At 43.3% G+C, this 144,179-nt stretch overlaps 1 protein-coding gene across 3 annotated transcripts; it reads left to right on the forward strand.

Annotated features, from left to right (window-relative positions):
• The first annotated feature begins 32,134 nt into the window (after nt 1–32,134).
• Nucleotides 32,135–110,661, forward strand: ARHGEF3 (Rho guanine nucleotide exchange factor 3). Of its 3 annotated transcripts, none has more exons than XM_003257214.3 (10): nt 32,135–32,393; nt 62,219–62,326; nt 81,142–81,312; nt 82,723–82,785; nt 84,903–84,999; nt 85,167–85,243; nt 92,005–92,262; nt 100,726–100,896; nt 105,630–105,816; nt 108,449–110,661. In XM_003257214.3, the coding sequence occupies exons 1-10, from the start codon at nt 32,298–32,300 to the stop codon at nt 108,799–108,801; spliced, it is 1,581 nt and encodes a 526-aa protein (XP_003257262.2). In that variant the 5' UTR covers nt 32,135–32,297; the 3' UTR covers nt 108,802–110,661. The 3 variants fall into 3 exon arrangements, with proteins under 3 accessions (XP_003257262.2, XP_003257263.2, XP_012354655.2); XM_003257215.4 differs by lacking the exon at nt 32,135–32,393 and adding an exon at nt 60,245–61,038; XM_012499201.2 differs by lacking the exon at nt 32,135–32,393 and adding an exon at nt 60,326–60,933.
• Nucleotides 110,662–144,179: the final 33,518 nt, after the last annotated feature.

Raw genomic sequence — 144,179 nt, forward strand, 5'->3', positions numbered from 1 at the left:
CGAGGCGGGCAGATCACAAGGTCAGGAGTTCGGAACCAGCCTGGCCAATATGGTGAAACCCTGTCTCTACTAAAAAATACAAAAATTAGGCTGGGCGCGGTGGCTCACGCTTGTAATCCCAGCACTTTGGGAGGCCGAGGCGGGCGCATCACGAGGTCAGGAGATCGAGACCACGGTGAAACCCTGTCTCTACTAAAAATACAAAAAATTAGCCGGGCATGGTGGCGGGCGCCTGTAGTTCCAGCTACTCGGAGAGGCTGAGGCAGGAGAATGGCATGAACCCGGGAGGCGGAGCTCGCAGTGAGCCGAGATTGCGCCACTGCACTCCAGCCTGGGCGACAGAGCGAGACTCTGTCTCTAAAACAAAACAAAACAAAACAAAACACAAAAATTAGCCGGGTGTGGTGGCACGCACCTGTAGTCTCAGCTACTCAGGAGACTGAGGCAGGAGAATCACTTAAACCTGGGAGGTGGAGGCTGCAGTGAGCCGAGATCACACCATTGCACTCCAACCTGGGTGACAAGAGCAAAACTTGGGGGGTAAAAAAAAGAATATTGAAAATCCAGAAAAATTGAACAGTTATCCAGCTTGGTGAATGTGTGAGTGTGATATGCACTGGGGGCTGAGTCTCCTGAAGTGTGATCCAAATTTGCATTTGCTTTTCCGAACATATGTTAAAAAAGAAAGTGAACATGTGGTGAGATTGTAAATGTGCATATTCTGTGATTCTGCCTTATAAATCCAAGTTTGAGCCTTAGAGAACCAATCTCAGGAATGCAGAAGGAGGCGTGTATAGGGAAGTGTGACACATTTTGTAACAGTAAATAAAGGAAAAGCTGTAAATATCCATAAATAAGAGAACAGATAAATAAAATGTGGTGTAGGGAAGGCTGGATGCAGTTTAGCTTTGAATTAGACCTACATACGACAACATGGAGGGAACTCAAAAACAATGCTAAGTGGAGAAAATATTTAGATTTACACTTAGAAAACAATACTGCACACTATTTGTAGATGCCTGGAATAAATATAGAGGTAAAAAGTGATAGTCTCCAAAGAATATATACAAATGGCCAATAAAAACATGAAAAGATGCTCAGTTGCAGTTGGCTTTAGGGAAATACAAATCAAAACCACAATTATCCCTCATACCCACTAGGATGGCTATTTTTAAAAAGAGGAGGGAAATAGAAAAGAAGAAGTGTTGGTGAGGATGTGGAGAAATTGAAACCCTTATACATTGCTGGTGGGAATTTAAATGGCGCAGCTGCTGTGGAGAAGAGTTTGGCAGTACCTCAAAAAGTTAAATATAGTGTTACCATATGACACAACAATTCCACGCATAGGTATATACCCAAAAGAACTGAAAACAGGTACTCAAACAGGTATTTGCACATGGATATTCATAGCAGCACTATTCCATCAATTGAGGAATGGATAAACCAAATAGTATATCCAAACAAGGGAATATTATTCAACCATAAAAAGGAATGAATACTGATGCATGCTACAACATGGATGAACCTTAGACACGCTATACCAAGCAAAATAAGTGAGAAACAAAAGGTCATATGTTATTTGATTCCATTTATATGAAATGTCCAGGCATTTCATATGCAAATGGCAAAGGCAAGTGCATAGAGACAGAAAGTAGATTCATGGTTGTCAGGGACTGAGGGGAGGGGAGATTTGGGAGATACAGGGTTTCTTTTTGGATAGCTGAGATGTTCTGGAACTAGATAGTAGAGATGGCTATACAGCATTGTGAATGTAATAATCACCAGTGAATTGTGTGCTTTAAAATAGTTGAAATGGTAAATTTTATGTTATATAAATTTTATCTCAATAGAAAATTTTCTCTAATGATAATTTTCTGTGGTGAAATGGACTGGTAGGATATATTTCTATTCCATGATAATAGCTGTCATTGGGGGTGGCCAAAGGTGGAATGTGGGACTGAGGTGGTGGGAAGAGGAGATGTTAGCTATGCTGGTAATGTTTTATTTCTTTTATCTATTAAAAAAGCACTGGGAGAGTGTATATTCAGGGCAACTTTAATCTGTGTTTCCTGGTTACAATCCTCACACTTGGCGTAAGTAAACCCTCTACTTACATATATTTTTTAAAGCCCTGGAAGCAAATTTAACAAAATGTTGAGTTGTTAAATCTGAATGGTGAGAATATCAGTATTTATTATATTACCCATTGCGTTTGCTATGATTTTTCACCTTTTTTGAAAAATAAATCACAGCAAATACAAAAGACCTGGGTACAACTGAAATGGACCCAAGGGGCATGGGCTCAGGTTGAAAAGAGCTGCCTTCTTGTCCAGCTCAGACCCCTGCTTTGCCTGCTGAGATCCCACTGGATCCTGGACCCTCTAGTTTGTGCAGTCTTTCTGTATAGCCTCCACTGGCCCGTCTTGACCAAAGTCATCATTATACTCCTGATTTAGGAAGAACGTCAAAGTTCTCAAGTCCACAGTAACTCATGATCATACCTTTGTCCTTCTGACTCCTCCTTGAGTCTAGACACAAATCCTCTTGCCTGTTGTTAGAGAACCTTCTGCCACCAAATTCATCCAAAGATTGCTCAAATTAGGTCCAGAAAAAAATGGAAGAGAGCCATTTCTGTTTCTGTCAACATGGTAACTGGTTAATGTGGAACTGGACAGAAGACCTTGACCTTTCTTAAAATGTTGATTATGTTTTCTGAACATACACACCAGTGTGCCGGGAAGAGATCATCTCTGATTACCAGGCCTCATAATAACTGAATGACAGATGGAAACCAAAGATTGCTTCTCCAGTGGTCTAGAGTAGATGCCAGCAAACTATAGCCAAGAATGGCCCACTGTCTGCTTTTGTAAATAAGGTTTTATTGTAACACAACCACACTGTTATTTATTTATTGTCAGTGGCTGCTTTTATATTGCATTGGCAGAGGTGAATAGTTGCAACAGAGACTGAATAGTCCACAAAACCTAAAACAATTAGAATTTTTCCCTTTACAGGAAAAGTTTGCCAACCCTGGTAGTGGTTAAGAACAAGGGCTCTTAACTCCAAATACCCTTGGAAGGTAAATAAGCATGGAAGATCTTCTTATTTTAGAGTAAAAATGACACTGAGAAGCAGAGAAATGAAATGGAAAGTCAAGATGACAAAGCCAGTTACAGAATGGGGGTTAAGGGTGTAGACTCTGGAGTTAAATGTCATTTACTCGCCATACAGCCTTGGGTCTGTTATTAAAACATAGCTGTTGCCTCAATTCTAAAAGTGTTCTTGAGAAGAGTAAATGAGATAACCCAGTTACTTCATCAGTAAATATTTATTGGACTCCATTCTGGGCTGGACACTGTTTGAGGTGTTGGTGATGAAACAGCAAACATGAGGGACAAGATCTCTGTCTTCACAGAGCTTGTAGCCTAGGTGGGGAGATGGTAAATAACAGCAAATCCACCAAGGACACAGTCCAGTCTTGAGGTGGCTGTGGCTGGGGCTGGGAATAGGAGGTGGTGGCAGGGGAGGTGAGACCAGGAGAAAGATGGAAGTTGAGAATCTCCTATAGTTGGGAGGTCAGGAAAGGCTCTGAGGAGGGGTTATTTGAGCTGATGCCTCCATGACAAAAAGGAGCCAATCCTGCAGAGATTTGGTGGCAGAGGAAACAGCCAGCACAAATGTCCTTGCCTGGCAACAAGGTGCCATGGTCGGGAGGGAAAGGACACTGTGCTGGAGCATCATGGGTGATGAGGAGAGAAGCAGGAAGGGGGGACTGAGAGGCGAACAGCACCGGATCCCGCAGGGCCTCATCCAGTTGTGGTGAGGAATTAGGATTTGTGCAGTGGAAGCCAGTGGAGGTTTCAGGCAAGAGAGTCAGTGCTAGATCTAGGTTAACCATTCAGAATATCCTTCTGGCTGCTGTAATGCAGTGAGATTGTATTTTGTAGGCACTGGTTGCAGCAGGGAGACCAGTTAGCAGGTTTATTGCACTACTCCAGGTGAGAGATGATGATAGCTTAGGCTGGGAAAGTGGCAGACAGGCAAGGTGAAGAGAAGTAGGTGGATAAGGTAACACTGTTGGAAGATTGGATGAAATGTGGTAATATGTGGGAAATACTTAGCACACGGGCCAGGGTTATAGTATCATCAGCCTCCCTATCATCATCACCACTAGCACCAACCATCCCCACCAACACCACCTCCACCATCACTCCAGCCATCATTGTCACTGTTATCACCACCATCACCACTGTCATTACCACCATCCCATCATTATCATCTTGGGAGAGACAGTGTAGCATTATGGATAAGAGTATATACTCAAGCTATACTACTTGTATTGAAACCCCAGCTCTGCTACTTATAAGTTCTATGACCCTGAGCAAATTACACCTCCTCTCTGTATCTCAGTTACCTCTGCTGTAAGATGGGGTGATCGTAGTATTTTCCTTATAGGACATTGTGAAGTGCCATAACATGATCATCGGATAGTAAACCCTAAACTGTCTGTTGCTATTATTTGGGGACTGGTATAAGGTACCATGCTTGGTAGAGAGTTGGTGAACTTTGCTAAAGTCCTGACATTCTGTGGATATCCTCCTTAGAGACTGGAAACAAATCCCTGCTTATGTAACCCATTGACTGATGAGGCTGATGGTGAGGGCTCTCTCCCTGAGCCCTGAAATACCACTGTTTCAGAGAGACAAGACAGCCTGCTGTTTGTCAGAAAATTTTAGCTTCAGGCTTTTAAATCAGCATTCCAAAGATTTAAAGGCAAAGAAAGTATATATTGGAATTTCCACAGAAAAGAGTGTTGAGATTCTGTGCTTGCTTCAAGTAGCTCTGTCTGTGGGGGTTGGAAGATGTTCTTCAGGAGGCATTACCTCTTAAAGGGAGGCTTGGCAAGGGCATTTTATTTCTCCACTGTAGGCAGATTCTCGTTTCAGCTGCAGGGCTGCAGGGGTAGCTAGAGCTTCCTGAGTATTCCAACTATGGGCTTTGAACAACCTGGGCCAAATGTGGGGGCATCGCTGTCTCTGTCATGCCTTCTACGGGCAGGCTGCTGGAGCCAAGGGACTAGCTTCCAGGAGGTGAGAAAAGCCCTCCAGTTGTACACTCACCCAGAGCTCAGATAGCTTGCATGAGAGCCCACGTTCACTGCCAAAGACATGTCTTCCACAGGCCCTGGATGGAGGACAGTTGTACTATATAAAAGTCTGTCCCAGGCTGGGTGTGGTGGCTCATGCCTGTAATCCCAGCACTTTGTGAGGCCGAGGTGGGAAGATCACTTGAAGTCAAGAGTTTGAGACCAGCCTGGCCAACATGACGGAACCCCGTCTTTACTAAAAATACAAAACTCAGCCAGGCATAATGGCATGCACCTGTAATCCCAGCTACTCAGGAGGCTAAGCAGGAGAATCGCTTGAACCCGGGAGACAGAGGTCGCAGTGAGCCAAGATTGCGCCACTGCCCTCCAGCCTGGGCTACAGAGTAAGACTCCGTCTCAAAAAAAAATAATAATAAAAATGAATACATTAATAAATAAATGTCCCAAAGAAACAGCGGTGTGTGTACCACTCCACCCACAACCATACAAGGGATCTCTTTAACTTTTCTACGTAACGAAAAGGAAGACCAGTAGCAACACATGGTAAAGATGTGCCATAACCCAGGATGGATCTTCTCCTTCCGCTGAGAAACAGGTTCCCACAGATGGCAGGTTTTACTGCTGGACCAGAGTCAGTTCTTATGCCTGAGGGCTGGAACTTTTAGAACTATGGCAACTCTGGGTATCTTTTCTTACTGCTTAGCTGGACAAATTGTTTCTTAGCTTTTAAATTAGGGAGAGACAGGTTGATGCAGTATGATGAACACCCAACTTGGTTTTTTTGGTTTTGTTTTGTTTTGTTTTGTTTTTTTGAGATGGAGTCTCACTCTGTCACCCAGGCTAGAGTCCAGCGGCGCGATCTTGGCTCACTGCAAACTCTGCCTCCCAGGTTCAAACGATTCACCTGTCTCAGCCTCCTGAGTAGCTGGGATTAGAGGCTCCTGCCACTGCACCTGGCTAATTTTTGTATTTTTAGTAGAGATGGGGTTTCACCATGTTGGCCAGGCTGGTCTCGAATTCCTGACCTCATGATCCACCCACCTTGGCCTCCCAAAGTGCTGGGATTACAGGCATGAGCTACCGTGCCCGGCCATGAACACCCAACTTTTAAAGCCAGTCATAGATGGAGTAAAATCTAAATTTTACCATTTAGTAGCTGCCACGATAAGCAAGTCACTTAACCTTTCTGAGTCTCGGTTTCCTCATCTGTAAAACAGGAATAGCAATACTTATATTCATGGTTGTAAATATAACAATGTATGTAAAATGAAAAATCTTATCGTTATAGCAATGTTGATTTTTTTTTTTCGTGGTGTACTTCACGTACATCTTGGCTTGTGAGTAGTACCTGCAAGACCTTGAGGTTAGGGTATGCCTTTTTTTTTTTTTTTTTTTTTGAGACAGAGTCTCATGCTGTCACCCAGGCTGGAGTGCAGTGGCATGATCATGGCTCAGTGCAGCCTTGACCTCCCCAGGCTCAGGTGATATTCCTATCTCAGCCTCAGCCTGCAAAGTTGCTGGGACTACAGGAGTGTGCCACCATGCCTGGCTTTTTTTTCTTTTCTTTTCTTTTTTCTTTTTGTAGAGACAGGGTTTTGCCACATTGCCCAGGCTGGTCTCTGAACTCTTGGGCTCAAGTAATTTGCCCACCTTGGCCTCCCAAAATGCTAGGATTATGGGTGTGAGTCACCATACCTGGCCAGGGTACGCTCTTAATTTTCAAATATCTGCTTTACTAGCAACAACAGACATTTACTGAGCACTTGCTAAGTGAGGCTGTCACTGAGTGCATTCGTGTGCATTTAATCCTCACAACAGCCATGCAAGGTGAAGATTATAATCCCCCATTACACTTGAGGTTTAAGCAGGTGAGGCAGCTTGCCCAGGTCACAAGCAAGAAAGTGGCAGAGCTGAGATTTAAACCTGGACCACTCAGTTCATGCCCTTAACTCATAAACACCCTGCTATCTCTTAAAATGTTCATGCCCAATAATTGACGTTGCTCCTTGTGATGTTGTAACATGAATCAGTCATACAGAGACGGTGGTTGTCCTTTGCTTCTTGATTTCTAGAAGTCTTAATATATTACAGAGATTGGTGCTGAAATGGATACAAGTTGTAAATATATTTTCCGAGTTTGTCATTTGTCTTTGCTTATATTTTCATTGTTGTTCTTGTTTGCCATGTAAAAGTGTTTAAACTGATTTTATCTTTTTATAGTTTAGGATACAAATTTTATCAATCTTTCCTGGCTTCTGGACTTTGAGTCATAGTTAGCAAGGTCTTTCCTACACTAGGGAAGGCTCATCTTCTCTTTTATGTTTTCATATTTACATTTACATCTTTGATGTATTTGATGCTTATCCAATGTGAAAAAAATAAAAAAATAAAAAAACACTTTTTAAAGCACTCAAATAAAATTATCCTATCCAAATGTGGTCAGAGTTGGCATATGAAGAATATTTGGGGTAGTGAATTTTCATTTAAGCAAAAAAGCAGATTTATTGGTACCATTGGGTGACAAGCAGTGAGTTCTTCACAGTTCTAGTTAGAAGACCTTTAGTCTGAAACTTTGGTAGGGGTTTTCCATCGGCTGAGCTGGTAAAGTGTAAAATGGGAGGTTCAGGAGTGGGCAACTAAACAAATGAAGCTTTTGGAGGTAGCTTTGGATACTTATGAGATCCCTGACTCCCCATGCCATCAGCCTTCAAAACTTAACCTGTGAAACATCCTTGACATTTTCCCACTTTCTTCTCTTTGACATCGTTATGAAATAATTCCTTAGCCCTCGTGGGTTTGTTTTTGGCCAAAGTGTATGACTGTATCAATAGGTTATTATGCTTGTCTCCTAGTCTCAAAGAGCTTATGATCTTGTTGAGGGAAGCAAGACTTAGATATATAATATAAATCCTGAATAGTGCAAAAAAGTAAGAAGGCAGCTACTCATTTATGTGGTAGAGTCTCTTTTGTATATATTTGAATCAAAATGCTTCCAGTTGTAAGTGACAGAAACATAGCTCAAATTTCTTTAAGCAAATAGAGAATTTATGTTTAGGTAACAGAAAAGACCAGGTGTCATGCTTATGTAGCAGTCCAACCTTCAGGCATGGCTGGATCCAGGTGCTTATTTTTGCTTAGGAATCTCTTTCTCTCCTCATTTCTCAGCTTTCATTTTTCCTTGTTGCTTTCATTCTCAGATACACTCTCCCCTTCTGGTAGAAAGATGACCACAAACAATGAGTGCCAAGCTTGCCCCCTTCTAACTTAGGGGTACTTTCTTGTCTAGTTCCTCTTGCAAAAATCCCAAGCCTGGTTCTCATGCCTCTTCCTGAATCAGTTACTAGAAGGAACTGAACCAGTTACTAGAAGGAAGGGTTGCTGATTGGTCAGTCCTGAGTCACATGTACTCCCAAAGAAACTGATAGCAGGCTCAGTCTCATTTTAACCATAAGCTCCGAGAATTGGGGAGAGGCAGTTTCCCTAAAGAAAGCTGTAGAGCCATAATCAGAAAAGGGAGGAACCAAAGCTGAGTGAGCCAAAGCCCCAGAATGCACCACAGTATGAGCTGCTTGTTCTCGAAGCTCTTAAATAATTGGCTCCAGGTGGCCAGCATCGCAAATAATGAAAGTCTTGAGTAGAGTAGATGGACTCTGTTAAGCCTGTAAAAATGAAGCCTCACCGAGTTGCTGTCATGTGATAAGAGCAGTAACTTTGGTCGATTCTCAACTGCATTACAAAATAAAACTAAACAAACAGAAAATGTTGCTGCCTATTACTGATGATGGGTTTCTGAGATCCTAAATGGAATTTGTCAGAAAAGCTCTCATCATGTAATGGGCATTTGTCAAATACCAAATCCCAGCAGAAAAGAACATAGAGAGGGATTGTTTCCCTCTTTCCAACCGCTGACTGTGGTTTGGAAAAAAAATGAGGTTTCAAATTGGGCTGGATTCTTAAATTGGTGCTTTTGTCAATGTCATTTTAGAACTCATTCCACACCTGAATATTCTATAGCTTGTGAAGAATGTGGCGTGGAGTGCAGGGGTCTCTGTAAATGGAGTGGCATGGCTACTTTGTTGGCTGTGCCAGGAATATTAGCTGACATTTACCATGCCTGGCACTGTGCCCTGTGCCTTCACTGCATCATCTCATGCAGTTTTCACAATAGCCCCATGAGGGAGGCACTCTTTTCATCCCCATTTTATAGGCAAGGAAACTGAGGCTCAGAAAGATTACTCACTCACCCAGGGTCTCAGAGCAAATTCCTGGTAGAATCAGAATCCAGACTGGGGCTGCTAGACTCCAGTATATGGGTTCCTAACAGTGCTCCATAATTAACTGGCTTGTGTCACCCTGACCTTGTCACCGCACAGAGTTGGTTCACTCTTTTTTACAGGTGTACATTGTTTAACAACATCTTTAAACAGCGATGCCACTGAAGTGTTTTACTCTGAGAATCCTGTTGTGTCGTTAGCTCTTAATGACAGGCTATGAATGAACTCCCTAGATTTTTCTAATCCATTCCTTCCCACAGTTTCCAGAAAACACCCTAAACAATTGCTAAAGTGAACTGGATAGTAGTTCATTCCTTTCATTTTATCTTTAGGAAAGAAGGCAAGCAGGTGGAAAGCTGACCAAGCTGGTCATCAGCTCTGAACTTAATAATTGCCAATAATCTTCAAAAACAGTATTGAGCTGTGAGACCTGGTAATTATATACTAGTGTGTAAATGGTTCAAAGGCTAGGCTTTTAAGCATATTTGGGTTTGAATCATAATCCTGTCACTCTGAACTCAAAGAAGTAGTAGAGCCCAACTGAATCTCAGTTTCCTCATCTATAATGGGAGTCGTTAGAAGGACTGAGCTCTAAAGGTTGTCCTGGGGATTAAAGGAGATGATACTTACAAAGTGCTCAGGACAATGCTGCCCCTAATTGTGATCAAAAAAGCCTGGCTGCTAGTAAAGCAACCATTTATGATTACTATTACTATTATTATGTCCCGTTCTTACTCCTTCCCCCTCCAAAATAAATACCACCACAACAAAATCTCCATTTTTATCACTGACATTTTGTAAACATCTTTTTCTTTGCAGTGGTTTGCAAAGCACCTTGCAATTTCCTCTCTTCTTAATTCCTGGAATTCTGTTTGAACTTGAATTGCTTAAAGCTCTCTGTTAAGCAAACTGTCTCTTGCGTTTTTTCCTCTGATGTCCACAGGCTTTGAAACAGTAGCTTTTCCATAATCTTTGACGAAAGTTTGCACTAACTCCCGGAAGGATTGGTGGTTTTAGTACAGCCTTCTCGTCCATCTGGCTCTCTGGCTCGTTCTGGTTTTTGTTTTTTTTTTTTTTTCCCTTTCCTCAAAATCTTCTCTTTTTGTTTAGTTTTTTAAAGGGGAATCGCTTGAAAGTCTCCTCTAAAATATTCTTACTCCCCTTTTCAAGATTAAGCTGTTTGTTATCTTGGTGACAGGTACTGACAAATACCACATAGACTCACAAATGGTCATGTGGTTTGGCTCACAGATTAGTGCCTTTTTCAGGTGATAATTATCCCCTGGGCAGTTACAAAAGCTTTGTCATAAAAAGTTGATTATTTATTGCAACCCTGGTTCTGGCAGTTAAAATAACCTGGGGTCTAGTTATTTGGGGTTTTCTTTCTCTCCCCAAGGAACATCTCTGGAATTCATTTATGGCAAAAGAAACACACAAGGGCACATATCAGCTTTTTAATCAAGATAACCTCCCATCTGTAGAGCATTTCATAGATTCCAAAGCACTTCCAAGTCCACAATCTCCCAGTGAACTTGATTCTGGGAGCCAGTCAGATGTGTCTTTCCAAGCAAGGTGAAGGGCAGGAGGAGAAAAGTGAGAGCAGGAGGCTGGGCTGTGGGGTTGGATTTTGAGGTGATTAGCAGTCTGGTAGATGCAATTAGGATATGCCTGGCTGGACCATGACAAGATGGAGAATTGGGACTCCTGCTTTCTGGTGCCTTTTTCAGTCATGCTAATAACAAATGACCTGTGAGAGGATTTCACAAGACTCAGAGAGAACCTCAATCATTAAACAAGCCTTTATAGATTCATTTGAGCTGTTGTCTTTTTTTCCCTCTTATGTTTAAGACATCCATTTATATTGTAACATTTTACTCTGCATCTGCTGCAAGAGGAAACTATAGGATAATAATGATTGCTTCCTGATCAAAAGTAGGTGAATTCCTTGCAGAGGTCATTGGAAAGATATATGGGGAGGAAAAGTGGAATATTTCTTCTTTTAGTTTTGGTAGTGTTCCAAAGAAGAAGAAACAAATTTGAAGAAACTGATGGTTCACAATATTTACGGAAACACCACTACCAAAATGCCTTGGTTCTATCAGCAGCTGTGTCACCTCAGTTCCGTTACCTCTCCCCTTTTTAATAAAAATAACATAACCACGTGGCCCATCATTGGGAGACCTTCCTTCTGATACACCGTGATTTTTTTTTTTTTTTTTGAGACAGAGTCTTGCTCTGTCGCCCTGGCTGGAGTGCAGTGGCATGATCTCGGCTCACTGCAACCTCCACCTTCCAGGTTCAAGCGATTCTCGTTGACTCAGCCTCCCGAGTAGCTGGGATTACAGGTGCCTGCCACCACACCCAGCTAATTTTTGTACGTTTAGTACAGATGGGGTTTCACCATGTTGCCCAGGCTGGTCTTGAGCTCAGGCAATCCACCCGCCTTGGCCTCCCAAAGTGCTAGGATTACAGGTGTGAACCACTGCACCCAGCCACAACCGTGATTTTTATTTTGTGTATTTTCCCTGCCAAGCTTTTCCACATATATATTTCACATATATATACATATATCATAGGTGCCCTCATAAACAGTTTTCATCCTGCTTTTCATTAACTTAGCATGTTCCCATATTGCTTGGCTTCATGAATATACTTGTTTATGCAGTGTTCATGCAGTGGATGTCCTATAATCTAATTAAACATCCCCTATTGCCTGACATTTGGATTTCAGGGCAATTAGTGCAGGACTGGAAAGTGTGGGCCCTGGAGCCAGCCTGACCCAGATTTCCTGCTGCGCCACTTCCTAGCTGTGCAATCTTGAGGGCTTGCTTTCTTCATCTGTGCCATGGGAATGATAATACTTTCCTGAAAGGGTTGTTTAGAGGAGAATAATGTATATAAAGCATTTAACATCGTTTCTGGTACATAGTGTATTCTTCATACTTAGTAGCTAGTCTATTATTATTTCTTTTTTTTTTTTTTTTTTTTTTTGAGACGGAGTCTCGCTCTGTCACCCAGGCTGGAGTGTAGTGGCACGATCTCGGCTCACTGCAAGCTCCGCCTCCCGGGTTCACGCCATTCTCCTGCCTCAGCCTCTCCGAGTAGCTGGGACTACAGGCGCCCCCCACCACGCCCGGCTAATTTTTTTGTATTTTTAGTAGAGACGGGGTTTCACCGTGGTCTCGATCTCCTGACCTCGTGATCCGCCCGCCTCGGCCTCCCAAAGTGCTGAGATTACAAGCGTGAGCCACCGTGCCCGGCCTATTATTTCTAATTATCACTATTTAGATGACAGTACACTGAAAATCTTTTCTTCTTTTTGATTCGATTCGATTCTTTTCTTTTCATTTCTTTTCTTTTCTTCTAAGACAGAGTCTTGCTCTGTCGTCCAGGCTGGAGTGCAGTGGCACGACTTGGCTCACTGCAACCTCCACCTCCCCGGTTCCAGCGATTCTCCTGCCTCAGCCTCCCGAGTACCTAGTACTACAGGCTTGCCCTACCATGCCCGGCTAATTTTTGTATTTTCAGTACAGACAAGGTTTCACAATGTTGGCCAGGCTGGTCTCAAACTTCTGACCTCAGGTGATCCACCCACCTCGGCCTCCCAAAGTGCTGGGATTACAGGCGTGAGCCCAGCCATTGGATTATTTTCTTTTGGTAAAGTCACACATGTAGGGATATTGGGCTAAGATATTTGCATATTTGTATTGCTCTTGGTAGGTATTGACATCTCTAGATATCACAGTAGTTTTAACTGTCATCAGTGGTTCTACACATGCCATTTTCACTTCTAACCTCACTGGCATTGACCAGAAATGATCGTGTTTAAGTTGGATAATTTAGTGCTAAATATGATATCTGGAGAAACTGTACCCTCACCAGCATATAAACAAGAAATTATAACTTTCTAAGTTGAATAACTTAGTTTGTTAATCATGATACCTTTGTGATCTGCTTATATTGGAAAAGTAGAGAGGATAGTATAATTAGCACCTGGTCACCATCATCCAGCTTCAACAATTACTAACTTCTTCCCAGTCTCACTACACTGTGTTTTTAGGAGTATTTTAAGCAAACCTTGGCCATATATCACTTTACTCGTCAGTACTCTGCTATACCTCTCTACCTGATAAGGACCCTTTTTTTTTTTTTTTTTTTTTTTTGAGACAGGGTCTCTCACTCTGTTGTCCAGGCTGGAGTGCAGTGGCCGGATCACTGCTCACTGCATTCACTGCAGCCTCTGTCTCCCAGGCTCAGGTGCCTCCCAGGTAGCTGGGATTACAGGCATGCACCTACTAAACCTGGTGAATGTTTTTTATTTTTTTTTGTAGAGGTGGAGTTTCACCATGCTGCCCAGGCTAGTCTCAAACTCCTGGGGCTCAAGTGATTCACTCGCCTTGGCCTCCCAAAGTGCTGGGATTACAGGCATGAACCAGGGGATAATTAATTCGTAATTAATTTTTTCGTAAGTCACCATCCCTTATCCCATCTGACAAGATTAACAATAATTCCTCAATGTTATCTAATATTCGGTCCAAAGTTGCATGTCCTCATATTCAAATTTTACTTCGGAGTGCACATTAGGTGATACTGGAGAATTCTTGTTAATTTGTCTCAAAGACGTCCTTGTACAGTTAATTTGTTTGAATCAGTATCCCAGCATGGCCCACTCATTCCTTTCTTTCCTTCTTTTTTAAGAGACAAGGTCTTTACTGTGTTGCCCAGGCTGGTCTCAAACTCCTATGCTCAAGTGATCTCTTGCCTCAGCTTTCCAAGTAGCTGGGACTACAGGCATACACCACTGTGCCTGACTGGTCCACCCATTTCTTATCATTGTTATTGTGAAAAACCTCGCTGTCCCCCCCTTTTTTTTACCCTCTTGCTGAGGAAACCAGGTCATTTTTCTGGCAGAATATTTTCTAGCCAGGATTCAGGTATGCTTTCTCATTATGTGTTTTAACGTTTTCCTCTATCCCCGTTTTCTGTAAACTGGTGAGTAGATCTGGAGGTTTGGTAAGCATCTTCCTTAATTTTAGCATGAAGTTACTTTGAGGGCACAACACATCCTCCCGGTACCTCCCTGGGTAGAGTCTTATACAGCTGACCAGATACCAGTTGTTACTGGCCTCCCCTGGTAGTGGTATAACAGCACAAAAATTCAATTGACCATTAAACTGGTTGGTCAATAAAAGTTGAATGTAGGAGTAAGTGATGATATTAGCTTAGGCTGAGTACAGTGGCTCACCCCTGTAATCTCAACATTTTGGGAGCTCAAGGGGAGAGGATCGCTTGAACCCAGGAGTTTGAGACCAACCTGAGCAACATAGTGAAACCCCATCTCTACAAAAACTAAAAAAATTAGCCGGGTATAGTGGTGCACGCCTGTAGTCCCAGCTACTTGGGAAGCTGAGGTGGAAGGAACACTTAAGCCCAGGAGGTCAAGGCTGTAGTGAGCCACAGTTGTGTCACTGACCTCCAGCCTGGATGACAAAATGAGATCCTGACCAAAAAAAAAAAAAAAAGTTGCACCAGCTGCAGTGGCTCATGCCTATAATCCCAGCACTTTGGGAGGCTAAGGCAGGAGGATTGTTTGAGCCCAGGAGTTCAAGACCAGCCATTTTCCCAGGCAACGTAGTAAGACCCCCATTTCTACAAAAAAATAAAAATTAGCCAGGCATGGTGGTGCACCTCTAGTCCCAGCTACTCAGGAGGCTGAGATGGGAGGATCACTTGAGCCCAAGAGGTCAAGGCTGCAGTGAGCCACGATTGCACCACTGCACTCCAGCCTGGGAGACAGAGTAGACTCTGTCTTAAAAAAAAAAAAAAAAAAAAACTGCCACCTGGTAGAACATGGTTAATTAAGTGGTAGTAATAAGAATTGTTAGAACTCAAAAGAATAAACTAGCTCCACAGGGCTGGGTTGACCTAGGAAAGCTTCTCCGAAGAAAAACTTGGTCTGAGATTTGAATAATGAATGGTATTTTAAAACATGGAAAAGGATGAGGGAGGGACTATTCTGGACCTGAGTTCAAAGATACACAAAGCTTTTTCAATGTCAACTAATTGGTCCTCTTATGTTGACAGCCCTTGATACATACCTTCTGTGCCTTTTCCTTTCTTTTGTTCTTTAATTCATTCAACAAATATTTATTGAGTGCCTATTATGAGCCAACCTTTTTGTGGCCTGGGGAATATGTTTATGAGGCAGCCTAGTTTTATGGTAAAAACATCAGCTGGGAATCAGAAGACTTTAGTTTTCTCTTAAGTCCTGTTTTTAGAATACAAGTACAAAAAAAATTCTTTAAGGTTATTGTTGCTATCAGTATCTCTAGATGGAGACTTTGGCAGCTCAGACAGAGGATGTAGCATACTGTCACCTTTCCTGGGAAGAAAGGACTTCTGCTGTTTGAATGAAACAGTTTTTTTCTTTACCTTCTTTCCTCTGTCTTTATTCTTTCTTGTGGGAGCACTTTATCCTTTGAGCTCCAAAAACAAAGCTGGAAACCCATGAAACAATATTTGCCACGACCCTGGGCAAAGATACAAATGAAAACAAGCAGAATTCTTTAGCATCCAGACAGTTCACCTTTGTTCCTATTCCAAGCGCGTAGGATGGCAGCAGGGGGTGCAGGGAGAGGTTTACCTGTGGTTATCCTGCTGAAAGAGGTGTGCTCATTCTCACGAAAAAGAATTGATCTTGAGACTGAAAATGGCTTATGGCAGGGTGGGTGGCTGAGAACAAAAGAAATTGTTAGCATTTTTGACATATGCATACATCTTGAGCAGCAGCTCAACTTCTATCAGTTTGATCCAGGTCTTTTTTCCTTTGAATTCAATTCTATCAGCATCTATTGAGTGCTTGCTGTATGCATTACTAGTCATTTCAAGAGGAGGAATTTAGCTTCCTTTCCCATTATCTCCACCAGCACCCTCACTCCAGAAGCACCTCAAATAAGCTTACCAGCTAAGTATGTACACTGTAGTTGCTGTGCAAACAGCTTTAAGATGGGCCATCCTGCCACCTCCCACATGACTCCCTGAAGTCCCTCTCTTCTTCTTTGTCCTCTCCTGTCACATAAAATTCAGAATTTTCAGGAGAATTTCAGAATTTTCAGTAGAGTTTCAGAATTTTCAAGATAGAAGGGAACTGAGGGTCACCCAGTTCTGTTTGGTAACAAATGTGTTCCACTTCTTCCCCTAGCCAGAGTCCCAGGACAGAGGGTTAGCTCATAATGTCTTTGGCTCCTCTTTTATCCCTAACCTCTTGGGTACAAAATGTAAGTGATTAATGTTCCACAAGACTTGGATTGAAAAACTTTAATCCAGTACATTCTGTTTGATCAAAACAGGGTCCAGGAAAGTTAAATGACTTGTCCATAGCTGCCACAGTCTGTGGGTAAACAGGGACCAAAACCCAAGGCCACTTGATCCCCCATGCGTGGCCTTCCTATAAAGCCACTTGCCCATGCTGTGGACATGATTGCCCTGTGGGTACGGGGCACGCTGGGGCCAATGACACGCTATCTTTGGGGAAGGGTGTAGCTTTGTGGTTAAGATCATCAACATTCTGGCAGACTAAGTAAGTTCTGGCGTGGCTATTTAGTAGCTGTGTGACCTTGAGCAAGTTACTTATCTTCTCTGAGCCTCCATGCCCACATTTATAAAACAGGGCAGTACCCTCTTCAGCAGGTTGTGAGGATTCAGTAAGGTAATATATGTCACATGCTTGTCACAGGTCTGGCATAAGGCAAATGGCACCTAACATTATTTTCTAGCTTTTCAGCATTCAGGTGTGAACTTCCCAAGTCATAATGGTTCTTTCTGTTCCATCTGAAGTTAACTCAAACCTGTCTTTCTTACTCCATTTGTTGAAAGAGAACCTGATATGGAACTTTTTGCTTGGAGGATGTGCCACACATGTAGTCTACTGTTAGAAATTGTTTAAAAATCTGAGTTTCAGAGCTGTTTTTCCGACTGGTCGGTTGGTTCCTGGGTTTTGAAGAGATTCGTTCCTCCTCCAGACTTATCTCCTCGCTCTGTTTGGGACCATACTAAACCTAGCTACTCTTTATGAAATTATTACTATGTGGTAACCTCTTAACCAGGCTTCTCTCTAATCTTCACCTCCACTCTTTGAAGTAGGTGCCATTCGGTCCTAATTGCAGATGAGGAAACTGAAGTTCTGAGAGACTGTGTGACTTGCTTGATGGTTGAAGATATTTTGGTGGTTGTCCCTCATGGAAGGTGGAGGAGCACACTGTGTTCTGTAGTTGTCTGGATGTGAGATTATGTCTAGGGTGACTCTAGCACTTGGGGTTGACGCCTGACAAGGACTTGAGTGAACATCCAACCCCCTGATTGATCAGCAGGGGAAGCTGGTGAGCAAAGATGTCACAGGACTGGACCCAAGTCAGCGCTGCTTCTCATTCAGTGTTCTTTCAGTCATATCATATAGGCTCAAATCCTTGACCTTTGCATCATAGGCTCTGGCCTCAGGACTCCCTGGTTTGTGACTGGCCTGTGAATTAACATTCCACTTCAGAATTGGAACTTCAGGTTCTAGAAGCAAAGTGCTTGCATTTGAACTCCAGCTCTCCTACTTACTAGCTATGACTTTGGGCAAGTTGCTTGAAATCTCTGTGCCTCAGTTTCTCCTACTGTGGAAGTATTCATTTCATAGGATTGTTGTAAGGATTACTTGAGATGCATCATTAAAGTCAAAGAACAGTGCCCGGCAGAGAGCAAACACCTCATCAGCTCTCAGCATCATTCATTGAGCTCTCATCACTTGCTAGGCATCTTCTGGCAATGGGGATGTAGCCTTGTACAAGAGATTCATGATTCTTGTGGAGCGTACAATCTAGTAGGGGAAACAGGTGCTAGAGAATAATGAAGATTATGATTTATTAAGTAATTCTAGTGTTATTTGTGGGGCACTATTTAGAAGTTGCTACAAGGTATCTTTGTTTTTGTTCTAATTCTTATAAATGGACAACATTAATGTAAGTATTTTGGGTAAGAAGTTTGGCCAGGGTTGCACAGAACCCTCAGCTTTGAGAAGCCTGTGGTTTAGCATCTTATGCCAGCAACCATCTATGTGTGTATTTTTGTTTTGTTTTTTTAGAGACAGAGTCTTGCTCTGTCACTCAGGCTAGAGTGTAGTGGTACAATCATAGCTCACTGTGACCTCCAACTCCTGGGCTCAAGCCATCCTCTTGCCTCAGCTTCTAAAGTAGTTAGGACTGTAGGAATGCACCATCATGCCCTCCTAAATTTTTACATTTTGTGTACAGACAGGATCTCACTATGTTGGTCAGCCTGGTCTTGAGCTTCTGGCCTCAAGTGATCCTCTTGCCTCAGCTTCCCAAAGTACTGGGATTATAGACATCAGCCACCATGCCCAGTCAGTCATCTGTGTTATATCCAGAACAGAATTAGCTATGGCCCTACTACTTAGATGCAAGCAGCCCACCCTTGAAGGGCAGAAGGGAAGCTGTGACTGGGCAGAATCCACAAGGCAGCAAGACTCGGTCCACTGAAGGAACAGATAGCTCTCATAGTCATAGCAGGCCTGTAGGAAGAAGACAGTGTAGGAACCAAATGCTGTTGTAAAGATAACACAGGCACTATGTAACCGAGTACCTATTTTTAAGTAACAGTGGTATATTTTAGGCCAGTTCTATACCATTTGTAGTCCATCTCCATTTTCCCTCAGTAATTCTTTTCTCATAGTTGATCTTTCCTCTGTTTCAACCTCTTGTTTGCTTTGCCATTTGATATTAAAAGAATGTATATGCATATACATTTCTTGACAAATGAGTACATTGAGCTTAATTTTCTCATGAGCCCTTTTAAAATATTACCATGCTGAACCAACCCAAAATGTGGGCTGCCTATACCAAACATGCTAATTTTAGACAGGGTGCTTTCATCAGTACATAAGATATGAATTTTTATTTGAAAGCCTTCCTGAAATTAAATAGCATAAAATCAAGATAATACTCCATATACACTTCAGTCTTTGATGTTTAATAGAATCACAGAAGCATACACAGTTATGTTTAAATCACCTTGTTATATGGTTCAAAAATCTATGTCTCAGAGAGATCAATTGACTTGCCCAAGACCACAGACTTAATGGTAGGGCCAGATTGTATACCATGTCTTCTTCTTTTTTTTTTTTTTTTTTTAATTTTTTTAGAGGTGGGGTCTCACTCTGTTGCCCAGGCTGGAATGCAGTGGCACGATCATAGCTCACTGCAGCCTCAAACTCTTAGGCTCAAGCAATTACCCTACCTCAGCCTCCTGAGTAGCTGGCACCATAGGCATATGCCACTGTGCCTGGCTAATTGTTATAATAATAATTATTATTATTATTGTAGAGATGGGGTCTTACTTTGTGGCCCAGGCTAGTCTCAAACTCCTGGGCTCTAGTGATCTTCCCACCTTGGCCTCCCAAAGTGTTGGGATTACAGGTGTAAGCCACTGCACCTGGCCCATGTCTTCTAATTTAGGTCAGTTCACTCTTCACTGTGCTGCTTCTTTTATATATGTGCAACAGTCAAATCCATTTTTGAAATTATAGGATTAAATCAAAGAATTAATCTCTTTGGAAGCAAGGAGTGTTGGAAAATTTCTCCAAATTCCATCTTTTTTCCTTAATTCATTTCAAAATAAAAGGAGAAGGATGATTTATTTACCAGAAGGGTTAATAATAGCATGGATTATGTGCTAACTGTATGCCTAGAAATCTGACATACATATTATCTTATTGGATTATTCATGTGTTTTTAACTCATTAAAGCATTGAAACTCTCATATCCCCATTTTATAGATGCTTAAACTGATGTTTGTCATCATTAAGTAAATTGTCCAAAGTCATATAGTTGGCAAGTGAAAACTTGGTATTTGAACCCAGGCTTCTCATTCTAAAGCAGGGGTGTCCAATCTTTTGGCTTCCGTGGGCCACAGCGGAAGAATTGTCTTGGGCCACACATAAAATACACTAACACTAACAATAGCTGATGAGCTTTAAAAAAAATTGCAAAAAAAAAATCTCATAACAAAGTTATGAGAAAGTTTACAAATTTATGTTGGGCCAGATTCAAAGCCATCCTGGGATGCATGCAGCCTGTGGGCCATGGGTTGGAAAAGCTTGTTCTAGAGCTTGTATTCTATGTTATTCCAGGAAGAAGGACAGAGTGTTGAGTATTCCACAAAGAAAATTTTGCTGTAAAGCCAGAGTGGGAGGGAAATATCTTACTCTTTTTCAGTTTACTAGCTCTTCACTTTATAATTTAACCTTCCATATTAAAAGCTTCTCTAGGAAGTGAGAATTAATTTGGGGGAAGGAAGCCTCAATTATTCCTGCTTCCAGCTGGTACAGATGCTTGGCCTCTTCAGGACAGGTAGGAGGGAGAATGTTGGCATCTCTCTACTGAGCTCATAAACTGGAGAAGCATCTAAATTCAGGAATGATGCCAGGTGGGGTGGGGGTGTGGGAGGGAGGAAAAGGATGTGGTGTTTGGGGCCCATAACTCAGGAAATGTGATGGCACCTAATTTCAGAGTGGCATGAGGCAAGCATTTAGGAAAAGAATAGTGAACTATTGTTACGGGTTTTTTTTAAATGGGTGGGTTGTTTTTATAAAGTTTTATGAACAGGAAACTGAAGCAAAATGCTGATCCTTTTAGTTTTTGAGCTCTGCCAGCATCATTTTTATATTTATTTTTGAATTTTGATGACAGGCACTTCCTTTAACACTTCTGGGGGTAAAGTGTAACAAGATACCCCAAATTGCATTTCATAACAGCAGAATCCAAATGAAGAGTTGTAGTTTCAGATCTTTTCGATAACACGGTGAGACAGAATTGGATCTCTCCCCAGCCAGGGGAGAAAGAGAACTCTTTCAGTAACTGAGGCAGTCTGCAGAATTTTTTCCCTTTCCAAACATTCTAGAAAATTTGCCTAACATGTGGAAAACCTCTAACATGCATTAAAATGGGATGGGCTGTGGCAAAGAAAATACAGATCAAATTCTCCTCCTCCCATGAATCATAAAAACCCAGCCTTCCCAGCTATTGTTTCTCCTGGAAGATGACTTCATCTTAAAGAAAGTGGTTCTATCTGTTGGGTGTTTTGGATGCACTAAGCCAACGTTTCAGGCATCTGGCTGCCAACTTTGGAGATGTTAAAAGCCTGTTTTGTTCCTGCAGGGCACTCTTTCATTGCCTACCTTGTAAAAGTTATGTCTTATTGCATTTTCCTGGCACCAGAGCAATCCTTGTACCTACCCATTGCATTTGGTTTTTCTGAGCCTGCAGGCAGCACTGGGTTATTAAAGTTCAAGGAGGAATCCACGTGATGTTGGCTTTACAATTTTAATTCTCTCTTACCTTCTTTCCTCCCTTCCTCCCACTCAATGACAGATGAGCTTTGTTCACCATGCATTGTCTCTAAACCAGAATGATCTCTCAAAATATCTCTTGTAAGACTCTAGGAGGGGAGAACATGACCCCCCTTTGGTGGAGCAGGTAGCAGAGAAGTTTCCTTCTTCCTTTGGCTTCTTTGAATAAAAAGTTCTTGAGTCTATAATTTATCATCAGTCTTGAACTTCAGATAAGCACCGTGTTTAATCTTGCAGAAACATCAGGCAAAATCTGCCCCCTCCCTTAAAAGTCAGCCCCTTGGGGCCCGCCTCAAGAAAACAGAGTTTTGATACAAATGGCACTAGGTGTGAGCATGGCAAATTAAGAAGGAAAAAACATTTTTGTAGAGTTTAACCTGGAATCAAAAACGTAGAGAAGGGAATGAAAGGAATAACCTTTAAAGGGAAGGAAAAGGGCAGATGAGCATGTTGTACATTGTCTTTGAAAATAAGCTATTTGATGTCCCTTTGTCACTAGTTTCAGCCTTCCTGGCAAGTCCACCTTGTTCAGGAATTAGTGTGTAAACAGCTGGAAGGAACTGAAAGCTCTATCATATCCGAGAGGCCCCCACAGTCTAACACTGTAGGAGCCATTTCTCAAAGTGGTTTGGACTCTTCAAGAAGCTAAACATTAAAATGAGGGGCCTATTTGAATTACCTTTCAAAATTTCAAACAGCCCACTATAGTATTCTGCATATTATTTTTTGGTCCCGTCTCAGAAGTTTTAAATATGGTGTGTTCCTCCTTGCAAAAATCTTCTCTGGATTTGCTTCCTCCATGACGTCTTCTTTGATTAGCCCCATTTCAATTTAATTTTCATTTCAACAAATATGAGCTGAGAGTCTGCTATGTGCCAGCATAATAGGAGGAGCTGGGGCTACTGTGATGAGCAAGATAGATATGGTCCCTGTCCCCTTGTAGCTTGCAGCCGGGCAGTGGAGACAGACATAAAATCAGTCAATAAGAGCAGGCTGACTACTGGGGAAGAAGAGGTACCTGGCACCTTGAGGGCACAAAACAAGGATTACCCTAGCCTGGGGGTCACAGACAACCTTGAATAAGAGGAATTAGCTAGGCACAGCTATCAGTTGGTTGTACTTATTAATGCTAGAGTTGAAGAACCAAATGATAGTGCAATGATAAAATCTGGGGAACTAGTGACTAACTGCTTCTGTTCAGTCCTCTATTGCCAAGGCTTTTGGTTTAATCAGAATAGTGGGCGCATGCGAACTATGTTTGCTGAGCTTGGTTTTGGCTGTGAGATGGAAAAAAATTCAAGTAAAGCAGAAACTGTCTTAATTCAGCTCCCACTTAACCAAAGCATTTAGTTAACCCACACCCACTAGCCCCTCTTGTGAAGCGTGTCTGATAGCCACAGCACACAACACTTTCAGCTAATATGCTGCTTCTAGCATACGCCAGCCAGTTTCCACTCCCACCAGATGAGACACATATTTGCCAGGAGTCCCCGAACCTGTTCCTACTAGTTGAACTTGTTCTGTAATTAAAGTCTTCTGCCCACGCCCCCACCCCCACCATCTGCCCCAGCCCCAGCCCTAGTTCTTTTTTCAAGTAAACATCTCAAGCCAAGTGCCCTCCTCCCATTCTCTGCTCTACAGCTAATTTTTTAAAAACGTAAATGCTGTCATGCCCTCTGGCTATGAAGATAAGCATGTTTTAAATTGGAACCTTGGATACCAGATTGTAAATCAAGTCCCAAGAGCCAGAACACATCTCCTAGTGGGTGGCTTACTTGCTGGTTTACTCGGAGTATAGATTTGTCAATTTTTCATCGTATCCTTGAGGCACCCATCTGTATATAGCATGGTGTGGCACACAATAGTTCTTCAGTGCACGTTTGTTTGGATGAACAAATTAAGAGGGTCCTTATGCCCATTCTGGGTTTTGATGCTACAGCCATTGGGCTAATTACCCCCTGTGCACCTCAGGACTGAAGATTTGTGGTCAGAGCATTCCTAGCCTGTGGCTGGGGGATCATTATTGGGCTTGCTGATCATTCTGATTCATAACACTGTGTATATTACTCAAACAGTGCTTTTTGAGGGTGTTTTACAGATTTCTGGGTCTGCTGCCAAAGATTCCAATTCACTGGACCCAAAGTGGGGCTTAGGGATATATATGGATTTGATAAGCTTCTTAGTCAATTTCACAGCAGGTGGTCTCTGGGAGTGTCCCTGACTCCTCAGAAGTCATTTTTCTATAAATGTATGGGTTTTCTAATTCAGGCCAGATGATATGAATACTGCCATATTTTGCCATTTTACACATTTTCCTCCACATGTTAACTTCTCTGGAATTACCAAGGGTCTTACAATTGATCATATAATTTAATTGACAATATTTTTATTTCCTTTTTTTTGTTTTTGAGACTGAGTCTCTCTCTGTTACCCAGGCCGGAGTGCAGTGGTACAGTCTCAAGCTCACTGCCACCTCTGCTTCCTGGGTTTAAGCGTCCCGAGTAGCTGGGACTACAGATGTGTGCCACCATGCCAGCTACTTTGTCTATTTTTTGTAGCGACAGGGTTTCAGCATGTTGCCCAGGCTGGTCTCCAACTCCTGGGCTCAACTGATCTGCCCGCCTCAGCTTCCCAAAGTGCTGAGATTACAGGGGTAAGCCACCACACCCAGCCTATTTTAGAGAGTGCATAAAATAATAGCACATATTACAGTCTTAGGTTTGACAAAATACGGTACTTTGATTACTGAGTTTGTAGTTGATGGAGGAGAAAACATCTCTAATATCCAAAGCTGGAATTTATACATTTTAGGTTCTAATTTCTCTGAATAATGGTTACTATACGAAACCCACATAAAGGAATACCTTAGTTGTAGTCTGAGGGGAATAAATAACTAAATACATATATGGCCAGGCACGGTGGCTGATATCTGTAATCCCTTTGGGAGGTCGAGGCATGTGGATGACATGAGGCCACAGCGTTTCTCAATAGTGGCACTATTGGCATTTTGGACCTGCTAATTCTTTGTTATGGGAAGCTGTTCTGTGTATTATAAGTGTTAACAGCATCCCTGGACTTTACCTATTAGATGCCAATGGCACCCTGGCCTTGTCCACTGACAATCAATCAAAAATACATCCAGACAGTGCCAAATATCTGCTGGGAGGTAAAATCACCATTGGTTGAGAAGCATTGCTCTTATGAACCAGAGGGTAGCAAATGTTTATGATGTTTCAGGGCAAAACACTTCAATATTATTTTTTTTTTTGAAAAAACAAAAAATTTTGCTAATTTCATAGCTAATTTTTTATTTTTATTTTAATGAATTAATTATTTTGAGACAGGTTCTTACTCTGTTGCCTAGGCTGGAGTGCACTGGCATGATTATGGCTCACTGCAACCTCGACCTCCTGAGCTCAAGGGATCCTCCCACCTCAGCCTCCTAAGTAGCTGGGACCATAGGCACATGCTACTATGCCCAGCTACTTTTGGATATGTTTTTTTTGTAGAGATGGGGATCTCATTATGTTGTTCAGGCTGGTCTCGAACTCCTGTGCTCAAGCAATCCTCCTGCCTCGACATCCCAAAATGCTGGGATTAAAGGCGTGAGCCACTGTGACTGGCTAATTTATTATTACTTTTTTTTTTGCTTTATAGCTGATAATCCACAGGATTAGCTCAGTTGAGAGAAAGAGAGAGATTCTCTCCTTTAACCAGTTTTTCAGAAAATGAGACCTTAAGGAAAATGCAAGAATTAAGTCTTCCAGCTTTAGAATATCTGGGGATACTTTTTTTTGTTTTTTTTGAGACAGAGTCTAACTTTGTCACCCAGGCTAGAGTGCAGTGGCATGATCTCAGCTCACTGCAACCTCTGCCTCCCAGGTTCAAGTGATTCTCCTGCCTCAGCCTCCCGAGTACCTAGGACTATAGGCACCCGCCACCATGCCTGGCTAATTTTCGTATTTTTAGTAGAGACGGGGTTTCACCATGTTGGTCAGGCTGGTCTTGAACTCCTGACCTCAGGTGATCCGCCCGCCTTGGCCTCCCAAAGTGCTGGGATTACAGGCATGAGCCACTGTGCCCGGCCCAGAGACACATTTTTGTAAATCTAGACTGGAGTCAGTGGACAGCTCCTCAGGCAAAAGGAGAATAGTAATACTGGTATGAGTTTAGAGATGATCATTGCTTCATTTGTGCCATTTTTACCTGTCTAGCAGTAAATCACAGTCCTGATCTGTCAGAATTCACTGCCAGAACTTCTTTAGGTTCCCTCCCCATCAAAACTGAAATTAGAGAGAGGAGAGGGGGTCTTGGTCATTAACTGGGAATGTCACCCAAATGGAAGGGGAGGGGAAAGGTGTTGCAACACTCATGTGCCCAACATATACCTACACATCCATGCCACTTTAGCAGGTAGAAGAGATGACTTCAGATGCCAGGGAAAGCAGATAGAGGTACACATATTGGAAGCCCAGGCTTGGGGGATTAGCTACTGTTCCTTGAGCTCCTTATTCAAATGTAAACACATAGGTTACAATTGAAAGGCCACATTTTAAAATTGGCCTTATTCTTTGAGCAAGTATGTATTAAACATCTGCCTGGCATAGAAGTTCAGGAATGGGTGGAGAAGAGGAAGGCAGAAATGTATCTAATTGAACACCTGACTGTAATAAACATTCATTAATAAATGAATGAATGGATGGATGAACAAGTCTTTAAAGAAAAAGGAACTCAGGCCTGGTGCGGTGGCTCACACCTGTAATCCCAGCACTTTGCGAGGCCAAGGCGGGCAGATCACTTGAGGTCAGGAGTTCGAGACCAGCCTGGCCAACATGGTGAAACCCCGTCTCTACTAAAAATACAAAAATTAGCCGGGCGTGGTGGTGTGTACCTGTAATCCCAGCTACTCAGGAGGCTGAGGCGGAAGAATTGCTTGAGCCCGGGAGGCGGAAGTTGCAGTGAGCAAGATCACACCACTGTACTCCATCCTGGGCAACAGAGCAAGACTGTGTCTCAAAAAAAAAAAAAAAAAAAAAAAGGAACTCGCTATTCCTCGTCTTAAAATATAATGCTAATAGAACAAAGCATTGTCCTGTTGGCTGAGAAGGTTGTCACAGCCACGTTAGCTTCTGGTTTTATCCTCAGGCTAGGCCTGCTCTGCTCCCAATCATGGGACTAGGATTTAAGGAGTTGACAGATGGTCTCCAAGCCATGCCTGGTTGTCTGCAAGTCTAAGAGGAGCTAATAACCAGTGGTGGGCTTCTGTATTCAGGCCTACCATTCCACCAGCAGCCCAAATGACCCCCGCTCAACACAGGCAAGACCACAGGCCCTGTGCTTGGCACAGTTCCTGCAGATGCAGAAGAGCCCTCTTTATTTCAGTCTCCAGGCTTCTGGCTGGCAAGGAACACTGCCCGGCTGTGAAGCATTTTATAGGATTATAACGGGCTGTGCCGAAGGCGAGTTCTGAAAGACACTTTGTGCCGTTTCTTTGAGTGAAGCTGCCTGTTAGAGCAGTGTTGTTCCTAAGCCCATAAACACACACACAGGCAGAATGGGGAGCTCCGGGCTCCTGGGGCCACTTAGCTTGGCGGTATTGCAGGGCTGGACCAGCTTCCCTCAACTGTGACACTAACCTTAGGGATATGCTTGGAAGCCCTCCTGCAGGGCTGCCTGTTTTCTGACAGTCTTTGATCACAGACACCCCCAGATAACAGATTGCATAAAACCCAAATCTGTCAGTGGTGGAGCAGTGCATTACATATGGGGAAGGTGCTGAAGTCAGGGACCAAGGTGGAAATTGCATGAGGTCAAAAATACTCCTGAAATAGCTAATCCTGACCTTACCCTATATACTGATGGAAGTTAAAAAAAAAATACTCCTGAAAATTCATTAAATGCCTCAAGGACCATATACATGGTTTGTATGCACCCCAAATTGCTGGCTTGAGTTTATAGGCTTTGTTGTACCAAAAATATATGTATTTAAACACCAGAATCCTATTCTGGATGGTGAGACATTCATGCTCTAAGAAGCTTGGAAGAATCAGACCACCCAAGGGAATTCCAGATTCCCATCTTTCCTTTTGTAGCTTGTGCTTTTTTACAGCACTATTTAAACTGTTACAGGCCATTAGCAATCTCTCTGCCTCTGTCTGTCTCTCTTTGCCTAGCATGTATAGTGGAAAAGAGGTATGTTTGCCATATATATGTTGTATAGCCCTGTGTATTTATTGATTTTTATGGCTCCAGTATCTTTTAAGGAAAGCAAAGAAATGTTTTAAGAGAAGATGGATATAGCAGCCTTCTCATCAATCAATATGACTGTTCATTGCTATGCAGTAGTTGTGCTTCAACCTAAGTTGCACTTTAACATTTCTTCAGAGGCCAGGCACAGTGGCTCATGCCTGTAATCCTAGCACTTTGGGAGGCCGAGGTGGGCGGATCACTTGAGCTCAGGAATTCAAGACCAGCCTGAGCAACATGGTGAAACCCCATCTCTACAAAATATAAAAATTAGCTGGGCGTGGTGGCGTGTGCCTGTAGTCCCAGCTACTTGAAGGGCTGAGGTGGGAGGATTGCTTGAGACCAGGAGGTTTATGCTGCAGTGAGCCAAGATTGTGCCATTGCACTCCAGCCTGGGCAACAAAGTGAGACCCTGTCTCAAAAAAATAAAATAAACATATTTCTTAGGGTTTGTTTACTGTTACACTGGACTTATGGTAGGTCAGACTCCCTGCTCGGCCCTAAGGATACTGCAATGAGCAACCCAGTCCCAGGGCTATCAGACTTCGCCAGGGTGACTATTTTCTTCACCAAGTGCTATAAGTACATTTTCCAACTGGAGAACAAGGCCCAGCAAGCTCTTCTGGGAGTCAAAGCCAGTGGCTTTGATGGCCAGTGTCTTCTAGTTGAGATAGTGGACTGTGAGGACCAGAAGAACAGGCAGAGAAAGAGGAGTAAGAAGTGGCTCGGGTACTTGGGCACAGGTTCTTGGTGGCCAGACAAGCCCTGAGTGAGGCATGTCACTGCCTCTGGCCCTGCCTTTGGCCGCATAGTTAATCAGGGGCTACTTGGAGATGAGGTTACCCTCACACCACCACCAAGCTCGGCTAAGCTTTTGGAGCACTTGTGTGAGCTCCCCATCAGCACAGCTCAGGCTAAAAGGATAAAGTTGTGTTCAGGAATACAAATAGGAAAAATCACTGGTTCTGAGGTGCTCTTTCCTGCCGCATACCTCTTCTGAGACAGTTTTCTTCCCATTGCTTCAGGTTGTCTATCGAGGGAAAAAAACTCAGGTGCTGTCTTCAATTTCAATTGGAACCCATTCAGGAGCCTCATTTACATGTGTGGTAATAACAGGCTGGCTACACAGGGCCCCATTCTTTCTGCCTCCAAAGGCAGTTTGTCTGCACCAGCTGGGTAGGAAAGTAAGTGGATTTAGTGTGAGGGTGTGGATTTGATACCTGGGATGAAGAGCTATGTATTATGAGGTGTCCTGCCTGAGAAGTAGGAACTGCTGGGTTCTGACCTCAGCTAGAAGCAAAGAACACACGAACAGGGACTGGATATCACCATTCCCACTATCCCCTGCATCCCCAGGAAGTTAAAAACAAAAGACAGTGTCTCCGTAGATCACCCCCTGATGTAGTCATGACTTTCCACATGAGGAGGAAAAAGATTCAACAGTACAGTCTACAAAATAACTTTTGAGAGATGATCATTTTAGGGCTGGGCATGGTGGCTCACACGTGTAATCCCAGCACTTTGGGTGGTCGAGGCAGGTGGATTGCTTGAGCTTAGGGGTTGGAGACCAGCCTGGGCAACATGGCGAAATGCTGTCTCTACAAAAATACAAAAATTAGCTGGGCACACTGGTCCGGGCCTGTAGTCCCAGCTACTTGGGAGGCTGAGGTGGAAAGATCACTCGAGCCCAGGAGGAGGAGGTTGCAGTGAGCCAAGATCATGCCACTACACTCCAGCCTGGGCGACAAAGCAAGACCCTATCTCAAAAAAAAAAAAAAAAAAAAAAAAGAGAGAGAAAATATGATAATTATAATATTTTTAAAAACTATAATTTCCCAAGTAGTGCCATGAATGAAGGCATTTTTCTTTTTTTCTCTTGAGACAGGGTCTCGCTCTGTCACCAGGCTAGAGTGCAGTGGTGCAGTCATAGCTCACTGCAGCCTTGAACTCTTGGGCTCAGGAATCCTCCCACCTCAACCTCGGGATTAGCTGAGACTATAGGCATGCACTACCATAGCTGGCTAATTTTTAAATTTTTTGTAGAGGCAGGGTCTTGCTATGTTGCCTAGGCTGGTCTTGAACTGTTGGCCTCAAGTCACACTGCTGCCTTGGCCTTCCAAAGTGTTGGGATTACAGGTGTGAGCCACTCTACCTAGCCATCTTTTCTTTTTTCTTTTCTTTCTTTTCTTCTTCCTTCCTTCCTTCCTTTCTCTATTTCTTTCTTTCTTTTCTTTTTTATTTTTTTTCAGGGTCTCTGTCAGCCAGGCTGGAGTGCAGTGGTATGATCTTGGCTCACTGCAACTTCTGCCTCCCAGGCTCAAGTGATCCTCCCACCTCAGCCTCTGGAGTAGTTGGGATTACAGGTGTGCACCACCATCCCTGGCTAGTTTTTTGTATTTTTTTGTGGACACAGGGTTTCACTGCTGCCCAGGCTGTATTTTTCTTATAAAAAATTTTAAAACATGGCTATAAGCTTAAGTCCCTTTTGTTCACTATCTTTAATTCTTTAAACCTATCAAAGCCACTGGCTTTGACTCTCAGAAGGGCTTGCTGGGCCTTGTTCTCCAGTTGGAAAATGTACTTATAGCACTTGGTGAAGAAAATAGTCACCCTGGCGAAGTCTGATAGCGCTGGGACTGGGTTGCTCATTGCAGTATCCTTAGGGCCGAAAAGAAAAAAGAAAAGATGGCTAGGTAGAGTGGCTCACACCTGTAATCCCAACACTTTGGAAGGCCAAGGCAGCAGTGTGACTTGAGGCCAACAGTTCAAGACCAGCCTAGGCAACATAGCAAGACCCTGCCTCTACAAAAAATTTAAAAATTAGCCAGCTATGGTGGTGCTTCCCTTCAGCCACAGGGGAACTGGTAAAAGCTTGCTGTGGATTCTTCTAGACAGTGTTCAATGCTATTTACCCACAAATATGTCTCTATAGAAAATATATGATATTCTTTGGTAAACTTGTAATTTTTTTTTAACACAAATGGTATTGTATTGTGCTTAGTCTGCAATTATTTTTAAACTGAGTCTAATACATTGGAGATCTTTCCATGCCACACCCATAGACCCATCTCCTTTTTCACTGCTGCTAAGTGGTATTACACAGTGAGGAAAGTTTATTTAAGCACTCCCTATTGATGGATATATTACCATTGTTTCCAGTTATTTTTTATTTTTTACTGCCCCAGACAGGGCTGCTGCAAACAACCTTATGATCAGTCGCCTTCTTGGGCATTTACAATGTCATTGTTTCTCAAAAAAGGATCCAGAAAGGTGTGGTGGTGCCGGGTCATCCATGCACAGCTTTATACTTGAAGGACACCCTGTCAGATTGCCCTCGAGTGTCAAGCAGCCTCTGAATATGCTAGTCAAATTTAAAAGTGGGTGCAAAGGGAAAGGTCTCGAGGGAATTTTCCGGAGGTGGTGGAAATGTTTTGTATACCGACTGTGGAGGTGGTTATACGGGTGTTTACATTTGTCAGAACTCAACAAACGGTACTCTTAAAAATGGGTGCATTTTGCCATTTGTAGATTATACTCCAGTGACATTCATTTAAAAAAAAAAAAAAAAAAAGCGTGCAGTGGCCTGGGAAGAGGGCAAGAGAGAACACCTCCCCTTTCTAATGTGGGCTTTTAAAACGCTCGCTTTTCCCCCAGGCTCCTTCCTGCCTCCGGGGTCACTACAGCCTCCTTTCTCCCCGTCGCCCTGGGAAGAGGGCAAGAGAGAACACCACCCCTTTCTAATGTGGGCTTTTAAAACGCTCGCTTTTCCCCCAGGCTCCTTCCTGCCTCCGGGTGTCACTACAGCCTCCTTTCTCCCCGTCGCCCGGTTTCGCCCCAGCCAAAGAGCCCGAAAGGAGCTATCACGGGGTCTGCCTGCCCCGCAATCGCGGCCCACGCTCCGCGGGGGGCGCCCGGAGTCGAATGCCAGCTGGGAGAGAGCGGTCCCTCTCCACCTGCGGGACCGCCCCACGCCCCTCGCAGCCCCAGGAAGTGTCCGCGCGGCGGCACGTGGGCCCTCCCGGCAGCGTGGGGCGGTGCCGAGCCGGCGGCCCGCCCCCTCCCCACCCATCAAGGTGTGGCTGGCACGGTCCCGCCCACTCGTCTCCGGAGCCCAGTCGAGTCCCGCCCGGCTAGAAGCCGGCTGTTGGTCTCCGTGTCGCCGCCGCCGCCCGGCATCGTGGAGCTGGGGCCCCCTTTCGCCTGGGAGTTTTGTAGTCGCCTAGGGTCAGCGGTGACATCCCAAAGGGCAGGCCCGGCAGCCGCCATGGTGGCCAAGGATTACCCCTTCTACCTCACGGTCAAGAGGGCGAACTGCAGCCTGGAGCTACCCCCGGCCAGTGGTCCGGCCAAGGACGCTGAGGTAGGGCCGCGCCCTGCACCTGGACCTCTAGGGGTCATCTGCCTGTCTCGTCTCCCTCCATCTCCCACTCTCGGCGCCCGTCCGGTGTCACTGTCTCTGTTTCCATCTCTCACTCTCCGTGTGTGCCACTTTCTCTCTACATCTCTCACACGGTCTTCTTTGTGTCTCCCCGTCGCCATCTCTCACCCTGTCTCGTTTTCTCTCGCTCTTTCTCTGCGGACCAAGCACTAGCTGCCTCCTCTCTCCCTGTCCCTCTACCTGCCGGTCTGGGAGCAGCCGCCTCCTTGCCTTTGCAGGGCTCTCAGACTGTGCATCTTCTGTCTGGACCCTCAGAGGGACTTTCTCCTACTGTCAGCAAGCCCCAGTGTCAGGGAAGAGCTACCCTTTAAGCGAGTTTCTTTTTGCCTGGGTTGGGAGAGCAGAGGGAAGTTCCAGCCCTCTCACCTGTCAGACTTGGCCTTGCAGCCTTTTGGCAGCGAAGACAGGACACAGCACCTCTGCCTATCACCTGTGGCCAGTGAGGGTCATTCAGCCGGGGGGCTGGGGCTGAATGAGTAAATTGGAGTGTCTCCCACATGGATCTTGAAAATGAATTAAAGTCCTTAGGGCAATGGAAAGCTGCCTTGGAACGTTGGAAACATTTCTCTTTGTGGGAACTTTCCTGTGCCTTGCGGGCGATGTGAAGGAGTGCTCCCAGGTTATGTTTCGTCTGCCTTTTCCTCCTGCATGTTATTTCTCTGGCACATAGCTCACTGGCCTTAAAGGTTGGGTTCAGCTGGAGGAGAAAGCATCCCTCTCTCTGAGGGTCTTAGGGAATACAGTCGCTTTCACTAGATTACAGCTTTGCTGTGGTCAAGCTGCGGTGGAACCCACAGGACCCAGCTGGTCATTGCCGCTCATGCGTGTATCTGGGAGCTTTCCACTCTCCCACACCTCACTCTGCAAACATCAAACATCACCACCACCACTGGGGAAAGGCTGAAGGCAGGTGTGCATCCGGCCTTGTCACAGCATTCTTGAGGTTCCACCCACTCGCCTTCCTTGGGTCTGCTCAGCTGTATGCACTTGGCTCACTGAATCATGTATATTCGGGAGCACACCATCGAAGATTCATTTCCTCTAGCAAGAGCTGCTCCAAGCTGACAGGACTCCAAACAGTCTCTGGTTGTATTCAGCTTTCTATACGCTGAGCACAAACTTCTTCTCCCTCACTCAAACCCAACCCTACACGCCAGCTCAATCGAATATTATCACAGAGTTTTTGTTGCCAGCAGCTGTGAAAGTGTGATGGCCCTAGTGGCATTTGGAGTCTTACTTAAGGTTTGATAGCGCAGCACCTGCATAGAATTCAGGTTGGTCAGGCCTGGAATGGATATAATATTTTTTCAGTGGGAACTTCCTAATTTAATGAACGTAGGAGCAGCGCAAGTGGTGCCCACTCAAACTCCTTTTGTAAGGAAGAAAGGCATAACCAATGTAATTAATAAATTGAAGTGGGCCAAAGAAAAGAATAGTGAGGATAGCTGAGGACTCTAACCAGTCCCTTTCTACTATCACTTAGTCCTGTTTTTGAGTAGTTTAGCTCTAAAGGCTTAGGTAAAACTTGCCTGCTTAATTTTATTTTATTCTTATACATAGAATATAGATACGTCTATATATCACAAATATGAAACTTATGTCAAATATTAATTTTCTTCATTGGTAGCTGGATCTAGACTATAAAATATGACTTAGTTTCCTTGTATGGGGATTTCCTGGTGTGAGAAATAAGGAAGGGGTTGGAATAGTTTTGGAAATAGTTGGTAAATATTTTTCAGATATCACCATTGGGGTTTTGTTTGTTTTTTAGTGTTTGATTTAAACACTAAATCAAGTATGCTTTATACACTTTGAGGCAGAGATATCTCTTAGCTTCATTGATGAGCATATCACTTCCTGATAATGGAAACTGGCAAAATTGGAAAAATAAACCTAAGTGAGTTTAGTGGGTAGTTTTCTGGTTTCGTTATCAGCGCAAAAGGCAGCCAACCCTTGCAGGCCTAGCTTCTCCATAAGCAGTTAACTAAAATATATTTTCCACCAGTAGGTGTCGTCAGTATTCGTAAATTAAAAAATAGCATTCACTAGTCAGCCTTTTGAAAAACATGATTATATAATTGTTTATAAACTAGGCATTGACTGTTAATTCCTCTGAAAGTATTTTTTTAAGAGTGATTGTTTTCTTTGTAGAAAGAATGTGGTTATAATAAAAAGAAAAATGGATCTATCCAGGGGCCTTTCTAGGAAAACAGGACTTGACCTTCAAAGGCCATTGCAACAGAGCACCTGTGCCCTTTAAACATTTGATGGCCATGTGTAATGGGTGTTCCTTCCGAATTTGCCATGGGTAGGACAGTGCACACAGCATGGCACTGGCAAGTGCTTTCTAGCATTCACTCCTATCCTTGCAGCAAGTGTACTGGGGAAAGCCACTTAGGAAAAGGCTCCTGGGGAACAGGCAAGTGGCGTTGATGTGCATTTGATACCGTACACTGAGTAGAAAAAATGCAAAAATAAGCATTCTCTTAAAAGCAAGTAAAATTTCTACTGAAGATTTAAGTGATTTGTAATTTTTTATTTGTGGTAGTTTCCAGTGAACGCAAAAAATGAAATTTAAAAAATATATTTTCATTTTCTTTAAATGATCTATTTTAAGCTTTTGAAAATATTCTACAGGGATTATAATATTGCATGTCTGTTAGTATAATACTGCCTCTTAATCTGCTATTTCTTATGACATGGGGGTTTGAGTTGGGTGACAAATGTTTAATTTTAATATCCATAATCAGTGAGATCCTGCTGGCTGTAATCATTAATTGTGAAATCTAAGGAGCTTAGTTCATGGCTCTAGACTTTCACAGAAAAATGTGATATGATGTGAGCATTAAGTTTATTTCTTCTGATCTTTTATGCAGCTTTGTTCAGTTTATCTGTTTTTGTATTTATTGGTCATCTACTTCCCATGCCAGGAGGGACTGGTCTACATAGCTGCCCTAAAGACCTGATCAAATCACTAAAAGAAAATGTGTTACCTCTAATGAATTATCCTGATTGTAAGTTAAAAATCAATATTTCCCCGTAGTGAGGTTTGCTTTTTAAAAAGAAGGCTTAAAAAAAAAACACAAAGTTAAAGAAAAGGAAGCAAGCTCAGGTAAGGTGGACACATTGGCTAAGGAAGCTAGAGCCTTGTGAGAAGCTTTTAAGAGTTTTAGGTCCAATTCATTTTTAATCAAAATACAAAGAGGTGTTTCTGTTATTTTTATAAGAATATATCTGACAACTTGGTGGACAACTTACTTTCGGTTTGAAAATTTACCATCTTAGATATTGGTCAGATTAGGCCTGATTTAGTTAATGGTATTTGTAGCCATTGCTTTTGACTCTCAGCAGTTTTAAAAATTTGTAGTGCCATAGACCATAGGCCTATCTCATGAATAGCTGAATACTGCCCTGGGTCTCCAAAATATAGGTTCTGATTTTGACTTGGCCAGTAGCCTTGCATGACCCTGAGAATAATGACATGCACCTAGAAATGACAGAGCTCTCTGTTCCTTTTCTATGTCTACCATGTCTAGTGTCTCACTTGAGACCCCAAACGTGTTGTAAGGTTAACATAAAGCTTGTACTGTTCTCTCCACTTTATGAATAAGGACACTGAGGGGAAGTGATTTGCAGAAAGCTGCAAAGAAAATCAGCAGCTAAGCCAAGATCCAATGCCAAATTTCCTGATAGATTCCGTCCGGCATTTAATATCAGCGTCCCTTGTAGCACCTAAGGGTGTTTACCTCTGTGGGATAAAAGGTGGGGTGGTAATACAAAACTTAACAGACATGCAAAATACTTTAAAATATTATCTTTTAAGTATAACCTTGAGCACCTTACATAACTGAGAAGGTATCCTTTAAGGCTCACTTCTAAAGGGCAAGGTGAACCCTATGCTCCTGCCACGATTTATGCCTCTGTCAGTCAACATGTGCATTTTAAAATTGTATGCACCTCGGGCTGTACTTCTTGAATGCCAGCTGAAAAGCTAAAGGGTTACTGGTTTCTAGTAATCTATACATTTCTTGGAATCTGTATCATATTGTATTGAACTGATAGTATACCTGAACACACATGAAACTAGTCATAAGGAGTTATTTCAGTTAGAATCCTGTAATTTCCTCAGATGATTAAATAGACTCCAGGAATCATATGACCTCAGAGATCTTGCTGGGTGGGAAGCCACACGGAGCTACCCACAAAAAGGCCATCACTTGCTATAGGATCTGGTTATGGTCATTGAGCCATCATTCCGAGGTTGTTCAGTTGGAAAATTATTATGGGAATCTTGGTCCTTAAGAATGCACATGAACTAGCAACAGAAGAGGAAGATGTGTTGACTTTACGTGTGTACATTTAATGCTGTTCAAGGGCATTGACTAGAATAAGACTGCCTGAGTCTCAATGCTGTCTCCACCACCTGCTAGTGATGTGACCTTGGACAAGCTACTGTGCCTCTCCAAACCTGTTTCCTCAGTGGTAAAATGGAGATGATGAGAGCTCTAACTCCTAGGACAATAGTGAGGGTCAAATGAGATGTTTCATATACAGTGCTAACCATGGTGCCTAGCATGTAGTAAGTGCTCAAAAAATGTCATTATTATTAAGACCTTTACATCTCAAAAAAAAGATTCTTAAAGTGGTTTTAAGAAACCTGATGATCACCAGCCTAATTTCCTGAATGTTGTTTTACACACAGCAGTGCATTAGGGGCTTTACCGTAAGTCCTTTAATCATCACAGTAATCCTATGAGGTTGGTATTAATGCCCCCTTTTGTAGAAGAAGAAACTGAGGCTCAGAACAGGGTAGTGGCTTTCCCAGGATGGCTTTAATGCTGGGTCAAGGAGATGAGACTAAAATCCCAGTTGACCCTGAAGTCTGTACTTTTCCAACTACATCACATTGCCTCTAAGTGACTAAATCATTGGTCTTCTCACCACATAACACGTGAAGGATGAACCCACCTGCCCAAAAAATTGCCTGATGCTCAAAGTCCCATTTTTTTCCTGAGTATCTGGGTAGGAAACCCCACCATTAGTCAATACTTCTGGCAGCCCACTTCATAGAATGGCTGCAACCCATGGGAGTGAGGTTTGCAAGCCCCCATTTGGGAGAGTTTTAGTAATTTTCATTTTGTGTTTCTCAAGACCAAGGAGCTGGTCTTTGGCAGAATTCTGCATGCTTAGCTCTGTGGAGGTGCCACCGTTAGTTCTGTTAGTCATTTTGCTTATCTATATTAACCACAAGCCTTCTGTGTAAACCAATCACTGGAAGGCCCAAATACCATCTGGATATTTGCAAATTGTGTCATTTTCTTGAGACACCCTGTGATTGCCCGTAAAAATCCTGGACATATGCCACTGTTTTCATAACTACTGAAAGAAAATAAATTACTGATCACATCCTAATTTTGCAAAGCCCTGTGTAAATGTAATTGTTATTGACGATGTGTGTATCTGGAAGGGCTACTTTGTGATGTATGTGTGCAATTGCCTTCCATAATTTGTCAGCCTTGACAATGGGTAGAGGTCACACAAAATGAGGAAATTGCCGTGACTGCATTGCCATTTATTCTTATGTTGGCTCATGGACTGTCAGGAGTGAAAGCCAGTGGTTTCTGTTGCCTTCCTTTTTTTTTTTTTTCTAATTAGTTGACACCAGTAACTAGTTTAGAAGAGGCTGTGTCACGCCCAGCATGGTGGCTCACGCCTGTAGTCCTAGCACTTGGAGGCTGAGGTGGGCAGATCATGAGGTCAGGAGTTCAAGACCAGCCTGACCGATGGTGAAACCCCGTCTCTACTAAAAATTCAAAAATTAGCCAGGCGTAGTGGCACACACCTGTAATCCCAGCTACTCAGGAGGGTGAGGCAGGAGAATCGCTTGAACCTGGGAGGCAGAGGTTGCAGTGAGCCGAGTGCCACTCCAGTATGAGCAACAGAGCAAGATTCCATCTTCAAAAAAAAAAAAAAAGAGACTGTGTCACAAGTTAATCAGGAAAGGTTTCCAAACCTTCTACTGGCTGGGAAAGGAGTGGGTTCTTTTTAAGTCTAGAAACCCTTGTGCCCGGACTTTCTGTTTGGACCATTGTGTCCTTTTGAGAGAAAGTAGCCCTGATTGTTAGTAAATTTCAGTTAATTGAAGCTGAATGAGAAACTTTAACGGTAAGTTCACTAGACCTTTTTCTTCTTTCTGGCTCTTAAGATGAGGAGGAAAGGGGTAGCAAAACAGGCTTTTTTTTTTTTTCTGAGGATTTATGAAACAAACAAATCCAGCCTCCAGGAAATGACCCAGGGTCATTGCATCAGAGAACTTCAGAGTGGGAAAGGCCTGTTGAGAACATGTAGCCCAATTCTTATCTGCTGCCAGATCCATTCAATCTCTGCTTAACACCTCCAGGGACAACATTTTAGGTTGTATACAGTTGGCCCTCTGTATCCACTTGTTCCACATCCACGATTCAACCAACCATTGATCAAAAATATTTGGATCCCAGGACCTTGGGAGGCAGAGGCAGCAGGATTGCTTGAGCCCAGGAGTTTGAGACCGTTCTGGGCAACACAGCGAGACCCCATCTCTAAAAAAAAAAAAAAAAAAAAAAAAATCAAAGAATTCACCAAGCATGGTAACACACACCTGTAGTCCCAGTTACTTGGGAGGCTGAGGTGGGAGAATTGCTTGAGCCAGGGAGTTTGAGGCTGCAATGAGCTGAGATTGTGCCATTGCAACCCTAGCCTGGGTGAAAGAGGGAGACCCTGTCTCAAAAAAAAGAAGAAAAGAAAAGAAAAGAAAATATTAGGGAATAAAACAATAAAAAATAACACTACAACAATTTAAATAACAAAAAACAATACAGGATAACAACGATTATCACTTACATTGTATTGGGTATTCTAAGTAATCTAGAAATGATTTAAAGTGTAAGAGGATGTGTGTAGGATACAGGCAAACAGTATGCCATTTTATATCATGGACTTGAGCATCCTTAGATTTTGGTATCTGAGAGGCCTCTGGAACCAATCACCCCTGGATACTGAAGGATGACTGTACTCCATCTGTGTTCAGTATAGATGATGAGAAAATCCTTTCTTAGTTGTAACATTGCTTTTTTTTTTTTTTTTTTTTTTTGAGACAGAGTCTCGCTCTTGTTGCCCAGGCTAGAGTGCAGTGGTACGATCTCAGCTCATTGCAACCTCTGCATCCCGAGTTCAAGCTATTCTCCTGTCTCAGCCTCCCGAGTCGCTGGGATTACAGGCACACGCCACCACGCCCTGCTAATTTTTGTATTTTTAGTAGAAACAGGGTTTCACCATGTTGGCCAGGCTGGTCTCAAACTCCTGACCTCAGATAATCCACCCCCTCGGCCTCCCAAAGTGATAGGATTACAGGCATGAGCCACCATACCTAGCCCAGTAATGCTTTCTTATGTGTTATCCCCCTAAGGATTTGAAAACTACTCTCTCTCCGCACCTCTCCCATTCCACGCACATGTGCATTCTCTCCTTTCTCTCCCCTCAGATGTTTTCCTTCTCCTGGCCTGGTACTCCTGGTTCCCTTAACTTTTCCAAATGTGACATACTGTCCTATCTCTTTCCTGTCCTTGCTTATTTCTTCTGGACATCTTTAGTGTGCCTGAAAAACTTGAGTATTAATAAGCGCAAAGATACTGTATGATACTATGTCAACAAACAGGATTTCTTTTAGGCTTAATATGCTTCTTTAGACAAGAGAAGTACACTAATATATTGAAAAAGATTTTTGAAATAAAAATGACAGACTAAAGATTAACATCTTTGTCATATAATTTATACAGATATTTAAAAAATACCCTAAGATATTCATTGACAAATAAGCCAAAGATACTAGAAGGTAGTTCACACACAAGGAACAGTAAAGATTATTTAAAATGTTCACTGTAGTAGGAATTATAGAAATGAAAAAGGCAATAATAAGGTGCTACTTTATACCTAATTGATGTTGCAACTATTTTTAAGACATAATAAAACCAAGCTGGGCGTGGTAACTCACACCTGTAATCCCAGCACTTTGGGAAGCTGAGGCGGGCGGATCACGAGGTCAAGGAGATCAAGACCATCCTGGCTAACGTGGTGAAACCCTGTCTCTACTAAAAAATACAAAAAATTAGACGGGCGCGGTGGTGGGTGCCTGTAGCCCCAGCTACTCAGGAGGCTGAGGCAGGAGAATGGCGTGAACCCAGGAGGCGGAGCTTGCAGTGAGCTGAGATCACGCCACCACTCCAGCCTGGGTGACAGAGCGATACTCCGTCTCAAAAAAAAAAATACAAAAGTACAAAAATTATCTGGGCCTGGTGGCGGGAGCCTGTAATCCCAGCTACTTGGGAGGCTGAGGCAGGAGAATTGCTTGAACTCGGGAGGCGGAGGTTGCAGTGAGCTGAGATCACACTACCGCACTGCAGCCTGGGCAACAGCGTGCGACTCTGTCTCAAAAAAATAAAAATAAAAATAAATAAAACCCAATGCCGTGAATGTTGCAGGAAAATAATACACTTATTGGTGGGGCACAGTGTCTCATGCCTGTAATTGTAGCACTTTGGGAGGCTGAGGCAGGCAGATCGCTTGAGCCCAGGAGTTTGGGACCAGTCTGCGCAACATAGCAAGAACTTGTCTCTATTTAAAAAAAAAAATTAAAAAAAAGAAAATAACACACTTTCTGTGCATACTAAAAGACAAAAATTGTTCAGATCTTTGGACATAGTATTCTAGCTCTTGTGGGGAAAAGGCTGTATTTCCAAAGTTGTTCATAATGACATTATTTGCAATAATAGCTATGCTTTGTATTTGTGCATTTTACAGTTTCAAGGCACTTTAATGTGCTTTGGCTTACCCGAGTATATAATTGTCCTCATTTTAAAGATGAGATACCAAGGGTCAGAGAGGTCCAATGATTTGCCCAAGATCACACAGCTGGGAATGGCCTAGCTGGAGCTTGAAGTCTGATGGTTTGGTTCCAGTCTAGCATCCTTTCCTATTTAACTGGCCAGAAAAGCCAACAACCTCTCTGTCCTACAATAGAGCAATAGCTCCATGACCATGGCCTCTGGCACAGGGGTCAGTGACATCATTTGCAGCCATTACTCACTAGCAAACAGAAATACCCTAGTGTTCCTGAACAAATAAAGAGGAAAAAAAGTTGAGCATGGATTATATACTCATTGTAACCAATTTAAACCTATATGTGTGCATATGGGATGTAGAGAAGAGGGGACAGGCATGTTGCAATCAGGACACCTTCCTCCTTTTTCATTGTACTCAATAAATCTAGAGCAATGCCACCCTTTGTTCAGATAGTAGTTATTTTCTTTTCTTTCTTTTCTTTCTTTTTTTTTTTTAAAGACAGAGTCTTACTCTTTTGCCCAGTCTGGAGTGCAGCAGCAAGATCTTGGCTCATTGCAATCTCCACCTCCTGGGTTCAAGCGATTCTCCTGCCTCAGCCTCCCAAGTAGCTGGGATTACAAGCGTGAGCCACCGCACCCAGCCAGCAGTCACTTATTTTCACATGCATTAACTCCTTTGAGCCTTGCATTAGCTGAGGGAGCTGGACAAGGCAAGGACTGTCCTTTTTCTTTTTTTTTTTAATTTTGCTATTTTGTTTGTTTTTAGGTTTTCTTTTTTTAGTTTTTCATTTTTTCTTCGTTTTTCTTTTTTTCTGGAGCTGTCTTTTTTGTTTGTCAACTGAGGAAAAAGAGATTCAGAGAAATTAGGAGGCAGGGCCCAAATGTTGGTCCCTCCTTGCCCAGCCTTGACCTCTTGGCATACCACAATGTTGGCTTAAGCCAGTCATGGTTCTGGGTAGGTGATAAGCAGCACTGTCTCTCTGGGGGTGTTCTAAGTGAACCCCATTAAAGTTAGCCAGAACACTGTGCAGAGTAATCTCCAACTGCAAGGCCCTACTTTAAATTTGATGTGAGATCACTGTTAAAACGAAAAGCCCACAAGGAATGGATAGATACAAACTTCTATACACATGGGTGATGTATTTTGTTTATTGGTTTGTGTTAGAAATAGGGTCTTGTTCTGTCGCCTAGGCTGGAGTGCAGTGGCACAATCATGGCTCACTGCAGCCTTAACCTCTCAGGCTCAAGTGATCCTCCCACCCACCTCAGCCTCCAGAGTAGCTACAGCTGTAGTCCTAGGACTACAGCTAGGACTATAGGCGTGTGCCACCATACCTGGCTAATTTTCTTTCAATTGTTTTATTTTTGTAGAGTCAGGGTCTCATTATGTTGCCCAGACTGTTCTCGAACTCCTGGGTTCAAGTAATCCTCCCGCCTCGGCCTCCCAAGGTGCTGGGATTACAGGCATAAGCCACCACTTCTGGCCATGGCATATCTTAAAATGATGTATTTCTGAACTCTGCAGACCTAATGTTTGCAGCAGAGGTGATAAATCATACGAAGAAATACAGCATTTCCTGAGGGCACTCTGTAGATACCATTAGCATTAGAAGTTGGCAACCTGATTGAATTAAATAAAGCTGACAGCCTGTGTCGGAACCCTGAAAAAAAAATGTGAAAAGGAAAAAAGAAAGGTAAATGTTTTGGACGTGCCATGGGCTGTCAGATTTGGAAACGTGGAGTCTTCCTAGAGGAATACGCTACAGAAAGAAAAAGGGAACAAGCTAGTGGCAGAAAGAGATGGAGTTGGGCCAGATGGCTGAGAGGGGCAAAATGGTAAGTCTTCCCTGTGGGTGCTTTCTGAACCCAAGGCCAGGGCAAGCTCCCATTTCAAGTGTGCTATCTTATGTTGGCATACTAACATTTCATAATCGCAAGTGACACAGGCATGTCAAGAACGACCCCAGGCAAATACAGAGAAGATAACTAAAGGTCACTGGGGAAGACCATTTTTAATTTTTGACTTCACACAGGTTGGGGAGGGGTGGAAGTGGCTCATCAATATCGTGTTAGGTTTTGGCAGTCTTGGTTCATTTTCTCAGCCATCCTGGTGATTGTGTTGGGGACATCTGGGTGTGATCTTGCAGAAGGAGTCAGAAACCACTGTAAAGAAGGAAATAAGCTGTTAGAAGAGGGGAAACTGATGGTTTCTTGTGTGTAAGCCACAGATGCATGATGAACTGTCACCTCCACCTCCTTCCTCCTCAGATGTTTGATGGTGACATATCTGAGAGCTTTGAAGGACAGAGCATCAGAAAAGACACATTGCATTCTCTTATTAGTCTCTGAATGCTTTATGCCCAGTTTCCAAGGGCCTAGAAGAGTGAGCTTGATTCTGGCACCAACATCAAGGAACAGGAGCTTGCTTCGAAAGTCTCTTAAATGCAGCAGTTATTTCTAAGCTGGTTCTTATAAGAGCTTCCCAAGTAGCTGGGGACAGGGCAAAGGTAGGCTTAGCTTCTTGGTATTTCAGAGTCTGTTTCTGGAATGAGAGGACTGGATTAGTTCATTATTTCACAGAAGGTGGGTTTCATACCACTTGGGCAGCTCAAATCTTACAAAGACAAATCCCATAATAATTTAATCACTTTCCCTTTTAAATTCTCTGATCCTTCTGATTATGTCAAGTTTCCACTTGGAATTAGTGTGTCTTTAACACCTCCCCATCACTTGATAATTTCCCTGTGTAACTAAGTGTAGGCCTCAGCGTTCATTTTTTAAAGTTAGTGTCTGTTTATGGCAGGTGATAGTGATTTTCCATTTAAGGCAGTGATAGAGTTTATTTTTACAATAAGTTTTTAAGTAAAAAATGACTAATTAAGGAAATATTACATAATACCTCAGGTGACATGTACATATGGCAAAAAATTATCATGGCAATACAGAGAGTTTGGAAACAGTGAACAAGGCATGTTCTGAGGGGTTTTCTAGGATTAGAATTCTACAATAAGTTCCCAAGTTTGACACAGTCACTTGCAAAACTAAACTTGAAATTTGGACATTTAGCATAGGACCCAAATTTCAGATACTAAGTAGATAAAAATTGGCTTTAATGTGTTATAGGAAATGAATCTGTGCTACATGTTAGCCAATTTAAAAAATAAAACTAGATTTCTGTCCTCAGAACATAAATCTTTTTCTTTTCAAAGCTTCAAAGAACATGCCAAAGTTCCAGCTAAAATGATTCAATCCATCCTGTTCCTTTTTCCCTTCACTCTGGTGGGAAGGACTGGGTGAGATTACACCTTAATTGGAGTCAGCCCTAGAATGTACTGGTTAAGAACCTGGATTTGGAAGTCAGCCTGAACTGAGTTTGAATCCCCACTTGGCCACCTGTGAGCTGAGAGATCTCGGACTTGTGTCTCATCCTCTAAGCCTTAGTTTCCTCAGCTGAAAAATGGGAATTTGCAAGGGAATTGTGAAGATGAAATAGGCACATAAAGGGCTTCCACCAAACAAGTACTTAATAGGTCATTAGCAGCGGCAGCGGCAGCGGCAGCGGCAGCGGCAGCGGCAGCATCTATCTTGAATGTAGATCAGTTGAGTAGAAGCTATAGGTGGTTATACTTAGCAAGGCATCTGCTAGGAGGTAGCTCCTTCCTTTGTGGGAAATAAAGGGATCAGAGTTAGCATTGGGCATTATTATTTTTGAAACAAAAGATGTTCCAAGGATACTGGCAAGCTTCACATTCATTTCTGCCAGGTAGAATAGCAAAAAAATCTAGTGTGGCTTTCTGGTTGTTCCCAGAATGACTTTCAAACAGGGGTTGGTGTGTGAGCTCTGGGTAGAGAGGCACCCTGGCCAGAGGAGTAGGGAGCAAGTTGTCCTGAGGCCGGCTCCCACCTGACATGCATCATCTGAGAATCCTAGCCAAATGCCAACCACAGAAACAGACCCAAGGCAAGCAGATGAGGGTGGATTAGGTTGCTTTGAGCTCTTCATGCCCTATTCATTTGCAGGGTGCTTTATTTATAAATAGATCCTTTGTTGGAAATGTAGGGAAACTCCATAGTGTGATGGATACGAGCTGGTAAAGAGCTAGACAACTAAAAAATGACCCCTAATGCTCTTTAATTGTCCATAAATATTTATTGAGACCTGGCTCTGTGTATGATTTTCCCCCTGGTTTAGAAAAGGCATGCTTTCTGTCCTCAAGGAACTTCTACTTCAGTTTGACCAAGTCGTTAACAACATGACCATACGGGTAGTGACTGTCAACCACGGGGAGGGGGAGAAGCAGGCAATTTCACTGGGGAGCTTAGCAGACTATGGAGGGGGAATATTGAGAAGTGGTCATCCAATGAGCTCCCTGATGCTGGATGCCTGCCACCCCTCAGTCCTCAAGTGTGCCCTTAGCAGAGGGCAGCATCTTCTGGGGGCACATGAGCAGGACACCTTTGAACCTGGGCTCACTAAGATTCTGAGGGAGGAGTCAAGAGGAGCTGCTGATTCCAGAGTGATAGGGCTTGAATGCCGAATGAACATTCTCTCCTCCTCCACTCTCTGCATCAGTGTCTACTTCCCTTCTGCCTCTACAGCCTAGTCATTTCAGGGTTCCTCCCTGGTTTAGGAAACTAACAATGCTGTGGTTAATTAAGAACCCAGGCCTTCCTAAATTAATAGCGTTGGGCTCAATTTGGACTATGTGACTTCAGGCAAGGCCCTTAACCCCTCGGAGTCTCAGTTGCCTACACTGTGAAATGGGTATATTAATAGCACTAACTTAAGAGAAGTCAAGGAAATAATGCACAGAAAGCACTTTGGCACAGCCTAGCACAAAGTCCTCTTGTATATTGCTATTATATTATTATTATTATCAGAGGAAGTTGTATATCCTGGGAAGCCAGTGTGGGGGTGGTGGGGAAAGTTTTCAAGGCAGGTAGATTTGAATTCAGATTTCACCACTGCCAGTTAATTACTGGGAATGACTTGGAGGAAGTCATCTCACTTCTCTGAACACCTGCTTCCTCCTCTATGAAATAGGATAACGGGGTTGCTGTATGGCATAGATGAGAGCGTGTGTGACTTCATGGCTCTGGGTGCCTCCTCCTTCCCTTTCCTAGGCTTCCCTCATTGTTTACATAGGGCTTCAGAGTCACAAGAGTCACACCTGCGTCAGGTGTAGCAGGATGACTGCTCTGTTTCTAGAAAATTGCTAGAGTCTATTAGTAGGCAAGTGCCTTGGCAGGGTATAATTTATTTAATCACAATTGAGCGAAGCTTTGCAGGGTCAGGTGGCCCTCTGCACAGTCCTGCTTTGCAAACTCAGGGGCACCCCTTGCTTGACTCTCAAATGTTGGGGCAGAGGGAAGGAGGGACTGGTATGTAAAAAAAGAACCTTCCACTCCATCCTTGTGCCCTTCCCAACCTGGCAGTGCTTGGGAAACCTTTACCAAGGAAATTATTTTGCCAGTTTAGACTCCCAGCAGTCTTCAAAGGAATCCTCCCCTCTGTCCCTCTGTAGATGACCCATATTGGAAAACACTTGAGAACCTTGCTGCTCTCTGCTACAGGCATCCTTTGCCTCAGAAATAAATACCATTTTTATTTTACCACCAAAATGTCCTTGTCTTTTCTGGAAACTTTTATTGACATCCCTTACCACTGACTCTACAATGGCTAGCCAACTTTTTTTTTTTTTTTTTTTTTTTTTTTTAACAAAACCCAACAACCAAATCACAGGTTTGTATTTATTCTTTTTTTTTTTTTTTTTTTTTTTTTTTTTTCTTGAGACGGAGTCTCGCTCTGTCGCCCAGGCTGGAGTGCAGTGGCGCAGTCTTGGCTCACTGCAAGCTCTGCCTCCCGGGTTCACGCCATTCTCCTGCCTCAGCCTCTCCGAGTAGCTGGGACTGACTACGGGCGCCCGCCACCACGCCCGGCTAATTTTTTGTATTTTTAGTAGAGACGGGGTTTCACCGTGGTCTTGATCTCCTGACCTCGTGATCCGCCCGCCTCGGCCTCCCAAAGTGCTGGGATTACAGGCGTGAGCCACCGCGCCCAGCCTTATTCTTTCATTTTAAGTCAGTTGCCACTGTCTACCCATTTTCCCCATTATCTCTTTGGAATTGAAACTAGCTGAGAGTGATGCTGGGGGCAGAGCTGAGTCTCTGAGCTCCTTGCCTTCTTTGTCGTGTGCTACATCGTTTTTTTATATTCGCAGGCTTCTGCATTTTAATCAACTGTAGATAATGATACATCTGGTTGCATATTAATTGCTGAGAGTTCAAAATAACACGTAATCACTATGTTTCAAGGTTGCAAATGTACAGCACTGAGAGCCAGTGTTTGTTATGAACGTTTGGAAAAATCCATTGTTACTGGGTATTTTTAAATTCTTGTCATTAAAAATGCACTACAGAATGGAAAGTGTCTCAACAAATGAAATCAGTTTTGTGTTATGCACACATGCACATGCACATACACCCCTCCCAAAGAATAACATTTCAAAGCTATTCATCTGCTCATTTGGGGTGTGTGGGGGCAACAGAAATGCCAAATGAATCCGTTTTAGATTACTTACCTCACAGTTTCCTGAACAGCATGCTTTGCATCTTATTTTTCTGCATACCATTGCTCAGTGGGTGGTAATATGTCAGCTGAAAGCCAAAAACAGAAAAGTTTAAGATTTTTAAAAATTTATTTCCAATTTAATCAGTCCCATGTGGTTGTTTGACTAGTCGCTTTTTCCATTCTGAATAATCAGATTTCAATGTATTCTGTTCTCGGCTGGAAGCAGAGTGTTCTAAAACACCCAGGTGCTGTGTCCCTTGGTTCTAAGTGTGGGCATGTGCTTCTGAGGACACACATGGACCAAACATTTGAAGGGATAATTTGTGCTAGAAGGGACAGCTGGGAGTTACCAGGGAGCACCTTGAACGTATTTTGTGTTTCTCTCTGGAGGTCACATCTCTGCAAGGCCTGTCTGCTCAAAATCATTGTTGTTGTCAAAAACAGAAACCAACTAGACATCAAGAGAAGGGGATCCATTTTCTTCTGCAGACCCAGTGCCCTTGGTCAGACGTCCCTGTAGTTTTTACCCAGCAACCAGTTGGGATCCCTGGTCCCTGTCTAGTTTTCAGTCAGATGACAGACCTGTCAGCTTTGCTTACCTGAGATGTGTTTGATCATCCCAGATTCAGCTGGAACAGTCTGTCCTTCCTTTGGGACACTGAGATTAAGATCTGTGCATCCTTTTTCATCTCTGTACTTCTTTTTCCTCTTCTGGGAAGCTAAGATAATGCTGAGCTTCAAAGAACGACAGATGGATGAGAAAGAGAGAGGACTTTTCTGTGGTTCTGTGTGGTCCTTTCTTGGTTACACATTATTTTTGTGAAGTTTCACCTTGCACATCTGACATGGGTTGAATGACCAGAGTTCCTCTCATTGCCTAATTCCAGACAGTATTGGGATCTGGCAAGACCAGCTCTTCTAGTCCATAATTCAGCAGTGTCGGTGGCAGTGGGCGGGTGGGAGGATAATGTAAACCTCAAGACACATCTGTAAGGACCCAAGATTAGGACTTGGGTCCTTATCTAGAGATTTTACTGCTTTCCTCTCTTCCAGTATAGCCTTGAATCCTGCCAGACCACTGCTAGTTTTGCTGTATCCAGCCAGAGCTTGACTAAACAGATGATAAAACCACAGGAAGAAAAGGAAGGCAGGAATGTGGAATCAAAATACATGGTCTCGTAGCAGCCTCAGTGGCCAGAGCAGTTATTGGTATGATTCTGGCAGGTGACATGGAACTCCAGCTTTGTCCCTGGAAGGATCAAGACAAAATCTAGTGCTGCAGGGAATAGAAGAGGGCAGGGGGGCAGGCTGGCAGAGAGACCATGCCTCTCCCAGGACATCAGAAATAAGGACAATACTCTGATATTTACTGAGGACTAACAGGTGGGTATCTGCCAAGCATATTATACACCTAGTCTCCTGTGATCCTCCCAACAACTCTGTGAGGAGGTAGGAAAGTCATCTTCACTTCACAGCAGAGGAAACCAGCTTATAGAGGTTATATTTTGGGCCCAAGGTCATAGGGTATTGCACTCTGACCAGACAGGTTGGCTCATATTTTATCCTTAGATCCTTTGCAAAGAATCGATGCACTCTTCGGGCCAGAGTGATAAGAACTTTGTCACTTGCTGCAGAGGCATTCAGATTATTCCTAAGCTCTGAGAGAGCCCAGAAAATGTCCTTAAAGAAGCAGGAATGGAACTCCCAGTGGCATCCTTTTCCCCCTTCCCCTCCAACCCCATCCAAGGGGAAGCCAGGGAATCCCTTTTACAGAGATAAACAAATGCAGAACATATATTCCACCCAAAGGTTTCCAAGAAGTCAGTAGGAAATGACTGACTCCGGAACCCCAAAGTCACAGAGACCGTCCTCTGGACCCTGTGGCTGTGACCAGGAGACCTTTTCTACCTCTGGGTGCCTTGTTGGCATCATCCAACCAGGGATGTCCAACCCCATTTTCCAGACCGGGGGATGGGTGTGGCATTATGGGCACGTTATTTCTGTGGCATTCTTGCCAAAAATGCATAATCTGATGTGAGAAAACATCCTCTGGGCCCGTGGCTGGCCTTCCCGTAAGGGCCACAGAGACTTGATGCTGCTGGCAACTCTCCTAATTTTTAAAGAGGTTGAACTCTTTAAAGTTCTCCAGCTCTGAGCATCTGGCCCTTTCTGCCTCAGAAGGCAGATGTGGAGCCAGGGACCGCAGAGAGAGCTAAATATTTGGCTTCCTCTTTCTCTGAAGGTCTATAGCATCATGTCTGGGCATGAGCAAGGTGAATTTCAGGCAATGGGGCTGGTGTTTGCTAAAAGGAACTTAACAGGGGTGTGGGTGTGCATTTCTCCCTCTGCCCAAGGTTAAGTAATAGTAACATCCTGTGTAAAGAGAATTGAATGTGGTTTTCTGCTAAACTTCAATATTTTAGGGCTATTTATTAGATTGTTTAATCTTGGGCCAATTTAACCAGTAGCAGACTAATAAAATAACAGATTTGGGCTTGCTGCCAGGACAAATGTTGACTTACCCTTATAATGTTGACTAAAACGAGTAACTTTGAAAGTTATTGCAGAGTGAAACCTTAGCCAGAAATAGTGTCTGAAACAGTGGTTTTGTTTCATTTTACTGGCTCTGCTTAGAGATTATGTTTGTAACCTAGGCTGCTGCCTGCTTCACCTCTTAGAGTCTTGTATTTTACTGAATTATTTCCCAAGGTTCTTTTTTTCAGCCCATAAACCTTCACTCAGCAAAAATGAATTTCCCTATGGCAGGCAAGTAGGACAGGTTACTTTTCCAATGTGGGGGCAAAAACTCAATGGTACCAAGAAGAATAAAGGTAATAACTTGCTTGAGTCTTCTCTCAGAAACAAAATGGTATGCCATGAACATTCGCCCTCTCCAAATTTGTAGTAAAATTAATTGCTTCTCCCGGGTGTACCGGAAGAAATCCATCTCTCTTGCCCCCTACCCCCACCTTTCCTTCATTTTGCCATTCAGTTTATACAAACAGTAGAGAGCTATAGTATTTTGCTACCATGTGTTTTGGACTTGAAGGAAGCAGGGGAGGCCAGGAGGAAATGAAGCTAGGAGGACTACAGAAATTGTCATAAAGTGTGATTTCTTTCTACCCCTGTTTTTTTAATTTGCGTTTTATGGGAAGCTGGTTTGGGCAGGGCCTCTGAGCATGGTTTCAGAGGCTCCTGCCAGCATTGTGTGAGCTCAGCCAACTGCCAACTGTCCTCCTTATACCTCTCCCTTATTCAAGGCTCTCCCTGAAAGCAACCACCTCACAGGGAGACTTTGGCCAAGAAGCCATAGGTGCTGAATCTGCTTTTGGTGCTGACTGGCTTAGGCAGACAGAGCTTGATATACAGAGAATAAACGTCATCCCTCTAACATTAATATTTTCAGTTTTATGCACCTGAGAGTTGATGGTTTAATTTGTGGGTTTGTCCAGACTCTCTTGTGACTTCTCTCATCATCTGCTCTTTAGCACTTCCATGAGACGGGGCAAGAGATTGTTGGGAGTCTCAATCCAGTAGCCCGAAAGCCTGTCTGCAGCTTGGGTTTGAGACTGAACTAACTCAGGGTGTTCTGTGGATGTTAGTTATCCAGGCTGTCCCTGTTCCCTCATTAACAAAAACAAAACAAACCCCAGCTTTTTTTTTTTTGAAGAAGGAAATTGGGATCTTTTCCTCATAGCACCTTATCTTAATATGGAGGAAAGAGTTGAGCCATTTTATCAAAAAGGAAATCAAATCCCCCTTGGATGCCTAATGTGAAGCAACTGGCAACCAAACTCACAGCTGGAGAAAACAAACACAAGAATGTGGCTTCCATGTTTGAGATTAGCCAAGACAAAGATAGCAGGGATGCCTCCCGGAACAGTTCCTGGTGGTTTGTCAAAGTCCACAAAGCTTGTAGTCCCTTTGTTGAAATCACTGATAAGCATACAAGAGGAAAATTATAGTTCTGAGTTTGAAGACCTTTTCTCACCTTGGGGGTTAAAAACCAATAATTCTGAAACACATTTGGCCTAATCAATGAAGCCAGGTTTCCGTTGGGATTTGGGCGTCATTGTTTGTCTTTCATCTTCTGGGAACAGATGACACTAGGTCAGTTAGCTCTGTGCCAGGGGAAAAAATAACAAAAAAAAATTTTAATGGAAATTTTAGAATTAGGAACAATTATTTCATTATTATTATCTTTTTCTATTTCCAAAAAAATAAGATGAAGAGTCATTTGCAAGCTCGAAGGCAGCTCCCCTTTCTGTACCCACAGTCTTACTCCTCCTTTGCTCAAGCAGCTCTATGAAGGCCTCCTCAGTGCTGCATATGTCTCCTACGTTCCTATATTGTCCATCGCACCATGCCCTGCCTTCCAGCCACCTCACCTGCTCCTTCCTTGCCAGCTCCACCTGACACTGACTCTCTTGACTCTTAGTGGCTCAACCTTCTGATTCTCCCTATTCAGTTGGGAGACATTCCCCACAACAGTGACACCTGTATACTTCAATTAAGGCACTTTGCACATACCAGTAAACACTCCCTAAATTGGGCTAAGAAGGAGGCACAAAGTCACAAGGTCCTCCAAAATATGTATTAGTTACAAAGAGAATAATGTTAACTTTACAGTGGAGAAATCCAGCAGACACCACCTGTGTTAGTTTCTTATGACTGCTATAACAAAGTACCACAAGCTAGGTGGCTTAAAACAACAAAAAAATTATTGTCTTATTCTGGAGGCTAAGTCTGAAATGAAAATGTCAGCAGAGGCCGGGTGTGGTGGCTCACATCTGTAATCCCAGCACTTTGGCAGGCCAAGGCGGGTGGATCACCTGAGGTCAGGAGTTGAGACTAGCCTGGCCGACATAGCGAAACCCTATCTTTACTAAAAATACAAAAATTAGCCGGGTATGGTGGTGCACTCCTGTAGTCCCAGCTACTTAGGAGGCTGAGGCAGGAGAATCGCTTGAACCCAGAGATGGAGGTTGCGGTGAGCTGAGATTGTGCCACTGCACTCTAGTCCGAGTGGCAGAACAAGACTCTGTCTCAAAAAAAAAAAAAGAAAAGAAAAGAAAAGAAAATGTCAGTAGAGCCATGCTCCCTCTGAAACTTGCAGAGGAATCCTTGCTTCTTCCAAGTTCCTGGTGTTTGCTGGCAATCCTTCGTGTTCTTTGGCTTGTAGATACATCACTCCAGTCTCCACCTCTCTGTTGTCACATGGCCATCTTCTCCATGTGTGTCTCTAAATTTCCCTCTTCTTATAAGGACACCAGTGATTAGATTTAGGGCCTACTCTAAACTAGTGTGACTCTTCTTAACTTGATTTTATCTACAAAGATCCTATTTCCAAATAAGGTCACAGTCACAGGTATATGGAGTAAGAACTTACACTTATCTTTCAGTGGGGGCATAATTCAATCCATAAGACCATCTTAACCACGTAGTCAAAGTTAACATCACCAGTAATAAGACTTAGCAACATGGTGTACCACCTATATGATATACCAGGAAGGGTACATCTTTGTGTTGTGTTCTTGCCAAAAATGCATAACCTGAACCTAATCGTGAGAGAACATAAGATTAATTTAAAGTGAGAGACATTCTATAAAATAACCAACCAGTACTCTTCACAAGTGTCAATTAAAGAGCTCTAGTATTTTGCTATAAGATCATGAAAGACAACAAGACAGAGGAACTATATCACAGATTGGACAGAAATATAACTTTGGATTCTAGATTAGATCCTGGAACAGAAAAATGACACTAGTGGGAAAACAGAAACTGGTAGAATCCCAGTAACTCTGTGAGTAGTTTAGTTAATAGTATTGCCCCAATGTTAACTTCTTAGTGTTGATAAATGTACTGTGGTTATGTAAAATGTTAACATTAGAGCTAGTGGTGTAAAGGATGTATGGGAACACCCTACTAATTTTGCAACTCTTCTGTAAATCTAAGATTATTTCAAAATTAATTTCTTTAAAAAGAGTATGCTCATATTAAGGGAATAGATAAGCTCACCTGTTCTTAGAGGCAAAGGTGACAGGGGGAATAATCTTTAGCAAAAACATACCAATTCGTGAGCCCTATTCTAGGCTCTGATAATTATCTTGCTATTCACAAAGTACTGTGCCATGTGCTCATCGTCATTATCTGTCTGTTTTTGGGCAGAATAATGAAGCAGGGGCGTATAGTCCAGTACATGGTCCACATTTTGCCTCTACCTGAAATATGTGATTTTTTTTTTTTTTTTTTTTTTGAAACGGAGTCTCGCTCTTTTCACCCAGGCTGGAGTGCAGTGGCGCGATCTCGGCTCATTGCAGGCTCCGCCCCCCGGGGTTCAAGCCATTCTCCTGCCTCAGCCTCCCGCGTAGCTGGGACTACAGGCGCCCACCACCTCGCCCGGCTAATTTTTTGTATTTTTAGTAGAGACGGGGTTTCACCGTGTTAGCCAGGATGGTCTCCATCTCCTGACCTCGTGATCCGCCCGCCTCGGCCTCCCAAAGTGCTGGGATTAAAGGCGTGAGCCACTGCGCCCGGCCTACGTGATCTTTTGTATTTGTGCTCCTTGAACCTTGGCTTGCTCACTTATAAAATGGGGATAATGATATTAGCTTTCTCATAAGATGTTCTGAAGATGCCAAGAGCAAATCCGTACAAAGCTCTTCGCCCAGCACCTGCACAGATTGTAAATTCCCTGTAAAGCATAGCTCCTACCCACAGAGTTCTCACTGCTGTATTATGAGGTTATTTCCCCATTTTTCAGTTGAAGAAACTGAGTAAGTAACGTGCTTAAGACAAGATTAGTGAATATGAGAGCCAGACTAAAATAGATAAATCTATAAAAATAATATGGCTCATTCTCAACCATTTTGTTAGAAAAACATTAACACAAGAGGGAAAATCTGTAGGAATTCATTGAAAGAAAAGATACAAAGCAAGCTGTCAAGTGCCCCCATGCTGGGTGGAGTGGGACCATTTGAAGTAAAGCTTATAGCTGGGAAGAGGCAGAAGCAGGAATTAAAGAATTGTCCATGGCGTGAACCCAGGAGGCGGAGCTTGCAGTGAGCCAAGATGGTGCCACTGCACTCCAGCCTGGGCGACAGAGCGAGACTGTCTCCAGAAAAAAAAAAAAGAAAAAAGAATTGTCCAGTGGGCAAACAAACAGAGACCCTGAAAGGGTGGGGAAGGCCTTCGCAATAGGAGGTATCAGAGGAAATTAGAATACAAGAATATTTGTAGTAGCCTATAAGTCTTGAAGGTTGAGAATCTTGGGCATAAACTGTAAAATGATGTGAACCACCCTTTAGCCCTGAGGAATAGGGGTGGTAAAGTCAAGGCAATTGTAGGTAATGAGCTAATTTACATTTGTTTGATCAGTAAGAGGCAGAAGGGGAGTGAGGATCTGGCAAAAATGGAGATTTTAGCCTCGTTAGTAGGTCATATTATTGTATCAATTGAGAGAAAAACATGAATTTGCAAGAGATTCACAGGAAAACAAAACATGCTCACAAGTTAAAATATATACAGCAGGAACACGAAGTACCCCTGTCCATGGACAAGCTGATCTTGAAGGGCCCTTATTTTTCTGTGTGTTTCTAAAATAAATTAGAGTTGACCTCCCCTGGATTGTTTTTTGTCACGGAGTTCAGTGATTGGAAAACCATTAATGGATTTACTTTTTTTTTTTTTTTTTGAGACGGAGTCTCGCTGTGTCACCCAGGCTAGAGTGCAATGGCACGGTCTTGGCTCACTGCACCCTCCTGCCTCCCGGGTTCAAGCGATTCTTCTGCCTCAGCCTCCTGAGTAACTGGGATTATAGGCGCCCATTACCTTTGTATTTTTAGCAGAGATGGGGTTTCACCATATTGGTCAGGCTTGTCTTGAACTCCTGACCTCATGATTCGCTGCCCCCTCAAGCCTCCCAAAGTGCTGGGATTACAGGCGTGAGCCACTGCACCTGGCCAGGGTTTCTTAATGAGAGTGAATTAAGCCAGTCAATACAATAAAAGACTTCAGGGGGTGTGGCGACTTGGCCCATGGCTCTCCACGGGGTTGCTGTCTTTAAATGCTGTGAAGTAGCTTTCCCAATGTTCTCTTTCCCAACACATGGAGCTTTCCCTATTCTGGTGTGTGTTATTTAGAAGTTATTGAAATTCAGTAGTGGGGACTTTTAAAAAACAAACACACAAAAATAGGTTTCTTCTATTCTGGATAATGTCTGTCTCTTTAGTATCCTCTCTCACTATGCCCTCCCTAATAACTGAGGTAAAAAAATCACAGACGGCACCTGTCTACTCCGGTTCAGCATTCGCTGGCACACTTGCAAAACAATTTTATGTTCATTTAAAAAAAAAAAAAAACTCGCCAGGCACGGTGGCTCTCGCCAGTAATCCCAGCACTTTGAGAGGCCGAGGCAGTCGGATCACAAGGTCAGGAGATCAAGACCATCCTGGCTAACACGGTGAAACGCCGTCTCTACTAAAAATACAAAAAATTAGCTGGGCATGGTGGCGGGCGCCTGTATTTCCAGCTACTCGGGAGGCTGAGGCAGGAGAATGGCGTGAACCCGGGAGGCGGAGCTTGCAGTGAGCCGGGATCGCACCACTGCACTCCGGCGTGGGCGACAGAGCCAGACTCCGTCTCAAAAAAACAAACAAGCAAACAAAAAAAAAACCTTTTTATTTCGACATGTACTATAGGCAGGCATGTACCAAATACATGTACCATTTGACATGTATTTTGTCATGTACCTGTGCCTGGCACCTAGCTTTGATAACTACCAACCTGTGACCAGTCCTGTTTTCCTCTTTTTCCATCCTCTTTCTCCACTGTCATTATTCTGAAGTAGATCCCAGGCATTATATCACTTTTTATGTCTTTTGTTCATATATATATTAAAATGGTCAAGGAAAGTTGGCATTGTGTTTAGAAAGTTAAGAGAATAAAATGCAATAAAATAGGGTTTACTCACATAAAAAGTAAGTCAAATGTTTCCCCTGTTTATCAGGGGAGGACCCTGCATGTCCAGCTGCAGGGAGAATATGCAAATCAAGCTTATGCTATCTACTGGAGCCTGATGACTAGGTGTGCCTGTGGGAGAGTGCAGTGCCTGGGAGTGTTGTCTTTGGGTATGTTACAGTAGAAAAGCTGAGGCTGACATGACTGGTCAGCAAACAGCAGTTAGCAAACTATGGCCTGAAGACCGAATACAGCTGACTTCCTATGGGCCTCAAGCTAAGAATAATGTCTACATGTTATAATGATTGAAAAATATCAAAAGAATAATATTTTGTAGTGGGGCATAGTGGCTCAACCCTGTAATCCCCAGCACGTTGGGAAGCTGAGGCGGGAGAATTGCTTGACCCCAGGAATTTGAGACCAGTCTGGGAGACATGGCAAGACCCCTTCTCTAAAAGATTTTTAAAAATTTAGCCAGGCATGGTGGTGAGCACCTGTAGTCCCACTTTCCTGAGAGGCTGAGGTGGGAAGATCTGCTTGAGCCCGGGAGGTTGAGGCTGCCCTGAGTCGTGATCGTGCCACTGCACACCAGCCTGAGTGACAGAGCAAGACCCTGTCTCAAAGAATATTCTGTGACATGAAAACTATGAAATTTGAATTTTAGTGTTCATAAATGTTTAATATGATATAGCCACACTTATTTATTTACAGATTGTTTGTGTCCGAAAGCAGAGATGAGTAGTTGTGACAGAGGCTGGGTAGCCCCTTACAGAAAAAGTTAGCCAGGCCCTGGGGTAGGGCATGGGCTCTGGAGTCAGCCTGCCTGGGTTTACATCCTGGTCACCTTGTTTTAGCTGAATGGCTTTAAGCAAATTGCTCTACTACATGCCTTAGTTTCCCCATCTTTAAAATAGGGATCGTAATAGTAGTTAACTTGTAAGGTTGTTAGTAGGATTAAATATGCAACTATATGTAAAGCACTGAGCTGAGTTCCTGCTACCAGTATTAGCTCATTATTATTATTTGTTTATGCTAGAGTTTCTCAGTCACTGTAAGATTGTAACTTCCTATTTAACATGAGGACGATGAAAGCCACCTAGAAGGTTCCTGGGTGGATTATACATGACCCTTGGGAGTACAGTTTCCACACACCACCTGGCACACAGATAGAACCCTGAAAAGGCTTTCCTGGAATTTCCAAACATTTGAAAGACTATTTTTATTTGGCTCCATCAACTCATGGGCAAGAGTACCTGCTAGCACAATCAATTCTCACCTCTTCCTTGCTCCTGGCCAGATGTTAAAGCAGGTGAGAGCCACACTGCCCTGCAATGCAGCAGCCTGAGTCCTTATGCCAGTGGCTACATTTCCAGCCGCTCCTGGATGGTGTTTGAGGCTCAGTAGGGGTAGAGTCTCAGGGCAGCTGCAGACATGACATGGATGATATTCCTACTATTCCTCACCCCACTCTGGCTGCAAAAAGGAAGTGCAGGGAAAATGAGTGGGGAGTTCCTGTATGCCATGTCTGTTTCCATGGAACTATTTTTGGAGGAATAAAAAAGTATGCTAGATTATATTGATAGGATAGGCATTTTCTTACATTGCATACAGTCTGCTTTGGCTTTTACCTGTTGAGGGGAAGAATGAGGAGAGGATAAAAATCATTGTATCCCCTAGAGAAGGAATATCAAAATCTATTTAATAAAAAAAACTCATACTAAGAATAAAATTGCAGAGTGTTTTATTCTCCTTTGTTCATAATTAAACACAAGATATTTTAAATTGTCAAATCAGTTTCTTTATGAAAAAATATGACCTGTATGCCTTTCTTTATTCTCCTTTCCTTCTTCCCACCCCTTCCTTCTTTTCTTCTCTTCCTTTTTTTCTTTTCTTGTCCTCTGACTAAATGAAGAACAAACATTTGATGAAAGCCACTGCCAATTCATGATAAAAATTCACAGCAAAGTTGGTACAGAAAAGAACTTTCTCTACATGATAAAGGGTGCCTCTCCCATGCTCTCAGCAAATATTTAATGATGAAGTCTTATTAATAATCACCGTAGAACCAAAAATTAAACTAGCATACCCACTGTCTTGGCTTGTAATCAACAATATACAGGTGGTTCTAGCCAGTGCAATAAGACAAGAGAAACAAAAAAGTTATAAGGCCTAGAAAAGATGAAACAAAACTGTTATTCACAAAATACTGTCTATACAGAATGCTCAATGTCTTTTTTCTTTTCTTTTTCTTTAGTGAGATACCCTTTTTTTTAGTGAGATACCCTTCTGCCCTGTCTTAAAATCACATGGTGGGGCTGGTGTCTGCACTTGAAACAGGACACTTGGTTCCTGGGTTTAGCATTGACCTTGCCCAGCTTGGTCTGGCAGCTGGGTTGTTGGACTAGGAAGCGTCCCTGCAGGTTGTGTTCTGTTACCTCTCTGTAAAGCCTGAAAGCATCCCTGCGATTGCATTTGCTAGTTCTCAGTAGAGCTATTTAACAAGAATCTGGAAACATTTTCCCTGAGGGCTCTCTTTAGACAGCAGTAAAATGTAGCTGGAGACATATTGAGTAAATGGAAAAGAAAATCAAATGAGGCCAGGAATTTTTTTAATCTTCTATTCTCACAGAAACCCTCAAAGAGAACACCATAATTCATATTTTACTCATGTGGGTTAGGCATAAAGCCTCCCCCATAGATCCAATAACCTGTAAGTGTTTTGGTTTTGAAATTGCACCTGCTTACATTGCTGGATCATAGCACTAAATCACACAGCAACGGCTTCTGGTTCAATTGTTCATTACTTGGGAATGTCAGATTGCCAGAGAGCAGCCCGATGTTTACATCCAAATCGGCAATGCCTTAGGAAATCAGTTTTAATTACAATCTCACGTAGCAGCACTGCACTCAACCTGCAGAGAGGCTGGCATTTGTGTTGAACCTACATCTTATAGCTGTGCAGAAAATGCCTGTCCGACTGGGTCATGCAAAATGGACAGCAAAGTCAGCAGAACCTTAGAAAAGATGACACAGCAAGTGGAACACAGCTGGATCATCCCCCATCCTTTCAAGCGTGCAGTGCTCTCTGGCCCCTTTTTAAAACAAGAGAACCCAGTTGGCGTTTGCCTTTCAGCCTCCCCATTCTGATATAAAAATCTGTGACCCAGCAGCTTTGACCATAAAAAAGAGAGAAACAGAAAGACTCAAAGTCAGTGGGCAGGATTCTCTGAGACCAGGTCCTGCTCCCTCAGGGAATCCTTGTCACCTCACTTGCTGTAATGCAGTTTGTGCCACCAACATGGCATTTTCAGCCCAAAGCAGGAGCCATTTAGACAAATTCAGGGGATGCTTAAGAGGCAGTGTGTGTGTGTGTGTGTGTGTGTGTGTAGTACGCCAGTGGTGCAGCTGTGACGTAAAAAAATGTTTTAAACCCTCCTCTGGGCACAAATGCTCAAGAGCCTGGCACTGGACAGGGAGCATCCTGAAGGGCACTGTCACCTGAAGCAGAAGAGCTGTCAGATCTTTCCCTTCAGCACTTAAATCATTGTCACGCAATGGCTCTCATCTTGGGAGATTCATCCTCTGCATTTTGGAACTGAGCCTTCCTAATGTTCTGAGAGTTTTCTGCTGTCTGTTCAGCTTAGCAAGCTAAGAAGCTGGAGAGGTACCCAGCAGCCTGGTTGCATTCTCCGTCTTGGAAAAGTATTTAACTGCTTTGAGAAATCGTGAAATCATTCCTGGCCACATTGTGGGATTGCATTGAATTTTTTTTTTTAAGTTTTTAAATTTTTATATGTAAATGCTGGAAAGCTTGGAGACAGTCTATTTCAAAGAAGGCTTTTGATTTCTGAGACTGGCAGGGGCATAAAATGACATGAGAGTGTCTCAGCAGGATTCCAAATTCACGAAAGATTTTTCCAGGCACCTACTATGTTCAGAACGGGGATGCAGAGATGTCCTGGAGAATCTGAAGTTCTGCCTTAACCCTCGAAACTTTGAAAGCAATGGCTGAAAAGGAAAGATGAATACCTAGAGGCTCCCTCTGGAAATGATCGAGGTTTGCCACCACAATTGGCTACTTAGGCTTTGTCCGTCAAAATTTGGTATCTTCATGTGCTGTCTAGCATCTACTACAGGTCAGATGGAGCTTAGGAGGACAAGGGTAACTCTTCTCTTTGTCTTTGTAAAATGTTTTGTCTATCATCATTCTCTTCCCCATAGCCTGTTTTGTTGTTGTTGTTGTTGTTTGTTTGTTTTTTGTTTTTTTTTTGACACAGAGTCTGTCTCTGTCAACCAGGCTGGAGTGCAATGGCACAATCTCAGCTCATTGCAACCTCTGCCTCCCAGGTTCAAGCAATCCCATGCTTCCCGAGTAGCTGGGATTACAGGCACCTGCCACCATGCCCGGCTAATTTTTGTATTTTTAGTAGAGACGGAGTTTCACCATCTTGGCCAGGCTGGTCTTGAACTCCTGACCTCGTGATCCACTCACCTCACCCTCGCAAAGTGCTGGGATTACAGGCATAGGCCACCGCGCCCAGCCAGCCTGTTTTTTTAATTTATGTAATTCTTGTCTGCAAAGTCCTTGGAATGGGTAGGCTCCCTCCCACCTATCAGCCTGGTTTGAAGTAACTTGCAGATTTGCAAATAATGTTTTATGTGGAGGTGATTTTCAAAACTTGTGGCTATATATAGTATAGAAACCGATGTCCGTGCTAGGGCTCTTTCTCTGTACATTTTCTTTTGCTGTCTGGTTATAATTTATAAATATATGTGCATTTCAAATATGCTATAGATACAAAGATGCTTTCTTAAGAGCGCAGTAATAGAACTTCTTTTTTAAAAATCTTTTTTTAATTTAATGAACTAAGAAAACAATCTTGGTGCTGTAGGAAAGCCATTGCATAAGAGTGGCTTTAGGCAAGATGGGGAAAAGGTTTTTAAAAAGATGAAACCAGAAGCAACAAAAGACAAGGTCATTGGGTGAGAAATCAGAGGCTGCTTTTCTCTACAGAAGGGGTGGGGAGACTGATTCTACTAAGTGGAAGCTTCTGAATTAAAAGCTGGCAGATACTGGGGGTGAGGGATAAGGAGCAGATCCTGCTCCTTTTCTGTCTTCCCAGATACTGCCTCTGTTGACATCCCCTGCCTGCCATTTCTCCTTCCCTGCCTCCTAAGCCAGGTCATCTCCATACAGCCAGAGTGAGACGTGACACTTTATATTCCATAGATCAGTGTACAGCCAGTACCTCGTGGAGTGGAACACAGTTGTATGGTGGAATTATGTTGTCTTTGCAATTGACCTTGACATTTTACTTTTTTTTTTTTTTTTAACTCTATAGGAGCCTAGTAATAAACGGGTCAAACCCCTTTCCCGAGTCACGTCACTAGCAAACCTCATCCCGCCCGTGAAGGCCACGCCATTAAAGCGCTTCAGTCAAACCCTGCAGGTAAGAAGGGAACACAGGGCCTATGGTTGCAGGGAATCATGGTGTATGGGAGGGAACATCCCCAGCCTACCTAGAATTTCCCCTGGTTTCAGAGTGACCTGAATCAATGCTTATTTCAATAGAAGAGGGCAAGTGAGGAGACTTGGAGGAAGAAAGATGTTTTTCAAGTTGCAGTCAAGGGTCATGCAGAGCCAGAGCTGTTGTAGTTGGGCCTTTCCCCACAATTGTATTTCAGAGTTATGTGCCCCATCCAGACATACTCTCACGCGATTTTTTTCCTGAAATATCTATGGGCCTCCTGAGGAAAGCAGCACATGATGTTAGCTGGAGGGCAACAGAGCCTAGTAGCTTCAACCAGGGTTGGCAAACTGCATTGGGTGGAGAAAATCCAGTTCACCACCTGTTTTTTTTATGGCTCACAAGCTAAGCCTGATTTTTACTTTTTAAAATTCTTGGGGGAAAGTCAAAAGAATGGTGCTGTTTCGTGACACATGAAAACTACATGAAATTCAAATTTCAGTATGCATAAATAAAGTTTTGTTGGAACATAGCCGTGCCCATCTGTTTATTGTCCATGGCTGCTTTGTACGATGGCATAATTGAGTAGTTGTGACAGAGACCATATTGCCCACAAAGCCAAAAATATTTACCATCTGGCCCTTTACATAAAATGTTTGCTGACCCTTGGCTTAGAACGAGGACCTAAGGACCTCAGAGTGGAAGTACCTTGGGTTCTAACTTCGGCTCACCTTGGGCAGGTGACTTAACATCTCTAGGTCTTGCTTTTATTTTTTATTAAAATTTTTTTTCCCATACTTCGTCCTACAGATGGGTCTTGCTTCTATTCCTTATGAGTAAATTTGCCATGATGCCACCAAACCTTCATGGAATCATTGTAAAGATTTACAAGACAGTGCATTTAAAAGGCATAGCATAACTCCTTGGCCCTTAGTTAGCAATCATTAATCTTCGAATTAGTTAACTAAGTAGTAAATATTAGCTACTATGATAGTTTTTTAGTTAACAAGTAGTTATAGTTGTTCTTAAACTGTTGATGAAGTGTATCTTTTAAAGTGAACGTTGAGATTTATCCAAGTCCTTGGACCCAATTTGATAATTATACAAATTTTCTTTTAGATTGAAGCCCACAAAAAATATGCCATGAAAAGGCTCACCTGGTTTAGCTGAGCAGCAGTCTTGAGTCTGTGATGTATTTGTCCTGAATACTTTTGCTTGGCAGTATTTTATATCTCTGCTTTCTGAGTCTTTAAGAAAACTGGGCACCAGAACCCAAGGCATGCCTCATGCTGTGAAAATCCATGACTCGAGAACTGTTTGAGGTTCTCCCTCAGCCCTTTCTGTCCTTGCCTGCCTACCATATAGCCAATATGTCATGACTCCACATAGCCCAAGTGGTTCTTGCTACTTTCCTGAGATGCCCTTCCTCTCCATTGCTTTTCCCCTGCCCTGCCCGTTCCTCTGTTAACTCTGTTGCAGTTTCTCCTGAATGAATACCCCACCTAATTAGCTATAGGTTTGGGTCTGTTTCTCTCAGCACTTGGGCCTCTGGATCCCCGGTTAATCCCCTGATCCCTTTTGTGGGAGAATGGAGGAAAGAGAAAATAAGGTCGTCTGGGAGAGCAAGATGAAGGGCTTTGAAACTAGTGAAGAAGGATGTGTTTACCTTTTCTCCCTTGTGACCAGTCCTTCAGCCCTCTCGACAAGTTCATCGCAGGCATCCCCTGGAAGATTCATCACCACCCTAGTCCTGCACATCTGGTCTTTCACTGAGTACTGCTTTTTGAAAATTCTTTAGAATGTCTACTGCATTTCACCCTTTCCTCTCCATCCCAGTGGCTGTGGCTCAAGTTCACCCTGCAATTATTTCCTCCCTTGATTGTGAGACCTCCAAATTACCAGCCATCTCTTCCCATTATTGCTCCCAGGACAGTCCACCCTCTGCCCAGGAAGGCCCTCATTCATTCAATCAGTGTTGAATGAGCCCTCATCAGGCATTAGGCTCTTCCTGCCCTCGTATTGCTATGTTCCAGATATAATAGAATTGCCTTTTTGTAGGTTTGCTGCAGTGCCGTGTTCCCACATGGCAGTAATGAGCTAGACCTAGGCAGCCAGCCAACCATCACCTACAAATGTCCCCACCTCTCCCAATTGCCCTTCTAACACCTGGCCCTTTACTCTCCGTCATTGCCTTGCCTAGTTGGTAGGCTTTTTGTGTTTGTGCTCCTGGGCCTAGGATGAACACAATCTGTGCCTCCCACTACAGCCGAGCCCTGGCTGCTTTAAGATCTGTTATCATACCTTCAAAATCTTTCTTTTGGCTTCCTAGGCTTCTCAGGCAAAATTTCTTTCTTCTGTTTCTGGGGTTCCTTCACAGGGAACAGTGCAGGAAACATTTGCTCACCTCAGAAATTTACATTGACCTAGAGAACTGGAACAGAAAGAAATCAAGCCATGTCTGAAATCCAGCAGACTGAGGCTAAACAAGGATGAGAAAGCCAGACCCAAAGGAGGATCTGACATGTGGAAATTGGTTTTTAAAACCTCAAAGATTTTTTTGGCAAAATAATTTTTTTTTTTTTTTTTTTTTTGAGATGGAGTTTCACCCTTGCTGCCCGGGCTGGAGTGCAATGGCACGATCTCAGCTCACCGCAACCTCCACCCCTCGGGTTCAAGCGATTCTCCTGCCTCAGCCTCTCAAGTAGCTGGGATTATAGTCACCTGCCACCATGCCTGGCTAATTTTTTGTATTTTAGTAGAGATGGGGTTTCTCCATGTTGGCCAGGCTGATGTCAAACTCCTGACCTAAAGTGATCCACCTGCCTGGGCCTCCCAAAGTGCAAAATAAGTTTTTAATTTAATTTTTTCAAATATCGTGATAAATAGCTTACTCTAAGCTTTATATATTGGCCAGAAACAACCCAGCAGAAACAGAAGAGTTATTCATAATGGTAATGTACATAGATATGGAGAGAATTGAGCAATGTGCTTATGTTTGAGTGTGTCCTTGGGGGGACAGTGAATGGAAATACACCCCTCAAGTTGTATGCAGAGTTAGCAGCCATGTTTGCAGAATGATTTGCAAAGCATGGAGAATGCCAGCTTGTCCCCACATGTCTTCTTGTAACTCACCTTGGTGCACATGGTGCAACTTCTATGGCATTATTTCCAGCCCTAGCATCTCAATAATAGTTTCCCTCACCAGCTAGACTGAGAGAAGGTGCTAATTGATATTTTATTTTATTTATGTTATGTTATGTTATGTTATGTTATCTATTTTCGAGACAGTGTCTTGCTGTGTCACCCAGGCTGGAGTGCAGTGGCATGATCGCGGCTCACCTCCACCTGCGCCTCCTGGGTTCAAGTGATTCTCCTGCCTCAGCTTCCCGAGTAGCTGGGATTACAGGTGCCCAGCATCACACCTGACTAATTTTTGTGTTTTTAGTAGAGACGGTTTCGCCATGTTGGCCAGGCTGGTCTGAGACTCCTGACCTTAGGTAATCCGCCACTTCAGCCTCCCAAAGTGCTGTGATTACAGACATGAGCCACTGTGCCTGGCTGGATGCTGATTTAATGGGCCTGGGAGCAGTAAGGATGAGGGGGAAGAGCTGGCCCCATAAGGGTGCTCAGTGGGCTCACTTCACATCCTCTCCGATCTTGTCTAAGTCTTGGTTCCCTTTCCAATAAGGGAGAAACAGAGAACAAAGAGTGTATCAGCTGCCCCAAACCTCTCAGCAGCCATCCATTACCCATATGTGTGTATTATTTATGCCTTTTCTATTCCAAAAATGACTCAAGGCTGTAATTGAGCAGCTTGGTTCTCTGTTGCAGTATTCCTTTTCCCTGGCTTCTGACACCTTAGAGACATATATATCCCTTTGGATATTCAATTATGTCTCTCAGGTTGGATTCTTTTAATTATAGAAGAGATGACTTAAGCCCAAACACGGTGCTCTAATCAGTGCTGGAACACTTAGCAGTCCTTCCTCTGGTTCCTCGGGAGACCACAAGTTAGCCCAGGAGGAGATCAGGAGAGCTCTGGGCTGGCAGCCACTTCCAAAAATGTTAAAAGCCCAGTCACACATGTGAGTGGTCCTTGCAGCCACAGTTCAGCAAGACACTGCAGGATTTGTTCTCTCTTGCTTCCTGTGCCCATATGGGCTGGGGGCTTGTGCCCCAACACAAAGGCAGCATTTGTGGACGCTGGGGAGGGACAGCCTGACTGCATGGCGCTCTGTCTGCTTCTTACCAGGAAGGTTAGCACTGCCGGTAGACTCAAGCACAGATGTCTGGATCCCTCTGAGCCTATAAATCCCCTCCCTGGCCTGCCTGAGAGGAAAATCTGGCCCAGCTCTGAAAGGGGCCCTCATGCACTCCTCTGGTGTGGAGTGACGAAGGCGAGCTCGCCTTTGGCCAGTCGCTCCCTGAGCCCTGCCTCTCCCTGTCCACAGCTGTGCACGGCTGCTGGACTCATTTGAGCTGAGTTCAGCACATGCTGTGGAATGTTGTGTTCATGATGTTGTGATGTAGCCCCTCATTCTCTTTGGACTTGCACTTTTTCCTTTTCCATTATAAAAGTGAATATTCATTATGGAAAAATGCAGAAAAGGAGAAAGCGAAAAAGAACACGTATAGTCTTCCAACTCCAAAACAATCCATTAATAGTTTACCAATTTCCCTCTAGCACTATTCTAGGCATAGGTGCAGAGCTCACATACTCTGAGCCTAGTTTTGGGTTCCTCACAGTCTATTCAGCCTTATCTCTGTCTGGGTGATCTGCTCACTTTTAGGTTAAAGCCTCCCACAGTGACTGTGGATGATCAGTTTCTCTTGCATCTCTGTCGGTCTCAGCCTCACACATTTCCAAGCTATGCAGTTAGGTGCACAAATGTTCAAATTTGTCACCATTATAGCCCCCTGTGGGAGTTGCACCTTTTATTAGGATTAAATATTCCTGTTTATTTCCTTTAAAGCTTTTTGCCTTGGATTTTGTCTTTTTTTTTTTTTCATTTTGCTTAGTGTGTTTTGTTCCATCTCTCTATTTTCCTCCTCCCTTTGTTATTTGGCTGGGCAAGGAGTTTTTATTTAGCTTAGGGGGAGTATTATGTCACAGTTATTCTTGGAAAATATTATCTTTATGGGCTAAGTATATATTATTCTACATAACCAATTTCCTATTGACACATATTTAGGCTGTGAATATTTTTATATTAAATAACTCTATGTTGAATTTTTTAAATGCATTTGTCCTTTTCTTTAAATTACCTTCTATTGTGCTTTCTTTTCTGATAATATAACATCATTTAAATATTGAGGCCGGGTGTAGTGGCTCACACCTGTAATCCCAGCACTTTGGGAGGCCGAGGCAGGTGGATCACCAGAGGTCAGGAGTTCAAGGCTAGCCTAGCCAACATGGCGAAACCCCATCTCTACTAAAAATACAAAAAATTAGCCGGGCATGGTGGCACGTGCCTGTAATCCCAGCTACTGTGGAGGCTGAGGCAGGCAGAATTGCTTGAACCCGGGAGGCAGAGGTCACAGTGAGCAGAGATTGCACCATTGCACTCCAGCCTGGGTGACAGAGTGAGACTCTGTCTCAAAAAAAAAATATATATATATATATATATATATTGAGGATGGGGCTGGGCATGGTGGCTCACTCATGTAATCCCAGCACTTTGGGAAGCCGAGGCAGGCAGATCGCTTGAGGTCAGGAGTTTGAGACCAGCCTGGCCAACATAGTGAAACCCCTTCTCTACCAAAAAATACGAAAATTAGCTGGGCGTAGTGGCACATACCTGTTGTCCCAGCTACTTGGAAGCTGGGGTGGGAGGATCACTTGAACCCAGGAGGTGGAGGTTGCAGTGAGCTGAGATCATGTCACTGCCCTCCAGCATAGGCAACAGAGTGAGACCGTCTCAAAATAAATAAATAAATATTGAAAAATATAGTGAAGCACATAAAAGAGAATAAAAGTCACTTGTAATCCTACTTCCCATCACCAAAAAACTTCCATTAATATTTTGGTACATACTCAGGCAATCTTAGCTTTTACTATACTTGCATGTGCATTTTTTAAAACAAAATCACTATCACACTGTATATGCTATTTTTTTACTCCCTTTGGTCTTAACAGTATAAAATAACTCTACAATAGAAGAGTATTTTTCATGTCATTAAGTAGTTTTCAAAGACTTGATTTTTTTTTTTTTTTTTTTTAATAGAGACAAAAATTTCACTATGTTGCCCAGGCTGGTCTCAAACTCCTGGTCTCAAGCAGTCCTACCACCCTGGCCTCCCAAAGGGCTGGGATTGATTATAGGCATGAGCTACCACACCTGGCCACAGACCTGATTCTTAATGGACTCGTATAGCATTTCATCAAAAGAATGTACAGTTTAGTTAATCACTCTTCTGTTGTTGAACATTTGTTTCTGTTTTTTAATCATTATAGGTAACAGTGCTTTCAACATCCTGATCATGTGTATGTCTGAATTTCTTTCTTTCCTTTGATTATACTCCTAGAAGTGGAATTCTGGTCAAAGGGTGTGACTACTAAAGGCCATTGATACAGCAAGGCATCTGTTCTTGATGTGTGTCAGTTTTGGATAGAATTGCTTCTCTGTTTTCACATCTAAATCTAGACTTCTTACATTTCTCCTTCTCTTTTGCCACAGTTTTTTTCTTTGCTGTGATATCCTGCAAGATAGCTCTTCCCAGGGGCCCCTTGGGTTTTCCATGCAAGCCATGGTGATGTCTTACTTATCTTTGTATCCACAGTGCCTAATACTACACATTACTTAGGATGTGCTCAAAAATTAGTACTTGCTACTATTATCACTGTTATGACTAGAAAAGGCAGCCATTGCTTTTCCTAAGCTCTCTCCAGGGCCTGGCAGTGGCTGCCAGCCTAGTGATGGGGCCCTGCCCATCTCCTTCAGCGGGGCTACTTCATAATAGAATATGTGTCCCCTCCCCCAGTTGTAGCCCCTCCAGGAAGTATTGCTATGGCAAAGAAGGGTTTCTAGCAACCACAGCCTCTCATTGCTCCATCCTCTGGCCCTTAAATCAGGGAGTTATTTTATTCAACCCAGATGCAGCATGAACATATGATAAATTAGTGGTCTCCATTAATGTTCTTTGGATCTACTGTGTTATTTATTCTGCCTAGACTTTTTTTTTTTTTTTTTTTGAGACGGAGTCTCGCTCTGTCACCTAGGCTGGAGTGCAGTGGCACGATCTCGGCTCACTGCAAGCTCCACCTCCCGGGTTCATGCCATTCTCCTGCCTCAGCCTCTCCGAGTAGCTGGGACTACAGGCGCCTGCCACCACGCCCGGCTAATTTTTTGTATTTTTAGTAGAGACGGGGTTTCACCATGGTCTCGATCTCCTGACCTCGTGATCCGCCCGCCTCGGCCTCCCAAAGTGCTGGGATTACAAGCGTGAGCCACCGCGCCCGGCTATTCTGCCTAGACTTAATGGGGAGATAGTCAATACAGAAAGGTAGGTAGTCCTGCTGTAGAGAATTGTAAAAGTTCTCCTTGGTAAAAGTTGTCTAAGGTATATTAGCAAGTGGGGGAAGAAAATTGGGGGAAAGTTCAAAACCACTGTCCCAATTAATAATATACACCCATATTAGTATATGGATAGGATAAAAAACCAGGAACATCAAATTCTTTTTTTTTTCTGTTGTCTCTCGGGAATACAGTTATAAGATACTTTTGCAGTTCTTTTGTTTATTTTGTGTTCTCCTCCTTTTTTCCCCAGTATGTAAGAATTACAGATGAATAGAAAATAAATGAGATGGACCGGGCGCGGTGGCTCACGCCTGTAATCCCAGCACTTTGGGAAGCCGAGGTGGGCGGATCACAAGGTCAGGAGATCGAGACCATCCTGGCTAACACGGTGAAACCCCGTCTCTACTAAAAAATATTTTAAAAAAATTAGCCGGGCGTGATGGCGGGTGCCTGTAGTCCCAGCTACTCAGGAGGCTGAAGCAGGAGAATGGCGTGAACCCAGGAGGCGGAGCTTGCAGTGAGCCAAGATCCTGCACTCCAGCCTGGGCGACAGAGCGAGAGAGCGAGACTCTGTCTCAAAAAAAAAAAAAAAAAAAAAAAAGAAAAGAAATGAGATGGAACTACTGATTTTTTTCATTATATATTTCTGTTATACTTGAATTTTTTAATATGTATTACCTTTGCAACCAGATAAAAATGAATAAGGTTAGAAAATCTTCTATGATAAAATACACTACAGAGAGTTTAGCAGTGGCCTGAGGGGTTGTCAAGGAAGGCTGCCTAGCAAGGGTGGAGGGATTTGGGTTGGGCCTGGAATGGCTCACAGATGATAAGGATGAAAGGGAGAAAGCATTTCAGGCTTAAGAAGGGAATATGGGATGGCTGATGCCATCTAGATATAAGAAATAATAAGTAAGAAATTACCCAAGCATATGTGCTGACTTCCATGTCTGGCAACCATGATTTCCTTCTCCAAGGACCTCAAACTTTGTCCCTTGGTCCAAGGTCATAAATTTTCTGTAACTCACTTATTTGGCTGACATGGAGATGAGCTTGGGGGTGGATGGCACATGTGTGTTAGGGAAAGCAACCAGAAACCAGACTGTCTTTTAATGGGTATCCAAGGGAGAGGATACAGTCATGGGTTCTTAGTTTCTCTTTCTGGTTGGGCCAGTAAAGCCCCTTCCTTATCCCTCTTTTCCGCTTATCACTAGAAACAGAAACTAAAAACCATGGTTTCAGGCTGCTAAAAGCCTAAAATAAAAAGAACAACAACAAAATAAGGCGAGTTGGACAAGCTTGGAGAGTATAGCTGACAAGTTATCTGTAGTCCATCTCAAGAGGAACTCCTGATTCTAAGCTGTTCTTTACTATTCCTGGAGTAGTAGAATATTACTGTTCTTTACTGTTCCTGGAAGCCACTGTAAATAGTTGATATTGGGCTGGGTGCGGTGGCTCACGCCTGTAATCCCAGCACTTTGGGAGGCCGAGACAGGCGGATTGCCTGAGCTCAGGAGTTTAAGACCAGCCTGGGCAAGATGGTGAAACCCTGTCTCTACTAAAATACAAAAAAATCAGCTAGGCTTGGTAGCAGGCGCCTGTAATCCCAGCTACTCAGGAGGCTGAGGCACGAGAATTGCTCGAACCCGGGAGGCAGAGGCTGCAGTGAGCTGAGATCATGCCACTTCATTCCAGCCTGGGCAACAAAGCGAAACTGTCTCAAAAAAAAAAAAAAATTGTTGACTGTTGTAATTTAAAGCTTGTCATTTTTTATTTAGTAATAACATTCATTAGTGTAGTATCTATGATGGACCAGGTTCTGCACAAAGTACCTTACCTTATGTTCATGGCCTCACATCATCTTCTCCAAAACTCTGCAAGATAGGATTCATCACCACTTATAGGGAGAGATCTGAAGGTTTAAAATTGTACCCAAGGTCACACAGCTGGTAAGTGCCAGAGCTGGGATTCCGTAGGGTGTTCAGAGTGCCTCTCCTGCCATAGGCTTATCACAAAAAGTCAAAGTTTGGTCATCATAAAGCCTGAAGTTTGCCAGAATTTAAAAATAGTCACCAGACTTTTGAGTTGGAGCATGCCACCTCACTGCTGTTCACCTTCTGTGGCAGGGAGAGTCATCATTTCCATTTCAGCTTGTGGAATATTTTGTCATTAACATTCTCATGCAAAAGCCATTTTATGGGAGCCCAGTGAAAATGTTGGGCCACTGCCCCAAGCCTCTGGAAGCCTTCCTAATTTTGTACTTGCACTATGTAAATTGTATAATATTTTCTCCACACCTAAGCCAAATATTTTCTTCAGCTTTTCATTCATTCTACTCAGAATATCTCCAAGCTACAGAAGGGTTTCTTGTTGTACTGAGTCTTTGAGGTTTGACATTCATTGATTATGAATTAATTGGGTGCCCTTTTACCTTGGTTTTAATGTGCATCAATCTGAATCAGATTCTAAATATGTGGTTTTATGTTTATTGCACCATTTCTAACTCAGTGTTCATTGTCTTTCGCGTTCATCAACTGACTGTGTTTCTTCTTAGTTAATATTTCTTCATTAAAGAAAGTCTAGAAAATAAATGTAGAGAATTAAAAGATGAAAATAAAAATCAGCCAGGTGCAATGGCTGACACCTGTAATTCCATAACTTTGCGAGGCTGAAACAAGAGGATTGCTTGAGGCCAGGAGTTCAAGACTAGCCCGGGCAATATAGTAAGGCCCTGTCTCTAAAATAATAATAATAATAATAATAATAAAAATCAAAAAATTAAAAATAAAATTTTAAAAAGAAAACAAAAATTATCCATAGTCCCACCATCCAGGGGTGTAACCCCTGTTAACATTTTGTTGTATTTCAAATTGGGATCTTTCTTCTCTCACTTAACTCTGCATGTGAGGCTCTCTCCTTATCATTAAGCTTTTCTCAAAAAGAATGTTTCTTAACAACCGTTTAAGGTTCTCTTTTATTGTTGCAGAGTAATTTGTTTAATCCCTATTGTAGAACATTTTAGGCTGTTTCCAGATCTTTTATAAACAACAGTGTCCTGCTGAGGGCTTTTCTTTCCCTAGGAGTTATCCTAATGGAAGTCCCTCTAGGAGCCATTTGGTCCAGGTAGTTCAGAAAGATGTGTCGGCTGTTTGCTAATGAATGAAAGCACGTATAAACAAGCACTAATAGTGGCAGTGCGGTCTGTGGTATGACAATGATAGGTAACTACCATCCCTGCTGACCGAGTGCCAGGGACTTGGCCAAGCCTCTTGTGTACTTTATCTTATCCAATCCTCACTACAACTTTGTGAGGTACTTATTACTATGCACCTTTTAGAGATGAGGAAACTGAGACCCAGAGAGATGAAAGGTCTCTCAGCCATTGAATTAACTTGAAGCCATGACTGTTTTACTCCAAAGCCTATGTTCTTCACCCAAATCCATGTTTTGGAGTCAAACCATTGCACTCAGTTCCTATTCCAACACTTAACTTGTGCCAGTCACTTACCACTCTGCTACTCAAATTTCTCGTCTGTTAAAAGGAGAAAAATACAAGGACGTGCCCAATGCCTCTCCTAGGGTTAGCATGAGGGTCAAATGTGACAGAGATCACACAGCTGGGAAGTGTTACTTCTCACTTAACATTAATTTCTGTAATGGAGCCTCATAGGAGACTCCTCCAGGATGCTGTTGGTTAACATTTTCCTGTCCTGGCCATTATTGCTGTGCATTTTGGTTTAACCCACCGCAGTGGCAACATAGGAAAGTGTTTTCCTCTTACAGTCCCACCCCAACCTCCAATCCTTGAGAATAAACCGTCTGCTACAAAATAGCAATATGGTTAGGATGGTAAGTGTGGAGAATTTCCTTGGCTTGAATACTTTATTGGAGCATGTTATCCGTGGCTGTGGAAAACGGTTTTTGGAAAGGGCAAGGGAGGACTCCTCTGAACAGGCAGCATTAACAAATCAGATCTGTCCCATCATGTCTACCTGCTGGGTTTACATTTCCTCTGACACATGTAAAGCACACATGCCACCCCCCTTCCCCAACCCCCGACAGTCTGTTTTGCATCTGCAGCATCTTTTCCACATATCCAGCTTGGGCATAAACATGAGCACCATTGTCTCTGTTTTATGGTCATTGTTGTTTTAGCTGCCAGCAGTTATGAGATTTCAGTTTTGGACTCATTTGCTAGGCCAGATTCCCTCATGGAAACTCTTGCTTGTCCTGGAATATTTTTCACTCCGGTCCCAGCATCCCCACACCCAGGGAGATCTATGTATGTGCTTCTGTTTTTATGTGGTCCTGCCCAAGGCCAGGTCCCTCACTTTGAGGTGGGCCTTTCCTACTTACCGTGGACTGGCGTTTCTCACCCCAGGAACATTTGGCAATGTCTGGAGATGTTTTGGTTGTCATAAGTGGGCTGGCTATGCTGCTGGCATCTGGTGGTTAGAGGCCAAAGATGATGCTAAATATCCTACAATGCACAGGAGAGCCTCCCACAATAAAGAATCTCTAGTCCAAAATGTTGTGATGGCCAGGTTGAGAAACTTTCTACAGGCCAAGAAGTAAACTACAGTTCATTTATTTGGGCACATGTACCCCTCTACACTATGAATCTTATCCTAGGGCAATTAGGGTAGGATATTGGTTAAATATTGGGGCAGGGGGCTTGGCCTGAAATAGACCAGACTTGGATTGTCATTCTGACAGTCACCTTACCACCGGGTTTTAAATAATAAAGCACCATTCATTAGCTGTGTGACCTTCAGCAAAGTGTCACCTTCTCTGAGCCTCAAGTTTCCTCATCTGTAAAGGGGACAGAATCCTTACCTCTCAGATAAGCAGGGCTCCAAAGCTCTCCTCACAGTGCCCAGCACATAACAAGCATAACATTTAATCATTAAGGAAAAGTTGTTGAGATCTTACTATATCAGTTGCTGATGAATCCATCAGTGAATTGAGCAGGTAGATATGCCTGCCTTCAAGGAGTTTATCTTCTATTGGAAGGAAATAGACATGAAAGAAACATACAAACTTATAAATACATATGCACATGTTGAATATAGAGAAAAATAGAGAAGGGCAGAGGGTGTGTAGATGGACAGTGGCAGGGATGCTGATAGGGATGTGGCTGTTCTTCGCTCTAAAGAGGCATCCTCTTGGAGTTTTTTTCTTCTAGTAGTAGTTGCCTGTTCCTCCCTCAACTCTAGTTCTCGCATATAGTTTTTCCCAGTGGTACTGATGATGGGTTCGGGGTAGCTCATGGTATGTGGTCAGTGCTGTTATGAACACCCGCCCATCACCCAGGTGCTGTCCCCAGACCAGACCAGCTGCTGCCCCTTTTCCCTGGGGCCAGCCAGCTGCTGACCACTCACTGGTTTGGTATTCTTTTATTATTATTCTTTTTTTATAGAGACAGGGTCTTGCTACGTTGCCCAGGCTGGTATCAAACTCCTGGCCTCACGTAATCCTCCCATCTCAGCCTGCCAAAGTGCTAGACTTACAGGTGTCAGTAACCTCACCTGGACAAATGGTTGGCATTCTTTATTCCTCCCTTGGGATTCTTCTTTCAACATCCAGTCCCTTCTGAGTGGAGTAAGAAAAAATGTTTCTTTTAATCCAGCCTAATTAAAGGTGTAAATTTGAAGTTTGATTGGTCAGAGATCAGCCATTATTCCTAGAACTGAGCAAATGCATTCTCTCTCTCTCCTTAACTAGATTTATATTCCTAGAAGGCAGGAGCTGGATCCCATCTCATTGAAACCTCCCCAAAATGCATGTCTTGCATGTAAACAGTAGATGCATTCCCCATAGTAGAAAGCTCAGGCTCTGTTGGAACCAAACAGATCTGGTTTTGCATCTTAGCCTCCCTCAACCTCAGTTTCCTCCTCAGTAGAATGGGAATAAACCCCCAACCTGCAGGGTGGTTGTGAGAATCAGAGAGAATACATCAGAAGTGCTAAGTGTAGGCAAAGCACATAAAAGACCCTCTGTGATATTCCCCATGGTACCCCGAGCCCAGCGATCACTAGGGAAACGCAAAGCAAGAAATTCGTAGTGATAGAGCTCATCTAGTACAGCTTACTGCTCTCTTTTTTCCCATGCCGCAGCAGAAGACAATCTCCAACTCTCTGGGAAATTTTTAAATAAGTTAATTAAAGTATGCTCAATCTCACCTTCAAAACACAAAACTGAAATGAAAGTATAGTTGTTTAACCTCTCAGATTGATAATAATACCTTGTTGCTAAGAGTGTGAGCAAAGTGTACTATTACGTACCTATCTGAGGAATATAAAGTTGAATAGCCTATTTGGAGGTCAACTCAGTGGTACATCTCAAACATTAAAATGTTCATACTTCTTAGACCAAGGAATTCCACTTAAGGAATTCCTGCCTTTTAGAAGTATCAGCACAAATACACAAAGCATGTTCACTGAGGCACTTTTTATAATAGCCAGACACTGGAAACAATTTTAATGTCCATCAGTTGTGGATTGATTAAATCAATAGGTCTGTCCAGACTATGGGAGGGATACTAATTCTGCAGCCATTAAAAAGAATAAGTGAATTTGAGGTAATGGAAATGTTTTGGAACTAAATAGAGATGGTAGTTGTACAACCTTGTGAATATACTAAATAGCACTGAATTGTTCACTAAAAAAATGGTTAATTGTATGCTGGGCACAGTGGCTCATGCCTGTAATCCCAGCAGTTTGGGAAGCTGAGGCAGGAGGATCTCTTGAGACCAGAAGTTCAAGACCAACCTGGGCAACACAGCAAGACCTCATGTCTACTAAATTAAAAGTAAAAAAATTAGCCAGGCACTTGCTTAGCAGTGGCACTCATCTATAATCTCAGCTACCCAAGAAGCTGAGGTGGGAGCATCACTTGAGCCCAAGAGTTTGAGGTTACAGTGAGCTATGGTTGCACCACTGCACTCCAATATGGGCAACAGAGCAAGACCCATCTCCAAAAAAACAACAACAAAAAAAGTAATTGAGTTATGTAAATTTCACCTCAAGATACTGTCAAGTAGAAAGAGAAAACATTCTCAGCCGGGCGCAGTGGCTCATGCCTGTAATCCCAGCACTTTGGGAGGCCAAGGCAGACGGATCATGAGGTCAGGAGATCGAGACCAACCTGGCTAACATGGTGAAACCCCATCTCTACTAAAGATACAAAAAAATTAGCTGGGCGTGCTGGCGGGCGCCTATAGTCCCAGCTACTCAGGAGGCTGAGGCAGGAGAATGGCATGAACCCAGGAGGCAGAGCTTGCGGTGAGCCAAGATCGTGCCACTGCACTCCAGCCTGGGCAACAGAGTTAGACTCCCTCTCAAAAAAAAAAAAAAAGAAAAAAAAGAGAAAACATTCAGTTTTCTATGAATGTTAACAAATGCATGGAAAAAGTTTGGAAAGAGCTAGAACAAACTTAACAGTTGTTACTTCTAGGAGATAGACTTGGGGAAATGAGGGCATTTGTACTTAATTTTATACACTTTGTAATGTATGAAAATTTAAAGTTAGCATACATTATTTTCAAATTGGTAGGGGGAGTTTAAAGTTAGCCAAGGACTGAAAATATAACAGGGTAGGAGGTTGATTCTCTCAAGTGAAAGTGGAAACTTTCATTTTGAATTTTTTGTGTGTGTTTCCTTTCTTTCTGCTCTTTAATTCTCAACTCAGCTGCCATCAGAACTGCAAACTGGGTTGAGCAAGTTACTTAATGACTCACTGCACTTGTTTTGACCTTTTAATGCTTGTGGCTAATTGATTCCAAGTGCTGGGGATCTGCGTGCATTTAGTTCCTGGTTACTGTTTACAAGGGACTGTTTTTAAGAGATCACAAGGATTTGTAAGATACCATTAGTGAACTGTGTATTTGGTGCAAGTACTTTCTTGACCTGCATAGGGCTGGTCCAGCCATCATGAGCTCATTAGTGAGCCCAGGAGCACCCCCGCTACTTGTGCCAGCCTAAGGGGCTTGTGTTGCTACTTGCAGAGTGAGTGTCCTGCTTCCAGAAGGTTGTGGTAATACCCTGAAGTTCTTTGGAAGTTTCTTTTTACATTTTTCATTTATTCATATATATATATATATATATATATATATATATATATATATATATACACACACACACATACACACACATAGTTTTTAAATTTAGAACTGAAACAAGGTCTTGATATGTTGCCCAGAGTGGTCTCGAACTCCTCAGCTCAAGCGATCTGCCTGCCTTGGCTTCCTGAAGAACTGGGATTACAGGCATGAGCCACCAAGCCCCAACTCATTTTTCTTTTTCTTTTTTTTTTTTTTTTAGAGGGAGTCTTGCTGTGTTGCCCAGGCTGGAGTACAGTGGTGCAATCTCAGCTTACTGCAATCTCCACCTCACAGGTTGAAGCAGTTCTTCTGCCTCAGCCTCCCAAGTAGCTGGGATTACAGGCGCCTACCATCACGTCCAGCTAACTTTTTTTTGTATTTTTAGTAGAGACACGGTTTTCACCATGTTGTTCAGGCTGGTCTTGAACTCCTGACCTCAGGTGATCCGACCGCCTCGGCCTCCCAAAGTGCTGGGATTACGGGCGTGAGCCACCACGCCTGGCCATTTTAGACATTTTGGGAGGCCGAGGCGGGCGGATCACGAGGCCAGGAGATCGAGACTATCCTGGCTAACACAGTGAAACCCCGTCTCTCCTAAAAATACAAAAAATTAGCCAGGCGTGGTGGCAGGTGCCTGTAGTCCCAGCTACTTGGGAGGCTGAGGCAGGAGAGTGGTGTGAACCCGGGAGGTGGAGCTTGCAGTGAGCTGAGGTCATGCCACTGCACTCCAGCCTGGGCGACAGAGCGAGACTCCATCTCAAAAAATAAAAAAAATAAAAAATGTATAAAGGAGGACAGAAATCACCCATAATGTCAACATGTAAAAACAATAGAATTTTGTGATGTTCCCTTTATATCTTTGCTCATGTGCATTTTTTGCATAACTATAAAATGTTCACATATTGATTTTTAATTCTGATTTTATTTTAGGCTACATAGAAGGAGTGTTTACATTTTAAATTATCTCTGAATTGTCTAGATAATATTCCATCCAGCAGGTAATTATAACTTTTTTTTTTTCTGAGACGGAGTCTCACTCCTGTTGCCCAGACTGGAGTGCAGTGGCGCGATCTTGGCTCACTGCAATCTCCTCCTCCCGGGTTTAAGCGATTCTCCTGCCTCAGCCTCCTGAGTAGCTGGGATTACAGGCGCATGTCACCACACCCCGGCTAATTTTTGTACTTTTAGTAGGGATGGGGTTTCACCATGTTGGCCAGGCTGGTGTCAAACTGCTGACCTCAGGTGACCCACCCGCCTTGGCTTCTTCCCAAAGTGCTGGGATTACAGGTGTGAGCCACTGTGCCCAGCCAATTATAACTTATTTAACTAATCAAGTGTGATCATTGCTATATCAGAGGTATGTCTGAATTGCTCTGGGATAGGAAGATGGGAGAATGTTGGTGAAGACTTCTTAGAGGAGGTGCTGTTTGAGTTACATCCTGAGGGCAGTTAAGAGTTAGCCAGCTATGGCCAGACATGGTGGCTCACACCTGTAATCCCAGCACTTTGGGAGGCTGAGGCGGGCGGATCACGAGATCAGGAGATCGAGATCATCCTGGCTAACATGGTGAAACCCCATCTCTACTAAAAATACAAAAAATTAGCCGGGCGTGGTGGCGGGGCGCCTGTAATCCCAGCTACTCAGGAAGCTGAAGCAAGAGAGTGGCATGAACCCAGGAGGCAGAGTTTGCAGTGAGCCGAGATTGCGCCACTGTACTCCAGCCTGGGCGGCAGAGCGAGACTCTGTCTCAAAAAAAAACAGCTATGAAGTGATGGAAATACATTCCAGGAAGAGAAGATTGCTTGAAGGGAGTATGGCTGGATGGCAAAGCATGACATATTTAGGGAATGACAGATAGCCTAGTATGGTTGGAGAAATGGAGGCTCATGGATGAGTGGCAGGATGGGATCCTAAATATGGAGACTGTGGTCAGATTACAAGAGACTTCCTGTGCCAAGCTGAGGAGTTGAAACTTCACGCTGAAGGCCACAGAGAGCCATGGCGGGGAACACTTCCTAAATAAGAATGTGGTTTTGAAGCACAGTAACCTCATTGCTTTGGCAAAGTCTCCAGTAAGTGTGATGAAATCTTCTAGGTTGAAGACTGAAAATGATGCACTCAGCTTTCTTCTGGATCATTTGTATTTGTCATGAAAAGCATTTTGGTAGCATGTTTAAGTCACACAGGTGGACTTTGGATGGTTAGACTGCCTCAGAGTCTACTGGGGCCTCTTTGGGAAATAGGAAAATACCTCAGGGACAAGAATCATGTGCTGCAAAGATGGTATTTAGTTCGTGTATTAGTCAGGACTTTTCAAGTTGACAGAACACCAACTGAGATAATAGAAAGGGAAATGTCTTTCTATACATAACGAAAATGTCTAAGGGTGGTTCTTTCTGGTTTCAGGCACGGTGGGATCCAGAGGCTCAGGCAGTATTGGTAAAGCTTGCTCCCTTCCTGCCCCCACTGGTCACTCCATCGGTCACTCCATCCTTCATTCTGGGTCCCTTTATTCTCTCCTGTAGCAGACAGATGCTTCTGTGTAACTAGGGAGAGTTGCTGCTGGAAGGCCCTGCTTGTGTTCTCTCTTGAACTCACAATCCCAAAGGAATACTCTTTCCTCCTTTCTCCCGTAAATCATGTGACAAATTTCAGGGAATCACATGCCCATCCCTGAACTAGGATGGTGGAATACTCTATTGGTCAGGTCTAGGGGAGCCCACCAAAACTATATGTAATAGGATACCCAAAGTTAGTGGGATTCTATTTATAGGAGGAGAGTAGGAGTACTGGCCAAATGTTTAAATAAATAAAGGCCATCCACTATTGTTATCTCTTGTTCTTTTTTTAAAGAGGGGAGATGTCCACTGGAAAAAAGTAGAGCTCATCACGTATCCAAGAACTGCCTTCATGCGTGAGTTTGGCCTGATATGTGCTTCCACTGGTATCCAGGTCACACAGAACGGATACTCCCAGCACATGTTCCAAAGCAGCCCCCTGTTCAATTTTCCTTAGCACGTAGGCTCAAGACAATGCCCCACTTCCCAAAGGCCTTGTGGCAATGTCCTCTTTTTCTTTCACATATATGATTTATGTTCCGTCAACGACAGGAAACTGCTCAAAGATCCACCCAGTCCTGCCGCTGCCCGCGTGATGGTTTGTTTTTCTCATTGTTTAGCGCTCCATTAGCTTCCGCAGTGAGAGCCGCCCTGACATCCTCGCCCCCCGACCCTGGTCCAGAAATGCCGCCCCCGCGAGCACGAAACGGAGAGATAGCAAGCTGTGGAGTGAGACCTTCGATGTGTGCGTTAATCAGATGCTTACATCCAAGGAAATCAAACGTCAGGAGGTAGGCTCGGGGCCCGTGGAGCTGGCTGTGTGTCTGGAACAAAGGTGCATTGCGGCGTCAGCCGTGCTGGAGTTTGCACCTTAGTCTCCAAATCAAGTCTTCATTGCATTTGCAGAAGGACAAACGGGAGTGTCTGACCTTGGGGAAGGAACTGAGAAACCAGAAACCAGCTGGGAGGGTGTGGCCCCCACTTTAAAAAGAAACTGATGTGAAAATATGAATTTACAAGAAGATGAAACCGTCTATTTAGGATTCTGAAGTTCACAAAAATAATCATTTTAGTTATATTTTGTTAGCAACTTACAGACTATTTTAAAATATTCAGTTTACATAACTTTGATTCAGCTTTGTGGAAAACTTCCTTTCTGTAGAATCCAGTTAATTTCATTCCCTGTAAGTTTTCTGTATCAATTGCCCTAAATGGCTCTGATAATATTACCCTGTATAGAAGAGCTTGTCTAAGTGCTTGTGCCAGGCTGTGCTGAGCACTTCATGTGTGCATCATCTGATGAGATCCTTAGAGTATCCAGCTCAGGGTTGTGCCTCCACCTGCTTTGTCCTCAGTTTACCAAGCAGCCCCAGGTGGAGGGAGCTTTCAAAGCCTGACCGCTTTTTCCGTATATCCTGAAACACAGTAGACCCTGAAATATCGTTACAAACTTGTAGTCCTTTAATGATGTAATGTTTGCTGACAGTTTGACTTCCCAGATGGAAGTGAAAGAGTGTTCTGTGCATCATAGCTCTTTAGCATGATGGCTTAATAGAGCCAAATTAGAAACGGTCCATTTACATACTCTTCCACACAGCTAGCTCCTGTAATTTTATTTGTTGTACCTGTGGGGCTGAGAAGTGGTTTAGAATGAATTAACTTCACCAGATTGTATTTGGAGTGATAAAATGTTGGATTCTTCCTACAATCTCAGCCTCAAGGCAGTGGATAATACAAATAAAACTTTCTGCTGAGATTCGCCTTCTGTCGAGTAGAAGAAAAAGTGGGGATGGCCAAGTTAATAATACTGCCACATCCATTATCTAGAACAGCCTCTGAATCACTTCTTATGATTGCCTCTCACAACAACGGTACCAAATCCATGGTTCACACTGTAATTATTTTACCTAAAATAGTTCCCTCTTGTTCGGCTGCATCAAAGTTCTGTAACATGAAAGATGACTTTTTGGATTAGAAATGTGTAGAAACTTTCTCCCACAAACAGAGAAGCACAATATGCAGTAGTTTTGCAGTATCTTTTCATTGCAGGTTTAAGCATAGATGCATTTGCTTCAGGTTAACGTAACTTAAAATACTTAAATATGTAAATTTGGGGTTCTGAGTGGTGGAGCCAGCACTATTTGAATATGGTCTTGTAAATGAAGGGAGAATTCAGTGAATATGTTTATCTTTCCTTGCAGGCAATCTTTGAGCTTTCCCAAGGAGAAGAAGACTTGATAGAAGACTTGAAATTAGCAAAAAAGGTAAATTTAAATCCAGCAGTCATTTGAGTCAAGTCACATTTTTTTTCTTGAATAATTTCACAACCCTAAAGTGGTGCTTCATGAGAACTGTCTTTATGACCAAGACTTGTCTGCTACCACACACCAAGCAGTGGGGAAAGTGCTTCAAAACAAGAGGGCAGAATAGCTCTCCAGACCTGGCACCTTTAGGGGTTTACCTCTGTATGTCTCTAATGCATGTCAAAGAATACTTCAGCCTAAATCAGGAAGTGTCCATGGAGGCCTCGCTTTATGTATAGTTCATTGTCCTAGAAGTCTCATATGTAGGACTCTTTGCCCATAGGAGAGAATGTGTGCATGTCTGAAACTTGAACTGAGTCTTAGAAATAAAGCCATTTGAATCTCAAAAGTGAATAAAGTGAACTGAGGCAATTGCATACTATTATATAAGTTGGGGTCTTTTATATAGGAATTTGTTTTCTAATCACCATTTTGTGTGGAGAGGAGGTGGACAAGAAACCTTCCTCAAAAACGTTTTCGTTCCAGTGGCACAGACCCCCAACTCCATGGCTTGGAGGCTAAAATCCAGACTCCTTCATCTGATATTCACAGCCTCCTCGAAGAATCACAGGGTTGGAAGGCTACCTCCCTTCCTTTAAGAGTTTTTAGTCTTTCTGCTAAGATGAAATTCCACCTCTAGCATTCCTGAGAGATGGCCACCCAAGCTTTGCTTGGACACAGCCAAGAAACTGAGTTTTAGGCAGAGCTGGAGGAGGAGGAGATCAGAGAGGACAAAGAAGTTATTTCACTCTGAGAGTTATCATGCTGGGCATATGTCTAACTCCCCTTTCCTGCATCAAGATTTGCCAAACTCAAGCACCTTCAGATGTTTCCTGGCCATCCTTTTGTTCATGGTGGCCCTACCTTCCTAGAAACTTTTCTCTTTCGTTTCAACCATTCATATCCACCCATCCTTCAGGAACCAGCTCAAATCTCAGTTTATTCTTACATAACATTTATTGCCTCCTTCTCTGTACCAAGCAGCTCATCTTCAAAACTTCCCTTGGCCACTCCAGCTTTAATTCTCTGACCTTCTAGAGCAGTTTTGATTTGATGGCTTTTTGCTGTCATGTGACATGTCTTGTTTTTAATCTTTAATTTTTAAACATAGGCCGGGTCCGGTGGCTCACACCTATAATCCCAACACTTTGGGAAGCTGGGGCAGGCGGATCACTTGAGGTCAGGAGTTCAAGACCAGCCTGGCCAACATGGTGAAACCCCGTCTCTACTAAAAACAAAAATTAAGCCGGGTGCTATGGCTCACGCCTGTAATCCCAGCACTTTGGGAGGCCGAGGTGGGCAGATCACGAGGTCAAGAGATCGAGACCATCCTGGCCAACATGGTGAAACCCTGTCTCTACTAAAAAGTACAAAAACAAACAAACAAAAAACAAAAAAATTCTTTTTTAAACATAGATTTTTTTTTCCATGAGATCAGAAACTAAAATATAAACTAGAAAATATTTTAGTTTTTCTTATCTTCCCCATTAGCTTTATAAAATTCCTTGAAGGTAGGAGACTTCTAAGTCTTTGTATTCTATTTTAGTGCCCTGGGTATAACTGTGTATTCGTTGTTTAATTTTCTCTAGTAAGAGGTGATAGGATTATCACCTTTGTTCTCTTTGTTCAAATCAGTAGTAAATGATACCAATCACTGTTTCTTTCCTCTTTTTCTTTATTTTAAATATGTACTAATTGAAAAAAGAATCTGCTGGTAGCTAGTTTTGAATAAAGTGGGATTTTTTTTTAAGAGGCAGGATCTTAATTTTGAAAACATTTTAACAGTCAAATCTGTTCTATACCTAGGATTTGTGTTCTTTCCTAGATATATGATATACTAGAATAAAAAAGCTTTTGAAAAATCTGCATTGGTTTATCAACCACAAAGGCTTAAGGCAGTGCTGGTTTCTCCTCTCCTCTAGCCACACCTCTCTGCTGTTTCTGCAGCTTTATGAGAGAAGTTGTTAGAAAGCCAGAAGTTTTGTTATTGGATAGGACCTCTCAGGAGCCATTTACATGAACAATGTACTTCCTCTGATTTTAAACATTTGCTTCCATCTGTTGCCATTTTTGTGCAGGCCTATCATGACCCCATGCTGAAACTCTCCATAATGACAGAACAAGAGTTGAATCAAATTTTTGGAACGCTGGACTCTCTAATTCCTCTACATGAAGGTATAATTTTGTTCCCAGGATGAGTCGTGACTTGTAGCCTTAACTGAGTTGTCTTATAATGAGTGAGTGATTATTAAATGCCTGCAATGTGAATAACCCAGAACCTACTTCCAGCCCTGTCCATATTTGAATGCCTAACAAATAAGCATCTGTTTGTTTTTTGCCAGAGCTCCTTAGTCAGCTTCGAGATGTTCGGAAGCCTGATGGCTCAACTGAACATGTTGGTCCCATCCTCGTGGGCTGGGTAAGAAAGTTCTCTGGTCTTTATTGAAGATAAATTTCAATAATGTAGATGGGAGTTTCATTTTAGCTAGACTTTTTTTATTTTTATTACAAATATTGGTTTCACATCAGAAAAAAAAATCCTAGTAAAATTGTAATTAAATTTAAGCTTTGTATCTTTAAAGCATGAAAATAGTTTTTTTCTTATTACAAATTTATTGCATTTAAAAGTAACAGGGCCTTTTGCAACAAAATAAGTAAAGGTACACATGAAACTATTACTAGTTTCATATCAAAATAAAACTAGTTAATATTCTATCAGGCCAATCGCTAATATAATATGGTCCAATAAAAATTTATTGACATATATCCACTACCAAGAAAAAAAAAAACTTTTCATGCTATAAAAAAAAAAAAATCTCATGGTCAAAATGCAGTTTTATAAACAAGATCGTAAGTAAAGGTTGCTAATGTTTAGCATATTAAAAAAAACTTTTCAGGCCATAAAAAATAATCTCATGGTCAAAATGTAGTTTTATAAGCAAGATAATAAGTAAAGGTTGCTAATGTTTAGCATATATACCATGCTAAGTAATTTATAGGAGAGCTGGGTATATGGTGACCTTCATCCTAACATAATCCATTCCTTTTCCTAATTAAATAAAAAGAAATAAGCTGTGATCTTAGATTAGGAGTCATAAATTTAAGATCCTGGGGCTGGATTTGTGTTTTATTGTGTACATAAAGTTGTTGTTTGTTTGTTTCACTTACGCTAGACAAGGCGTGTGCTCTATTTTGCCTCAGTCCCCACCACTCCCTATTCTATACATTTATGTTTCCTTCTGTGAGTACTTGAATGGTCCACCCCAGTTCTAGGTTTTTCATTTGTTATAAAGCAGATAATGAGAGGAGATTACTTTGCTGACTTATTCCAGGCAAGATTAGGTCTCTCATCACTCTGTTGCACACAGTATTCCAGAAAAATAGGCAGGAAGTACCACAACAGCTAATATTAGAGATTATTTTCACTGTTTGGAGAGTGTTATGAAGGTTATAAATCCTACTGTTGCTATGTGAGTTCTCTTTATTCCATTACATCTGCATTTTAATCTTCCTTAAACCTTTCAGTTAACATGCCTTGATAACACATAGATATGCAGAAAGTTTTAACATTGATCTTTTAACTTATGTTTCTCAATGACTGCCTTGATCAAGATACTTGATGAGAGTTTCCTGACTTAGATAGCTTTAGTTCAGGAGTCAATTTTAGCACCAAGGCTGAAATATCCCAAGGGTATCCGAAAGGCAAGTAATGTTCTAAGATGAATAATTTAGAAAATATGCCTTAATATTTCAGGAGAGACTATTCATCTTATATTTTTGACTTTCATTTTATTATGAACCATCGTAGATGTTTTAACTTCTTTAGCCCACAAAGAAATTTCTCCAAAGAGAGCCAGCCAACTGGAGACAGACAGAGACAGAGAAGGTATAATGAGTAGAGAGTCTGCCTCAATAACTCTTAAACTTCCTGAGTCTGTGGACTGCTTTGATATGGGGGTAAACGGAGCAGTTATGCCACACTCCAGAATTTATAGGATAACTCCTCTGCTTTTGATGAGACAGCAGTACAGGATTACATGGTTTCCTTAAGCATCATATGAAAATTGTCAATTTATGCCAGAAGCAAAATTGTAGGAATTTGCCTTGTTAGTAACTTTTTGCTGAAATAAACATTTGTCACGTTTATTAGAAAATTGATTTGATCTGAGAGCAGCTTTGTAGTCCTTTTCTGTACATACCCAAAGGAAGTGTGACCATGCTGGCCCATTGCTATCTGGATGCTTCAGGCATCAAATGAGGGCTTGGATCTTGAAGAGCAGCCTAAAATTAAACAACTGGCCCGTTGTTTCCAGACTTTGTGAGAAATGGCCCTTATTTATCAGGCCCGACGAGCTGTTAAATGTTTTTCCTCTTTTAACTGCAGATGTGTGCGTTTGAGTGGGAACAGTAAATCTAGGGGTACATATGTTTGAGTTACTGTATTTTTAACAGAACAAAATAAACATCTTATTGGACTTTGGATGAGAAAAGTCAGAGCCCATTCGACCCATGAAAAATTGATTTATTTTCCCTGCAAAGGAAAAAAGTGGGGGGGGGGGGGCCCTTTTAAACAAGTGAGCCTTCCAAGTGGGACAGCCCTGGCCAGTCCTTTTGACCTTAGAATGAATCAATTACTTTTACTTTGAAGACCTTAAACAGAGTGGTTGCTTTTTTTCAGGGAACTACCCCAGTTACTGAGAATCAGTGTCCCGGCTCCCTAATGGGGTCAGCCTGTTTGTGTAAGCCTTCCCTAGCATAAAGAAACAACTTCCCAAGTGACTTATCTCCATGCCAACGTTTTTTCGATGATAAAATACTTTATAAGCTCTCCAAGGCAGAAAGTTCTCGTGTTAATTTGATGTCTCACTAAATTTTAATTCCTAAGAAAGAGCCAGGGTACATGGAAGCAAAAAAAAAAAAAAATAGATTTGTTCACAATATTAGAGGGATAAAAGAACTTCTTTAAAAAGTGAGTTTCCCTTATAAATTCTTGATAGTCTATTTAATAAAGAGATGGTGAATAGTTCAGAACTCTGAGGGTAAAGGGGAAGCAAGAACAAGCTTCAGACTCTAGTTTTGTCTCCAGATGAGCAAGTAGCTTTGGTTCTCTAAATGACAGTTTCTTCAATAAAAATGTTCTAGGGCCCAAGCACGGTGGCTCACATCTGTAATCCCAGCACTTTGGGAGCCTGAGGCGAGAGGATCGCTTGAGCCCAGGAGTTGGAGACCAGCCTGGGCAACATGGAGAAACCCTGTCTCTACAAAAAAAATACTAGCTGGCATGGTGGTGCATGCCTGTAGCCCTAGCTATTTGAGAGGCTGAGGAGGGAGAATTGTTTGAGCCTGGGAAGAAGAGGCTGCAGTGAGCCATGATCATGCCACTGCTCTCCACCTGAGCAACAAAGTGAGACCCTGTCTCAAAAACAAAGAACTTCTTGGGACAAGTAATAATAGCTAGTACTTACTGATTCTTAATCAGAAGCCAGGCTCCATGCTACACGTTTTGTATGCTTTACCTCATTAAGGGAGAGGGGGACATTAGTATATATATTTTGTAGGTGGAGACACTGAGGCTTGGAAGAGGCACTGACAGCTATGTGAGTTAGGCTTTGAACCTGATTCTCCCTATTTCTGAGTCTGTCCTTTTTTCTGAGACAGAGTCTCGCTCTCTCGCCAAGGCTGGAGTGCAGTGACGCAATCTCAGCTCATTGCAACCTTCGGCTCCTGGGTTCAAGTGATTCTTGTGACTCACTCTCCCAAGAAGCTGGGATTGCAGGCGTGCACCACTATGCCCGGCTAATTTTTATATATTTTAGTAAAGACGGGATTTTACCACGTTGCCCAGGCTGGTCTCAAACTCCTGACCTCAAGTGATCCACCTGCCTCAGCCTCCCAAAGTAATATGATTACAGGTGTGAGCCACCGCACCTGGCCTAGTCTCTTTAACTGCATTTTCACCTCTCATTCTGAATAAGGGAATATCTGTATTTGAGAACCAGATCTTGTACATTCTTCACCCTATGTAGTTAAAGATCACTTGGGGCCTTTCCTAGCCGGTGACTGAACCAGATAGCCTTTCAGGTCATGCCCAGGAAATGAGCACCCTGTCAGGTGAGAGCACAGGACCAGAGCCCCATTTGGTTGCCATGGTAGCAGGGCAGCAGGATCACAGGGAGCAGTGGCCCATTGGACAGTGAGCAGCAGTGTGGTCAAGGTTCCTTGCTAGTTTACATCTGATGGTTACTGCTGATTTGTTTCTTCCTAATGAAAACATTGGGCATTTCCAGATCTTTTTAAAAGGTGAGGAAGTGGAAATTAAATGAAGAGGGCCTGAGGCCCTTTTTAATTAACTCTGAAAGTCTAAATTACAAGCCACAGTATCACATTTGGATTCTCTCTCTCTCTGTGTGTGTGTGTGTGTGCGTGTGTGCATGTATAAGTACCAATTATCATTACTTTCAAATAATAATAGCTAGTACTTACACAAATATAAGGTTGAGGGAAAAAATTTCTGCAACTCTTTAACACAAGTAGAGATTTTTAATAACATGTAAGGAAGGTAGACATTTCTAAGGGATGTTAAGCTCAACAGTAAGCTTGTGAAATATTACTTTCCTGGTATCCTTTTTTTGGTTTCAGTCACTGAGGAAATAATTTCAATAAGAGGTGTAAAAGCAGCAGCAGAGTATTTAAAGTTTCAGATGCTGCCATACTTTATTTATTTTTATGTATTTATTTACTTTTTTTGAGGCAGAGTCTCACTCTGTTGCCAAAGCTGGAGAGCAGTGGCACGATCTTGGCTCACTGCAACCACTGCCTCCCAGGTTCAAGCGATTCTCCTGCCTCAGCCTCCTGAGTAGCTGGGATTACAGGTGTGTGCCACCATGCCTGGCTAATTTTTGTATTTTTTTTTTTTTTTTTTGAGACGGAGTCTCGCTCTGTCGCCCAGGCTGGAGTGCAGTGGCGCAATCTCGGCTCACTGCAAGCTCCGCCTCCCGGGTTCACGCCATTCTCCTGCCTCAGCCTCTCCTAGTAGCTGGGACTACAGGCACCCGCCACCACGCCCGGCTAATTTTTTTTTTGTATTTTTAGTAGAGACGGGGTTTCACCGTGGTCTCGATCTCCTGACCTCGTGATCCGCCCGCCTCGGCCTCCCAAAGTGCTGGGATTACAAGCGTGAGCCACCGCGCCCGGCCTAATTTTTGTATTTTTAGTAGAGACGGGGTTTCACCATGCTGGCCAGGCTGGTCTCAAACTCCTGACCTCATGATCTGCCCGCCCCAGCCTCCCAATGTGCTGGGATTACAGGCATGAGCCACTGCACCTGGCCACCATACTTTATTTTTAAGCAAGGTTCCCAAACCATCAAATATTACCTAACCTTGTAATCCATTAAACATGCATTTATTTGTTCATTCAGAACACAGAGTGTCTGCCATATAGTAGGCCCAATGCAAAGTAGTGACGATACAGAAATGAAAGACACTCTTTTGCCAGTGTCTTGCACTGAATCTCTCTGAAGAGCAGGTGTTACAGGGACTAGGGCTTCCTAGTACAGGAGAGAGAAACAAAAGCAGTTAGGCCGTTGGCTGCATTTGATTGCTTCTGGTAACTTTCTGGAGGCTGGTAGCTCTTAGATTAGAATACCAAGGCAGAAAAAGTGGATGAGAAGCTTTTTCCGTTGAATCTCTGACATGGTGTTTGTACAGTGTGACTGATGGGATGTGTCAGAGAAATTAGCATTTTGCTGGAATGAAGGCAGTGAAGGTTAAATGTTCCAAAGTCTTTAAGCTTAAATTGTTCATTACATAGTATTGTGACGTTAACTGTTAGTGATAGCCAAAACTTGTTTCTGGCCTGTCAGAACTAGTTTAAAATATTTTTGTGAATGCTTTCTGCATCTGATTTTTTAGTAATCATACTTCTGCTTTAACTTCTTGAGGCTGTTTATAATTGGGCACCTTGGAATCGGGTAATCTAAACTAACGTTGACTAATATAGGTATTCGAGCCATGCAAAGGGCTGGGCTGTGGAGTGTGACCCTTTGCCTCCTTTTTGTGCCACTAAGTCTTCTAAATGAGTTTCTTATTAATAATTTTAAAGGAAATCCTATGGTTTTTTTTTAAATAAAATAGGAGACTTTTACCTGACTGGATATCTTTGGAAGGTTAGGAAAATTCTGAACTGTATGTGTATGCAGTAATTTCACTTCTTTTGTTTCTAGTTTAGTATATTAATCTGTTTTTGCACTGCTATGAAGAAATACCTGAAACTGGGTAATTTATAAAGAAAAGAGGTTTAACTGGATGATGGTTCTGCAAGCTGTAGAGGAAGCTGTACAGGAAGCATGGCTTGCAAAGGCCTCGGGAAACTATCAGTCATGTCAGAAGCAAAAGCAGGCACATCTTACATGGCCAGAACAGGAGGAGGAGAGCAGGGGGGAGGTGCTACACACTTTTAAATAACCATATGTCCTGAGAATTCACTGTCACAAGAACAGCAAGAGGAAATCCGCCCCCATGATCCATTCACCTCCCAGCAGTTCCCTCCTCCAATTCGACATGAGATTTGGGTGGGGACACAGATCCAAACCATATCACTTAGATTGGCAGAAAATGCAAACAAACTATGATAAGAGTCTTAAGAAAGTAAACATGCAATTAAGAAAATTATTTTGTGAAGGCCAGGTGTGGTGGCTCATGCCTGTGGGAGGCTGAGGCAGGCAGATCACGAGGTCAGGAGATCGAGACCATGCTGGCTAACACGATGAAACCCCATCTCTACAAAAAATACAAAAAATTATCTGGGCATGGTGGTGGGTACCTGTAGTCCCAGCTACTCGGGAGGGTGAGGCAGGAGAATGGCGTGAAGCCAGGAGGTGGAGCTTGCAGTGAGCTGAGATAGTGCCATTGCACTCCAGTCTGGGTGACAGAGTGAGACTGTGTCTCAAAAAAAAAAAAAAAAATTACTTTGTGAAAGCAAGCCAGAGCCTAAGAAAACTGTTCACTGCCTGCCATGTTGAAGATTCCACTAGTTTCCTCCAGCCATGCAGATAAAGGAATGTCAGCCAGACTCAGAGACCAGTTAGGTGTTTGTTCAGTCCCAATAAATGACACCACCTGTAGCCTCAGAGCTCAATTATTTTGACATTCCAACCTTCTCTTTCTGTTTCCTTCTTAGCTCCCTTGCCTCAGCTCCTATGACAGCTACTGCAGCAATCAAGTAGCTGCCAAAGCTCTGCTGGACCACAAAAAGCAAGATCACCGAGTCCAGGATTTCCTACAGCGATGTTTAGAATCCCCCTTTAGCCGCAAACTAGATCTCTGGAATTTCCTCGATATTCCAAGAAGCCGCCTGGTAAAATACCCTCTGCTTCTCCGAGAAATCTTGAGGCACACACCAAATGATAATCCAGATCAGCAGCACTTGGAAGAAGCTGTAAGTTTGTCTGTTTCCTTCACTCTCTTCTTGTTATTTCCACCATAATGGCTGGTGGATTGGGTCAGTGGGTGAATGGAAGAGTCCCTGGGTACTTAGTACTCAGGAATCTTGGGTTCCAGGCCTGGCACTGCCATCATCCATGTTTTGATTTTGCAAGTCACTTCTCCTCTTTCTGCCTCAGTTTCCTAAACTGTAAAATGCAAGGTTTACATAAAACACACTGTAAGGTCCCTTAGACAGTAAAATTCTTAATTTTATACAGGTGAGTCTAATCTGGTGTTACAGTTGCTGACTGTGAGGGACAAGATCTTTGTGTAGATTTTAAATTTTGTTTAGTTAGAAACTAATAAGTTGCCTTTTAGCCTAGCCCCAAAGCTAATTTGTGAAGTGGACATCCATTTAAGATCTAGCTCCATTTAGCCCCCGATTACAGTGGGTTGCCTTGTCAAACCTCCTGCTCACTAGTGGGATCCTCACTCAGCAAATGTTTGTTGAGTGTGGGCCGGGCACGATGGCTCATGCCTGTAATCCCAGCACTTTGGGAGGCCGGGGCGGGCAGATCACTTGAGGCCAGGAGTTCAAGACCAGCCTGGCCAAAAAAGCAAAACCCTGTCTCTACTAAAAATACAAAAAAAAATTAGCTGGGCGAGGTGGCATACGCCTATAATCCCAGCTACTCAGGAGGATGAGGCACAAGAATTGCTTGAGCCTGGGAGGTGGAGGTTGCAGTGAGCTGAGATCACGTCACTGTAACTCCAGCCTGGGCAACAGAGTGAGACTTCTCTCTCAAAAAAAAAAAAAAAAGAAAAGTTTATTGAGTGTGGGCTGGGTAATCTGGGAAATATATATTTTTTTCCCTAGCAGCAATAGAAGATGAGGAAAAATGGGGTGCATATCATGAGAATATTGTAAACTGTGAGCATTCCACCCACAGAGCACCGTTCTGGTTGAGGTACTCTGCATGGTAGACATGGCAGATGGCAGGCCACGGGGAGCAGGTGGCCTGAGCAAAGGTATAAAGAAATGACAGGGCCGGGCGTGGTGGCTCATGCTTGTAATCCCAGCACTTTGGGAGGCCGAGGCAGGCGGATCACGAGGTCAGGAGATCGAGACCACGGTGAAACCCGGTCTCTACTAAAAATGCAAAAAATTACCTGGGCGTGGTGGCGGGCGCCTGTAGTCCCAGCTACTCAGAGAGGCTGAGGCAGGAGAATGGCGTGAACCCGGGAGGCGGAGCTTGTAGTGAGCCCAGATCGTGCCACTACACTCCAGCCTGGGCGACAGAGCGAGACTCCGTCTCAAAAAAAAAGAAATGACAGGACAGGTCGTGCCTGGGGAATATCATGGATCAGTTGGCCTGGGGTTAGGGGTCCTCTGAGAAAGCAGCAGGAGAGAAGACAGAGGATGTGGGTTCAGATCTGGTTATAGAGGTTTTTAAATATCAATTTAAGAGATTTTTCCTTTGTCGTGCAATTAATTGAAGTTTGTTTGTTGGTTGGTTTCTAAGTAGCTGGGATTCAGGATTCAAATCCCAGCTCCATCATTTACAAGCTCTGTAACCTTGGACACATACTCTTGGTAGAACGGGGGACTGAGGAGGAAGAGACTGGTGATAGGGATGCAAGTTGGGAGGATGCTGTCCGGGTGTGAAAACCTGATCAAGGAGGTGGCGGTGGGGATAGAGGCTAACAGACCATTCAAAGGGCTCATTTTCTGATTTAATCTGGGACAATAATAGAAGGAGGATATGCATAGGTAATTTGAAAATCAGAAACCTTGAACCTGCTGAGCAAACTGCCTATTTCCTCCCAGATAGGGGTTTAATAATAAGTAGTAGTAACAACAATCATGGTAATAATTGCTGGCATGGAGTACCTAGTAAATCAACTTTATGTAATTTGCCTCATAGGTTATGTATCTCATTTAACCCTCACAACAGCCTAGGAGATAGCTGTTCGTATTAGGACCATTTTCCAGATGAGGCTTGGAGGGGTTAAATAGCTTGCCCAGGTCCACAGCCAGCAAGTGATGCAGTTGATGTTCAAACCCTGTCAGTGTAGACTCCAAATCCTGTGTCCTTCTACTTCTTTATGATTCTATACCTTGATGCAGAAAGCCTGCCCACTACTTTGAGTTTCTGTTGCCTTTATAGTTGTGGAGAGCTGTCTGGTCACCAGCCTCACTGGTGCAGAACTGGGCTGGGTGCCTCCAAGTAGGATAGAAAAGAATAATAAAGGACCCTCTTCTGATTCATGAGGTATTCAATGTATCTGGCAGGCCCAACACACAGAGATCAGGCCCCCGGTCCAGCACAGATGGGGGACGCAGGCACTGGGGTTGAGGCCCATCTCACTTCGTCGTGTCTGTTTTTATTACTGGGAAGAGTGCGATAGAGTTGCCTCCCCTCCATATTTCATCCCAGCAAGTGTGTGGTCTGCAGGAATACAAACAACAGGGAGCATGAGCTACTCAAAGTCATGACTTTTTTGAAGCATGGGAGCGTGTTCTGAGTTACTGTAAAGATTTCTTTTTAATATGGAGCATGAAGGAATACTGTTCTGTTTTTTTTTTAAAATACCCAGTGAGCTAAAGTTCGAATTTAAAAACAGGTAAGAATATGATTGTGTGTAATATAAAATGATATGCCAGTAACCAGTTTCCCTAGTGCATAAAGGATGAAACCGTTTTCAAAAGTTCACTCTGCATCTAGTTATTCAGGCAGATCTGTGCATGAAACATGGTATACCTGCATTTGAAAATGTCTGCAAAGCAAGTCTTCCAAATGCCTACTTACACAGTATACGCACAGGAGTTTTTTTTTTCCCTTGACAGAATCCTCATAGCATTCATTACCCCACATGAACAGAATTATTTAGCCCTGTACTCTTGGGTGCATTATGAATGTTTGATAAACATAAAACCCATAGCACCAATATAGCTTGACAAATATCCCCTGAATAAATTTCCCATCAATGAAAAGGGAAACATCAGAGAGCGCTAAGTAAATTGCTTCCGTTCCAAGGGAGTTGATTGCATTCAGACCTATGATTAGATCTAAAAAGAGGTCTTGCCTTTAATGCAGTGCCTAAATTACCACATCTTTATTAGAATTTCATAATAATGCTTTGAGGGTTGATAAAAATTTTTCTCAAAGGAGAACTTCTTAAAATAGGAGTTTGGGTATTCAGATATTCCAGAGAACTTGGTTGTTTAATGTTTTAAATTCTAAGAATTTTTCTGCCAGAAAATGATCCTGCAGAGCATCCCTTCCCCCCACCTCACCACTATTTCTCAACTCCTAAAAAAAAAAAAAAAATCACTGAAATCAGTGGGAAAAACAGTCCTGCTTTTGATGGAACAGCCGTGAAGACTGCTATTCTTGGTTCATGGCAGGAGCCAGTGAGTATCATGGGCACAAGGGACCAGACAGTCAGGGCTTTCAGAGTCCACTTTCAGGATGATGAGTCCAGCACGTGTGAGCTTAATCTCTGTACTGTTACCAGGTATCTCTCATCATCTCCCTTTACCAGTCCCTTCCTTCAGTTTGAACCCAGTGAGAGATGCAACAATAAATTTAATTTAAATGCACAACTACTGTGACTGTTGGCTGGCTATTGGCAGCCTGCTGTATGTAACTTTATGCCTCCCTGAAATTCTGCAAAATAAATCTCTCTCAAGAACCAATGCAGAGGCCAGGAGTAGTGGCTCACGCCTGTAATCCCAGCACTTTGGGAGGCCAAGGCAGGCGGATCACCTGAAGTCAGGAGTTCGAGACCAGCCTGACCAACATGGAGAAACCCCATCTCTACTAAAAATACAAAATTAGCCGGGCATGGTGGTGCATGCCTGTAATCCTAGCTACACGGGAGGCTGAGGCAGGCAAATCACTTGAACCCAGGAGGCGGAGGTTGCAGTGAGCCGAGATTGCGCCATTGCACTCTAGCCTGGGCAACAAGAGCGAAACTCAGTCTCAAAAAAAAAAAAAAAAAAAACCAATGCAGAGAGATAAGACCCTCATGATATTCAGGTAGATAGAAATACAAAACATTATTTTTAATAAATGAAAGCAGACCCAGAGTTACTATTATAAATGTATACATAGAACATGGAATGAGAACACTGATTGTTTCCATTGTTTTGTCTCTGTTTTTCAAACACCAGCAAAACAAGCAGTATTTGAAACTAATCGTAGCTGCATGAGGAACTGCCATGGCATTTGAGTTTATTAATCTTCATGTGATATGCCAGCTGTTCAGTTCCTGAGTTAAATTAGGAAATGAACACATATTTATGACTATAGTGCATCTTCTTTCTGGTTTCCTGGATACTTGCAGGCAACTCAGAAAATTGACTGAAGTGCTGATTAATTCCAGCTGTCCAGGTACACCTGATAACAGTTAACTGAGAAGTCACAGCCACTAATGCTGAGGTCTTTAAGAGTAAGGAAAAAGCATGGATTTCACTACATATTAAAAAATATGGAAAGGTAAAAGGATAAAGTAGACATAACACAGTTGCTCAGATACCTCCCATTTGTTTTAAGCTTCTTGAAGGCAGGAATCCTCTCATTTCTTTGAATGCTACCACTTAGTCTAACATGGAACAGGTTCTCAATAAACAAATTAATTTGAAGGATGAGTCATGGCTTTAGTATATTTTGTGAAATTATTTTATCTTGAAAGTAACAGTGAATAATCATTCATTTTTGAAAACCAAGAAAGGAAAAAAGAAACTAAGAAAGTATATACCGAAGTGTTCTGCTATTTATTGTTTTATGTTAATAAAACTCAAATTACTTTTACAGGATTTACATTTAATATTAGGTTGACATCAAAGGCCAAAAAGCTTCTTCTATAACACTAAAGAGCCTATATTTTTTAAAATAAGGGTTTTTTTTTTTAATCAAAGTAGTGAGTGCTACCACCACAATTTGAGAAATAGAGAAAAGAATAAAGAAATATTTGAAACTTTTGGCCAGGCATGGTGGCTAATGCCTGTAATCCCAGCACTTAGGGAGGCCAAGGCAGGCAGATCATGCAGTCAGGAGTTTTAGACCAGCCTGGCCAACATGGAGAAAGCCCGTCTCTACTAAAAATACAAAAATTAGCTGGGCGTGGTGGCAGGTGCCTGTAGTCCCAGCTACTCAGGAGGCTGAGGCAGGAGAATCGCTTGAATCCAGGAGGCGGAGGTTGCAGTGAGTCAAGATCGTGCCACTGCACTCCAGCCTGGGCAACAAGAACGACTCCGTCTCAAAAAAAAAAAAGAAAGAAATCTTTGAAACTCTTTTTTTTTTTTTTTTTTGAGACGGAGTCTCGCTCTGTCGCCCAGGCTGGTGTGCAGTGGTGCAATCTCTGCTCACTGCAAGCTCCGCCTCCCAGGTTCACGCCATTCTCCTGCCTCAGCCTCTCCGAGTAGCTGGGACTACAGGCGCCCGCCACCACGCCCGGCTAATTTTTTGTATTTTTTTTTAGTAGAGACGGGGTTTCACCGTGGTCTCGACCTCCTGACCTCGTGATCCGCCCACCTCGGCCTCCCAAAGTGCTGGGATTACAAGCGTGAGCCACCGCGCCCGGCCAGAAATCTTTGAAACTCTTAATAGCTACAGAAATGTACAGATTATACATCTCTCCGTAGGATACATTCACCAAACTTCAGCTCAAAGCTGTAAGATCTTCTGTCAAACTTGTGTGGAAGTACAAAAGTTATAACTGAGTAACAGTTTTTACCCAGTTGCTTTTGGCAGACAATATCATTTCAGTGGCATATGAAAAAATAATCACTTGGCCAGACTCAGTGGCTCACACCTGTAATCCTAGCATTTTGGGAGGCCGAGGCAGGCAGATCGCTTGAGTCTAGGAGTCAGAGACCAGCCTAGGCAACATAGCAAAAGCCCATCTCCATGAAAAATACAAAAATTAGCCAGATGTGGTGGCACACGCCTGTGGTCCCAGCTATCAGGAGGCTGAGGTGGGAGGATCACTTGAGCCCAAGAGGCAGGGGTTGCAGTGAGCCAAGATGGCGCCACTGCACTCCAGCCTGGGCAATAGAATGAGACCATCTCAACTGAAAAAAAAAAAAAAGAAAAATAATTACTTAACAATCCTAGATAGAATTTATTATTATTATTATTATTATTATTTTAAGACATGATAACTTCTGACTGAGCAAAGGCCTCTTTTGGAACTTTGCTTTTCAGAGATTGGCTTTTCTTTTAAGTAAATGTGATGAAGAAGAGGCCTTATCAACATTGCCATCTGTTAAGTACTTTTCAATTACCACCACAAGAACAATGGGACTGTTGGTCTTTTCACTTTTAGGGGTCAGAGAATCCTGCTAAGGAAATCATTATTTTGCCTCTGATTGGTGTCATGGAGTTTTTTATTTTTTTGAGATGGAGTCTTGCTCTGTCGCCCAGGCTGAAGTGCAGTGGAGTAATCGCAGTGGAGTGATCTCAGCTCACTGCAACCTCTGCCTCCCAGGTTCAAGTGATTTTCCCACCCCAGCCTCCCAAGTAGCTGGAATGATAGGTGGGCACCACCTCTCCTGGCTAATTTTTTTTTTGTATTTTTAGTAGAGATAGCGTTCACCATGTTGGCCAGGCTGGTCTGGAATTCCTGACCTCAAGTGATCTGCCTGCCTTGGCTTCCCAAAGTGCTGGGATCACAGGCATGAGCTACCGTGCCTGGCCTGGTGTCATTGAGTTTTCCTCAACTAATTTCTCATCCCTTTGTTTTCTAGTGTTTTATAACATTTAGATATATTCATATGACAGAATGACCAACACATCAGAATAAATATCCACTGACTACATCTCAGGCAGTACTCTTGTTTTTGTATTGACAACACTGCATCCACCATCACTTTGGAATCTTCTGCCCAAACTTACTCACATGTGCTCTAGATCCTGGGTGTGAGTGTGTTTAGACAGACTATCCCCATCATTATACTGGTGTCTTTTTTCCCATTATTTTTGCTCTGTTCTTTATAAACATTTATATTATATCATTGAAAAAGATATCCAGGCCAGGCGCGGTGGGTCACGCTTGTAATCGCAGCACTTTGGAAGGCAGAGGTGGGCGGATCACTTGAGCTCAGGAGTTCAAAACCAGCCTGGGCAACATGGTGAAACCTGTCTCTACCAAAAATACAAAAATTGGCCAGGTGCAGTGGCTCACGCTTGTAATCCCAGCACTTTGGGAGGCTGAGGCAGGCGGATCACAAGGTCAAGAGATCGAGACCACCCTGGCCAACATGGTGAAACCCTGTCTCTACTAAAAATACAAAAAATTGGCCGGGTGCGATGGCTCACGCCTGTAATCCCAGCACTTTGGGAGGCCAAGGCGGGCGGATCAGGAGGTCAGGAGATCGAGACCATTCTGGCTAACACAGTGAAACCCCGTCTCTACTAAAAATACAAAAAATTAGCTGGGCGAGGTGGCAGGCGCCTGTAGTCCCAGCTACTCGGGAGGCTGAGGCAGGAGAATGACGTGAACCCCAGGGGGCGGAGTCTGCAGTGAGCCGAGATCGCACCACTGCACTCCAGCCTGGGCGACAGCAAGACTCTGTCTCAAAACAAAACAAAACAAAACAAAACAAAAAAACAAAAAATTAGCTGGGCGTAGTGGTGCCTGTAGTCCCAGCTACTCAGGAGGCTGAGGCAGGAGAATCACTTGAACCCAGGAGGCAGAGGTTGCGGTGAGCTGAGATTGCGCCACTGCACTCCAGTCTGGCGACAGAGTGAGACTCTGTCTCAAAACAAACAAACAAAAAATACAAAAATTAGCTGGGCGTTGTGGCAGACGCCTGTAATCCCAGCTACTTGGGAGGCTGAGGCAGAAGAATCGCTTGAACCTGGGAGGCAGAGGTTGCAGTGAGCCAAGATTGTGCCATCTCACTCCAGCCTGGGCAACAAGAGGGAAACTCCATATCAAAAAAAAAGATATTCAAACCATTTGTTCAAACCTAATTTGCAAATATTGTTTGTACATTAGATTGAGTACATATAGAGAGACGTTGAAGCTATTAATTGTGTCACATCCTCAAAGTCCCTCTTTTGGACTCTTACATTCTGCTTTGTTTTCTCTCCTTAGCCAACTTTTTTATATGGCTACATTTTCAACATTGTGAGCACGTTTTAAGAAATATGCAGCCTGGAGTTCAATAGGTATCCCTTCCTCCCAGATAAAAGTATTCATCAATATTAGTTTTATATATAATACAAATATCTTTATATGTATACAAATAAATGTGTGTGTATGTGTACAGATGGATAGATAGATGCAGTATACTAAAAGTATTTATGTTTTGTTTTGTTTTTTTTCTCTTTTCCCAAAGTAGCAACTTAGATAACAGAATTAGATCTGGGTGTGTCCTGGTGTCCTTCTAAGCTGAGCCCCTACGACTTGGTGTGAATGGTTTGCTGCTTTCCTCCATACTTAATTTTCCTCTTTGTTTCCGTAGATAAATATCATTCAGGGAATTGTGGCAGAAATCAATACCAAGACTGGTGAATCTGAATGCCGCTATTATAAAGAGCGGCTTCTTTACTTGGAAGAAGGCCAGAAAGACTCCCTGATCGACAGCTCTCGAGTCTTGTGTTGTCATGGTGAACTGAAGAACAATCGGGGCGTGGTAAGTAGTTACTCCCTTTAAGCAGTCTTATCTACCTCCCCTATCCCTAATTCATTTGATGTGGAGTCTCCTCTTACAATTTCTTCCCTATCTAGGGTCATGTTCTTTTTTTGTTGTTGTTGAGATGGAGTCTCGCTTTGTCACCCAGGCTGGCTCACTGCAACCTCTGCCTTCCCGGTTCAAGCAATTCTCGTGCCTCGGCCTCCCAAGTAGCTGGAACTGCAGGCACGCACCACCACGCCCAGCTAATTTTTGTGGTTTTTTTTTTTTGGAGAGACAGGGTTTCACCATGTTGGCTAGGGTGGTCTCAAACTCCTGAGCTCAAGTGATCCGCCTGCCTTGGCCTCTCAAAGTGCTGGAATTACAGGCTTGAGCCACTGTGCCTGTCCTTCGTTCTTTCAAACAAAAATTGCTTTTCCAGTGTCATTTATATCACAGGATCATATGCGTGTATGTATATATATATTCATTCATATTTTGTAATGTTAAGGATCAGTACATATTCAGAAAGAATTTTGGAAACCAACATAGGGTTGCCAGCTATTTATTTTGTCTGATCATGACTTTGAAAAACAAATGCAGAACAGTTAACATCTCTCACTTCGATTTCAGAAAATAAAGGATGATCTTAATAAGATGTTAGAAGGATTTAATCTCAGAGAAACAGCTCTTCAGTTGAATGCATTTAACTTCTTTCGTGTGCATTGGGACCCATCCACAGACTGGCATTTTGAAACCAGTTTTTTTAAAATAACAATCTATCTTCTGTTGGTTGCATATTTAGCTTTGACCTATAGATACCCATTTCCTGGCTTTTATTCCCAAGTAGATACTGAAATGGTTCCTCTTCTGCTATCATAGCAACTGTGTATATCTCCCTTGGAGCACTTAATATAGTGATTTGCAATTCTCCATTTGTCAGTATATTCCATTATACCATGTTATTTTGGTGGTTTGCCAACCTTAGAACGTATCATGGGGACCTGGCACATACTGGGTACTCAATGAATGAATGCTTGTTTAAAGGGAAAGATGAATTTGAATTATATGAGAGTTCAAAATTCATTCAGCTCACCAAGCTATTTGTATGTATAGCCAGTAGAAATTTGTGTGTGTGTGTGTGTGTGTGTGTGTTTAAATTTCTGTGTTGAGATAGCCATTGGGAGAGAGACTCTGCATTTTTATTGTATTTCATCTTCAGTATCTAGCCAACCCTTAGAATGAAAGCCAGAACTAGATTGAAGGGTTCTTAATAAAGTTTTGATAATTCAAGGGACATCCGTTTAGCCTAGACTGAACAGGCATGGAAATATTACTTGAAATCAGTGAGTACATATTATAACCCATTATCAGGGATGCTGTGGATCCAGCCAGTGGATGGTACAGTGGGGGTAATGAGACCTGTCAAGTCTGTTGCTTGAAGACGTGTCTGTGGGACTAGAGAGTTACTGATTGCTAGAAAGGTGCTTTCTGTTTCTTGCTTATTTTCAGAAAGCACCTGTGGACTTCTAGTATCTTACACCAAGCTCCTTGAACGCTCTTTCTAGGAAGCCCAATGAGAAGTAGGAAAATGCACTGCTCCACAGGGTGTAAGCCTATTATCTTTCTGTACATCAGTGAAGGACTGAGAACTTTCTGGTTAGATGTGCCTAAGGCATAAAGATAAACTCTAGTTTTTATTGCAGGCAGATAGATGTTTGAGAACAAAGATAGTTGGGGTGGGAGGCTTATGGGTTTTTTTTCCCCCAGTAAAGTCATTTTCCCCCAGTAAAAGTCATTGTGAATAAAGTCTTGGGTCAGAAAAAAAGCATAGTAGTTTGAGGGCAGGAAGGAGCTGAGACCAATAAGAGAAATTATCAGTGAACATTCATAAATGAGTTTTTTGTTTGTTTGTTTGTTTTTTGAGACAGAGTCTCCCTCTGTTGCCCAGGCTGGAGTGCAGTGGCACGATCTTGACTCACTGCAACCTCCACCTCCCGGGTTCAAGCAATTCTTGTGCCTCAGCCTCCCGAGTAGCTGGGATTACAGGCATCCACCACCACGCTTGGCTAATTTTTGCATTTTTAGTAGAGGTGGGGTTTCACCATGTTGGCCAGGCTGTTCTTGAATTCCTGACCTCAAGTGATCCGTCCACCTCGGCCTCCCAAAGTGCTGGGATTACAGGAGTGAGCCACTGTGCCCAGCTGAGTTGTATTTTTAAAAGGTTGCCCAGACAGTCTCAGCCCACCTTGGCTAGAAGATTGATTGAAGTAGAAACAGTGTAAAAATCTGATTATTCCAAATACTGTACATTAAAACAGTCCCCAAAAGAAAATTCTTAACACATTATTTCCACAACTACCACACCAAAAAGCCTTTAACTTGGTTATTTTGTGCTTTATCCTGTTTTTCAGTCTTCTTAAATATACATTTTATTCCCTCTAGCCAAGATTTGGTTGGGTTTTGTTTCTGTGTTTGTGTGTGTTTGGGAGGTAGTAGGGATGGGGTAGGAGACCTATGGGTTTCTTTTCTCCTAAATTTAAAATGATCTAATAATATTGAATGTGCTCCCACTATCCCAAGTCAAAATTTTAATCCAAAGTTTTTAATTCAGTTCCCCTTTTTGTTTTAGATTCAGGGGGTATATGTGCAGGTTTCTTATAAGGATATACTGCATGGTGCTGAGAATAGGCTTCTATTGATCTCATCACCCAGATAGTGAACATAGTACTCGATAGGAAGTTTTTCAGCCCTTGCACCTCTCACTCCCTCTTGCCTTTTAGAGTCCCCAGTGTCTGTTGTTCCTATCCTTATGCCCATGTGAACCCAGGATTTAGCTCCCACTTACAAGTGAGAACTTCTCCTCTTCTGGTCTCTCCCCTTTAAGACTGCTGGATTGACATTCCCAAATATTTCCACCAGAAAGCTAGAACCTAGTTATAAAGTTGTGGATATTTTCACTTCAGTTCTCCAAACTGTGAGAAGAGTCTGGCAGTTAGCATTGAATGGAGCAAATTTACCCCAACTCCACCAAGCACACCTGCTTTCATAATGGGGCCTGAAACAAGCCTTCATTTTTGCAATTTTCTTTTTGCCCACATCACACTCAACTTTTTAAGCCTCTTCAGAGAACCAAGGTTCTGATTAACTTAGAAGGAAAATGTTGATTTATTTATTTATTTATTTTTTTTTTTTTTTTTTTTTTTTTTTTTTTTTAGACAGAATTTTGCTCTTGTCACCCAGGCTAGAGTGCAATGGTCCGATCTCAGCTCACTGCAGCCTCTACCTCCTGGGTTCAAGCAGTTCTCCTGCCTCAGCCTCCTGAGTAGCTGGGATTATAGGTGCCTGCCACCGCGCCTGGCTAATTTTTGTATTTTTAGTAGAGATGGGGTTTCACCATGTTGGCCAGGCTGGTCTTGAACTCCTGACCTCAGGTGATCTGCCCACCTCGGCCTCCCAAAGTGCTGGGATTCCAGGCGTGAGCCACTGTGCCTGGCCTGATCATCTTTCTTTGTGGCCATGGCAACATACTCTGGTCCCCTCAGGAATGAGCAGTATTCTGAGTTGGAGTTCCTGGATAAAGCTGATAATGACTCCGTGGTTGAAGGAACGTGTTTTTTATGGGTTTGGGAAGCAAAGGTTAATATTAGCTTTGATATACCAGTCTCATTTTTTATAGACTATTGTTAATTTTGATCTTTTAGAATTTTTTTCTTTTTTTTTTTTTTAAACAGTCTCGCTCTGTCACCCAGGCTGAAGTGCAGTGGTGTGATCTCAGCTCACTGCAACCTCTGCCTCCTGGGTTTGAATGATTCTTCTGCCTCAGCCTCCCGAGTAGCTGGGATTACAGGCGCCCCCCACACCTCGCCTGGCTAGTTTTTGTATTTTTTTTTTTTTTAGACGGAGTCTCGCACTGTCGCCCAGGCTGGAGTGCAGTGGCATGATCTCAGCTCACTGCAAGCTCCACCTCCTGGGTTCACGTCATTCTCCTGCCTCAGCCTCTCGAGTAGCTGAGACTACAGGCGCCCACCACCACACCCGGCTAATTTTTTGTATTTTTAGTAGAGATAGGGTTTCACTGTGTTAGCCAGGATGGTCTCTATCTCCTGACATCGTGATCCGCCCGCCTCAGCCTCCCAAAGTGCTGGGATTACAGGCGTGAGTCACCGCATCCGGCCTAGTTTTTGTATTTTTAATAGAGACGGAGTTTCACCATGTTGGCCAGCCTAGTCTCGAACTCCTAACCTCAAGTGATCTGCCCACCTCAGCCTCCCAAAGTGCTAGAATTACAGGTGTGAGCCACCACACCCGGCCTGATTACTTAGAATTATATTGAGTAATATAAACTAAAGTCAAGAGAGTGCCAACTTTTTTTCCCTTCATTACCTTCTTGATTCTATTTCCCTTTCTCGTTTTTTTCTTATAGGAGCTGGGGCAGGTATGTCTGTACAAGTTGTGAATTGCAATGTGAATAGAGCCCCCAAAGTTGGCAACCCTGGCTGTAGATATCTGTAGGCAGAAGGGCTTTCTCCATTGAGTCCCTAGGGAGGTGCTTCTACAGGAAGGGCAGTGGACATATCTGGAAGTGCCTCCAACATGCCCAACTTTGGTTTTCCCGGAGGTAGATTTGAACTTAGGAGTTCATAATCCAGTGTGAACCTGGTACCTGGGGACCTCTTTATCCACAGAGGTCCACATATCAACCACTCATTACATTATTGCTTAGCGAAAGCTTGTGGATTTTTTTCTTGTAGAAACTGCATGTTTTCCTGTTCCAAGAAGTGCTTGTGATCACTCGAGCTGTCACCCACAATGAGCAGCTTTGCTACCAGCTGTACCGTCAGCCAATCCCCGTGAAGGACCTCCTGCTGGAAGACCTCCAGGATGGAGAAGTGAGGCTGGGCGGCTCCCTGCGAGGGGCATTCAGCAACAATGAGAGAAGTATGGATAGCAGTCGGGGTTGACCTGTTGAATGTTTTTGGCCATGGTATTTTGGAGGGAGTGGGCAGCTGGTGGAAAGAGAAAAGCCACGGTCTTGAAGTCAAACTGCATTTGTATGCTATTTCATGACTTCCTGATTATGTACTTTGTTTAGTCCCTGTGATTCTCAGTTTCTCATCTCCAAAATGGAAATGCATACGTACCTCTTCATAAGATTGTTATAAGGATTTAGTAAGATAATCGAAGTGAACCTGTCTGCACATAGTTAGTGCTCCTTAAGTTCCCTTTCTCTGTCTTTTTCCATTGGATAAAAACATGCTTAATACCAGATAGTCCCTACATGGATACCAGTTGCATTGTGGTGGGTTTTGCAGTTGAACTGGTAAACTTGTCCCTAAAGAGACATAAGAATGGTCAGCTGGAATGTGGGTTCATCTGTAACATTACTCAGTGGGCCTAAATTAAGACTTAATAAACAAATTAACTACAAGAAGCCAAGATAGCAGTATCTATCGAGTATCTAACATGATACTCGGTGAAACAAGCAGGTAACTTCCTTCCCCTGTGGAGCTTGCATTGTGATGGAGGAGAAAGATGATAAACATGAATACTCTAGGTGTTGTTAAGAAAACTTAAAACCCAGTAAGGGAATAGGAAGGGATAGCAATAGGAGGTCTGTTTTATTTTTATTTTTATTTATTTATTTTTTTGAGACAGAGTCTTACTCTGTTACCCAGGCTGGTGTGTGGTGGCGTGATCTCGGCTCACTGCACTCTCTGCCTCCTGGGTTCAAGCAATTCTCGTCCCTCAGCCTCCCAAGTAACTGGAAATACAGGGGCGGGCCACCACACCTGGCTAATTTTTGTATTTTCAGTACAGACAAGGTTTTGCCATGTTGGCCAGGCTGGTCTCGAACTCCTGACCCCAAGTGATCCACCCACCTCAGCCTCCCAAAGTGCTGGGATTACAGGCCCCCGGGCCCGGCCTGGAGGTCTGTTTTAAATGAGATAGGGAACACTTCTTTGAGAAAGTAACGTTTGAACTTCCTGGGTTAACATAGGCATCATACTGTCAAAGTAATTAATATGTACTGCCTTCTACCTACTGATCAATCCCTCTACCCTAGGAGTAGGAGTAGTAGAAATAAGAGCTTATGTTTCTTGAGTACTGACTATGTGCCAGGCATTGTATAAGCATTTACGTGTATTACATTTATTCCTCATAACAATCATATAAAGTAGGTTCTTGTTTTCTCCATTTTACAAGTTAGAAACTAAGATACAGAGGATTTAAGGTACTTGCCCAAGATCAAAGGGTGGAGCCTAAATTTGAAGGACAGAGAATAGCTTCTAGCCAAAGATGGCCAGCAGTAAAACATTTTGGCCTCCTTTCCCTCTGTTGCTTAGCCTCTAAGCCATTGGAAGTGGTAGTGGTTCCCAGTCTACTGGCTGCAGGGTTAGGGAGTGACTGCAAAGGGACTGACTGCAGATGCTTCTGTGAACCAAGTATTGCGTGTGGCATGCAGCGTCCTTTAAATGTCCATTATATTGTTGTTATTAGATTAAATAGGCCAAGCACAGTGGCTCACACCTATAATCCCATCTTTTTGGGAGGCTGAGGTGGGTGGATCACCTGAGGTCAGGCGTTCGAGACCAGCCTAGCCAACATGGCAAAACCCTGTCTCCACTAAAAAAAATATACAAAAATCAGCCAGGCGTGGTGGTGCATGCGTGTAATCCCAGCTACTCCAGAGGCTGAGACAGGAGAATTGCTTGAACCCGGGAGGCAGAGGTTGCAGTGAGCAGAGATTGTTTCACTGCATTCCAGAGCAAGACTCCCTCTCAAAAAAAAAAAAAAAAAAAAAAAAGATTAAATGAAATGTCTTCCATATTGTGGACTACCATTGTTTTTAAATGCAGATGGCTCCTGTTGAGGTAATTAAAATGTAATTTCGTTTGACAATGAAACCAAATTTGTCTGCGTATATCTTCTCCATCATTGGATACTAAGTGTATAGATACTCTCATATGAAGAAACATAGGCATGTTTTAATGTTAAAAAGAGCCTCTTAAACTGAAAAAGCTCCAGCTTGGTGTACTTGTTGAAATTACAGATTATGAAACCCACTTTTAGATCTTCTGAATCAGAATCTCTAAAAAAGGGCCTGGGGATTTATTTTTATTGATTTATTTTTATTTTTTGAGAAAAGGCATCACTATATTGCTCAGGCTTATCTCAAACTCCTGGACTCAAGCAGTGCTCCCACTTCAGTCTCCTGAGAGCATCTGTCTTTTTAACAAGCTCTCACCCGAAGGGATTTTGTTATGCAGCCAGATTGGGTCACCAGTACTCTGGGCTCCCCTAAATCACTTGACTTTGTGGTTCCAAGATGATCTCCACCTGCTGGTTTCTGAGAGCAACGAGGGCAGCTGAACGCTAGACCTGTGTCAACCCCATCTCCCTGATGGTGGCTGCAGGGTGGAGCTGAGCCATGTCCCGATCAGTGGGAAACGTTTTGTTATCAGCAATACCTGCCATGGATTCTGGGGTTTAGTGTCACTATGTGTGTTCTCTTTGGCCTGAGGAAGGATCTGTCCATTGACTTTGTTTTTCATGTGTTTTTCCTTTCTAGTTAAAAACTTCTTCAGAGTCAGTTTCAAAAACGGATCCCAAAGTCAGACCCACTCGCTACAAGCCAATGACACCTTCAACAAACAGCAGTGGCTTAACTGTATTCGTCAAGCCAAAGAAACAGTTTTATGTGCTGCCGGGCAAGCTGGGGTGTTTGACTCCGAGGGATCGTTCCTAAATCCCACCACCGGGAGCAGAGAGCTACAGGGAGAAACAAAACTTGAGCAGATGGACCAATCGGACAGTGAGTCAGACTGTAGTATGGACACGAGTGAGGTCAGCCTCGACTGTGAGCGCATGGAACAGACAGACTCTTCTTGTGGGAACAGCAGGCATGGTGAAAGCAATGTCTGACAGAAGCATGTGCACTTCAGGAAGCAGGCCTGCATCTTACCTGTACAGTATTTGCATTCCGCAGATGGAACGGTTTGGAGAAGCACTTTTTCATACTTTTGTGAGAGTATACATATTGGCCCAGTCTCTTGTATCTGTACCTTTGTCCCTAGTACTGTAACTGCCAATCTGTCTGTGTAAGCTGGAATCTGTGGCAACTATTACCCTGTGTTGTATTTCACAAGTGTCTGGATGGATGGAGAGGTACTCAAACAAGTTACTTTCAGTTGTCCTGCTGGATTTTTAAAAAATAGGAAAACAATCTCAAAACTACTGTTTTACATAGATTGCTTGAAGAGTCCTTCCTCTTGTGCTTCTGTACCACTTTCCCAGCTCTTAGATGTGGTAGCTAAAGGCACGGAATTTAGAGGGCCTTGTAAATAGGGCATGAGGAAGTCACCTGTGTATCGGGATGGCGTTAGAGAGAAAATCAGGAAAGACCAACTCATGAAGTGAACTTGGTTTGATCTTACTCAACCAGAAAGCTTGAAAACATCCCTGGGGATTCTGAAGGCTTAATTTCGCAAAGGAGGATGCATCGTTTGAACCTTGCAACTTCATCCAGTGCAAGTTTGATGCAAGAATGTATTAGGACATAAAATAGAGGCTGACCTTAAAAGGGCCAGGACAAAAGCAGCTGTCAGCTCTGAATCTTTAACTGAAATGCACATGGCACCAGGAGGTGTCTCTCATAGTTGGTTGCTAGCCTAAAACATCAGAATAGAACCCAAAGGGCCTAGGAAAGCCTGCCAGGATAACAAGAAGGCCCTGTGTTCATTGTGTTTCATCTGCCTAGGCCTACGCATTATTTTAGAGAATGAATGAAGCAACAAGGAAGAGAGACCATGACTCTATCGATGACACTGTTTATAGAAACACAGGAGAGGAAGAATTTGGAATGAAAAGCACTTCGTCAGAACCTTCTGTGGGAGCCGTTGAGAGAAAAGCATGGTCCAGGGCCTTCCGAGAAAGGCCAGAGCCTTGGGCTTTCCTGCTCTGCTTTTGGGTCGTCAGTTTGCCATCTCTGGTTCTGTGCTATAATCAGAATTGTAATTATGTTCTTCAGAGGCCAATTTCATTAACTCTGATTAATTAGGATCAGCTAGCCAGATAAGTAACCTCTCTGTCCAGCCTTGATTTACAGTGCAGGGTAAAGTGCAGACCTTAAAAACAGCTAAATACCTAGAAGAGCTCCCTGCAAGTGTAAATATTAAGGATGACCTGTGCAAAATTATACCCACACCAGCACTAGTGGTAATTATTCTAAATTATTGCCAAAAAGTTTTTTTTTAATCTTCTGTCTTTCAAGTTTACAGAAAAGAAAGCAGTAAATGCATTGATGTCATTTTATTATGTACATATATCATGTGCATTCAAGCTGTGTGACAAGATATATCAATATAAAAACAAGGTATATACTTTATTATTTTTTGAAAACAAGGATATTGTGGTCAATTTTACCCTGTAAAACATATTTCTGTATTTATAGATCTTAAACATGGTGAATTTTTTCTATTACAAGTTTATTTAAAACTGCTTTGTTTCTCAAGTTGTTATTGATACAGCAAGTGAACCTACTGCAGACAGAAGCAGAGGAAAGCCAAGAACAGCCTTTAATGGTGAAGAAAAGAATGAATGATTCTTTGCAGGAACCATCAGCCACTTTTAGGAGCCATCAGCCAGTGTGTTGGGAAAAGAGGTTTGTCAAGTGTTGGCCTATGGGAAGGTGGTCAATGAATGTTTTGATGAAATGAATGTTTTTGTATAATGGCCTTAAACTTTTCTGGAAGTATTTCAAATAAATTACGTTATTAAGTCATCCTCCATGTGTACAGTGTTTGTCCTACAAACAAAATACAGGTTTCAGCTGTGTTCCTGAGGAGGTTCTTTCTGAAATTTTTGTTTGTGGTTCCTGAATACAAACTTTAAAATAGGGTGCAGATTGATACAAATGCTTTTATTTGATCTATCAAAACTTTCACAGAACTCATTTTTTTTTTCTTTCTTTTGAAACAGGGTCTCACTCTGTCACCCAGGCTGGAGTGTGGTGGTGTGATCATAGCTCACTGCTGCCTCAAATTCCTGGGCTTACACAATCCTCCTGCCTCAGCCTCCCAAGTAACTGGGATTACAGGTGCACACCACCACATCTGGCTAATTTTTAAATTTTTTGTAAAGATTGAAGTCTCACTATGTTGCCCAGGCTGGTCCTGAACTCCTGGCCTCAAGTGATCCTTCTGCCACAACCTCCTAAAGTGTTGGGATTACAGGCGTAAGCCACTGAGTCTGTCCAAGAACTCATAATTCTAAAATCTATTTTCTCAAGCATTCTCTATTCATTCACTTACTTATGTGTTCATTTTTAATAACTCTATCTGGAATCCATACTATGTATAAAGTCAAGTGATAAGTCATAGTTGTTATAGAAAAGAAATGTTGAATCTCACTGCTAATATAGGTAACTGTTGAGGAACTTGAGGCTAAATAAAAGAAAGCAAATTTCACTTTGAAATTCTTATTGGAATTTCAGTCTACTTTAATTAAAATGATTAGTACTCTTTCTAGACTGAGCGCAGTGGCTACACCTCTAATCCTAGCAGTTTGGGAGGCCAAGGCAGGTGAATTGCTTGAGCCCAGGATTTCAATACCAGCCTAGGCAACATGGCAAAACCTCATCTCTACAAAAACACAAAAATTAGCCAGGGATGATGGCATGTGCCTATAGTCCCAGCTACTCAGGAGGCTGAGTTGGGAGGATCCCTTGAGCCCAGGAGGCAGAGGTTGCAGTGAGCTGTGATCACACCATTGCACTCCAGCCTGGGTGACAGAGGGAGAACCTATCAAAAAAAAAAAAAAGATTAATACTGTTTCCCACAATGAGTGAGGTTTTTTAGATGAAAAGGCTAAACATTTTTAAGCTGTTAGTCGCCAATTCTCAATAGCACATTGGCCCAATAAGGCTGGTAGTTAGTCTTATCTTTACAATAAGCTCTCACCATTTTCTTTTTCTTTTTTTTTTTTTTTTTTTTTGAGACAGAGTCTCGTTCTGTCGCCCAGGCTGGAGTACAGTGGCACGATCTCAGCTCACCGCAAGCTCCACCTCCTGGGTTCATGCCATCCTTCTGCCTCAGCCTCCTGAGTAGCTGGGACTACAGGCGCACGCTGCCACGCCCGGCTAATTTTTTGTATTTTTACTAGAGATGGGGTTTCACCGTGTTAGCCAGGATGGTCTGGATCTCCTGACCTTGTGATCTGCCCGCCTCGGCCTCCCAAAGTGCTGGGATTACAGGCGTGAGCCACCGCGCCTGGCCAGCTCTCACCATTTTCTTTAACATACTGTTATTTCCCAAATTTGGCAAGATATTCACATAAATAAATGTAAGTCCAAATTTTTTCCCAAATGCAAACTCGGTTCTCCTAATTCTGTTTTTCTTCCTCCCTCCTCATCTTTTTTGTCCGTCCTCTTTTCTCACTGCTGCTTTGGCTATTCCCTCCGTTTTTCACTCCTATAATTGTACTGACTGTCAATGCTAAAGGATGTATCTTACAGTATATTAGAAAGTGTTTGTACTGACATTTTGTGGGTTAGTACAAATGAGTGAGGGCTAAATCGTTTTTCTTCAGTCAATTTTCAAGATGTTATTTCACATACAACTATATGTAATCCTTGCAGTCTAAATGAAAACTAATAAGCAATGAACAGAGCCAGAACTAGCAATTTTCTGTAAAATTAGAGCATGGTTTCAGCTTCTGGGTTGTGGTCACCGCCACTGACTGCTTTAGTTTCCATTCCCAGCACAGTCTGCAGCAGCTAAGAATGCAGAACTCTTCATAACCACAGCCCTGTTGCAACAAAGACTGTGTGGCTGCAGGAAACTGCAACCCACCATCTTGGCGAAGAGGCTGTTCAACTTTCCATTTACATTCTGTCCGTGTCCATTTTTTACTAATTCTCCCAAAGCCTGAGGACTCTCGAAGATTTGGTGAAGAGACTGTCTGGCCAATCAGTTTCACTCACCTGGTTCCCCTTGGCATTGAGGAGACAAGACACTGAATACCCCCGCTTATTGATGCGGTTGATTGAATTAATTCACACTAGCTTGTTTATTGACAGAGTTCTAGAACTACACTATTGGAAGGGAAGAGGGTTCCCCAAGCCCAAACCTACCAGTAGCAATCTGACAATCATCAAAATTTAAAACCTTGTCCACATGAGCACACAGTGAGAAAAGGTGACCGTATTCACTGTACCTCAAGGGTATTGAGGGAAACAAGTTGGGAAAAAAAAATACTCATGACATCATATCTCCTTTCTCCAGGCTTGGTTCATGTATCAGTTAGCTGCACAGACCTACCTAGTCAAAGCAGTTTTCAGTTGACCTGAGGGAATAGCAAGGAATTAGAAGTCATGCACTGTATCTTTAAGAGCTAATCACTTAGCCTAGGAAACTGGACATGCATTCCAAAGCTTGTCCACATGCAAACATACCTAGGTATTAATAGCTGTGCTCTCTCATCTGTGAAAGGTTTGAAAATGACATCCTGCAAGTGTTTTATTCTCTGTTGCCAGGGACACTGGACCCCTCAAGCCCATTTAAATGTGAAACTGTATGTGAAATCACTTTTTAAAGATACTAAGAGCTAGTAGTTTTCATTGTTATTTAATAATCACTTTTAAATTTGTACATGTTGCCCAGGCATGGTGCCTTATGCCTGTAATCTCAGCACTCTGGGAGGCCGAAGAGGGCAGATCACTTGAGACCAGGAGTTGAAGACCAGTCTGGCCAACATGGTGAAACCCTGTCTCTACTAAAAATACAAAAAATTACCCGGGCATGGTGGCAGGTGCCTGTAATCCCAGCTACTCAGGAGGCTGAGGCACAAGAATCACTTGAACTTGGGAGGTGGAGGTTGCAGTGAGCACAGATTGCGCTACTGCATTCCAGCCTGGGTAACACAGTGAGACTCTTTGTCTCAAAAAAATAAAAAATAAAACAAACTGTACATGTGAAATTTCTCAAAAGTGTGGCCTTGGCCTGGGTCTTTTTCATTCATTGTACTGTATACCTGGAGAGAATTTTCAATCCAGATAATTTGGAATTTTTTCTTGTATTTTTTTTCTTACATATTTTCATTCCCACAATTTTCTATTTTCTCTTTCAGGAATTCCAGAAAGAGAGATGAACCTTCTGGATTTGATGCCTTAACTTCTGGATTGATTTTCAAATATTCTTAATCTCTTTATTCTTACTTTTTATTTATTTATATTTTGTTCAACTCTCAAGGAGATTTCCTCACCTTTGTCTTCAGATCCTTCTATTAATTTGAGGAGAGGGTTGCCATCAGTTTTTTTTACTAAAAGTTTTTCCTTTTTCTATCATTCTTTCTATACTTAAAGCACCCTTATTTTTATTTAATGAAGGCAGTGTCTTCTCTGAACTCTCAGAAGATGTCACAGTTCAGTTGAATTTTCCTTCATCTTTCATTGTTTATCTGGGAATAATGTAATTAATAGGATTTGGGGGAGGATTCAATGTGCTAATGCATCCAAAGTACTTAGAATGGGCCAGGTGTGGTGGCTCACGCCTGTAATCCCACCTGTAATCCCAACACTTTAGGAGGCTGAGGTGGGCGGATCACGAAGTCAAGAGATCGAGACCATCCTGGCTGACATGGTGAAACTCCGTTTCTACTTAAAATACAAAAAATTAGCTGGGTGTGGTGGCGCGTGCATAGTCCCAGCTACTCAGGAGGCTGAGGCAGGAGAATCGCTTGAACCTGGGAGGTAGAGGTTGCAGTGAGCCGAGATCGCACCACTGCACTCAGGCCTGGCGACAGAGCGAGATTCCGTCTCAAAAAAAAAAAATTAGAATGATGCTACGCCCCATATTTTTGTTTACTTCTCCAAATCCACTATGCACCCTGATTCACTCTTCTGTGTGTACTTCATCACGGGCTCTCCTGCCTGACGTTTCTGGTTTGGTTTGACCCAGTGAAAATCCTCTCATGATATCAGTGAGAGGGAGAAGAGTGAGTTTAGATTATTCATTCCCCCAGCTCCCACCCGAAGGATTTCCTTGGGCTGGTTGCATCTCTTATCATGAGGTCACAGCTTCTCTCAAGGAGTCCTCTCTGAATTCCTGTAACCCTTCTAGCCTAGTATGGTAACAACCCCACTGTCACTAGCCCCAGGATATTGTATTGTCCCTACACACTGCCCAAACTTTGTGTACTGTCCCTTTATTAAAACCTCCTAATTTGAATATGTGATATTTGAATATGCTGCTGAGCCTCTGATAGATACTGGTTCCTGATATAGTAAACATTATATATGTCTACTATTGTCATCATTTATGTTATTTCACCATTTGCTTTCCATTTTCATATGTTGTGGTCCAAGGATAAACAGATCTTTGGAATCATCAAAGATGGGTTTTGTGTTTCTGCTTTTTGTTATCATGATGGATTGTTTCCTGGGAAGATAAATGAAAGCATAGTTCAAAAACAAAGGCAAAATACTTTTTCAGGCATATGAAAGCTAAAAGAATTCATCACCAGCAGACCTCCACTACAAGAAATGTATTTTTTTTTTTTTTTTTTTTTTTTTTGAGACGGAGTCTTGCTCTGTCCCCCAGGGTGGAGTGCAGTGGCACGATCTCGGCTCACTGCAAGCTCCGCCTCCCAGGTTCAAGCCATTCTCCTGCCTCAGCCTCCCAAGTAGCTGGGACTACAGGCGCCCGCCAACACGCCCGGCTAATTTTTTGTATTTTTAGTAAAGACGGGGTTTCACCGTGTTAGCCTGGATGGTCTCGATCTCCTGACCTCGTGATCCGCCCGCCTCGGCCTCCCAAAGTGCTGGGATTACAGGCTTGAGCCACCGCGCCCGGCTACAAGAAATGTTAAAAGGACTTTCTTTGAAGAGAAACAGAATGATACCCTGTGGACATATGGATCCAAACAACAGAATGAAGAGCACTAAAAATGCAACTATGTCGGAAAATAGGAGAGGCTTTTCTTATTATTTAAACTTCTTTAAAAGTAATTAGTTCTAGGTCAGGCGTGGTGGCTCATGCCTGTAATCCCAGCACTGTGGGAGGATCACTTGAGCCCAAGAGGCAGAGCTTGCAGTCAGCCAAAATCGAGCCACTGCACTGCAGCCTGGGTGACTGCAAGACGCCGTCTTTAAAAAAAAGAAAAAAGGATGGCCACAGTGGCTCATGCCTATAATCCCAGCACTTTGGGAGGCCCAGGTGGGCAGATCACCTGAGGTCAGGAGTTTAAGACCAGCCTGGCCAACATAGTGAAACCCCGTCTCTACTAAAAATACAAAAATTAGCTAGGTGTGATGGTGCATGCCTGTAGTCCCAGCTACTAGGGAGGCTGAGGCAGGAGGATCTCTTGAACCCGGGAGGCAGAGGTTGCAGACAGCCAAGATTGCACCACTGCACTCCAGCCTGGGCAACAGAGTGAGACCCCGTCTCAAAAAAAAAAAAAAAGTAATTAGTTCTAGCCATGATGGAGTAACAGGGACCAGATTTGCCCTTGCAACTGAAATAAAAACAAAAAGATGAAAAAACCTATAAAGCTATAGCTTTGAAGACACTGGCCATCAGGCAATGAAGGACGGTGACACTAAGAGAAGAAATATAAATGAGGTGAGCCCTGCAATTGCTCCAACTTACAGTCTTGAAAGGGATTTCAGGACACAGCACAGGGAGGGTGTCCATTTGCATTGCTGTAAAGGAATACCTAGCCTGGTTAATTTATGAAGAAAAGAAGTTTATTTGACTCATGGTTCTGCAGGCTGTACACAAAGCATAGTGCTGGCCTCTGCTTCCGGTAAGGGCCTCAAGAAGCTTCCAATCATGACAGAAGGTGAAGGGGAGCCAGCGTGTCACATGTCGAGAGAGAGTGTGAGAGCAAGGAGGAAGTTCCAGACTCAAACAGTCAGATCTTGTGTGAACTCAACTGATTACCGTGAGGATGACACCAAGACATTCATGAGGAATCTGCCCTCATGGTCCAAACACCTCCCACTAGGCCCCACCTCCAACATTGGGGATTACAGTTCAACATGAGATTTGGAAGGGACAAACATCCAAACTATGTCAGAGGGGGATCCCAGGTAGACTCCAGTGAACTTCCTGGGTGGAAGTGTTGGAGCTGAGAGTTTATGGAGACCAAGGCAGCTACAGTTTACAAAACAAAGAGGAGAGCACTCCATGGAGAGACAACCTCAGAGATCTGTAGACAGTCCCCCTCAGGTATTAAGCAGAGTATTGAAAAGTGCATACATGTGAAGAAAATACCCAAGGCTGAGGGGAAATACCCTAAGAAAATTAGAACACACATAGTGTTTGGAATAGTGCCTATTCTCACAAACCAGACTAGAAGAATATAATTCACAGGGCATTGGGTAAAGTACTCAGAAGGGTCTAGTTTCAGTAGTGGAGAATAATTAGACCTAGAGTAAACACTGCTCTGGTCCAACCTAATAAATCTTAAAGACCAAATAGTATCAAATTGTTTCCAAGTAACCTAACTGCATCCTGGAGCAAAGCTCAACGATATTTACGAGAATACAAAATTATCCAGCACTGAATAGGGTAAAATTCACAGTACCTGCCGTCTAATCAAAGACTACAAGACATGCAAAGCAGGAAAACACAACCCATAGAAGAAAAACATAAAAACCAATCCAGGCTGGGCGCGGTGGCTCAAGCCTGTAATCCCAGCACTTTGGGAGGCCGAGGCGGGCGGATCACGAGGTCAGGAGATCGAGACCATCCTGGCTAACAGGGTGAAACCCCGTCTCTACTAAAAATACAAAAAATTAGCCGGGCGTGTTGGCGGGCGCCTGTAGTCCCTACTCGGGAGGCTGAGGCAGGAGAATGGCGTGAACCCGGGAGGCGGAGCTTGCAGTGAGCCAAGATCGCGCCACTGCACTCCAGCCTGGGGGACAGAGCAAGACTCCGTCTCAAAAAAAAAAAAAAAAAAAAAAATCCAAACTGACTTATACCTGACAGAAATGTTAGAATTAGCAAACAAGGATGTTAAAACAGTTGTTATAGCTGTATTCCATATTTTTAATGTTGAGTAGAAACATGAAAGAGATGAAGAAAGACCCAAACACAATTTCTATAGATGAAAATAACCATCGATGAGATGAAAAATATGGCCGGGCATGGTGGCTCAAGCCTGTAATCCCAAGACTTTGGGAAGCTGAGGCAGGCAGGTTACCTGAGGTCAGGAGTTCGAGACCAGCCTGGCCAACATGGTGAAACCCCGTCTCTACTAAAAATACAAAAATTAGCCAGGCGTGGTGGTGGGCACCTGTAATCCCAGCTACTCTGGAGGCTAAGGCAGGAGAATTGCTTGAACCTGGGAGGTGGAGGTTGCAGTGAGCCCAGACTGCGCCATTGCCTGGATGACAGAGCAAGACACTGACTCAAAAAAAAAAAAAAAAAAAAAAAATCCCTGAAGCAAAGAAAATGATGCCAAATGGTTGCTTTAACATTCAAAAATTAGTCAATACAAATTACCAAAGTAAAAAAAAAAATAGATGCAGAAAAATGCATTTGACAAAATTCAGCATACTGATTAAAAAAAGAAAATCTTCAGCAAACTAGGAATACAGGGAAATGTTCTGACTCTGATAAAGGATATCTATAACAAACTATGACTAACCCCACATTACTGAAAAACTGAATGCTTTCCCCCTAAGATTGGGAACAAAAAAAGGATGTTTATTCTTACAACTTTTATTCAACATTGTTCTGGAGATCCTAAATAGTGTAGTAAGTAAAAATAAGTAAAAGACATCCCAGTTGTAAAAGGAAAGGTAAAACTGTCTTAATTTATAGGTAACATGATTAGGTTGAAAATTTTATGGATATACAAAAAAGTAACTAAAACTAGTGAATAAGCTTAGCAAGTTTGCAGGATACACGATAAACATACAAAAAGCAATTATATTTCTATATGATAGCAATGAACAGTGACACATTTGAATTTGAAACAATACCATTAAGCATCAAAAATATGAAAAGCTTAGAGATACATTTGAGAAAAATATGCAAAATGTACACTGAAAATTATAAAACATTGAAGAAAATAACACTTAAAAGACCTAAGAGAATGGAAAGATATACCATGTTCATAGATGGAAGACTCAATATTGTTAAGATGTCAGCTCTCCCTCAAATTAATTCATAGATTTAACACAATACAAACCTAAATCTAAGTGGGCTGTTTTGTAAAGATTGACAATCTGATTCTAAAATTGGAATGGAAATCTAAAAGAACTAGAATAGCCAAAACAATTCTGAAAAAGAACAACAAAGTTGAAAGACTTACCCAAAACTCACTATAATGCTACAAATAGCCAAGACAGTGTAATTCTGGTATAAAGATGGACAGTTGGGGCTGGGCGCAGTGGCTCACACCTGAAATCCTAGCACTTTGGGAGGCCGAGGCAGGTGGATCACCTGAGTTCGGGAATTTGACACCAGCCTGACCAACATGGAGAAACCTTGTCTATACTAAAAATACAAAATTAGCTGGGTGTGGTGGCACATGCCTGTAATCCCAGCTACTTGGGAGGCTGAGACAGGAAAATTGCTTGAACCCGGGAGGCAGAGGTTGCCGTGAGCTGAGATCTTGCCATTGCACTCCAGCCTGGGCAACAAGAGCGAAACTCCATCTCAAAACAAAACAAAAAAAAGATGGACAGTTGGCCAGGCGCGGTGGTTCATGCCTGTAATCCCAGCACTTTGGGAGGCCAAGGAGGATGGATCACCTGAGGTTAGGAGTTTCGAGACCAGCCTGGCCAACATGGTGAAACCCTGTCTCTACTAAAAATAAAAATATTAGTTGGGCATGGTGATGCATGCCTATAATCCCAGCGACTCGGGAGGCTGAGGCAGGAGAATTGCTTGAACCTGGGAGGCGGAGGTTTCAGTAAGCTAAAATCACGCCACTGCACTCCAGCCTGGGCAACAGAGGGAGACTCCGTCTCAAAAAAAAAAAGATGGACAGTCAATAGATACAAATAGGAGTCCAGAAATATAACCAAACATGTATGGTCAATTGATTTTCAACAGGGTTGCAAAGTGAATTCAGTGATAAAGAATAATCCTTTCAATACAATTGTTAGAACAATTGGATATTTATATGCAACAAAACCCAATAATTTAGGCCTTTACATCTTATACAAAAATAAATGGATCATAAACATAAATGTAAAACCTAAAACTATATAACCTCTAGAGGAAATCAGGAGAAAATATTTGTGACCTTGGGTTAGGCAAAGATTTCTTAAGTGGGACCCACAAATCATAATCCATAAAAGAAAATAATTGATAACTGAGACATCATTAAAATTAAGAATTTCTGTTCTTCAAGATATGGATTGAAACACTGAAAAGACAAGCCAAAAAGTGGTAGAAAATACTTGCAAATCACATCTCTGACAGAGAACCTGAATCCAGAATAAAGAAATCTCAAAATTCAGCCAGGTGTAGTGACTCACACCTGTAATCCCAGCACTTTGGGAGGCTGAGGAAAGTGGATCATTTGAGATCAGGAGTTTGAGACCAGCCTGGCCAACATGGTGAAACCTGGTCTCTACTAATAATACAAAAATTAGCAGTGCATGGTGGCAGGTGCCTATAATCCCAGCTATTTGCGAGGCTGAGGCAGGAGAATCACTTGAGCCCAGGAGGCAGAGGTTGCAGTGAGTGGAGATCGCACCACTGCACTCCAGGCTGGGTGACAGAGTGAGACTCCATCTCAAAAAAAAAAAAAAAAATCTTAAAATTCAACAATAAGAAAACAACCCAATTTTAATATGGGCAGAAGATTTAGACACTGACCAAAGAAGATATATGGATGGCAAATAAGCATATGAAAAGATACTCAACATTACTAGTCATTAGGTTAATGCAAATTAATGCCACAATAAGATACTGAAAGGGATGCCTGCAAACTCAAACCGCACCCAGTACGGCCAAGAGATCTTTATTGGAGAGGTTGAGGTCAGGTTGCATGGGAGAGGGGAGAGGGGAGAGGGGAGAGGGGAGAGGGGAGAGGGGAGAGGGGAGAGGGGAGAGGGAGAGGGGAGAGGGGAGAGGGGAGAGGGGAGAGGGGAGGGGAGAGGGGAGAGGGGAGAGGGGAGAGGGAGCGCTGTTAGGTGGAGTAATTTATAGCCCCCAGGGCTATATGGGCACTGATGATTGGATGGGGGCGGGCCTGAAGGGAGGAGTAGGAGGTGCCTTCTTTTATTGGGTCTCATTTGGCAGGCGGACGCAGTGCTGGGTGAAGAAGAACCCGGAGCCAGCGCCATCTTTTGGCGCCTTGCGTCACCTAACATTCCTCCCTTTTGTTTCTCTTAGAGGTGGGTGGAGGGGCGTCATATCTCATCTGGCTACTTCCTGCTGAGTGGGGGCGTTGAGGGGGAGTAAAGGGAGGACTGTTAGGGGCATCTATCAGTAGAACAAGCCCGAGTAGTGTGGCAGCGTATGTAAACACCTCTTGGGGTGTGAAGTCCGTGAAGGTTCCTCTAACATTGTGATCCATTCGAAGGTTAGTGATGGATTGGCTATGAGCCAGCTGTCGGCACGGAGCTCATTGAGAAATTTGTGGAATCGGTTGGCGGTTGTCATGACTGGCTTGGGTTAGCAGGTTGTGAGCCCATCTGTGGAATCTGTCCTGTCCTCGCTGGTGGCTAAAAGTTGGTAGTTTCTGAGGAGAAGCTGGTTAAATGTTTGGTTAGATATGGAAGACCTTTGGTTTTTCATAAACTTAATGAGTTAGGGGAGTAGTGCGCAGAAAGCGAGGATACCCATTAGGGGGCCTAAAAAGGGAAGGAGCCAAGCTAAGAGGGGGGTTTTGAGAGTTTCCCAAAGGGAGGGAGTAGTGCTAGCATTCGTTAGTTTACGTTTTATCTGATGTAGGTTTTCAATGCTAGTTTCGATTACTTGGGACTCATTAATGTAATAACAACAGTTCTCCTGTAAGAAGATGCAAGTACCGCCTTTTTTGGCTGTGAGTAGGTCGATGGCGTGGCGGTTTTGAAGGGTGACACCAGCTAGAGATGTGATTTGTCGTTGGAGGGCGGCTAGAGACTGAGCCGTTTCCTCAATGGCTGTCTGAAAATTGGGATATGCTGTATACCTATGAGAGAGGTTGTTAGAGAGATTCCAAGCATGATAGGAAGATTGCTTTTTTTTTCCGACGATCCTCAGGAGAGTTGGGTTTAGGGTGATTAAACTGATAGGCTTGAAGGCCTTCAGAGAAGGAGAGCAATGTGAGTTGAGGGACTAGTGTGGTGGGTATGCAGGGGCCAGGGATAGAGGAATTAATGGCCGTTACACCAAAAAAAAAAAAGGCTGTCTGGAGCTGGAAAGTTGGGGCGGGGGGGTGACAGTTTGTTTGCATGTTACATTGTGGGGCGATGGGGGGTGGTAGCTGGTGTTATAACAGGTAGGAATAGGGACGCTGAGGTTGGCAAGGAGGGGGACATGGGAGATTACAAAGCCGGTGGTCGGGGTGGGAGGAGTTGCTTGTGTTTATGGAGCTAGATAGTGGAACCGCAGCAAGAGGGGGTTTGTTGATGTTTGCGCGTAAGAAACAATCGGAAGTAGGGACCTGAGAGGTGTTTAATAGTAGTAATCCTTGATTGAGGAACAGAAGCCAGGAAGCCCGTATGGAGGTTGTGTCAGCCTGTGGGTGTAGCTGGGATTGTAGTTCAGTCTCTCCTTGAGAAATATGTGTGTTAATTTCAGCTAGAACCTGTTGGGAGTCAGTTTTTAGGGTACGGGTGATGGTTATAGTTTCTGCTGGATAAGACCAGGCGTTGCTTGGGTATATTCCCCCTGTGGCTGTCTGGCCCCAGATTGCGTTGGCTGAGTCGGTGATGTGAATTGCTCGAGATGAGGCATTGTTTTGGTGACATAATATATGAATGGGGTCTGTCTGGTTTTTTTGGTGATTTAATTCATAACACAGCTGGTCCAGGGACACCCATAGTTTTGGGGCCATTCGGTTTTACAGGCGCTGCGGGATTGTTGGTGTGGAAAGCAAATGGCAAAGTGGAACATGTGGAAATAAGGGTCCTGACCACTATTTATTATAGTGAGTTTAGGGAGGGGAAGGTTTACTGAGGATGCGTTGATGGAGCATCAGGTGTAACTGATGACATTGGTGTGTGACCTCCAGTTAGTGTTGTAGGTTTCTTTGAGGGTGAACAGGTAGTAGGGTTGTGAAGGGGGCCTGTTGGCGGAGGAGGGTCTGTAGAAGAAGATGTAAGAGGCGGAGAGCCAGAAGAGCGGGCTCGGAGCAGGCATGAGGGCGGCAGCTTACGCCTTAGAAATAGTAGGAAGGGAGGGCGTTTTAGAATTGCGAACTTTGAGAGGGTTGTGGGGTACGGGCATGCCTGGCTTTAGAGGGGTTTGTGGGTTCGTGTTTAAGGAGAGACAGGCAGGAGGGTGGCGGGATTGAGGGGTGCACATGTTTGGAAAGTTACAGTGGAATCGTGCAGGAAGGAAACTAGGAGAGACAGTACGTGGCAAGGGGGAAGGGTTTGTAGACTTTTGTAGGTCAGGAGTTCCTTGAGTTGATGGGGGGAGGTAATGACAACAGCTGCCCTAAACGTTAATTTCTTTGACTCTTGAAGTAGTAGGTAGGCTGCAGCCAGGGCCCGAAGGCAGGGGGCCCACCCTCGCATGGTGGGGTCTAGTCAGCCGGCAGGGATGCAGAGCCTCCCAGGGTGAGAGAGGAAGGGGTATATGTATACGGCGGCTGGCTGAACAGGGCGTCCCCTATTAGCCGACGGACGTATTGCGAGTCAGAACCTTCAAGCCGGTCGTCACTGAAACGAAAGAACTGATGGGCCTCTGTAAGGCTGAGGGCCATGGGTTACCTGGTACCAGGATTTTTTGAGCAAGAGAAGGGAGGAAACCCAGGCCGGACGAGTGAGGAGGGAAAGGAGAAAACTCAGTTCCCTGTGGGCCGAGTTCGCTCTCAGAATTGTTTGGATAGGTATGCAACTGCCACAAAGGTGGGTCCATGCATCTGACCTAGGACTCCAAAAGCCAAGCCATTGTGCTCATGTACATATAGAATGAAAGGTTGTTGTAAGTCTGGAAGATGTAGGGCTGGGGCTTTGAGTAGTGCCTGTTGGAGTGACAGGAAGGGCTGCTTGACTGTGGCCTCTACAGGCTCGGATGGGGTACCTCGGGAGAGATCATATAGGGGCTTTGCTAATAAAGAGTAGGCCGGGCGTGGTGGCTCACGCTTGTAATCCCAGCACTTTGGGAGGCTGAGGCGGGCGGATCACAAGGTCAGGAGATCGAGACCACGGTGAAACCCCGTCTCTACTAAAAATACAAAAAATTAGTTGTGCGTGGTGACGGGCACCTGTAGTCCCAGCTACTCGGAGAGGCTGAGGCAGGAGAATGGCGTGAACCCGGGAGGCGGAGCTTGCAGTGAGCCGAGATTGCACCACTGCACTCCAGCCTGGGCGACAGAGCAAGACTCTGTCTCAAAAAAAAAAAAAAAAAAAAAAAAAGAGTAGTTGGGGATCCAAGTTCTAAAGTAGCCTGCTAGTCCTAAGAAGGAGAGTATCTCTTGTTTGGTTTTTGGGATGGGAAGACTTCTAATGAAGCACTTTCGGTCTAGGGTGATGGCCTTTGAGTCATGGGCAAGGAGGACTCCTAGATAGGTGACTTGAGTGAGGGAGAGCTGGACCTTTTGGGGGGATACTCGGTAGCCTCGGTCAGTAAGGAAATTGAGAAGAGAGGTGGTGTCAGTTTGAGACAGAGAGGGACTGCATAGGAGGGGGTCATTAACATATTATAGGAGGGTGGACTGGGGAAAGTGTAATTTGTGTAGGTCTGAGGCAAGAGTTTGACCAAAGATATGGGGGCTATCTCTGAACCCTTGGGGAAGCACTGTCCATGTGAGCTGTTGTGACCGTTTAGTGTCCAGGTCAGTCCAAGTGAAGGCGAACAGGTCTTGTGACTGAGGGGAGAGGGGAATGGTGAAAAAGGCATCTTTAAGATCTATGACTGAGAAATATGTGGCACTAGGAGGAATAGAGGATAAGAGCTGAGGTCTTGGACGAGGTGGAACATAACATTGGGTTTTTTTACTGCCAGAATAGGGGTGTTAAATGGAGAATGGGTTGGCCTGAGGAACCCTTTTCTTAAGAGGTCTAAAATAATTGGTTGTAATCCTTTCAGGCTGGAGACGGGGAGAGGATATTGGGGTTGGCTGGGGAAGTGGTGTGGGTTTTTAAGGAATATTTGTACGGGAGGACGGAGTGCTAATGAGGGGGTGGTGGTGTCCCACACTATGGGGTTGACACTGGCTGGGAGCGAAGGCAGAGTAGGAGCAGGAGTTTGATCTATGGAACTCGCCACCAAGGCAACGAGTGAGGTGGATTGTGGGAGGGTGATTAGGTTGAAGGTGATGGAAGTTTTAAATTTAGAGACAATGTCTCTTCTTAACAAAGGGAGTGGGCATTGTGGCATGACTAGGAATCAATGGGAAAAGATGTGGCCAGAGAAAGTGCAGGAGAGGGGAGGAGTGGCTCTTGGACTTGTGGTTTGGCTTCCGACCCCGACTATGGGAGATCCAAAGAGGGAAGTGGCCCCCCAAAATTCCCTTAAAACCGAGAAAGTAGCTCCGGTGTCTAGGAGAAAGGTAATGGGACATCCATCCACTGTTAAAGAGACCCTGGGCTCCTGTGTGTTGATGATTTGTGTCAGGAAGGAAGTCCCAAGGCCCCGTCAGTCTTGAATGGCCAATCCTAGAAGATTGGGAGTTGGGATGGTGGCCGGCCTGGCCCCCTTTCGGGAGCCGGGGCAGTCTATGCCACAATGGCCAGATTGGTGGCATTTAGGACATGGCCGGTTGGGGGGCCTGGGATTTGGGCACTCTCGGACCCAGTGCCCTTCCTTTTCACATTTGAAACAGGGCCCTGGGGGCTGATGTTGGGATGGATGGGCAAACGACAACTTATGGCCGTGTGATTGAGGTGGGGCTTGAAGGGCTTGTGCCAGTAACTGGTACTTTTGCCTCTTTGCCTTCTCATCTCGATTGTGATACACCTTAAATGCCATCGCTAAGATCTCGGTTTGAGGGGTGAGGGGGCCTTTGTCCAGTTTTTTTTTTTTTTTTTTTTTTTTTATACCCTTGTGTCGAGGGCTGACTTTCAATAGATCGCAGCGAGGGAGCTGCTCTGCTACGTACGAAACCCCGACCCAGAAGCAGGTCGTCTACGAATGGTTTAGCGCCAGGTTCCCCACGAACGTGTGTTGCGTGACGGGCGAGGGGGCGGCCGCCTTTCCGGCCGCACCCCGTTTCCCAGGACGAAGGGCACTCTGCACCGGACCCCGGTCCCAGCGCGCAGCGGGGGCGCGACCCGCGCGGGGCGGGACGGCCCGCCGGCGGGGGCAGGCAGGGGACCGGCTATCCGAGGCCAACCGAGGCTCCGCGGCGCTGCCGTATCATTCCGCCTGGGCAGGATTCTGACTTAGAGGCGTTCAGTCATAATCCCACAGATGGTAGCTTCGCCCCATTGGCTCCTCAGCCAAGCACATACACCAAATGTCTGAACCTGCGGTTCCTCTTGTACTGAGCAGGATTACCATGGCAACAACACATCATATATTTTAATCTATGTGTACCTATCTATATCTAGCTATCTAATCTATCTATCTATCTATCTATATATATATACATTTTTTTTTTTGAGACAGAGTCTCACTCTATCACCCAGGCTGGAGTGCAATGGCCCAATCTCAGCTCACTGCAACTTCCACCTCCTGGGTTCAAGCGATTCTCCTGCCTCAGCCTCCCAAGTAACTGGGATTACAGGCGCCTGCCACCATGCTCAGCTAATTTTTTGTATTTTTAGTAGAGATGGGGTTTTACCATGTTGGCCAGGCTGGTCTCTAACTCCCGACCTCAAGTGATTTGCCTGCCTTGGCGTCCCAAAGTGCTGGGATTACAGGCTTGAGCCACCATGCCCAGGCTAATGTGTATTTAAATAGATTTATTGCGGAGAGCATATATGAGTCTTGCTTTTTTTTTTTTGCTACATAGTCTTGCTCTGTCGCCAGGCTGGAATGTAGTGGCGTGATCTTTGTTCACTGCAACCTCTGACTCCCTGGCTCAAGCGATTCTCCTGCCTCAGCCTCCGAGTTGCTGGGATTACAGGAACATGCCACCAGGCCCAGCTAATTTTTGTATTTTTAGTGGAGACAAGGGTTTCACCATGTTGGCCAGGATGGTCTCGATCTCCTGACCTTGTGGTCCACCCACCTTAGCCTCCCAAAGTGCTGGGATTACAGGCGTGAGCCACCGCACCTGACCAGATTAAGTATTTTCTAATACTGCATTTGTCTCCCCTTTAGTAGTTATTCTCTTTGTTCTTTTTTGGTTTTTTGTTTGTTTGTTTAGTGTTTGTTCTTTAAATTATCACCATCTACCTTCAAATAATATCATACCTGCCGGGTGCGGTAGCTCATGCCTGTAATCCCAGCACTTTAGGAGGCCGAGGCAGGTGGATCACGAGGTCCAGAGTTTAAGATCAACCTGGACAATATGGTGAAACCCCGTCTCTACTAAAAATATAAACATTAGCCGGAAGTGGTGGCAGGCACCTGCAATCCCAGCTACTCGAGAGGCTGAGGCAGGCGAACTGCTTGAACCCAGGAGGCAAAGGTTGCAGTGAGCTGAGATCATGCCACTGCACTCCAGCCTGGGCGACCGAGCAAGACTCCATCTCAAAAATAATAATAACAATAGTATCATACCGTTTCATGTATAACATAGAATCTTACACCAATATACTTCCATTTCCTTCACCCCCTTCTCTGTGGTAGTGTTGTTACACATGTGTCTTCTCATGTTTTAACCTCCAAATTTTATTATTATTTTAACATAATACAGATGGAGATATTTATCTTTTAAAGAAATAAAACAATTAGAAAAAATTGTTATATCTGTGCCAACATTTACCTTTTCTTTTTTTTTTTTTTTTTGAGGTGGAGTTTCACTCTTGTTGCCCAAGCCAAAGTGCAATGGCGTGATCTGGGCTCACCGCAACCTCCACCTCGCAGGTTCAAGTGATTCTCCTGCCTCAGCCTCATGAGTAGCTGGGATTACAGGCATGCACCACCATGCCTGGCTAATTTTGTATTTTTAGTAGAGATGGGTTTCTCCATGTTGGTCAGGCTGGTCTCAAACTCCTGACTTCAGGTGATCCACCCGCCTTGGCCTCCCGAAATGCTGGGATTACAGGCATGAGCCACCTTGCCTGGCCATATTTACCTTTTCTAGTACTCTTATTTCATTTGTATAGAAAAAAGTTTCCATTTGGTATTATTTTATTTCAGCCTGAAGAACTTTCTTTGAACATTTTTTATATTGGAGATATATACTAACAATAAACCTCTCAGCTTTTGTTTGAAAAATCTTTAATTTTGTTTTAATTTTTAAACAGTATTTTCACTGAAAACAGTTTTAATCTATAATATTTTTTTCTCTGAGCACTTTAAAGATATTACTTCATTGTCTTCTGGTTTGCAGTTTCTAACCAGAAGCCTGTGAATAATTCTTATCTTTGTTCTTCTTAATGTAACGTGTATTTGGGGTTGAGAGGAGCCTGCATTTAAGATTGTATCTTAATCATTGGTTTTTAGTGATTTTAATTATGACATGCCTTTGTGAGGTTTGTATTTGTGAGAATGTTTATCCTACTTGGCATTCAATGAATTTCTTGGGTTTCTGAGTTTGTGATTTCCATAAAATTTGGAAAACTATAAGCCAATATTTATTAAAATAGTTTTTTTGTAGTATCCTTCCTTATGAGACTCCAACTATGAATATGTTAGACCACTCCATATTTTTCCAGAAGTCAGTGAGGCTCTGGCTAAAAAATATTTTTAACATTTGTGCTTCATTTTTAAAAACAGATTCTATTGCTAGGTTCTCAAGTTTACTGATTTATGTTTTAGCAGTTTCTAATCTTAATACCTCCAGAGAAACTTCCATTTTCATTCTGATACTATATTTTAATCTTTGGGTGTTCCATGTGTTACTCTTTGGTAGTTTCATTTCTTTGCTTATGATGTTCATATTTTCATTTAACTGTGTTTACACTGTTATAATAGTTATTTTAATATTTGTATCTGCTAGTTTCAGCATCCCTATCATTTTTGTCTGTTTTCATTGATTGATTTTCTCTTGGTTATAAGCTAGCCCTTTCTGGCTTCTTGGTATGTTTAGTAATATTTTATTGGATGCTGGACATTGTAAGCATCTGAATTTTGTTGCTGTTGTTGTTATTTTAAGGATATTAGGCCAGTTTACTTTTGTTGAGCACCTTGATAAAAAAGAAGAATATTAGTCTGGCCATGGTGGTTTATGCCTATAATCCCAGCACTTTGGGAGGCCAGGAGGATCACTTGAGCACGGGAGGTCGAGGCTGCAGTGGGCCATGATTGCACCATCATACTCCAGTGGTGCAATCGCAGCTGGAAACAAGAAAGAGAAGAGGAGGGGAGGGGAGGGGAGGGGAGGGGAGGGGAGGGGAAGGGAGGGGAAGGGAAGAGAAGGAGAGGGAAGGGAAGGGAAGGGAAGGGAAGGGAAGGGAAGGGAAGGGAAGGGAAGGGAAGGGGAGAAGATCAGGCTTTGTTATGGCAGGCAGGTAAGCTAATTATAGATTAGTTTGATACTTTCAAGGCCTATTTTAATTTTTGCTATGGCAGATGTAGATTAGCCTTTACTCCAGGATTATTCCATCTAAGCATGATCCCCCTGAATATTTGTCACATGGCTCAGTTAATTATTGAAAACTTTCCATTGGTTATTCAGGACCTTGGCTAATTGAAGTTCTCACTTCTCCCCACCCAGTTTGAACACTAAGTATTATTCAGTTTACAATTCCAAGTCTTTATTTTCTCAGCCTCATGAAGATTTTACCCCACACATGCATAGTCAAGGGGACTTCCTATGCAGTCTTCTGAAACTCTTTTTCTACAAAGCTTCCAATTCTCTAGAATTTTGCCTGGCAACTTTCAGTTACCTTCTGCTCCCCAAATCTTAGAGAGATTGGTCAGCTTCACTTGCATTCCCCTCCCCACATCCACAACCTGGAAATTGCCTTCACACAAAATTCCGGTGTGGTTTTAGGGTTTACCTTTTTGTTTCCTTTCTTTTAGGGATTACAATCCACACTGCCTATTGTCTGATTTCTGAATATAGTTGTTTAGAGTATTTTGGCCAGTTTTCTAGTTGTTTATGGGGGGATCAGTATAACTGGAAGCAGGAGTCTCAAAGTCATTTTTTAAATTTCTGTTTTAAAATGTAACAGCTCTGTAAACATACAATGGAATATTATTCAGCCTTAAAAAGAAATCCTGACATGATAAAACATAGATGAACCTTGAGGATGTTATGCTAAGTGAAATAAGCCAATCACAAAAAGACAAATACTATATGATTCCATTTCTATGAGGTACTTAGAGTAGTCAAATTTATAAAGACAGGAAGTAGAGTGATGGTTAGCAAGTACTGCGGGGAGGGGGAAATGGTGAGCTGTTCCTCAATTGGTATAGAGTTTCCGTTTTGCAATATGAAAAGAGGATAGGAGATTATTTGTACAACAGTGTGAATATGCTTAACACTATTGGACTGTATGCTTTTTTCACCCATATATATTCTGCTTTTGTAGACTGTACACTTAAAATGGTTGAGGCCAGGTGCAGTGGCTCACGCCTGTAATTCCAGCACTCTGGGAGGCCAAGGTGGGCGTATCACCTGAGCTCAGGAGTTTGAGACCAGCCTGGCCAACATGGTGAATGTGCCTCTATGAAAAATACAAAAATTAGCCAGCCAGAGAATCACTTGAACCCGGGAGGCAGAGGTTGCAGTGAGCCTAGATTGCACCACTGCACTCCCGCCTGGGCGACAGAGTGAGACTCCGTCTGAAAAAAAAAAAGGTTGAGATGGTAAATTTTCTGTTATATGTATTTTACAATTTTTTTAAAAAAACAGCTAACAGTGGCCGGGTGCAGTGGCTCACACCTGTAATCCCAGCACTTCGGGAGGCCGAGGCGGGCGGACCACGAGGTCAGGAGATCGAGACCATCCTGGTTAACACGATGAAACCCCGTCTCTACTAAAAATACAAAAAATTAGCCGGGCGTGGTAGCAGGCGCCTGTAGTCCCAGCTACTTGGGAGGCTGAGGCAGGAGAATGGCGTGAACCCAGGAGGCCAAGCTTGCAGTGAGCCAAGATCGTGCCACTGCACTCCAGCCTGGGCGACAGAGTGAAACTCCGTCTCGAAAAAACAAAACAAAACAACAACAACAAAAAACACAGCTAACAGTGTTCCAGTCATTTTACATTACACTTAATCAGTGCAACAACCTCTTAAGATGTAGGTGCAATCGTTATTATTTTACTTGTTTTGAGACATGGTTTTGCCCTATTATGCAGTGTGTGGTACAGTGACGTGATCATAGCTCACTCTAGCCTTGAACTCCTGGGCTGAAGCAATCCTCCTGCCTCAGCCTCCCGAGTAGGTAGAACTACAGGCATGCACCTCCATGCCCAGCTAGTTTTTAATTTTTTTGTAAAGATGGGATCTTGCTTTGTTGCCCAGGTTGGTCTTGAACTCCTGACCTCAAAGGATTCTCCCCCTTTGGCCTCCCAAAGTGCTAAGATTGCAGGTGTGAGCCACTGCAGGTGCTGGCCTAGGTGCCATTTTTTTTTTCAAGATGGAGTCTCACTCTGTTGCCCAGGCTGGAGTACAGTGCCGCGATCTCTGCTCACTGCAACCTCCGCCTCACAGGTTCCAGCAATTCTCCTGCCTCGGCCTCCCGAGTAGCTGGAACTACAGGTGCCCGCCACCCCACCCAGCTAATTTTTTTTATTTTTTAGTAGAGATGGGGTTTCACCATATTTGCCAGGCTGGTCTTGAACTCCTGACCTCGTGATCCACCCACCTCAGCCTCCCAAAGTGCCGGGATTACAGGTGTGAGCCACCGCGCCCTGCTGGTGCAATTATTATCTCAATTTTACAAATGAGAAAACTCAGACACATAGTTACAACATATATATGTTGTAACTGTTATTATAAATATATAAACACATGCTTATATAAACAACTATAAAATATGTGTGTATACGTGTGTGTGTGTATATATATATACACACACACACATATACATATATATGCATGCTTTTATAGATGCAGTCTCACTATGTTGCCCAGGCAGGACTCTTAACTCCTGGGCTTAGGTGATCCTCCCACCTCAGCCTCCCCAGTGGCTGGGACTACAGGCATGGGCCACCATACCTGCAGTGACAACATATTTTTTAAAAGAATCCCATTGTACCGTAAATCATGACTCTTTGTAAAAGAGTTGGAAAACCACCAGGCAGATGACCCCAGTAAGACACTGTGGCTCATCTTTATCCCCTCTTGTCATTGCCCCGGGTCCTATCCATCTAAGAGCCTTCTGCAGTCTTTGAATTCTGGGAAGAATTCTGCCCTGCCTAAATATAAATATGGTAATACTTTAATTCCACAACTACTATGGGATTGTAGTTGTGGAACTACAGAACTCTTCCGGGGGAATTTTTTTTTTTTTTTTTTTTTTTGAGACGGAGTCTTGCTCTGTGCCCCAGGCTGGAGTGCAGTGGCGCGATCTCGGCTCACTGCAAGCTCTGCCTCCCGGGTTCACGCCATTCTCCTGCCTCAGCCTCCCGAGTAGCTGGGACTACAGGCGCCCGCCAACACACCCGGCTAATTTTTTGTATTTTTAGTAGAGACGGGGTTTCACTGTGTTAGCCAGGATGGTCTCGATCTCCTGACCTCGTGATCCGCCCGCCTCGGCCTCCCAAAGTGCTGGGATTACAGGCTTGAGCCACCACGCCCGGCCGGGGGAATATTTTTTAAATATTATTAGCTAATACAGAAAAGCTGCTAGGGTTTTGAAAACTGCTTAGTGAAGTTTTGCTGCCCTCTGCTGGAATTAAGCTGTATGCGCTTGAATGTCTGGTTTTCAACAGAAGGATTATAAAGCATTTAGTATGCAGTATTGGAATTTCATGGAGGTGTCTCAGGCATTCTGCAAGCGTCTGGCACGATTTTTTTTTTTTTGAGACGGAATATCACTTTGTTGCCCAATGTGGAGTGCAGTGGCAAGATCTCAGCTCACTACAACCTCCGTCTCCTGGGTTCAAGGGATTACAGGCACGCACCATGATGCCTGGCTGTATTTTGTATTTTTAGTAGAGACAAGGGTTCACTATGTTGGCCAGGCTGGTCTTGAACTCCTGACCTCAGGTGATCTGCCCGCCTCAGCCTCCCAAGTCCTGGGATTACAGGTGTGAGCCACCATGCCCAGCCCAAATTTTATATTCTAAACATATTTAAACTATTTTCACAATAAAAACAATATTGTGTATTTAAATGTTACATATCTTAGTTTGACATACCAGATATTGCCAGAATCTAGTCTTGGAATGGAAAGGGAAAACCTTCCTAAACCAACCATTCATTCTTCTTATCTGTTCTTACATGTTTGTGTTACGTCACTCCATTTCAAGCCCTATGGCCTTCCACTAAACCATTTCTATAAGGAAAACACTTATAATGTTTCACAGATGATGTGATTTTTAGCTTGAAAATTGTTAACTATTGTAAGGTCCTCTGCATCTGAATTATGAATTGGAAGTGTTTATATCCCTTATTTGGCTTATTTTAAAACACCTGTAATTCTAGCACTTTGGGAGGCCAAGCTGGGTGAATCGCTTGAGCTCAGGAGTTCAAGATCAGCCTGGGCAACATAGTGAAACCCCATCTCTACAGAAAATACAAAAATTAGCTGGGTGAAGTGGTAGTCACCTGTATAGTTCCAGCAACCTGGGAGGCTGAGGTGGCAGGGTTGCTTAAGCCCAGGTGCCAGAGGTTTCAGTGAGCCTAGATCTTGCCACTACACTCCAGCCTGAGAGACAGAGTCTCAAAAACAAAACAAAACAAAACAAAAAACCAAAAACAATTAAAACACCTTGGCGCGGGGGCTCACACCTGTAATCCCAGCACTTTGGGAGGCCGAAGCGGGCAGATCACGAGGTCAGGAGATTGAGGCCATCCTGGCCAACATGGTGAAACCCCATCTCTACTAAAAATACAAAAAAATTAGCTGGGCACGGTGGTGTGTGCCTGTAATCCCAGCTACTTGGGAGGTTGAGGCAGGAGAATCGCTTGAACCTGGGAGGCGGAGGTTCAGTGAGCCAAGATCGAGCCACTGCACTCCAGCCTGGCAACAGAGTGAGACTCCATCTCAAAACAACAACAACAAAAACACATAACAAAACACCTGGCATCATCATTTTGTGGTTTATTACTTGGTCCTTTCAGAAAGTTATAAATTACTGACATGTTAAAAAAAGAATGTGGTGGGGAGTGGGGGAAAAAAACAGCGTCCTTTAGTAACTATGATTACTAGTACTGTAGTAAAACCCATCTCTTTACTTCTTTCCTTCTTCTTTGAAATTCTCTCACACTGTAGTGCAACCTCAGTTTGTATCTAGGCTGACAATTACCAAGGATGGAGAAGTTCTAAGCCATCCTTACCTAGATTTTTGCAACAATGTCCTAACTAGTTTTGTTAACTCCAATCCACCTAAAATCCACCTTCTATAACAAGAACCAGAATGCTCACACCTGTAATCAAGCACTTTGGGATGCCAAGGTGGGAGGACTGCTTGAGCCCAGGGGTTCGAGACCAGCCTGACAACATAGGTAGACTCCCGTCTCTGCAAAAAATAAGAAAATTAGCTGGGTGTGGTGGCACACACCTGTGGTCCCAGCTATTCGGGGAGCTGAGGTAGGAGGATAGCTTGGGCCCTGGAAGTTTAGGCTGCAGTGAGCTGTGATTGTGCCACTGCACTCCAGCCTGGGTGACAGAGTGAGACCCGAAGACAGAAAGAAGGAAGGATGGAAGGAAGGAAGGATGGAAGGAGGGAGGGAGGGAGGGAGGAAGGAAGGAAGAAAGAAAGGAAAGGAAGAGAAAGAAAAAAGGAAAGAGAGAAAAGTTAAAAACAACAAAGAAACCCAGAACGATCTGTCTAAAATGCACGACTGATTGGGTCAGCTTCTACCTAAAATCCTTAACTTCTTATATTTTGCATCAGGATTAAATCCAAATCCCTTAACATGGCATATGTTCTCTGACTCAGCTAGAGCCTTCAGAGAAGCCTGCCTCTCCACTTGCTGCCTCATCCTGTATACCACAACAGCCAACTGTGCTTCTCTGCTGCAGAAACCTTTTTGTTTCTCACATTGGTATCTTTGTTCTTTTTTTCTCTCACTGTTTCTCTACCTGGAATTCCACCATGCCACTGCCCTTCCTCCTCATCTCTGACATTCACTGACTCAGCTAGTCTCTACAAAATAGTCTTCTTCTCTTTTGCTAGTGTATTTACAAGCAGGAACTGTGTATGTTTTATTCCCTGGGTCAGATACAGTTCTTAGCAAACACAAATTGTTCAAGAACTAATTGCTAAGTAATGGCATGTGTTTAGTAAGTGGGTGCCAGTGATGTCAATGTAGTAAGCTCCAAATTGTCAGTGTCCCAGCATGAGGGTATGAGGCATTCTCCTGTCTTTTGAATGTCCTAGGTTATTGTAGACAGACTGTGGTTAAAGGTGCTTGAGGCATTGAGACAGAATTGTATGCTATTATGTCTTTTTTTTTTTTTTTTTTGAGACAGAGTCTCACTCTGTTGCCCAGGCTGGAGTGCAGTGGCGTGATCTCGGCTCACTGCAACCTCTGCCTCCCAGGTTCAACCAATTCTTCTGCCGCAGCCTCCTAGGTAGCTGGGATTACAGGCACACACCACCACTTCTGGCTAATTTTTGTATTTTTAGTAGAGATGGGGATTTCACCGTGTTGGTCAGGCTGGTCTTGAACTCCTGACCTCGTGGTGACCGCCTGCCTCAGCCTACCAAAATGCTGGGATTACAGGCATGAGCCTCTGCGCCCGGCCTTTTACATTTAAAAGAATGTAAAACTTGCATTTGACCCCACTTCAAACTCCTTTAGGTAATAAATAGATGTCTTAGTCTGGGCTGCTGTAACAGAGTACCATATGCCACTGGCTTATAAACAACAAACACTTATTTCTCACAGTTCTAGAGGGTGGGAAGTTTGACATCGAGGCACTGGCAGATCCAATGTCTGGTGAGGAACCACTCCCTCATTCATGAACAGCCATCTTTCCACTGCATCCTCACATGGCTAAAGGGGTAAAGGGGCTCTCTGAGGTCTGTTTTATAAAGACGCTAATCCCATGCATGAGGGCTCCACCCTCATGACCTAGTTACCTCCCAAAAGTCCTACAATTATCTGACAATTATCAAGGATGGTGAAATCCTAAGAGTTTCAACATATGAATTTGGGTGGGACATAAAAATTTAGTCTGTAGCACTAGGGAAGTGGAATTTTGCTTATCAGGCTGGGCATGGTGGCTCACACCTGGAATCCCAGCACTTTGGGAGGCCAAGGTAGGCAGATCACTCAAACCCAGGAGCTCCAGACCAGCCTGGGCGACATGGCAAAATCCCATCTCTACAAAAAATACAAATTAGCCTGGGTGGTGGTGCATGCCTATGGTCCCAGCTACTCGGGAGGCTGAGGTGGGAGGATCACCTGAGCCAGAGACATCAAGGCTGCAGTGAGCTGTGATCTCACCACTGCACTCCAGACAGGGCGGAAAAAAAAAAAAAATACACACACACACACACACACATATACACACACATATATATACACACATATATACATATATACACACATACATATATACACATATATAGTATCTTTATACTTATTTAGTATAAGAGATTTGGAACAACTCTGACAAAATTAAATATCTTACATTGCTTATTATATTTCTAGTAAACAGAAATTCAACAAAGGGCCATAGGACCTATAATAACAGATTAAGAGAGTGAAAAGTTCTTTAGCACTGAAAGAAAGGAGAGCATTGGCCGGGTGCAGTGGCTCACACCTGTAATCCCAGCACTTTGAGAGGCCGAGGCAGGTGGATCACCTGATGTCAGGAGTTCGAGACCAGCCTGGCCAACATAGTGAAACCCCATCTCTACTAAAAATACAAAAATTAGCGGGGCGTGGTGGCGCACACCTGTAGTCCCAGACTTGGGAGGCTGAGGCAGGAGAATCACTTGAACCCAAGAGGCAGAGGTTGCAGTGAGCCGAGATCACGCCATTGCACTCCAGCCTGGGCGACAAGAGTGAAACTCCATCTCAGAAAAAAAAAAAGAAAGAAAGGAAGGAAGGAAGGAAGGAAGGAGAGCATCATCTGGTGAGTGTTAACTACTCCACATCTCTAACAGGAATGCGGATAAGCATCTTCTAAAGGAATTATGGATTTATATTATTTCAATACTATTTTTATCAAGGAAATGCATATGAATAGTATTTTATTTTTAATATATATTTTGAGTTGTTGCTAAGTAAGCAAAACTGATTTTTTTGACCATTATTATCCTGTATTCTGTCTCTAGAGCAACTCAGATTCTCAAGAGAATGGACTAATCACCAAATGGCACAAACCGCAAGTAGAATTCCTCTAGATAAGTAACTGAACACCACATTTTCTTCAATTAGATAAATGTCTGGTGTTATGTTTCTATAATTTATATAAATTGCAACCATAGACCTACCAATTACCCTATTTAAACTTGGCTGGTTTCCCAAAGATTTCTTAGGAAAAAAACTTATAATAATTAATTGCCTATCTTTTCAGAGCCACTGGGCCGGGGGGTGGGGGAAGGGGAGGGTACGGAAACTTGAACTCGTATTTTTTGTAAAGCTCTATTTTTGAGAATCTCTTTTAACTAGGAATGTTTTACATTAAATGAAAAAATAATTGGGAAAAAATATTTTTTTCACTTGGGAATATTATGGGGAAGGACATTTGAAATGAGGTATTTAAGCCAAACCATTATCTAACTTTTTGTTTCCAAGAGTTAAAATGGAATTTTTTGGGGAAAAGAATCTGGAATATTTAATGTTGTTAAGTCACTGGGCTTTAGGTTTAATGTTCTTTTTGAAGAGGGTTAAGGTTAATTAACTCTAATACAAATCATTAAAATATAAAAACCAGGAAAAAAGCCAGGCATGGTGACTCACGCCTGTAATTCCAGCACTTTGGGAGGCCAAGGCGGGTGGATCACCTGAGGTCGTGTGTCTGGAATTGGTGGGTTCTTGGTCTCACTGACTTCAAGAATGAAGCCGCGGACCCTTGCGGTGAGCATTACAGTCCTTAAGGTGGCGCGTCTGGAGTTGGTTCCTTCTGATATTCGGATGTGTTCGGAGTTTCTTCCTTCTGGTGGGTTCGTGGTCTCGCTGGCTCAGGAGTGAAGCTGCAGACCTTCGCGGTGAGTGTTACAGCTCATAAAGGCAGTGTGGACCCAAAGAGTGAGCAGCAGCAGGATTTATTTATTTATTTATTTATTTATTTTTATTTTTATTTTATTTTATTTTTTTTGAGACGGAGTCTCGCTCTGTCGCCGAGGCTGGAGTGCAGTGGCGCAATCTTGGCTCACTGCAAGCTCCGCCTCCCAGGTTCACACCATTCTCCTGCCTCAGCCTCTCCGAGTAGCTGGGACTACAGGCGCCCGACACCACGCCCGGCTAATTTTTTGTATTTTTAGTAGAGACGGGGTTTCACCGTGGTCTCAATCTCCTGACCTCGCGATCCACCCGCCTCGGTCTCCCAAAGTGCTGGGATTACAAGCGTGAGCCACCGCGCCCAGCCTAGCAGCAGGATTTATTGCACAGAGCGAAAGAACAAAGCTTCCGGCCAGGCGCGGTGGCTCACACTTGTAATCCCAGCACTTTGGGAGGCCGAGGCGGGTGGATCGTGAGGTCAGGAGATCGAGACCACGGTGAAACCCCGTCTCTACTAAAAATACAAAAAATTAGCCGGGCGTGGTGGCGGCTGCCTGTAGTCCCAGCTACTCGGAGGCTGAGGCAGGAGAATGGTGTGAACCCAGGAGGCGGAGCTTGCAGTGAGCCGAGATTGCGCCACTGCACTCCAGCCTGGGCGACAGAGCGAGACTCTGTCTCAAAAAAAAAAAAAAAAAAAAAGAACAAAGCTTCCACAGTGTGGAAGGGGACACGAGTGGGTTGCCACTGCTGGCTCGGGCAGCCTGCTTTTATTCTCTTATCTGGCCCCACCCACATCCTGCTAATTGGTGGAGCCGAGTGGTCTTTTTTTTGTTTTTTTTTTTTTTTTTGAGACAGAGTCTCGCTGTCGCCCAGGCTGGAGTGCAGTGGCGCGATCTTGGCTCACTGCAAGCTCCGCCCCCCGAGGTTCACGCCATTCTCCTGCCTCAGCCTCCCGAGTAGCTGGGACTACAGGAGCCCGCCATCTCACCCAGATAATTTTTTGTATTTTTAGTAGAGACGGGGTTTCACTGTGTTAGCCAGGATGGTCTCAATCTCCTGACCTCGTGATCCGCCTGCCTTGGCCTCCCAAAGTGCTGGGATTACAGGCGTGAGCCACCGCGCCCGGCTGAGTGGTCTGTTTTCACAGGGCGCTGATTGGTGTGTTTACAATCCCTGAGCTAGACACAAAGGTTCTCCACCTCCCCACTAGATTAGCTAGATACAGAGTGTCGACATGAAGGTTCTCCAAGTCCCCACCAGAGTAGCTAGATACAGAGTGTCAATTGGTGCATTCACAAACCCTGAGCTAGACACAGGGTGCTGATTGGTGTGTTTACAAACCTTGAGCTAGATACAGAGTGCCAATTGGTGTATTTACAATCCCTGAGCTAGACATAAAGTTTCTCCACGTCCCCACCAGACTCAGGGGCCCAGCTGGCTTCATCCAGTGGATCCCACCCTGGGGCTGCAGATGGAGATGCCTGCCAGTCCTGCGCCATGCACCTGTACTCCTCAGCCCTTGGGTGATCGATGAGACTGGGCGCCGTGGAGCAGGGGGTGGCACTTGTCGAGGAGGCTCTGGCTGCACGGGGCCCATGGAGGGGGTGGGAGGCTCAGGCATGGCGCGCTGCAGGTCCCAAGCCCTGCCCCACGGGAAAGCAGCTAAGGCCTGATGAGAAATTGAGCGCAGCGCCAGTGGGCTGGCACTGCTGGGGGACCCAGTATACCCTCCACAGCTGCTGGCCCGGGTACTAAGCCCCTCATTGCCTGGGGCCGGCAGGGCCGGCTGGCTGCTCTGAGTGCAGGGCCCGCCAAGCCCACGCCCACCCGAACTCCAGCTGGCACGCAAGCGCCGCACGCAGCCCTGGTTCCCGCTCGTGCCTCTCCCTCCCTGCAAGCTGAGGGAGCCGGCTCCGGCCTTGGCCAGCCCAGAAAGGGGCTCCCACAGTGCAGCGGTGGGCTGAAGGGCTCCTCAAGTGCCGCCAAAGTGGGAGCCCAGGCAGAGGAGGTGCCGAGAGCGAGCGAGGGCTGTGAGGACTGCCAGCACGCTGTCACCTCTCAATCCCTCCTCTAAACAGGACACCCCAACTGCTGTTGAGAATTTGGCTGATGACCGCTCTAGCTACTTCCTGCTGGATAGGGGCAAAGAAGGGGCCCTGCAGTTGTTGTGTCCTTCAGAGGGGAACTCTCTAGGCCAGAAGTGCCAGCGGGCCGGTCGGGGGGTCCTCGGTAGAAGTTGTTAGTTGAACTCATTTGGGGTTCCATTTGTAAGACCATCTGTAGCTTGATGGCCTCTATTCTAGAGGAAACAAATTTGACAAGGTTAAAAATACAGGCCCCAAAGGCGAGTAACAGCAAGATGGCTGCCACAGGACCTAGAAAGGGGAGAAGCCACCTTGCCTAACTCCAGAGGTTGGTATAAGAACTTGAAAGGCGTTGTCTGATTTCAGAAGCCTTTTCCTGTAAATGCTGGGCGGCATCTCATACTATCCCGGACTGGTTAGTGTAAAAACAACACTCTTCCCCTAAGAAGGTGCAGAGTCCTCCTTTCTCAGCAGTGAGGACGTCTAGGCCTCGGTGGTTTTGGAGAGTCACTGCTGCCAAAGAGTCTATTTGGGATTGTAAAGTAAGGATAGATTTCGTTATTTCTTGCAAACTGTTTGAGAGGCAGATATGGGTTGAAGATCCTCATAAGTAGAATATGCCTTGGCTGGGTAGATAGATATTTACCCTGGCTTTTAAAGGAATAGGGTACACTGTTTTTTCTTTACTACTGTCAGAAGTTCGAGACCAGCCTGACCAACATGGAGAAACCCCATCTCTCCTAAAAATACAAAATTAGCCAGGCGTGGTAGTGCATGCCTGTAATCCCAGCTACTCTGGGGGCTGAGGCAGGAGAATCACTTGAACCTGGGAAGTGGAGGTTGCAGTGAGCTGAGATGGCACCACTGCACTCCAGCCTGGGCAACAAGAGTGAAACTCCATCTCAAAAAAAAAAAAAAAATCAGGAAACGACACAGTTAGCACTTTTGCTACTCACATATTCACATCATGGCTGGATATAGACATGCATAAGGTGGAGGATCCAATGTCAATTGCTGGTGCTTTAATTGACCCGGGCCATATCCCACTGTAATATTTGCATTATCTTGCTATTATTGTATTGGTCAAATTTAGAATTTTTTATTTTCTTTCTTTGGTGGGAGCAGGTGGAGAGAAAACAGGAAATGATTTACTCAGTTCTTTCTACACAATTAACATAAATTTAAGCACTAGTTGCCTGTCAAATAACTTTCTGTATTACACACCTGAGAAAGAATTTTCCCCAAGTTATTAGTGGAACAATATATCAACCTCCTTTTTTAAAAAACAGTTTTAGGCTGGGCGTGGTGGTTCACACCTGAAAGTAATTCCAGCACTTTGAGTGGCCTAGGTGGGAGGATCACTTGAGGCTAGGAGTTCAAGTTTGCAGTGAGCTATGATCGTGCCAGCCGGGGCTACTGAGCAAGACTCTGTCTCAAAAAATTTAAATAAATAAATAAAAATAAATAATAAATAATAAAAAACCAGTTTTAGATCCTTTGGTAGTTCATAAATGTCAGCACATTACCCGTCAGACATGAAAAAAAAGTTTCATTGATACAATTCATGCACCATACAATTCACTGACTTAAAGCATACAATTCAATCGTCTTTAAGATAATCACAGAATTATGCAACTATCACTACAATTAATTTTAGAACATTTTCATCACCTTAAAAAGAGCCTGTACCCTTTAGCTATCATCCCCAAATTCCCTCATTACCCTAGCCCTAGGAAACCACTGATCTAATTTCTGTCTGTATTGATTTCCCTGTTCTGGACATTTCCTATAAACAGAATCATACCATATGCAGCATTTTGTGACTGGCTTCTTTTTCTTAGCACAATATTTTCAAGGTTCATCCATGTTGCAGGATGTATCAGTTCTTCATTCTTTTTTATGGACAAATATTCCATTGTATGAATATAAGATATTTTGTTCATCTCTTCATATGTTGATGGACTTTTGCTAATTTCTTTTAAAATCAGCATTTTGTAGCACCAACCATATAGCAAAAGGTCATGTCAAATATCTTTTTATTACCAGGCTTTTATGGACTGGGGAGAAAATGTCCAAAATTAAGTCTGAATACCTTTCTGGTACTATGAAGCACCAAATAATAAAACAATAACCTGAATCATGTGACTTAAAAGGGAAGCAGCTCTCAATTTAGTTATTGGTCAGCCAAAGAAATTGGATGACTTGATTACTTCTGTCTGCCCAGAAATCATCTACAAATCTGTAGGAGCTATGAGAAATGAGTGAAGAACCGTGTTTTTAAGGGAGTTGGTGGGAATATTCCTATTCACTCAGAAAAATAAAAGGACAAAACAAGGGAGAGAAATGATACATAGAGGAATGATTAAAATGCCCCGTGGTGTAACTTTGTAATTTTTCTTGATTTCCATTGAGAGTCTTGATTAATACAGTAGCCATCCCAGAGGCCTACAAGCAAGTAGAATTGGGGTAGTTGCAAGGGTTTGCAATTAGATTTAGGAGGCAAATCTGAGTCCTGTTCCCTCACTTATTGGTGATGTTTCCTTGAGCAAGGCAGTTAAGTTACCATTTCCTCATCTGACAAATGTAACAATGTTTCTCTGACAATGCTGGGAAGATTAAATGAGGCAATGGGTATGGAAGCATCAGAAAACAAACAGGGTCAGGATGGATCTGCTTGTTTACAGCCGTAACCTCAGAAGCCCATCTTAGGGCCTGGTAGCAGGTTGAGAGAATAAGTGAAGCGTTTGGTAAATTGGAAGGTGTTATTCACATGTTCTCTCTGTATTGTTACTTCTTTTCCTCCAACTTATTCACTGTCTTCCAAATTGAGTGCTGAGATGGGTTATCTTGAAAATAGGAAGTTCCAGACAACTTTCTTTTGTCCTCTTTTATCATAAAAACATAAAATCAAAGACACTTTTAATTTGAAAAAATTTTTTTCACACATTCCACCTACGTTTGCACTTTTGTAGTGTACCACTTCCTCTTGAGCATTTTTTTTTTCTCTTTGTGTAACTTGGATTGTTGGCACCAGCCTCCTTCTTACTTACAGAACTCCACCAACAACAACGTGAAGTTGGTATAAATTTAGGTCTTTGTTCAGATGACAATGGCAGTGGTGTAAATGACTCTATAACTACCTCTATACTGGCCAGTCAGCTGATAGAAGAAAACCATCACTTCCAATTGTTAAATCCTATTGATTTCAACTAGTCTTGAATTTGGCAAATGAAGCTCATCTATTTTTCAAATGCAGTAGAAAACACCTGGAACTTGTATAAATTATGTAACATGTATTTGAATAGATGCATTCTAATTTATATTTTGGATAAATACAGATTTCCATATAATGGATTCAGTTTGCTTAAAGCGAGATATACCAGTAAACATTTAACGGGGATAAATCCAAATCACGTTATGTGAGACATCAGCAATTTTCCTGCCAGAGAATATCAGATAGTCACTTTATCCTCAGGAGTCAAAAACATATTTATTTATTTATTTATTTATTTATTTATTTATTTATTTGAGATGGAGTCTAGCTCTGTCGCCCAGGCTGGAGTTCAGTGGCGTGATCTCACCTCATGCAAGCTCCACCTCCTAGGTTCACGCCATTCTCCTGCTTCAGCCTCCCAAGTAGCTGGGACTACAGGCGCCCGCCACCACGCCCAGCTAATTTTATTTTTGTATTTTTAGTAGAGACGGGGTTTCACCCTGTTAGCCAGGATGATCTCGATCTCCTGACCTTGTGATCC

Source organism: Nomascus leucogenys, chromosome 4 (assembly GCF_006542625.1).
Source record: "Nomascus leucogenys isolate Asia chromosome 4, Asia_NLE_v1, whole genome shotgun sequence".
In the NCBI taxonomy this organism is placed as follows: domain Eukaryota; kingdom Metazoa; phylum Chordata; class Mammalia; order Primates; family Hylobatidae; genus Nomascus; species Nomascus leucogenys.

Coding starts and splice junctions, on each gene's coding strand:
- ARHGEF3 (XM_003257215.4), top strand. CDS start 60,925: ATGATCGAGGTTTGCCACCACAATTGGCTACTTAGGCTTTGTCCGTCA. Junction 81,313..82,722: donor AGGAAATCAAACGTCAGGAG/GTAGGCTCGGGG, acceptor CTTTCCTTGCAG/GCAATCTTTGAGCTTTCCCA. Junction 92,263..100,725: donor AGCAGCACTTGGAAGAAGCT/GTAAGTTTGTCT, acceptor TTGTTTCCGTAG/ATAAATATCATTCAGGGAAT.